General features: G+C 45.2%; 14 non-coding genes across 14 annotated transcripts; 9 read left to right on the top strand and 5 right to left on the bottom strand.

Moving 5' to 3' along the window:
• Positions 1-15,722: 15,722 nt before the first annotated feature.
• trnar-ucu (transfer RNA arginine (anticodon UCU)) lies at positions 15,723-15,814 on the bottom strand. Its single transcript is given in 2 exon segments — positions 15,723-15,758; positions 15,778-15,814. It is a non-coding gene; the product is annotated as a tRNA-Arg (tRNA).
• Positions 15,815-22,460: 6,646 nt separating this feature from the next.
• Positions 22,461-22,542, bottom strand: trnas-uga (transfer RNA serine (anticodon UGA)). Its single transcript has one exon. It is a non-coding gene; the product is annotated as a tRNA-Ser (tRNA).
• Positions 22,543-34,904: 12,362 nt separating this feature from the next.
• On the bottom strand, positions 34,905-34,977 carry trnak-cuu (transfer RNA lysine (anticodon CUU)). Its single transcript has one exon. It is a non-coding gene; the product is annotated as a tRNA-Lys (tRNA).
• Positions 34,978-42,074: 7,097 nt separating this feature from the next.
• On the top strand, positions 42,075-42,156 carry trnal-cag (transfer RNA leucine (anticodon CAG)). Its single transcript has one exon. It is a non-coding gene; the product is annotated as a tRNA-Leu (tRNA).
• A 1,741-nt stretch (positions 42,157-43,897) lies between these two features.
• trnal-cag (transfer RNA leucine (anticodon CAG)) lies at positions 43,898-43,979 on the top strand. Its single transcript has one exon. It is a non-coding gene; the product is annotated as a tRNA-Leu (tRNA).
• A 1,742-nt stretch (positions 43,980-45,721) lies between these two features.
• trnal-cag (transfer RNA leucine (anticodon CAG)) lies at positions 45,722-45,804 on the top strand. Its single transcript has one exon. It is a non-coding gene; the product is annotated as a tRNA-Leu (tRNA).
• Positions 45,805-46,895: 1,091 nt separating this feature from the next.
• trnam-cau (transfer RNA methionine (anticodon CAU)) lies at positions 46,896-46,967 on the top strand. The gene has a single exon. It is a non-coding gene; the product is annotated as a tRNA-Met (tRNA).
• A 3,572-nt stretch (positions 46,968-50,539) lies between these two features.
• Positions 50,540-50,611, top strand: trnam-cau (transfer RNA methionine (anticodon CAU)). The gene has a single exon. It is a non-coding gene; the product is annotated as a tRNA-Met (tRNA).
• A 580-nt stretch (positions 50,612-51,191) lies between these two features.
• trnal-cag (transfer RNA leucine (anticodon CAG)) lies at positions 51,192-51,274 on the top strand. Its single transcript has one exon. It is a non-coding gene; the product is annotated as a tRNA-Leu (tRNA).
• A 1,742-nt stretch (positions 51,275-53,016) lies between these two features.
• trnal-caa (transfer RNA leucine (anticodon CAA)) lies at positions 53,017-53,099 on the top strand. Its single transcript has one exon. It is a non-coding gene; the product is annotated as a tRNA-Leu (tRNA).
• A 38,555-nt stretch (positions 53,100-91,654) lies between these two features.
• On the bottom strand, positions 91,655-91,736 carry trnas-gcu (transfer RNA serine (anticodon GCU)). The gene has a single exon. It is a non-coding gene; the product is annotated as a tRNA-Ser (tRNA).
• A 6,989-nt stretch (positions 91,737-98,725) lies between these two features.
• On the bottom strand, positions 98,726-98,807 carry trnas-uga (transfer RNA serine (anticodon UGA)). Its single transcript has one exon. It is a non-coding gene; the product is annotated as a tRNA-Ser (tRNA).
• A 698-nt stretch (positions 98,808-99,505) lies between these two features.
• On the top strand, positions 99,506-99,578 carry trnak-cuu (transfer RNA lysine (anticodon CUU)). Its single transcript has one exon. It is a non-coding gene; the product is annotated as a tRNA-Lys (tRNA).
• A 20,195-nt stretch (positions 99,579-119,773) lies between these two features.
• Positions 119,774-119,864, top strand: trnap-agg (transfer RNA proline (anticodon AGG)). The gene is given in 2 exon segments: positions 119,774-119,809; positions 119,829-119,864. It is a non-coding gene; the product is annotated as a tRNA-Pro (tRNA).
• The last annotated feature ends 2,032 nt before the right edge of the window (positions 119,865-121,896 follow it).

Raw genomic sequence — 121,896 nt, 5'->3', positions numbered from 1 at the left:
ACACAGCAGAGTGTGCACTTGCAGAGTGTGCACTTACACAGCAGGGATCACAGTAACACAGGAGAGAGCACGGTTACACATCAGAGGGCACAGTTACACAGCAGGGAGCACAGTTACACAGCAGAGAGCACAGTTACACAGCAGAGAGCACAGTTACACAGCAGAGTGTGCAGTTACACATCAGGGTGCACAGTTACACAGCAGAGAATGCAGTTACACATCAGGTAGCTCAATTGCATAGCAGAAAGCACGGTTAAACAGCAAAGACCTCAGTTACACAGCAGAGAGCTCAGTTACACAGCAGAGAGCTCAGTTACACAGCAGAGAGCACAGTTACATAGCAGAGAGCACAGTTACACAGCATAAAGCACAGTTACACAGCAGAGAGCTCAGTTACACAGCAGAGAGCTCTGTTACACTGCATAGAGCACAGTTACACAGCAGAGAGCACAGTTACACAGCAGAGAGCTCAGTTACACAGCAGAAAGCTCAGTTACACAGCAGAAAGCACAGTTACACAGCAGAGAGCTCAGTTACACAGCAGAAAGCACAGTTACACAGCAGAGAGCTCAGTTACACAGCAGAGTGTGCAGTTACACAGCAGAGAGCACAGTTAAACAGCAGAGAGCAGAGTTACACAGCCGGGAGCACTGTTACACATCAGAGTTTGCAGTTACACATCAGAGAGCACGGTTACACAACGGAGAGCACAATTGCACAGCAGGATATATATTTACAAACGGGGCCTATCATTGTAAAACAGAAAACACATTTTACTAAATAGTTAGTTGTTCTATCTCAATATCTTGCTGGTTTGCTCGGCACCTATTCTGTGTGTCATTGTGTGTTTGTCCTGATAGTCTCTTCCTGCTTTTCGGTGTGTCTTTCTCTGTCCTCTGTCTGTTACAGACGTGCTGATGTTCCGTGTTATTGTCCTGCCAGAGTGAGATTCACAACACGTGGGTTCTTGATTGAAGGAAAAAATGGAGGCAGTGAATACTTATCTGGCTGGCACAGAACAGCAATTGTGGACACGGTGGAACAAAAGAGCAGAGTGGCGCAGCGGAAGCGTGCTGGGCCCATAACCCGGAGGTCGATGTATCGGAACCATCCTCTGCTATTTTTATTCTCACTCACACCAAAAGTAAACAAGTCGCTCTTCCTCAGCACATCCGCATTTTCTTTTCAGTAAATTAGTGTTGCTTCCAGTGTGATCCGGAAAATTGTCCCGGGAATGAAGCAGACAGCATTACATCACTGTGAAGTTCAAAGTAACGAAATTGGAAGCTCTTCAATCGACGCTCTCGGCGGGAAACAGAGTCCTGTTGCTGTGGTGCGTGAGTTTTATTGGTGCCAACATCACATCTCCACTGATTGGAATGGGTTATGTTTTATTAACACAGTCATGGCATTTGGTAAAGATAGAACCAGGAGTGTTTCAATGTTTGAAAATCCTTTAACAGCGAGAAGAGGAAAAGTTTATATAATAACTTCCAAGAATATAACTTCAGTGTTGGGACCACAGCTGTTCTCTTTATATATTAACGATCTAGATAACGGGACTGAGGGCATTCTGGCTAAGTTTGCCGATGATACGAAGATAGGTGGAGGGGCAGGTAGTATGGAGGAGGTGGGGAGGCTGCAGAAAGATCTAGACAGTTTAGCAGAGTGGTCCAAGAAATGGCTGATGAAATTCAACGTGGGCAAGTGCGAGGTCTTGCACTTTGGAAAAAAGAATAGAGGCGTGGACTATTTTCTAAACGGTGACAAAATTCATAATTCTGAAGTGCAAAGGGACTTGGGAGTCCTAGTCCAGGATTCTCTAAAGGTAAACTTGCAAGTTGAGTCCGTAATTAAGAAAGCAAATGCAATGTTGTCATTCATCTCAAGAGGCTTGGAATATAAAAACAGGGATGTACTTCTGAAGCTTTATAAAGCATTAGTTAGGCCCCATTTAGAATACTGTGAGCAATATTGGGCCCCACACCTCAGGAAGGACATACTGGCACTGGAGCGGTTCCAGCGGAGATTCACACGGATGATCCCAGGAATGGTAGGCCTAACATACGATGAACGTCTGAGAATCCTGGGATTATATTCATTGGAGTTTAGGAGGTTGAGGGGAGATCTAACAGAAACTTACAAGATATTAAATGGCTTAGATAGGGTGGATGAAGGGAGTTGTTTCCATTAGCAGGGGAGACTAGGACCCGTGGGCACAGCCTTAGAATTAAAGGGAGTCACTATTGAACAGAGATGAGGAGAAATTTCTTCAGCCAGAGAGTGGTGGGTATGTGGAATTCATTGCCACAGAGGGCGGTGGAGGCCGGGATGTTGAGTGTCTTTAAGACAGAAGTTGATAAATTCTTGATTTCTCGAGGAATTAAGGGCTATGGAGGGAGAGCGGGTAAATGGAGTTGAAATCAGCCATGATTGAATGGCGGAGTGGACTCGATGGGCCGAATGGCCTTACTTCCACTCCTATGTCTTATGGTCTTATGGAATATCCCACAGAGGGGCAATAAGGATATTTAACAATATCCAATAATAAACCAGAATAAGAGCGGAGATCCCAGATTCCACTCTCGGACGGATGTGAACAATCCATCCAGACTATTTACTACAAGAGAAGAGGAATTTTACCCGGAGTCCTCCCTCCAGCCTCTTCTTCCAGCTCTGTTTCCTCAGTGTGAAACCCACGAAATCACGCAAACGCTTCCGATCAAACCATTATTGCGATGGCCGGGAATCGAAACCGTGTTAATTGCTTGTTATTCGCTGCCCAGTAGTTCTGCTCTCACCCACAAGCAGTGACATCCATTCAACGTCCACTTTGTCAAGACCATTCAAAATCTGTTGTACTTCAATCTGATCAACTGTCACACTTCACATCTCCACTGGAAACAAGTGCAGTCTGTCTCACCTTTCCTCAATAGCAAATCCGCTCAAAGACCAACAAAGAACAAAGAAAACTACAGCACAGGAAGAGGCCCTTCGGCCCTCCAAGCGTCTGCCGACCATGCTGCCCGACTAAATTAAAATCTTCTACACTTCCTGGGTCCGTATCCCTCGATTCCCATCCTATTCATGTATTTGTCAAGATGCCCCTTAAATATCACTATCGTTCTTGCTTCCACCACCTCCTCCGGTAGCGAGTTCCAGGAACCCACTACCCTTTGTGTTAAAAATTTGCCTCGTACATCTACTCCAAATCTTGCCCCTCGCACCTTAAACCTATGCCCCCTAGTAATTGACCCCTCTACCCTGGGGAAAAGCCTCTGACTATCCACTCTGTCTATGCCCCTCATAGTTTTGTAGACCTCTATCAGGTCGCCCCTCAACATCCGTCGTTCCAGTGAGAACAAACCGAGTTTATTCAAACGCTCCTCATAGCTAATGCCCTCCATAACAGGCAACATCCTGGTAAATCTCTTCTGCACCCTCTCGAAAGCCTCCACATCCTTCTGGTAGTGCGGCGACCAGAATTGAACACGATACGCCAAGTGTGGCCTAACTAAGATTCTACACAGCTGCAACATGACTTGCCAATTCTTGTACTAAATGCCCCGGTCAATGAAGGCAAGCATGCCGTATGCCGTTCTGACTACCTTCTCCACCTGTGTTGCCCCTTTCAGTGACCTCTGGACCTGTAGACATACATCGCTCTGACTTTCAATACTGTATATTCCCTACCTGCATTAGACCTTCCAAAATGCATTACCTCACATTTGTCCGGATTAAACTCCATCTGCCATCTCTCCGCCCAAGTCGGAAAACGGGCTAAATCCTACTGTATCCTCTGACAGACCTCGTCGCTATCTGCAATTCCCCCAACCTTTGTGTCATCTGCAAACTTGCTAATCAGACCAGTTACATTTCCCTCCAAATCATTTATACACACTACAAACAGCAAAGGTCCCAGCACTGATCCCTGCAGAACAACACTAGTCCCAGCCCTCCAATTGGAAAAGCACCCTTCCATTGCTACTCTCTGCCTTCTATGACCTAGCCAGTTCTGTATCCACCTTGCCAGCTCACCCCTGATCCGGTGTGACTTCACCTTTTATACTACTCTACCATAAGGGACCTTGTCAAAGGCCTTACTGAAGTCCATATAGACAACATCCACTGCCCTACCTGCATCAATCATCTTTGTGACCTCTTCGAAAAACTCTATCAAGTTAGTGAGACACAAAACCATGCTGCCTCTCACTAATACGTCCATTTGCTTCCAAATGGGAGTATATCCTGTCTCGAAGGATTCTCTCCACCAATCGAGGAAACCTTCCTGAACCGTTTCCAACGTATTTACATCTTTCCCTAAATAAGGAAACCAAAACTGCACAGAATTAGCGAAATGTGTAGCTCCTGGAATAAAAGGGACAGTAGCAATATGGATATAAATGTGGTTGAATAATCAGAAACAGAATATAATGGTCAATAGAGACTTTTCGGACTGGAAGAAGGTTTGTAGTGTTTCACATGGGTTCCTACTGGAACATTTGCTTTCCCTGATATATAACAATTTGTAGATCATGGTGTACAGGGAACAGTTTCAAATTTGGGGATGGTACAGACTTGGAAATTTTGAAAACTGAGACGCGGACAGTCTAGAACTTCAAACAACAAAAGATGATTTTCAATCTGGAGACGTGTGAGATGATGCATTTCGGTAGGGAAGTATAGAATCACACAATTTACAGTGCAGAAGGTGGCCATTCGGACGATAGCATCTGCACCGGTTTTTCAAAGAGCACCCCCATGAAGCCCACACCTCCACCCTATCCCCACATCCCAGCAACCCCATCTAACCTAAGGGCAATTTAGCATGGCCGATCCACCTAATCTGCACATCTTTGGAGTGTGGGAGGAAACCGGAGCTCCCAGCCGAAACCCACGGAGAACACAAAGCGGGAATCGAACCTGAGACCCGACGCTGTGAAGCCATAGTGCTAACCACTATGCTACCGTGCTGCCCCTCAACTATTTATGGGATGAAGGAGCAGACAGAGCTGGGTGTGTATGTGGATAGATCATTGAAGGTGGACAGGTGGAGAGAGCAGGTAATAAAGCAAATCTTATGCTTATTTACGAGTGGAAAAGAGAACAAGAGCAAGGAGGTTATGCTGAATCTGTACAAGGCACCAGTTAGACATCAGATGGAATATTTTGCACAGCTCTGGGAGCCACAATATTGGAAGGCTGTGGACGTATTGGGCAGCGTGCAGAAGAGGTTTACAGGATTGATTCCATTTAGGAGGCTAGATTGGAGATATTGGGAACGTTCTCCTTGGAGAGGATAAGGCAGAGAGGAGATATGATGGAGATGTTCAAAATCAGGAGGGGGCTAGGCGGAGTAACTGGAGAGAAACAGTTCCCCCGAGTAAAAACAGCAAGAATGAGAGGGCACAGATTTCCGTTGATTTGCAAAGGAAGCAGATGTGATGTTTGAAAAAGAAGCACTTTTGCACAACGAGTGCTTCGGGTCTGGAATGCACTGAGGAGTGAATCTTCTTGCACCATTCTCTATACCGATATTCCTAATCCTCTGTCTGATAATCGATTTAAATCACGACACCAGTTTTGGGCAGGAGTTTGGCACCATGAAAACTTGCGGCTTCAGAAACTCCAAAACAGACGCCAGCTTCATTTGGGGCACTGCTGGCAGATTTTGTCTTTCCAGAACCGGCCGCCCAGCCGTGAAATCAAGTTCATCAGAAGATCTCATTACAGTGTAAGACGGAGGAGCAGAAGTGGCCCATTCGGCCAATCGTGTCTGCTCCACCATTCAAAGAGGTTATGTCTGAACTGATATAATCCCCAAACCCAGTATCCCGCCTTATCCCCATAATCCTTGCTTTCCTTTACTGATTAAAAATCTGTCTCAAGGGCAGCACGGTGGTTCAGTAGTTTATACAGCTGCCTCACGGCACCGAAGGGCCATGTTCGATCCCAGCTCTGGGTCACTATCTGCGTCGAGTTTGCATATTCTCCCTGTGTTTGGGTGCGTTTCGCTCCCACAACCAAAAGATGTGCAGGGTCGGTGGATTGGTTGCAAAATTGCCCCTTAGTTGGAAAAAATGTTTGGGTACTCTAAATTTAAAAAAAATCTGTCTGTGGCAGCCTTCAACAAATTAACTGATCCACTGCTTAACCACTTCCTTACCTTGCAGGTCAGCTGTTCGGGAGAGAGAGAGAGCCCGGACCTTGGAAACAGCGCGGGAGTTTCAAAAAGCGCGGGAGCTGCGAGGCAGAGGGGACAGTTTAAAAGGGCGCGCCGTGGGTGAGGTAAGTACTGATTAACCACTTCCTTACCTTGCAGGTCAGCTGTTCGGGAGAGAGAGGGAGCCGGGACCTTGGAAACAGCGCGGGAGTTTCGAAAAGCGCGGGAGCTGCGAGGCAGAGGGGACAGTTTAAAAGGGCGCGCCGTGGGTGAGGTAAGTACTGCTTAACCACTTCCTTACCTTGCAGGTCAGCTGTTCGGGAGAGAGAGGGAGCCGGGACCTTGGAAACAGCGCGGGAGTTTCAAAAAGCGCGGGAGCTGCGAGGCAGAGGGGACAGTTTAAAAGGGCGCGCCGTGGGTGAGGTAAGTACTGCTTAACCACTTCCTTACCTTGCAGGTCAGCTGTTCGGGAGAGAGAGGGAGCCGGGACCTTGGAAACAGCGCGGGAGTTTCAAAAAGCGCGGGAGCTGCGAGGCAGAGGGGACAGTTTAAAAGGGCGCGCCGTGGGTGAGGTAAGTACTGCTTAACCACTTCCTTACCTTGCAGGTCAGCTGTTCGGGAGAGAGATCAGTTTTGGGAGCAGGCCTATTGGCTGACTGTAAATCAGGAAGGATACAAAGGGTGTGGCTGAAGTGCCTATAGAAACGGAGTGCTGAAGGCAAACAGAGTGTATCTGAGTTTGGGTAAGGCTGAGTTCGGGTAAGAGGGGAGTGACAAAAAAAAAAAAATCAAATTAATTAAGTAAATTAATTAACTAGTTAAGGGAATTTGGTGCTCACCTGAAGGAGGTGCAGAGAAGCAGAGCTGTGAGGGAGTCTCTGGAGCAATTACATCACAGCCAGCAGGTAAGTGATTGGCTTGTAACTGGTAAGTGATTTCTCTCTCTTTGACTTTCTCTTAGCTGTGTAGTGTAGTTGATATTTAACTTCAGGTTTAAGTCATGGCAGGAGAGCTCAGACCCGTGTCATGCTCCTCTTGTGAGATGTGGCAAGTCAGGGACCCTTCTGGTGTCCCTGACTCCTTCATCTGCAAGAAGTGTGTCCAACTGCAGCTCCTGTTTGACCGCTTGACGGCTCTGGAGCTGCGGATGGACTCACTTTGGAGCATCCGCGATGCTGAGGAAGTTGTGGAAAGCACATTCAGTGAGTTGGTCACACCGCAGATTAAAATTACTGAGGCAGATAGGGAATGGGTGACCAACAGACAGAGGGAGAGTAGGAAGGCAGTGCAGGGATGCCCTGCGGTCATCTCCCTCCAAAACAGATTTACCGTTTTGGAAACTGTTGGGGGAGATGGCTCACCAGGGGAAGGTGGCAGCAGCCAGGTTCATGGCACCGTGGCTGGCTCTGCTGCACAGAAGGGTGGGAAAAAGAGTGGCAGAGCTATAGTGATAGAGGATTCAATTGTAAGGGGAATAGGCAGGCGTTTCTGCGGACGCAAATGAGAATCCAGGTTGGTATGTTGCCTCCCTGGTGCAAAGGTCAAGGATGTCTCGGAGCGGCTGCAGGGCATTCTGGAGGGGGAGGGTGAACAGCCAGCTGTCGTGGTGCATATAGGCACCAACGATATAGGTAAAAAACGGGATGAGGTCCTACAAGCTGAATTTAGGGAGTTAGGAGTTAAACTAAAAAGTAGGACCTCAAAGGTAGTAATCTCAGGATTGCTACCAGTGCCACGTGATAGTCAGAGTAGGAATGACAGGATAGCTAGGATGAATACGTGGCTTGAGAGATGGTGCAAGAGGGAGGGTTTCAAATTCCTGGGACATTGGGACCGATTCTGGGGGAGGTGGGACCTGTACAAATCGGACGGTCTGCATCTGGGTGGGACTGGAACCAATGTTCTCGGGGGGGTGTTTGCTAGTGCAGTTGGGGAGGGTTTAAACTAATGTGCCAGGGGGATGGGAACCGATGTAGGAAGTCAGTGGGGACAGAAACAAAAGGCAGGAAGGGAGAGTGTGTAAAGCATGACCAGAGAAAGCAGGGCAGAGAGCAAGGAAGGTCTACATTAAACTGCATTTATTTCAATGCAAGGGGCCTGACGGGCAAAGCGGATGAACTCAGGGCATGGACGGGCACATGGGACTGGGATATTATAGCTATGACTGAAACATGGCTAAGGGAGGGGCAGGACTGGCAGCTCAATGTTCCGGGGTACAGATGCTATAGAAAGGATAGAACAGGAGGTAAGAGAGGAGGGGGAGTGACGTTTTTGATTAGGGAGAACATCACGGCAGTAATTAGAGGGGATATATCCGAGGGTTCGCCCACTGAGTCTATATGGGTGGAACTGAAAAATAAGAAGGGAGAGATCACCTTGGTAGGACTGTACTACAGGCCCCCAAATAGTCAGCGGGAAATTGAGGAGCAAATATGTAAGGAGATTACAGATAGCTGCAAGAATAATTGGGTGGTAGTAGTAGGGGACTTTACCTTTCCCAACATTGACTGGGACAGCCATAGCATTAGGGGCTTGGATGGAGGGAAATTTGTTGAGTGTATTCAGGAGGAATTTCTCATTCAGTATGTGGATGGACCGACTAGAGAGGGGGCAAAACTTGACCTCGTCTTGGGAAATAAGGAAGGGCAAGTGACAGAAGTGCTAGTGAGGGATCACTTTGGGACAAGTGACCATAATTCCATTAGTTTTAAGATAGCTATGGAGAATGATAGGTCTGGCCCAAGAGTTAAAATTCTTAATTGGGGCAAGGCCAATTTTGATGGTATCAGACAGGAACTTGCAGACGTAGATTGGGGGAGACTATTGGCAGACAAAGGGACGGCTGGTAAATGGGAGGCTTTTAAAAATGTGTTAACCAGGGTGCAGGGTAAGCACATTCCCTTTAGAGTGAAGGGCAAGGCTGGTAGAAGTAGGGAACCCTGGATGACTCGAGATATTGAGACTCTGGTCAAAAAGAAGAAGGAGGCATATGACGTACATAAGCAACTGGGATCAAGTAGATCCCTTGAAGAGTATAGAGATTGTCGAAATAGAGTTAAGAGGGAAATCAGGAGGGCAAAAAGGGGACATGAAATTGCTTTGGCAAATAATGCAAGGGAGAATCCAAAGAGATTCTACAGATACATAAAGGGGAAAAGAGTAACTCGGGACAGAGTCGGGCCTCTTAAGGATCAACAAGGACATCTATGTGTAGAGCCACAAGAGTTGGGTGAGATCCTGAATGAATATTTCTCATCGGTATTCACGGTAGAGAAAGGCATGGATTTTAGGAAACTAAGGGAAATAAATAGTGATGTCTTGAGATGTGTGCATATTACAGAGGAGGAGGTGCTGGAAGTCTTAAAGCGCATCAAGGTAGATAAATCCCCGGGACCTGATGAAATGTATCCCAGGATGTTGTGGGAGGCTAGGGAGGAAATTGCGGGTCCCCTAACCGAGATATTTGAATCATCGGCAGCCACAGGTGAGGTGCCTGAAGATTGGAGAGTGGCGAATGTTGTGCCCTTGTTTAAGAAGGGCAGCAGGGAAAAGCCTGGGAACTACAGACCGGTGAGCCTAACATCTGTAGTAGGTAAGTTGCTAGAAGGTATTCTGAGAGACAGGATCTACAAGCATTTAGAGAGGCAAGGACTGATTCGGGGCAGTCAGCATGGCTTTAAGCGTGGAAAATCATGTCTCACAAATTTGATTGAGTTTTTTGAGGGGGTGACCAAGAAGGTAGATGAGGGCAGTGCAGTAGACGTTGTCTACATGGACTTTAGCAAAGCCTTTGACAAGGTACCGCATGGTAGGTTGTTGCAGAAGGTTAAAGCTCACGGGATCCAGGGTGAGGTTGCCAATTGGATTCAAAATTGGCTGGACGACAGAAGGCAGAGGGTGGTTGTAGAGGGTTGTTTTTCAAACTGGAGGCCTGTGACCAGTGGTGTGCCTCAGGGATCGGTGCTGGGTCCACTGTTATTTGTGATTTATATTAATGATTTGGATGAGAATTTAGGAGGCATGGTTAGTAAGTTTGCAGATGACACCAAGATTGGTGGCACAGTGGATAGTGAAGAAGGTTATCTAGGATTACAACGGGATCTTGATCAATTAGGCCAGTGGGCCGACGAATGGCAAATGGAGTTTAATTTAGATAAATGTGAGGTGATGCATTTTGGCAGATCGAATCAGGCCAGGACCTACTCAGTTAATGGTATGGCGTTGGGGAGAGTTATAGAACAAAGAGATCTAGGAGTACAGGTTCATAGCTCCTTGAAGGTGGAGTCGCAGGTGGACAGGGTGGTGAAGAAGGCATTCGGCATGCTTGGTTTCATTGGTCAGAACATTGAATATAGGAGTTGGGACGTCTTGTTGAAGTTGTACAAGACATTGGTACGGCCACACTTCGAATACTGTGTGCAGTTCTGGTCACCCTATTATAGAAAGGATATTATTAAACTAGAAAGAGTGCAGAAAAGATTTACTAGGATGTTGCCGGGACTTGATGGTTTGAGTTATAAGGAGAGGCTGGATAGACTGGGACTTTTTTCCCTGGAGCGTAGGAGGCTTAGGGGTGATCTTATAGAGGTCTATAAAATAATGAGGGGCATAGATAAGGTAGATAGTCAACATCTTTTCCCAAAGGTAGGGGAGTCTAAAACTAGAGGGCATAGGTTTAAGGTGAGAGGGGAGAGATTCAGAAGGGCCCAGAGGGGCAATTTCTTCACTCAGAGGGTAGTGAGTGTCTGGAATGGGCTGCCAGAGGTAGTAGTAGAAGCGGGTACAATTGTGTCTTTCAAAAAGCATTTAGATAGTTACATGGGTAAGATGGGTATAGAGGGTTATGGGCCAAGTGCGGGCAACTGGGACTAGCTTAATGGTAAAAACTGGGCGGCATGGACTGGTTGGGCCGAAGGGCCTGTTTCCATGCTGTAAACGTCTATGATTCTATGGTTCACCCTCTACAGCCATATTCGGTTCATACAAACATTTCTACAGATGCTCTATACTCCTAGAGAAGAAACTACTCCTCATTTCTGGTTGAAATGGGCGGCCAGTTACTCTGAGATTATTCCTTCTGGTCCTAGACCCTCCCACATGGTGAACCAGCTTCTCAGCATTTATCCTGTCAAGACCCTCCCCCCCCCGGGTGGATATAGAGGGATGTGGGCTAAATGCGGGCAAGTGGGACTAGCTTCGTGATAGAAACTGGGCGGCATGGTCAAGCTGGGCCGAAGGGCCAGTGTGCATGCTGAAACATCTATGGCTGTAACCATCTTCCTGAGGACATTAGAATTCCCTCCACAGCATTGTATTGAACCGATTGATACATAATATTTTATTCAATTCTTTATCCAAATCAATCAGATATTGTAGATTCATTCGGGGGTAAACGAAAGACTAAGATGAGAGAGGAGGGAAAACTGGATTGTCAGCACAAGTTCCACCGGATTTCTGTATAAAACGACCGCGGAAGGACTCGAACCTGCAATCGTCTGATATCATCAATAGATGATAGTATGTTTCTGGAACATACCTCTTCATTCACCTGAGGAAGGAGCAGCGCTCCGAAAGCTAGTGACATCGAAACAAACCTGTTCGACTTTAACCTGGTGTTGTAAGACTTCTTACTGTGCTCACCCCAGTCCAACGCCGGCATCTCCACATCATCAATAGAACCATCGAAGTCAGACGCCTTATCCATTAGGCCACGCGGCCACCGGCTGTAACATCTGAGCTGATGTTTAGCCCACGTGAAAAAATACTGCGATTATTTGTGTTTCATTTCTGTTTTTTGATGATCCGCTCTTTCCCAGATCCCAGAAAATACAAGGGAAAGCTCCAGCTGCCGGACATGGTCATTTTCAAAGTGGAAAAGCCCTTCACCCTGTGAGCTGTGAAGATTCATGGAGGCTCGGGGACTCTCAGGTCGGCCAGGGGTCTTTATCCGGCTCCATTCACAGGAAAAGTGACTTCAGTTTCCGGAATGACATCCACTCTCTCTGAAACCCCCAAACGGAAATTCAGACTCACCGTGAAGGTGAAGACTGCGGACTGCGGTTCCCGCTCCTGCTGTTTAATACAGATCACTATAACTGTGTACAGTGAGCAGAAAGAAATTGCTGTTGTTTGTCAACATTTCTTACTGAACTCACTGTCATTCTGCTTCAACAGGACGACTTTGAATCTCCTGATATTTGAGAAATTTGCTCAAGCGGGTAAATATGAAATATATTACCTGCATCGTGCTTTTGAATGGAGTCATTTCGAGAACATTCCCACACAGAGAGAAATTCCTGCAACCGGCTGCAGAAAAATTCCGTGCGCCTGATGTGATTTCAACGCAACCTTCTGACCTGGAGTCAGGCGCGCTGCCGTTGCGCCGCAAGCGCAAATGAACTCAGAGATTATTTTTATTTATTTACACTTTGACTGTGTTCTGTACATCAGCAACTGTGCGAAACAAACTCAAGGAAGTTAGATTGAGGGTTATTAAAGGGCCCTGAAGTAAAGCAGCTGTACCACGTGGTTAAGGTGATGCACAATAATCCATTGTGCTCTGTACACGTGGCTTCAAATCCCATCCTGGTCTGTAACGTGTCTGTTGTGTCTCTGTTTGGTCCACTTGATGAGGGTGAAGTGAAAAAGCTGCGGCTTTTAGCTGTTGTTTGACGGCTTGTGGGTGAATAGTGGAACACTGTCCATATTGAAACAATATTAAAAATGATGAGAAAGTTACTTATTTCACTCCACTCCCTAATTGCGCCTACATTCTGAGTTAGAAACTGTTTCTCTTTCTCGGTTTGAAACTCACGAAGTCGCGCAAAACCTCGCTTCCAAATTATTACTGCAATGGCCGGGAATCGAGCGCGGGTCAACTGCTTGGAAGGCAGCTATGCTCACCACTATACCACCATCGCTCACTGACGAAATCTCTGCGGAGCTTATTTCCCTCCAATTTAAAATGCTCCTGAATGAATGTATCCGTGTCGCACTGCTACCGTTCAGCCACCAGATGGCACGAGTCCACCATAAATGTATTCCTCCAATTTAATTCTGATGTTCTGTGTGTCATCACATAGGACACTTACTCTGGCCTGAGACCTTACCTTGTCCTTGTGTCCGGACGCTGCCGCTTTCACCATGTTTAAGTTATCACATAGCCCCTCCAGTGCAAGAGGAGGCTCATCGAGTCGGCTTCGCCCAATCCCCACTTCACCGGTCGATCACATCAGTGTGTCAGCGTGGCCGGAAGAGAAAATGCTGGAAAATCTCAGTAGGTCCGGCAGCATCTGTGGGGAGAGAAAAGACCTAACCTTTCGAGTCCAATGTCCCTTTGTCAAAGCCGAGTCATTGGTCTCGAAACGTTAACTCATTTCTCTCCCTACAGATGCTGCTCGACTTGCTGACATTTTCCAGCACTTTCTCTTTCGTTTCAGATTCCAGCATCCGCAGGAATTTGCTGTTACCCATGTTTTTCCCAGTGTGGCCGAGTGTTCAGGTCGCAGACTTTTCTGAAGGCGTGTGTTCGAATCCCACCCCTAATATTGACTTTTCCTCCGTGAGGCTCCATCCAAACCCGCGGGACCTCTCACCTGGAAACACAAGGGGAGCAGATACAGAGAAACAGCGACCACCTGCAAGTTCCACTCCGAGACACATACCATCCTGGGAAATATATCACCCTTTCTGTGGCTGGCTCACAATCCCGGAACTCCCTCCCTAACAGCACTGTGTGTGTACATACACCACATGGACTTGCAGTGGCTCAAGATTCACGTCACCGCCAAATTCTTAAGGGTAATTAATTTTGGACAATAAATGTTGACGGATTCAGCGACACCCACATGCCGTCAAATAACTTTTAAAATATTTTGGAAACCGAGTCCCCTGAACTCAGCTCAGAATGTTCACAAATCACAAAGCAAATTACTTCAAATGTTGATCATCATAAATAATAAACACAGGAAATGCTGGAAACGCTCAGAAATGAAACATCATCTGTGGGGAGAAAACTGGAAGCAGCGTTCCAGCTCTGTGATTGGATCATTTCCTTCTCTCTCAATGTGAAATCCTGGACTCAGCTGATAAACAGCAAGATGCCAATCACCAGTCATCAGTATCAGAAACAATGAACCTTTAGGATAGCGAGGCCGAGCGGTCTGAGGAGATGGGTTTAGGTTTCAGTCTCTTCGAGGATGCGGGTGGAAATCCAACCGCTGCCAACATTTGTAGGAAAAGCGGCTAAGGTGGGAAATGGAAATAAAAGTGAACGATGTTGCAAAACTCTTGCTCTTATCCCAAAAGATCTTTCCGTTACTGACATTGTTGTGTCCTGTGTAAGTCGAGCTGAACTGATTTGGTGCCGCTTGTTCTCACCTTGCAGCCCGTCAGTCTCCGTATTCCAGGGACCATTTATGACATCATCAAAAACACCCTCCCCTGCTCTCCCCATTCACCAGACTGAAGGGACAATCCCCTCCGCGACCGCTGCTCCACCGCCAATATCCGCTCACTTTCTATCTGCACCTTTCTTTGCAAGTGCAGGAGATGCAACTCCTGCCTTTTTACCTCCTGCCTCCTCATTATCCAAGGGCCCAAAACACTCATCCCAAGTGAACCAGTGAGACACTTGTGCTTTTCAGTTTAAGCTCCTGTATTTGCTGCCACAATTTGGTCTCATCGACTTCAACAGGTCAAATAACAGTCTGTGACCGCTTTGAGAAATCTCTGTCAATCCACAATCCTGACTCTGAGTTTCCTGCCACTTGTCATTTCAATTCTCCACCTGCCCACTCTCACCTTTCTGTCCTTGGTCATCCGTGTTCCAATATAGATTAACGGAAACTCGAGTAAAACCACCTCAACATTTAAGTAGCCTCCCACAGAATTCCGTCCTCAACATCGAGCTCAGTAATTTTAGATTATAAAATCTCTCTCCATTTTGTTTGGAGTGTGTCTTGCCCGTCCGTTTGTTTGTCTTTTGCTTCTAATTGCATTCATTCATTTTGCACTTGGACGGCGGAGAGACAGCTGGAGATTTTTCTAGAATGAATTGTAGAGCTCAAGGCTCAGACAGCTGAAGACGCGGCCACCATTGATGGAACAATGAAAAGTGCAAATGAGCAAGAGGACAAGGAAAAAGAAAGGTCTGGGAATGGAATCGAAACTCCAGTCTGGTAAGTGAGAAATCTCCCCCTGAACCTGTCTGAAGGAACATGCAGTCTGACAGAGCCTGTGATAATCCTCCACTGTCTGATCTAAAGCTGCAACATGAGCTGTTCATTACAGCTGAGATAAACGTGTTGGTGTGAGCATTCAGTGGTGTCGATTCACATCATCCTTGTTTGGAGCTGCCTGTGAGGAACAAACTGCCCGCGGGTATATTTGTCTGAGGAGGGAACAGACTGACTCTGGTCAGCAGCTTACAAATATTTTGTGCTCAGATGGGAAAGCGGAGAGTGACTGGAGTCACTTTTCAGAAGGAAGTTCGGGACGGCAGTTACACTTATCTCGGAACATTGATAAACCTGTTACTGATTTCTTCAAACCGAAAATCCGACTCTGATGGGATTCGAACCCACAACCTTTGAATGTCTCATCACGTCAGCGACTAGAAGTCCAACGCGCTATCCGTTGCGCCACAGAGCCACACCTGCAGCGCTTTCCCATCCCCATATGAGGATTTCTGTAGTTGTCCAACAGGCATTTCAAAAGTTCAGTAATTCGCACAGTGACGACATTTCAAAAGTACTTCATTGCCTGGAAATGTTTTGGGCCGCCCTATGGTTGTAAAAAAGCGCGACAGAAATTCTACTAAAACTCCGGAAGGACACAGCCAGGTTGGTGCAATGGGAGGACATGTAGCAGACAAGGAATGAAGTGATTTATTTTTGTAGGAAGAACAGAAGAGAACAATATAAAATAAAGTGTCTATTTACAAGAAAGAGTGCAGGAACAGCGGGGCATGTGTACAAATCATTGAAGCTGACAGGGCAGGCTGTAAGAGTCGTTTATAAATCAAACAGTGTCATGACTTTATTAATAGCGGCACAGAGTACAAGATGACAGAGGGGTCATCTCTCCCTTTTCAGCTCCTGACTGCAGAGGCTTTTCTTGTGAAACCGTTTGTTGGAAAACCTCTTTCCCTGGAGGGAGGCGGGAGTTTGGAACTCGCTGCCTGAAAGGCTGGTGGAGCAGAGACCCTCATAATATCTAAGAAGTGTTTAGATGGGCAATTGCGATCCCAGGGTACACGAGGCGATGTTCCAAGTGCTGGGGAATGGGATGAGAATGGTTCGGTGGTTGTTATTGACCGGCACAGATGCGATGGGCTGAAGGGCCATTTCTCTGCTGTCTGATTCGATGACTTTATGAATGAAATGCAACATGTGTTTGCAGCTGTCTGTGTTTATATCCTGTTGTATTCACAGGAACAAACAAACTGGGCTGGTCGTTGAGCACCTCGAGACTGTTCTGCCCTACATTTAGATTGAGTAAGGGCTCCGTGTATTTTAACTCCAGCTCCCTGACAGGATTTCAGAAACCCTCCACAAACGGCAGTCCTATTGATTAATAAAGGTCCCAGAGATGGATAATCAGTGAAAATCACAGCCAGAGAGACCTGCAATAACCCTCAGTGCAGGAAAGGCAACTCATTGTCCTTTGGGCCAACAGGAAAATACTGCGGATGCTGCAAATCTGGAACAAAGACAGAAAATGCTGCAAATATTCAGCTGATCCGGCAGCTTCTGTGGACGGTGGAATAGGTCGTTCCATTGAAAGGTCAGGATCTGAAATGTTAACTATTTCTCTTGTCAGTGATACCACGGAACCGTAAAATATTTCAAGCATTCCGGTTTGTTCAGCTAAACATCCTCACACTCTGTAGCTTAGATCAATCCCAGCAGAGTGTCACTGCGTTTGACCTGATCTGTGTGATTGAACACTTCCTCCATAAAGTCACAGGGTCATAGATGTTTACAGCATGGAAACAGGTCCTTCGGCCCAGCTTGTCCATGGTGCCCAGTTTCTATCACCATGTTAGTCCCACTTGCCCATATTTGATCCATGTCCCTCTATATCCACCCTGCCCAGGTAAATATCTCATTGTATTTTACAGGAAAACATTGTACCGATTCTACACTGCCTCTGGCAGCCCATTTCGGATGCTCACCACCATCCGCGTGAAAGCAAATCCTCTCTGGTCTCTTTGGCACCTCTCCCCTCTCACCTTAAACCTATGCCCTTTAGGCTCCTCTACCTTTGGGAAAATATGTTGACTATCTGCCTGATCTATGCTCCTCATTGTTTTATAGACCTCTATCAGTTCACCTCGAAGCCTCCGACGCTCCAGGGGAAAAATCCAAGCCTGTCCAGTCTCTCCTTATAACCCAGGGGACCAAGTCCTGGTAGCATCCTCGTAACTCTCTTCGGGACTCTTTCCAGTTTACCAATATACTTCCCATAATAGGGTGACTAGAACTGAACATAGTATTTCGTGTGTGCTCTTACCAATGTATTGTACAGCGTCAATATTCAATATCCTGACCAATAAAACCGAGCCTGCTGAATGGCTTCTTCACCACCCTGTCCACCTGCGACTTTACCTACAAGGCGCTCCGAACTTGTACCCCTAGATCTCGTTGTTCTGTAATTCTCCACAAAGAATACAACAGTGCAAAATCTGTCTTTCTTCCAGAATTGCAGGTTTAAATTGTCCTTCACTTTCCAGTGGATAATTTACAGACATTTTAACACAAGGACTGAATTCAGTCCAATGGTAAATGCTTTCGACTAGAAATCAGCTGGATTTTTCCCTTTGACTTCAGTCCTGCTCCCAGAGAATCTGTTCAGTAGTTAAAATAATGTTTTCTTTTGAATCCTTTATTTCCACCGAATGTTGACGCTGAAATTCCTCACAGTTCTCTCCATTGTTATCTACTCTGAAGGTATTGACTGCACCGTCTATTTGAGACATGCTCACAGGGCTATGATAGAGGCTTTCTTTCAGGTTTTAGGCCTCTTTTGGTCATTAAACAAAAACCGGATATCTGCAGAGGAACTCGGAATACCAAACCTCTCTTCCCAGGATGAACTTAGTCAGGGGACAAAATGTTGTTTGAATACAGAATAATAGGTTTGAGGATTTGGGGTGAGATTCCTGGAGTTTTGGGAAGAGAGCGATGTTGTGGAGCAATGTGATAATAGCAGGATACGAGTTTGGGATATTACCCAGTCTGTGTGGGGGGCTGGGGGAAGGAAATTGTCTTGCCTGCCCACTCAAGCTGAATGTTGGGGTTGAGGTGGTGATCAGATTCCGTACGGAGGGTGAAATCCTTTCACTGAATTTCACGTTTACAGCTCAGGTCCTCGAGGAATCGCTGCTGTATTCCCAGGAGGTGGTGGTCTCATTCTTTAAGCAAAAAACTTCAATCCAGGACCGGTTTGTCAATAAGAACACGCTGGAGGATTGGGATGTTAGAAACTGTTCAGCATTGATTCACTTTATTCATTGTTGTGTCCTGGAATAAACAAGTGGATTGTAGCTGTCCATTAAAAAATCAAATAGAATTCGGAAGTTTCTGGCCAGTAACTTCACAATGTCCACTATTACATCACTCAGCATCCTCAGCTGCATCACATCTCGTCCACATGACATGTGAACATTACCTACAGCCAGTCGTTCTCGTTCCTCTTTGACATAAGTTTGAGACAAAAGAAAACATTTACGAATGGTCGATGAGGACAGTGAGCACTTTTATTGAAGGGAGTTTAAAGAAACCTTTGTGATAAAGAAGTAGGATTAGGGAAATGAAAGTAACAATATGTGGAATGAAGGCACGGGTTGTTCCTGGACTGACTGCAGAATTTGCTGATTATTTATTCAATAGAGATTTCAGGCCAATTGTATTTGATGTCATTAAGGAGATTAACATTGAAGGAAGCATGTCGTTGTCTATAATGTGTCAAATGTTGTCAAAATTGCTTTGATAGATGGGATTCAAAGAATTGGAGTCATATGGCATTCCTGTGGATTGTTAGATCCTTGCGAGGGTTCAAACAAATCCTTTGGAAAACCGCCAAGACCGAGGAGATTGTGCAGTGGAGATTGACTGGAGTGGTATCAGTGGTGAAGAGTGTGCTTCCGGAAGATGTATTTCCAATATTGCAAACCAGGCTGCACATTCAGAACCTTCTTACCAACTTCTCATCGATGAAAAGGATGCACTGGTGAAAATCTTCCATGAATCCTTAAATTCTGGAAAATCGCAGCGTGTTTACTTCAGACAGGCATCACAATGAGCGCAGGCTTGGAGTGCCGGAGAGCCTGTCCCTGTGCTGTACTGTTCTTTATGGAAAACTGCCAACATAACACCCTTATTCGAAAAGGGAGGGAGACAGAAACAGATAACTAAATGCTAGTTAGCATAATATCTGTCATGTGGAAACTGTTAGAGTACATTATTTTTGCAGAATAAAGGGATTAAGGGTTATGGTGTTCGGGCCGGAAAGTGGAGCTGAGTCCACAAAAGATCAGCCATGATCTCATTGAATGGTGGAGCAGGCTCGAGGGGCCAGATGGCCTACTCCTGCTCCTAGTTCTTATGTTCTTATTATAAAGGATATAATAGCAGAACATTTAGCAATATATAACATAATGAAACAGATTCAGCATGGCTTCAAGAAGGGCACATCATGCATGACAATCTTTTCGAATTATTTGAAGTGGTAATGATCAGGATAAATAAAGGGGAATCCTGCCTCCAGCTGCCTCCCTACCTCCAGTTCCCTCCATCTGTTCCTCTCACAATATCCCCCATTGTGTCACTCACCTCCTTTCCCCCCCTCTCACCCTTCCTCGCTTTTCCTATCCGCCCTCTATCTCTAATCTATTTCCCTTTCTCTGGGATCTGCCTTGTCTCCAGGATCCCACTGACCCAGGGTTCGGGGACTCTCAGGCCGGCCAGGGCTCTTTAACCGGCTCCATTCACAGGAAAAGTGACTTCAGTTTGCACAATACCATCCGCTCTCTCTGAAACCCCCAAACTGAAATTCAGACTCACCGGGAAGGTGAAGACTGCGAGGGCAGCGCGGTGGTACAGTGGTTAGCACTACTGCCTCGCGGCGACGAGGTCCCAGATTCGATCCCAGCTCTGGGTCACTGTCCGTGAGGAGTTTGCACATTCTCCCGTGTTTGCGTGGGTTCCGTCCCCAGAATCCAAAGATGTGCAAACCAGGTGGATTGGCCACGCTAAATTGCCACTTAATTGGGAAAAATGATTTGGTTACTCTAAATTCTTTTAAAAGAAGGGGAAGACTGCGGGTCCCGCTCCTGCTGTTTAATACAGATCACTATAACTGGGCACAGTGAGCAGAAAGAAATTCATGTTGTTTGCGTGCATTTCACTCCAATTTAAAACGCCCCACAATGAAAGTGTCCGTGTCACACGGCTCCCGTTCAGTCAGGAGATGGCACCAGTCCGCAATAAATTTATTTATGCAATTTATTTCTGATGTTCTGTGTGTCATTACATAGGACTCTTACTCTGATCTGAGACCTTACCTTGTCCTTGTGTCCTGGTGCTGCTCTTTTCATCCTGTTTCAGTAATAACTATTTACTGGTATTAATTATGTAACTTACTTAGTGATTTATTTATTCAGCCACTAGGAGTGTTTTAAGCTCATTCTGTATACGGAACTTTGCGTGGCTCGTATTCTGGCCCGTTTAACCCACCTATTTACTCTTGTTTCAGACTGAGAACTTAGTTATTAATGTTGAAGATTGTTGTTTATTTAAACCATGTTTCCACGCAAAACAAATTGATGCTGGTTATTAGATAAGAAACCCATGGGTGATGAGAACAGTTGGTGAATTTTATATGAGGAGTGTCCCCTCCTTTTCCGTCCTGACCTGCGATATTTAATTAAATAATTCACCACTGTGATGGCCAGGAACTGAAGCTGGGTCAAATGCTGGGACAGTCTCCACTATACCACCACCTGTCCCCGGGTAATGTCACCCCCTCGGTATTTACAGAACGAATACACAAACAATGAAGCGGGGGAATGTTTGAAATCAGAGATTGGATATTCTTGTAACCAATAGGGCTGTAATGGGAATCTTTCATTTTCCGATAGATCGGGATGAGCTGGGTCGCTCAGTCAGAAATCAGATATCTGGGGATTTAAATGTGATTACTACAATGATAATATTTAACCATGTTAATGTTATTTTGCTCCAATTGAAACGTGTCACGAATACATCGTTACCTTGTTGCACAACTTGCTTTCAGCCAGGAGATGGCAGCAGTGCGCAATAGTTTGGGTCTCCTGATTGTGTCCACAGATCCCGATAGGAATGGAGCTGCTGCTTCCCGGGAGCTGCCAAGCAAGAGGCACAGATATTGACCAACTGCACCCGCTCCAAATAGATTCCCCTAATTACTGAACAAAACAAAAACAAGCAGAAATCATATTTTCAGAAACTATGACAGTGTCTCTGAAAACAACACACCAACACCTCTGAAAGAATCGATTTGCTGTAACTAATTCAAGATGAACCGTTTCAATGTCAGCCGTAATTCCTTACCAGTTCTCAGACAGGCAGCTTCACTTTTCAAGGTCCGGCTCAATAAAATCAATCACAGGCCCATGATCTGCTTTCCTCCTGTTCTCAGACACATCCACTTTGTACAAGGGCGCACTAACTGGTTTTCAGAGTAAGAGTCAGACTGCAGTCACCTCATTCTCTCTCGATCCCTTTATCCCAGAACCACCTCACAACCAGGAATGGAACTTCTCACAGAGCCAAGAATGGAATAGTTTGTCGATTCTTCCACTGATTCAGGACCGTCCATCACCAGGACGTATTCGTCCAAAAGAGTTGGGATGAGATGGGGCTGAGTTTCACTGTGTATCCAATCAGTCCCCGGAGAAGCACAAAAACAGTGAGTGAGGGAGAGAGAAAGAAACAAAGAAACAGATAGAGAGATAAAATATGTTCCATTTCTACCACGATCTTTTTTCCCAGAAATACATTCACCTGAATGAAACCGAACCACGTTTCCATTCGCTGCCGTTGCTGCTTCTCCTTCCAAACGTTGCAGGAAACGTTATTCTTTATTGATTGTTGTTTTGAGTGCGAGATTCTTTATATTTCGTTCAGTTTCCCAAAAAATGTTAAATATCTGACTAAACTCGATATAGGTTCAAACCGTTCATTTACAAACATTCCGATTTATTCCCGACTCAACGGCTGGCGCGGGGAATTCAACAAACATCTCGAATCACAGTCGCTGCGAGCAGAGCTCGAACCTGCGCGGGGAAACCCCAATAGATTTCAATCCCAACGCCTTAACCACTCGGCCATCGCAGCTGGGTCCAGTGAGTCATTCATTAATAATTTGGTCGATGGAATACATTCTAAAACCAGCCTGGAATCACTCCAGGAAGTTGTTGTATTCAAACGATCAACGGGGCCCCGTGGTTTACGTGAGGAGGGGTTGAATCTTCGTGGAAAATGGCCATTGGATTTGGAGAGAAGCCTTGAGAGAATCGAAAACCTCAGCTCCCTAAACGCACAATTCCACTGATTGGAAATCTATTAGAAATTCAAATGGAACAGGACCACACTTTCCATTCTGGAAGAAATTTTAAATTATGAAATCTAGAAATTACAGCACAGAAGGAGACCTGTGCAGGCCGAATGGTCACATGATGACCTGATGACGCATCTAACATGATCACGTGTCGGGATTCCGGCAGTTCCCCGGATCGCGGTCAGAGCACAAGCCAGGAGGACCTGCTCAATTATTAAATCAGTTATTTTTTATTACAACTCCTTGGTCGCCAGTCATTGAGAGAGCAGCATTTCTACATGGTGTCAGGAGTGGGCAGTATGGCAGAAGGACACCACCGCATCAACCTCCTTGTATCATAGAATCGTAGAATATCCAGCTCAGAAGTAGGCCATTCGGCCCAACCAGTCAGCACTGACACTCCGAATGAGCACCGCAGCAACTCTCTTCCAGAAGAGGTTTAAGAGATAGTGCAGCACCAGCCCGGCTAGCTCAGTCGGTGGAGCATGGGATCCTTAATCCTAGGGTCGTGGGCGCTTCCATGAAAATATTGACGCTGAATGAATTGTATTCATAACAGGAACACAAGGTTATGTCGCTGGACTGGGAATCCAGAGGCCTGAACTCACCTTTCGTGACAACATTTAATAACTCTGGAAATTAAATTTCGTCTCAGTAATGGCCGAGAAAGGTTCTGCTTCAGACGGATCATATTTCCACAACTGGGAACACATTTACACAACAGGTAATGATTTGTCACAACCACAGTGAAGATCTGTCACCGGCAGTCACGGTTCCACGACAGAGAGAACAGTTACACAGCAGGGAGCTCAGTTACACAGCAGAGAGCTCAGTTACACAGCAGAGAGCACAGTTACACAGCAGAGAGCACAGTTACACAGCAGAGAGTACGGTTACACAGCAGGGAGCACGGTTAAACAGCAGAGACCTCAGTTACACAGCAGAGAGATCTGTTACACAGCAGAGCGCAGAGTTACACAGCAGACTGCACGGTTACACAGCAGAGAGCACAGTGCACAGCAGAGAGCACAGTTATACAGCAGGGAGCACAGTTACACAGCAGAGAGCACAGTTACACAGCAGCCAGCACGGTTACACAGCAGAGAGCACAGTTACACAGCAGAGAGCACAGTTACACAGCAGAGAGCACAGTTACACAGCAGAGAGCACAGTTACACAGCAGAAAGCTCAGTTACACAACAGAGAGCACAGTTACACAGCAGAGAGCACAGTTACACAGCAGAGAGCTCCGTTACACAGCAGAGTGTGCAGTTACATAGCAGAGAGCAAGGTTACACAACAGAGAGCACATTTACACAGCAGCCAGCACGGTTACACAGCAGAGAGCCCAGTTACACAGCAGAGAGCACAGTTACACAGCAGAGATCAAGGTTACACAGCAGAGAGCACATTTACACAGCAGAGAGCACAGTTACACAGCAGAGAGCACAGTTACACAGCAGAGAGCACAGTTACACAGCAGTGAGCACAATTACACAGCAGAGAGCTCAGTTACACAGAAGAGAGCAAGGTTACACAGCAGAGAGCACAGTTACACAGCAGCGAGCACGGTTACACAGCAGAGAGCACAGTTACACAGCAGAGCGCTCAGTTACTCAGCAGAGAGCACGGTTACAATGCAGAGAGCTCAGTTACACAGCAGAGAGCTCAGTTACACAGCAGAGAGCCCGGTTACACAGCAGAGAGCACAGTTACAAAGCAGAGAGCACGGTTACACAGCAGAGAGCACGGTTCCACAGCAGAGAGCAAGGTTACACAGCAGAGATCTCAGTTACACAGCAGCGAGCACGGTTACACAGCAGAGAGCTCAGTTACACAGCAGAGAGCTCAGTTACACAGCAGAGAGCACAGTTACACAGCAGCGAGCACGTTTACACAGCAGAGAGCTCAGTTACACAGCAGAGAGCTCAGTTACACCGCAGAGAGCACGGTTACAAAGCAGAGAGCTCAGTTACACAGCAGAGTGCTCAGTTACTCAGCAGAGAGCACGGTTACAAAGCAGAGAGCTCAGTTACACAGCTGAGAGCTCAGTTACACAGCAGAGAGCTCAGTTACACAGCAGAGAGCCCGGTTACACAGCAGAGAGCACAGTTACAAAGCAGAGAGCACGGTTACACAGCAGAGAGCACGGTTCCACAGCAGAGAGCAAGGTTACACAGCAGAGAGCACAGTTACACAGCAGCGAGCACGGTTACAAAGCAGACAGCTCAGTTACACAGCAGAGAGCTCAGTTACACAGCAGAGAGCTCAGTTACACAGCAGAGAGCTCAGTTACACAGCAGAGAGCACTGTTACACAGCAGAGAGCTCAGTTACACAGCAGAGAGCACAGTTACACAGAAGAGAGGTCAGTTATATAGGAGAGAGCACGGTTACACAGCAGAGAGCACAGTTACGCAGCAGAGAGCAAGGTTACACAGCAGAGAGCTCAGTTACACAGCAGAGAGCCCAGTTACACATCAGAGAGCACAGTTACAAAGCAGAGAGCACAGTAACAGCAGAGAGGACAGTTACACAGCAGAGAGCACGGTTACACAGCAGCGAGCACGGTTACACAGCAGAGAGCCCGGTTACACAGCCGAGAGCACAGTTACAAAGCAGAGAGCATGGTTGCACAGCAGAGAGCTCAGTTACATAGCAGAGAGCTCAGTTACACAACAGCGAGCACGTTTACACAGCAGATAGCTCAGTTACACAGCAGAGAGCTTAGTTACACAGCAGCAGGCAGAGTTACGCAGCAGAGAGCACAGTTACACAGCAGAGAGCACAGTTACACAGCAGAGAGCACAGTTGCACAGCAGGGAGCTCAGTTACATAGCAGAGAGCTCAGTTACACAGCGGAGAGCTCAGTTACACAGCAGCAGGCACAGTTACGCAGCAGAGAGCACCGTTACAAAGCAGAGAGCACGGTTAAACGGTAGAGAGCACAGTTATACAGCAGGGAGCTCAGTTACACAGCAGAGAGCTCAGTTACACAGCGGAGAGCTCAGTTACACAGCAGCAGGCACAGTTACACAGCAGTGAGCACAGTTACAAAGCAGAGAGCACGGTTGCACAGCAGAGAGCTCAGTTACATAGCAGAGAGCTCAGTTACACAACAGCGAGCACGGTTATACAGCAGATAGCTTAGTTACATAACAGAGAGCACAGTTACACAGCAGAGAGCTTAGTTACACAGCAGCAGGCAGAGTTACGCAGCAGAGAGCACAGTTACACAGCAGAGAGCACAGTTACACAGCAGAGAGCACAGTTACACAGCAGGGAGCTCAGTTACAAACCAGAGAGCTCAGTTACACAGCGGAGAGCTCAGTTACACAGCAGCAGGCACAGTTACGCAGCAGAGAGCACAGTTACAAAGCAGAGAGCACGTTTACACAGCAAAGAGCACAGTTACACAGCAGGGAGCTCAGTTACATATCAGAGAGCTCAGTTACACAGCGGAGAGCTCAGGTACACAGCAGCAGGCACAGTTACACAGCAGTGAGCACAGTTACACAGCAGAGAGCACGGTTACACAGCATAGAGCACAGTTACACAGCAGAGAGAACAGTTACACAGCAGGATATACATTTACAAGCAGGGCGTCTCTGTGTGCAGCAGAAAACACATTTTCCTAAATCACCTTTTTCTCCATCTCGGCACCTTTTCTGTGTCATTGTGTGTGTGGCCTGATAGTCTCTTCCTGCTTTTCTGTGTGTCTTTCTCTGTCTGTCACAGCCGTGCTGATGTTACGCATTAATCTCACTTTTCCCAAACAGTAATTGTGATTGATAGATACAGAAAGATTTCCACAGTGACATTCAGTACCAATGTTTGATAGAAACTGAATCCCGCCCTCACATACAGTACCAGATATTGACTCATAATGAAGGAATCCTGCTCTCACAAACTGTTCCAGAGACTGAGGTGCAGAGTGTTCCCCCCACTCGCGAACACTACCTGTGATTTACAGATACAGAACAAATCTCAGTCAGGTGAGTAGCAGAGTTTGATGGGTACGACACGTGTTCCACACTCACCTTCTCTGCGCCAGATAATCAGATGCAGTCGACACGCGGTGTCTGTGTTGGTTTAACAAAAGTTTTACACAAGACCCGGTCCACATTTACACAATATCAGGGTATAAGACGTTGGAGCAGAAGTAGGCCATTCAGCCCATCGAATATGCTCCGTATTTCAATGAGATCATGCTTGACCTGATATATGACGTGTTATGACCTCATACGGTGGCACGTTGTCACAGTGGCGACCTCACAGCGCCCGCGATCCGGTTCAATTCCAGCCTTTGATCACTGACTGTGTGGAGTTTGCACTTTCTCTCCGTGTCTGTGTGGGTTTCCTCCGGGTGCTGCGATTTCCTCGCACAGTCCAAATGTGTGCGGGGTAGGTGGAGTGTCCATGCTAAATTGCCCCTTAGTCTTCAGAAAGGTGGGTAGTGTTACAGGGATGTGATGGGGACACAGGGGCTCTTTCAGAATATCGTTGCAGAGTCGATTGGCAGAATGGCCTCCTTTTACATTTTAATGATTTCATGATAATCCTCATGTCCACTTTCCCGACTTTTTCTCTCTACATTTCATGATGAATCTTTAAAACCAACATTCCAACCAAGCCTCAGGTAGCAGTAACTCCTCAATTGTCGTTAATTTCCCGGCTGTCAATCATTTGGCCAATCTGAGGGAAGTCACATCCTGGAAATGTCATACATTGATCCAGTCCTAAAGTAAATTAAGTCCCTGATCACCATAGGCCCTTTGAGGGTAAGATCTGACTGGTGGTGGTTTAACCTGAGGATCACCATACCTCAGGCGAGGAGCAATAATAATAATAATAATCGCTTTTTGTCACAAGTCGGCTTCAATGAATTAATGTGAAAAGCCCGACTCGCCACATTCCGGCGCCTGTCCCGGGAGGCTGGAACGGGAATTGTGAGAAGGCGGGGTTTTCATGATTCAGTTCTATTATAGCCGTGTGATCTGAAACTAATTCGTCTGGTTTTCTCTCTGTTAATCTTGTCTCACAGTGAGGCAAACCTCACTGATTGGATAGACGAGTGATCGTTCTTCAGTCTTGTCATGAACGGACCCGCTGAATATGGAGGGAAATCCTGTGTGGCAGGATTTACCTCCAACTCAATCTTTCAGTTTGTGGATGATACCACTGTGGTAAGTCGTATCGCAAACAATGACGAATCAGACACAGAAGGTAGATAAATCACATGGTTTCATAGTGTACTGTTATGTGACTTTACCTTCAAGACATGGACATTTAAGCAATGTACATTGAAGAAAACAGTGATGTCAGAGAGTGGTTGGAGCTGGGCTTTAGGTCAGCCATTTTGTAGGTTTTTAGTTTCAGTTTAAAAGCAGCTTGTGTGTGTCTGTGTGTTTCCAGAGAGCTGCAAGTTTGAAAAGAGCTTGGGAGCGTCTGTGTTTGCAGGGATCTGGGCCTCTGACATAAAGGACGATCTCTGGATTATTTGGGAGATTTAAATTCATAATTGGAAAGCCTTTAGCCTGATGTGATTCTGTTTAAAGGTGTTAAGTCGCTTGGAAGTTTGAAGGCACATTTTAAGGAATTATTTACCATTGCAATATTTTCTGAGTGATCTTTGAAGTAAGGGGTGTTAAGAGATCCAATGTTTATTTAAGATGTTAAGTTGAGTTCATGGGATAAACAGTTTTTTGTGTTTAAAAACCCACGTGTCCATAATTGTAATCCCACACCTAGGGAAAAAGCCATGTGCTAAGATGCTAAGAAAAGCAACAAATCCATTGAAGGGAGAGATTGGTTGAACTTCATAATACATCTTGGTGTTCTGAAAACGCCTCGCCCATAACAATTGGGGGCTCATCCGGGATAAAAGTCTATCTATTGGATTGGCTTTTGTGAACTTAAAGACAGTGAAGAATTGTTGCTTTTCCGCTGTGGTATTTTAGTTTAAGTGGGGAGAGTGTTGTGAACCATGGCTCTTTCAGAGGCCCAGAAGTTTTTGGATGTGGAGAATGTCACACGTACTACTTTACGGACAGGAACGAAAAACAGACTGTTAGATTTGGCAAGAACATTGCAGTTAACATTACCTGACAAAATGCGAAAAGATGAGGTAGTTATGACGGTGGTTAAGCATTTAAAGTTGCCTGAGATAGAGTTTGACTCATTGGAAATGGCAAAAATTCAGTTGCTAATGAAACAAATGGAACATGAGAACGAATTAAAGCGGCTTGAATACGAGAGTGAGAGAGAGGAAAAAGGAAGAGAAAGAGAGTGAAAGGAAAAAGAAAGGGAGCGAGAAGAAAGAAGAAAAGCAAGAATAGCCCTAGCAGAACAAAAAGAAAAGGAAAGGGAAATACAGATCAGGGAAAAAGATAAAGATAGGGAGTTTGAACTTCAGAAAATGGCCATGAAACTTGACAATCTGTAAAAATTGGCAGATGTGAAGGGAAACGTACAGTTGGATGATAGCGACGAGGATAGTGAGAAAGAGCGTCATAGTCGAAGGCTTGGTGGGAATCTATTTAAATATGTCCAAGCATTGCCAAGCGTTGACGAGAAGGAAGTGGGAGCCTTTTTCATTCCATTTGCGAAGGTTGCGAAACAAATGAAATGGCCACAGGACATGTGGGTGTTACTGATTCAAACAAAGCTGGTAGGTAGAGCGAGTGAAGTGTTTACATCACTCCCGGAGGAGGTATCTGGAACGTATGAGGAGATGAAGAAACCCATCTTGAGTGCATATGAGCTAGTGCCGGAAGCTTCCAGACAAATGTCTAGAAATTTAAGGACAGAATTTGGTCAAACATACATGGAGTTTGAAAGGCTGAAACAGAGTAATTTTGATAGGTGTATAAGGGCTTTGAAAATAGATCAAACGTATGAAGCTCTCAGAGAAATAATACGTTTGAAGGAGTTTAAAAATTCAATTCCTGATGTAGTGAGAACTCATGTGGAAGAACAGGGGGTTAAAACTGCGAGATTAGCAGCGGAAACGGCAGATGATTATGAATTTGTTCATAAATCAAAGATTGGTTTCCGACATCAGTTTCAGCCGGTGAGGGATAGAAACTGGGGACATGAGAAATACTCAAGTGGTAAAGGTAAAGGTGATCTGATGGCAGACACTAAAGAGAGAGTACCTCAGATTAAAAAAGACATCCAGGAAGTTGGAAAAGAACTGAAAAGTTTCAAATGTTTTCACTGTGATAAACTAGGCCATGTAAAGTCACAGTGTTGATGGTTGAAGAAAAGCACTGAGAAGGTTGATGTGGTAAAACAGGATAAGACGGTGGGGTTTGTTAGAGTGGTAAAGGAAAGCCCAAGGGAAGTGAAGGAGGTGCAAACAATTGTACAGCCTGTTAAGGAAGTAATTGTTAAGAAGGTGCCAGATGTATTTAAAGAATTTAGTTGTCTGGGTAAAGTTTACTCCTGTGTATCAGGAGGAGCAGGTAAATAAGTCACAATTTTAAGAGATACAGTAGCTAGTCAATCTTTAATTGTAAGAGATGAGGAATTATGTAGTTTGGGAAGAATGTTGCCAGAAAAGGTGGTGATATGTGGAATTCAGTGTGAGAGGAGTAGCGTTCCATTATATAAGGTAAGGTTGGAAAGTCCAATGAAGGGAAGTGCTAGTCGGAGTAATAGATAAACTATCTTGTCCAGGAATACAGTTTATCTTGGGTAATGTATAGCTGCATCGCAGATGGGAGTGATGCCTACCGTGGTTGATAAACCAGTGGAAAATCAGACAACTGAAGTGTTGAAGGACGAAGATCCTGGGATTTTTCCGGATTGTGTAGTAACAAGGTCGCAAAGTCACAGGCTAAGACAAGATGAGAAATCAAAGAGTGAAGATGAAGTTGAAGTGCAATTATCCGAAACGATTTTTGATCAGATGGTTGAAAAAGAACAAGAACAGGTGGAGGATGAGGCGGATATTTTTAGTTCAGGAAAATTGGCGGAGTTACAACGGAAAGATGTAGAAATGAAACGGATATATCAGAAAGCATAAACGGAAGAGGAATCTGAGAGTATACCAGAGTGTTATTCCCGTAAAAATGATGTCCTAATGAGAAAATGGAGACGTGTACATATGCAGGCGGAAGAAAAGTGGGCAGAAGTTCATCAAGTAGTATTGCCGGTAGGGTATACAAAAGAGGTGTTGCGAGTTGCACATGAGGTACCAGTGGGAGGTCATTTGGGAAAAGGGAAAACTCAAGCTAAAATCCAGGAACATTTTTATTGGCCTGGACTACATAAAGATGTAGTTAAATTTTGTCAATCATGTCGCACATGTCAAGTGATATGGAAAACTCTAGCAGTGATGTAACCAGCGCCCTTAATACCCATTCCAGCATTTGCTACAGGAATAGTGCCAGAGGACTGGAGGACAGCAAATGTGGTCCCTTTGTTCAAAAAGGGGAGCAGAGACAACCCCGGCAACTATAGACCGGTGAGCCTCACGTCTGTAGTGGGTAAAGTCTTGGAGGGGATTATAAGAGACAAGATTTATAATCATCTAGATAGGAATAATATGATCAGGGATAGTCAGCATGGCTTTGTGAAGGGTAGGTCATGCCTCACAAACCTTATTGAGTTCTTTGAGAAGGTGACTGAACAGGTAGACGAGGGTAGAGCAGTTGATGTTGGTGTATATGGATTTCAGCAAAGCGTTTGATAAGGTTCCCCACGGTAGGCTATTGCAGAAAATACGGAGGCTGGGGATTGAGGGTGATTTAGAGATGTGGATCAGAAATTGGCTAGCTGAAAGAAGACAGAGGGTGGTGGTTGATGGGAAATGTTCAGAATGGAGTTCAGTTACAAGTGGAGTACCACAAGGATCTGTTCTTGGGCCGTTGCTGTTTGTCATTTTTATCAATGACCTAGAGGAAGGCGCAGAAGGGTGGGTGAGTAAATTTGCAGACGATACTAAAGTCGGTGGTGTTGTCGATAGTGTGGAAGGATGTAGCAGGTTACAGAGGGATATAGATAAGCTGCAGAGCTGGGCTGAAAGGTGGCAAATGGAGTTTAATGTAGAGAAGTGTGAGGTGATTCACTTTGGCAGGAATAACAGGAATGCGGAATATTTGGCTAATGGTAAAGTTCTTGAAAGTGTGGATGAGCAGAGGGATCTAGGTGTCCATGTACATAGATCCCTGAAAGTTGCCACCCAGGTTGATAGGGTTGTGAAGAAGGCCTATGGAGTGTTGGCCTTTATTGGTAGAGGGATTGAGTTCCGGAGTCGGGAGGTCATGTTGCAGCTGTACAGAACTCTGGTTCGGCCGCATTTGGAGTATTGCGTACAGTTCTGGTCATCGCATTATAGGAAGGACGTGGAGGCTTTGGAGCGGGCGCAGAGGAGATTTACCAGGATGTTGCCTGGTATGGAGGGAAAATATTATGAGGAAAGGCTGATGGACTTGATGTTGTTTTCGTTGGAGAGAAGAGGAGACTTAATAGAGGCATACAAAATGATCAGGGGGTTAGATAGGGTGGACAGTGAGAGCCTTCTCCCGCGGATGGAAATGGCTTGCACGAGGGGACATAGCTTTAAACTGAGGGGTAATAGATATCGGACAGAGTTCAGAGGTAGGTTCTTTACGCAAAGAGTAGTGAGGCCGTGGAATGCCCTACCTGCAACAGTAGTGAATTCGCCAACATTGAGGGCATTTAAATGTTTATTGAATAAACATATGGATGATAATGGCATAGTGTAGGTTAGATGGCTTTCGTTTCGGTGCAACATCGTGGGCCGAAGGGCCTGTACCGTTCTATGTTCTATGTTCTAACTCGATGCAATCCGGCCTCACAACTTGGACTGGATTGTCACATCGGTGATTGCAGAAACTTTGGAAAAATGAGTCCCACTGGGAGAAAGCAGGATGGAAAATCGACAATGATGGGTTTCGAACCCACGCATGCAGAGCACAATGGATTAGCAGACCGTCCCCTAAACCACTCGGCCACCTCACCCCGAAAGCGCATTGATCAAATCAAAGGCTTATCAGGTACAAATAACCATTGTATTCAGCCAGCTGCGCGGATTCAAAAGCGTGCGTCTGCTTTTACTTGAGGAGAAATTCAGAATCCCACACCATGATCAAACGACCTTTAAATACCCTGTCCGTTTCTTCACGTGTTCTGCACTGATATATTCGCTGCAATAACTTCCCGGGAGATCAAACCTCCTCCCGATTTCAGTCAGTGACACCATCCGGGCTCGCCCGGATTTTTGAACCCGGGACATCTGGCATTTTATCGCAGCTGAGAATCAATGTCAATGTCAGGAGTGGGATTGAACCCTGGTCTCCAGACGAGACTGACACCTGATGTATCCAAACGGTTCGGAGATGTTTGGGCCGTGTTGGGGTGATCTTTCCGTGCGTCGGTGCAGACTGGATGGGCTGAATGGTCTACTTCTGCACTGGAGGCATTCTATGATTACTTAACCAGGGTGCAAACGGCAGCATCAGGCCACAAGGAATAGGTAAGGTCTCAGGCCAGAGCAAGAGTCCTATGTAATGACACACAGAACATCAGAAATAAATACATTTATTGTGGACTGGTGCCATCTCCTGGCTGACAGGGAGCAGTGCGACACGGACACTTTCTTTCAGGAGCATTTCAAATTGGAGTGAAATAACATAAACATAGTAAGACATCGTTTACGAAACAATTTATCAAACTAATGCAAAGCATCAAAAGGACTCAACCTTCGGCGGTATGTGATGGGGGGATACTGGTGAGCATCGCTGCCTTCCAAGCAGTTGATCCGGGTGCGATTCCCGGCCATCGCAATAATAATTTGATCGGAGGCGTTTGCGTGATTTCGTGTGTTTCGAGCTGAGGAAGAGAGCTGGAGAAAATGAGGTAGCTGGAGGCAGGAATCTTCGCTTGTTCTAAATAGTCTGGTTGGATTGTTCACGTCCGTCCGAGTGGCGAAAGTGTGATCTCGGTTTCTATAGTAGTTTATTATTGGATATTGTTATATATGCTTATTGCCCCTCTGTGGGGTATTCCTGGAAGTTATTATATAAACTTTTCCCCTTCTCGCTGTTAAAGGATTTGAAAACACTAAAAAAACTCCCGGTTTGATCTTTACCAAATGACATGACTGTGTTAATAAAACATAACTCATTCCAGTCAGTGGAGATGTGATATTGGCACCAATAATACTCACACACCACAGCAGATGTTGTCTGTTTTCCTCAGAGAGAGTCAATTGAAGAGCTTCCCTATTTTGTTACTTTGAGCTTCACAGTGATGTAATGCTGTCTGCTTCATTCCTGGGGAAAATGTCCCGTTCACACTGGATGCAACACTTTGATACTAATCTACTGAAAATAAAAGGCGGATGTGCCGCAGGGTGATAGAGTCATGTTTAATTTTGGGGTGACTGAGAATATAAATAGCAGAGGATGGTTTCGATCCATCGACCTCTGGGTTATGGGCCCAACACGCTGCGCTGCGCCACTCTGCTTTTTAGACCCACTGTGTTCACAATTGCTGTTCTGCGGCAGCCACATAACTATTTTACTCTTAAACGAGAACCACGTGTTGTGAAGCTCACCTTGGCTGGACAATAACACGGAACATCAGCACGGCTGTAACAGACAGAGAAAGACACACAGTAAAGCAGGAAGAGACTATCAGGACACACACACAATGACACACAGAAAAGGTGCCGAGCAAACCAGCAAGGTACTGAAATGGAAAAACTGGTTATTTAGGAAAAAGGGATTTTCTGTTCCACAAAGATAGGCAATTAAATGTTTTGCCTGCTGTGTAACTGTGCTCTCTGCTGTCTGCTGTGTAACTGAGCTCTCTGCTGTGTAACTGTTCTCTCTCTTGGAACCGTGACTGTGCCGGTGACAGATCTTCACTGTGATTGTGTCAGATCATTCCCTGTTGTGTAAATGTGTTCCCAGTTGTGGAAATATGATCCGTCTGAAGCAGAACCTTTCTGCGCCATTACTGAGACGAAATTTCAATTCCAGATTAAGTAAATCTTGTCACGAAAGATCAGTTCAGGCCTCTGGAGTCCCAGTTCAGGAACATATCCTTGTGTTCCTGTTATCAAATCAGTCCGATCAGCTCAACACTCTCAGATTACAATATGGAAGCGCCCAACGTGGGTCTGGAACCCACGACCCTGGGATTAAGAGTCCCATGCTCCACCGACTGAACTAGCCGGGCTGATGTCCAAATTACCATTAAACCTCTTCCTGAGGAGATTAGAATTTGCTAAGCAACGAACTTTGTGTCAAACCGTTTGCTAAAAATCGATTAATTCTTCAGTCACAGTCGTTGGGAGCATGGCTCGAACCTACTGGGGAAAGTCCAACACCTTAACCACTCGATCATCGCAGCTGTGTTCAATAGGTCATTCATTAAACATTATAAAACATACAAAACATTATAAAACCGGCCTGGAATCACTCCAGGAAGTTCTTGCATTCCTGCGATGAATGGTGCCCCGGTGTTTATGTGAGGAGCGGTTGAATCTACCTTAAAATGACCATTGGATTTGGAGAGAAGCCTTGAGAGACTCGAAAATCCCAGCTCCCGAAACGCACAATTTCACGAATTCAATTGTTTGCGTAAGAAAAACAGTTGCATTGGAAATATCCTCGAAGTTCATTTTTGCTTTACATGGAACAGCACAGAACTTCCCAGTCTAGATCCAAATTAAAGCATGAGTGGGATGCAGGATTGGAGGGTCATGCAGAGTCGATGGGCCGAATGGCCTCCTTCTGCATTGTACTGGTTTCTAGGGAAACAGAGAGAATCACAGTATTTATTCACATGCGATAAACATCAGCCCGTATGTCCCATGCGGTGGTCGCGTGCCTTAATGGCTAAGGCATCTGATTTCTGTGAACCTAATGAAGCTATCAGAAGATTGGAGGCTCGAGTCCCACCGCGATCGTTTGATATAGAAATCCGGTGGAACTTGCTGTCAGCCGAGTTTTCCTTCCTCCGTTCAAAGTTTCACCTTTCCAGCCAAACGTTGCAGGGCTCTTTTTGGAATATAATTTTTTGGAACATTGTTCATTCAATTCGCTTTCATCTTAGTATTTTATTTATCCCCTAATGAATCTGTTTGACTTGGATAAAATATAGAATAAAATATTATGTATCAATCGGTTCAATACAATTCTGTGGAGGAAATTCTAATATCATCAGGAAGACAGACAGAGTCAAAGAGTATTGGATGTTGGCAGCATGGAAACAGCCCTTCGTCCCAGCTTGTCAATGCCGCCCAGTTTCTATCACTAAGCTAGTCCCACTTGCCCGCATTTGGCCCATATCCATCTACACCCACCCTGCCCATGTAACTGTCTAACTGATTTTTAAAAGACAAAATGATAACTGCCTCTGCCCCTGTCTCTGGCAGCCCGTTCCAGATGCTCCTCATTACCTTATTTATGCTCTTCATTATTTCATAGACCTCTATGACATCACCCATAAGCCTCCTACGCTCCAGGAAAAAAAAGTCCCAGCCTATCCAGCCTCTACTTTTCACTCACACCATCAAGTCCTGGGAGCATCCTTGTAAATCACTTCAGCACCCTTTCTAGTTCAACAATATTCTTCCGGAAATAGGGTGACCAGAATTGAACACAGTATTTCCCTTGTGGTCTTACCAGCATGTATTGTACAACTTGAACAAGACATCACAACTCTTGTATTCAATATTTTGACCTTAAAACCTAGCATGCTGAATGCCTTCTTCCCCACCCTTTCCACTTGCGACACCACCTTCAAGGATGTGTGAACCTGTTCTCCTCGATCTGTTGGTTCTGTATTTCTCCCCAACTCCCTACTAGTAACTGAGTAGGTCAATCACTGATTTGACCTACCAAAATGCATCACCTCACATTTATCCAAATTAAACTCCATCTGCCATTCATCGGCCCACTGGCCCAAGATGTTTAATAATGAGCCGAATCAACTGTTGTTCAGAGGGATGAAAGATTATGTCACTGGATTGGGAATCCAGAGGCCTGATCTAATCTTTGGGACAGGGAATAATTCCTAGCATTCAAAATCACTGATTTAATAGCTTTTCAGGGGGGTTGACAGGGGGGATGCTGAGAGTTTGATTCTCCATGTGGGAGAGTCTGGGACCTGAGGGATTAATCTCAGGGGAAGGGACCGCCCAGTTAAGCCAGAAATGATGAGTAATTTCTTCTCTAAGGAGATAGTGTATCTGTGGAAATATCGTTTCTAAGCGAATACGATTGTCGAGGATGGGTCAGTTAATATGTTCAAGATTTAATCAGTAAAGAAAACAAGGATTATGGGGATGTGGCGGGAAAGTGGGTTTGAGGATTATATCAGATCAGTCATAATCTCTTTGAATGGTGGAGCAGACACGATTGGCCGAATGGCATACTTCTGCTCCTCCGTCTTACAGTGTAATGAGGTCATCTGATGAAGTTGATTTCACGGCTGGGCGGCCGGTTCTGGAAAGACAAAATCTGCCAGCAGTGCCCCAGATGAAGCTGGCGTCTGTTTTGGAGTTTCTGAAGCCGCAAGTTTTCATGGTGCCAACTCCTGCCCAAAGCTGGTGTCGTGATTTAAATCGATTATCAGACAGAGGATTCGGAATATCGGTATAGAGATTGGTGCAAGAAGATTCACTCCTCAGGCCTGTTGAACTCCGAATCTAAACTCCATCCTAGTTCCTGAGACACTGAATGAATCATCAGGTCACCCTCAATAAGTGGCCCAACGCGGAGACGCAGGAAATGGATCATCGACGAGAATGGATTCAGACCCGCAGATGGAAAGCACAATGGATTAGCAGCGCATCGCCATCACCCCTCGGCCAACTCGCCATATGACCTGACTTCACCAAACCACCTCATGGATATTTAATGTGCACAATAACTAACGGAAGAAGGTCGTCTGTGTGCATTGGTCCAGATGTGCAGCCAGATGTGAAGTGTTGGGAATGTTGTTTCTGTCAGCAAATTACATTTCCATCATATCAGCTGAAGGATTGTTCTGAATGGACTGATGGGAAACACTTCAACACCATGTTTCACATGTTTCTACACATTGTAAATAAAACACCGCGGAAAGACTGAAAGATACAAACATTTGATCGCATCATGATGAAGATCAGTCAGACGCCTTAAACATCCCGTCAATGTCGGAGTTCTGACGATTCTAATTTGTTATCCAGAGAATCCCTGCAGGACATTCGGCCTCTTGAGTCTGCACCGAACTTCCGAAAGATACCGGAGGCACCCGGAGGAAACCTACGCAGACACTGCACAGACAGCTCCCTGGAGCTGTGAAACAACTGTGATAGCCACTGTGCTACCGTGCTGCCTACAGTGTGAGTAGGTTTCGAATCTGTGCGGAGGAACCCCATTTGACTGCAAGTACCAAGCCACAGCCACTCCGCTAACTGAACTACGTTTAACAAGACATTCATTGACAATTTATGCGATATAAACCCAACCTGGAATCACTCCAGGAAGTTATTGCTTTCATGCGATGACGGGTCTCCCAGTCTGTCTGTGAGAAGGGATAGAATATCCGTGGAAAAAGACCATTGGATTTGGAGTCTGTCATAATATCCACTCATGTATATAATGAGATGCAGACAGTCAGTGATGGACACACAGGATGACCAGTAAGCACAACACAGTGCAGCCAATCACCAAACAGGACACTACCACTATAAAGCCAGAGGGCACTAGGTTTCCCGCTCTCTCTGGACCCAGCCACTGAGACAGTCAGAGTCCACGAGCTAGCAAGTGCAAACACCATGCGGTAGCTAGTAAGTCGGATCAGGCTACTACAAGGTCTCCAGTCAGTTCAGTATAGTGTCGACCCACAGCTGAATATGTGTATCAGTTCTATCGTTGAATAATACAGTGTTGGCTTTTCTCCAGTGTTCGACGTCTGTTTTTAGCTTCCCTGCATCGAGTGCAGTCCACATTGAGCCTACCTGCCTAACACATCATGGTACCAGAGTGATACTGATCTTGACGGACCTATCTCGAGTGAATCAGCATTGACCAGGAAGCAGCCATCCGGTGAAATGGAAAACACCAGCCTCCTCCGCAGCTCCGCATCTCCGGCAACCTTGGCGCCAATTGGAAAATCTTCAAGCAAAAGTTCCTCCTGCAGATCGAGGCCTCTGACCTCGAAGCAGCATCGGATGCCAGGAAGATCACATTATTTCTCTCCACCGTGGGGGACCACGCCATCCACATCTACAACTCCCTTACATTCGCTGCCGGCGAAGACAAAACAAAATTGAAACAGTCCTGCTGATGTTTGACAGCCACTGCGACACTGAGGTGAATGAGAGCTTTGAATGGTACTTTTTCCATTAGAGGCTTCAGGGTAAGAATGAAACTTTTCAGTCCTGCGTGACCCATCTCCGCATCCTAGCGCAGTCATGTAACTATGACTCGACGGCAGATTCCATGATCCGGGATCAGATCGTTTTCGGTGTCCACTCCGACTCCCTTCGGCAGCAGCTCCTGAAAGTCAAACAGTTGACCCTCTCAGTTGCTATCGAGACATGCGTTATCCATGAGCATGCTAAGAATCGTTACTCCCACATCAGGGCGGCAGAAACTGCAAAACTGGCCTCCCATGAGGTGGAACGGGTGCAGGCCATTGTTCAAATGCACGACCTGAGCATCGAGGAGAGTGGTCGCTTTGTGCGCTTTCCCCGGGTCCCTGCGCATGTGCGCCATGACCGAGTGGACGACGAGGCCGAAAACATGACTGCACAGGTGCGTACGTCGACCGATCGCACTGCGCATGCACGATGGCGCACGAAATGCCCTGCCGTCGGCGTCATGACATCTCCGAATTGTGGCTCCACCCACTTAAAGCGGAAATGTCCGGCAAAAGGACGCCGGTGTCTACAGTGTGGCAAGCTTGGCCACTATGCAGCCCTTTGCAGATCTGCTCCACCGCTCAGCAGCCAGCGATCCCAGCTGCGGCGCAGAAGTGTCCGCTCAATACAACAAGGCATGCCAGATTCCGATCCCGACAGCCCAACAGACCCTGATGCTGAGTGCGTTAGGTCCCCATACCGGGTGGGCATCATAACTACACATGCGCTGCCTTCCACCACAACGAGAAACGCCTCTCGATCCTCAGTGTGGATTGACGAGTGGTGTGCTGTCCACACAATTAATGAAATGAAAACGAAATGAAATGAAATGAGACAAGGCTTGCATCCGATTCAAACTTCACACCGGCGCATCAGCGAACCTCATCTCAAAATCCAGCCTCGACACCATGCGCGCCAGACCAAGCATTCTTCCACCGGCCTGCCAGTTCCTTGACTACAATGGCAATGCCTTAGCTGCCAGTGGTGCCTGTCAACTAGGGGTATCCAACAAGGCGACACGGCAACACTGTGGTTTGAAATCGTCGGGCCTGATAGAGCGTCCCTGCTCGGTGCTCGAGCTCCTGAACCTGGTTCAGCGAGTCCACGCCACGTCATCATCACCGGCGACGGCCTCGCCAGCAAGTTCCAAGCCTATTTATATTCTCACTCACACCAAACGGAAGCAAGTCGCTATTTGTCAGCAGCACACCTGCCTTCTTCTTTATAACAGGAAGATCCAATACCTCCTTTTCAATGGAAAAGCGTTGGTCTCAGGACATGAGATTCCAGCTTAAATATGCACAGCAAGACCCCACCGGCAGAAGCCCAGTTCATGACTCGATAATCTGCTTCAGTGACTCTGGTTGAGGAATTAATAGTGATCCCAAGAGAAGGGTAAAATTCGTCTTCTCTTGTAAATAGTCTGGCAGGTTGGATTGTTCACATCCCTCCAAGAGGGGCAGTTGGGAACTCGGTTTCTATTGTGATTCATTGCTCGATAAAGCTTTATTTCCCTATTGGCCCCCTGTGAGTTATTACTGGATATCGTTCTATATCTATATTGCCCCTCTGTGGGGTACTACTGGATAACGTTTCCTGTGCAGCTTTAACTAAGGGTCAACTGGACTCGAAACCTTAGCTCATTTCTCTCACTCCAGATGCTGTCAGATCTGTTGAGACTTTAAAGCATTTTCTCTGTGATTCCCTCTGTGTGAGCTTTACAATGTTGTAATGTGTCATGCTGTCTCTTTCATTCTTGGGACTAATGTCGATATGAGACTGCAAGAAATTTTCTGATAGGTATTTGCTGCAAAGCAAACAGGAACGTGTGTTATGTTTACTTTTGGCGTGAGGGAGAATGTAAATAGCAGAGAATACCCTCGATTCCTCGATCTCGGTCTAATGGCCCAGCACTTCCGCTGCGCACTCTCCTCCTTAAACCAGGAGCTACAACATTACTGCCCTGCGGTAACCACACAATTATTCACTTCCTCATTTTTTTCTTTCAACAAGAACAGACGTTTGAGCACACTGATTCTGGTCAGCACAGTTCAGATAATTTACTTTCGTGCGGAATGGTTGTTCTGTGGAAGGTGATGTGATTTCTTCTGTGACGTTGTTCTGATGGGAAAGTGGGGAGTGACTGGAATCACCTTTATAAAATGAAGTTCGGGGCAGCAGATTCATCTCTCTGGGAACATTGATCACGCTGTTACAGACTTCCTCAAACTTTGCCTCAAGTCCGACCACAAAAAAAAAAGAGCACCGCGCAGAGTGGCGCAGCGGGAGCGTGCTGGGCCCATAACCCAGAGGTCGATGGATCGAAACCATCCTCTGCTATTCGTGCTCTCAATCACACCAAACGGAAAAAAGTTGCTATTTGTCAGCAGCACATCTGCCTTTGTCTTTATTGGTACCAAAGTTTTGCTTTCAGTCTTATCCACTCTTTGACACCTGTTCTTCAGCGAGCCACAGTACAGTCGAGGTGATTAAGTTGACTTCTCCCAGAACACTCTTCTGCCGCCTCTACTGGATGAACGTTCACCTGATTGGACACTAGAGGGGTTCTTCGGCTACTTGTCTGTGAGGGCAGCACCGGAAGCAGCTGTGGAGAGAGATTGCAGTCGCCAGAAAGCAACTCTCCAATGAGATACTTCACGCCCTCAGATCTTAGAGTTTCAAAACCTTCGTCTGAGGAACAGGTAGAGCGGTATATCGGACCTTGCTGATTAGAGGAAACTGATCAATGCAGCAATGAGAAGCTCCTTAACCACCAGCGGTTTGGACAAGGATGGCACTCAGATACAGGACTCTGGCTGGGGTTCAAAAGTAGGGAAAGCATGTCTTGTTTGAAATGTAATAAAGATGAAGACAGACTTTAAGTCGATTTGTGCACGGATCTTAGTTTTTGCGTCAACGCATCAGGATGGCCGAGCGGTCTAAGGCGCTGCGTTCAGGTCGCAGTGTCTTCTGGAGAATGGGTTCGAATCCCACTCCTGATATTGTCTTTTACTCCACGAGGTTAGATTTCTCCAGCAAGATTTTCAACCTCAGGAAGATCCAATACCTCCCTTTCAATGGAAAAGCGTTGGTCTCAGTACACGAGATTCCCGCTTAAATACGCACAGCAAGACCCCACCGTCAAAAGCCCAGCTCATGACTCGACAATCTGCTTCGGTGAGTCTGGTTGAGGAATTCATATTGATCCCAAGAGAAGGGTAAAATTCGTCTTCTCTTGTAAATAGTCTGGCAGGTTGGATTGTTCACATCCGTCCAAGAGGGGAAGTTGGGGACTCGGTTTCTATTGTGATTCATTGCTCGATAAAGCTTTATTTCCTTATTGGCCCCCTGTGAGTTATTACTGGATACCGTTATATATCTATATTGCCCCTCTGTGGGGTACGACTGGATAACGTTTCCCGAGCAGCTTTGACTAAGGGTCACCTGGACACGAAACGTCAGCTCATTTCTCTCCCTCCAGATGCTGTCAGATCTGCTGAGACTTTAAAGCATTTTCTCTGTGATTCCCTCTGTGTGAGCTTTACAATGTTGTAATGTGTCATGCTGTCTCTTTCATTCTTGGGACTAATGTCGATATGAGACTGCAAGAAATTTTCTGATAGGTATTTGCTGCAAAGCAAACAGGAACGTGTGTTATGTTTACTTTTGGCTTGAGGGAGAATGTAAATAGCAGAGAATACCCTCGATTCCTCGATCTCGGTCTAATGGCCCAGCACTTCCGCTGCGCACTCGCCTCCTTAAACCAGGAGCTACAACATTACTGCCCTGCGGTAACCACACAATTATTCACTTCCTCATTTTTTTCTTTCAACAAGAACAGACGTTTGAGCACACTGATTCTGGTCAGCACAGTTCAGATAATTTACTTTCGTGCGGAATGGTTGTTCTATGGAAGGTGATGTGATTTCTTCTGTGACGTTGTTCTGATGGGAAAGTGGGGAGTGACTGGAATCACCTTTATAAAATGAAGTTCGGGGCAGCAGATTCATCTCTCTGGGAACATTGATCACGCTGTTACAGACTTCCTCAAACTTTGCCTCAAGTCCGACCACAAAAAAAAAAGAGCACCGCGCAGAGTGGCGCAGCGGGAGCGTGCTGGGCCCATAACCCAGAGGTCGATGGATCGAAACCATCCTCTGCTATTCGTGCTCTCAATCACACCAAACGGAAAAAAGTTGCTATTTGTCAGCAGCACATCTGCCTTTGTCTTTATTGGTACCAAAGTTTTGCTTTCAGTCTTATCCACTCTTTGACACCTGTTCTTCAGCGAGCCACAGTACAGTCGAGGTGATTAAGTTGACTTCTCCCAGAACACTCTTCTGCCGCCTCTACTGGATGAACGTTCACCTGATTGGACACTGGAGGGGTTCTTCGGCTACTTGTCTGTGAGGGCAGCACCGGAAGCAGCTGTGGAGAGAGATTGCAGTCGCCAGAAAGCAACTCTCCAATGAGATACTTCACGCCCTCAGATCTTAGAGTTTCAAAACCTTCGTCTGAGGAACAGGTAGAGCGGTATATCGGACCTTGCTGATTAGAGGAAACTGATCAATGCAGCAATGAGAAGCTCCTTAACCACCAGCGGTTTGGACAAGGATGGCACTCAGATACAGGACTCTGGCTGGGGTTCAAAAGTAGGGAAAGCATGTCTTGTTTGAAATGTAATAAAGATGAAGACAGACTTTAAGTCGATTTGTGCACGGATCTTAGTTTTTGCGTCAACGTATCAGGATGGCCGAGCGGTCTAAGGCGCTGCGTTCAGGTCGCAGTGTCTTCTGGAGAATGGGTTCGAATCCCACTCCTGATATTGTCTTTTACTCCACGAGGTTAGATTTCTCCAGCAAGATTTTCAACCTCAGGAAGATCCAATACCTCCCTTTCAATGGAAAAGCGTTGGTCTCAGTACACGAGATTCCCGCTTAAATACGCACAGCAAGACCCCACCGTCAAAAGCCCAGCTCATGACTCGACAATCTGCTTCGGTGAGTCTGGTTGAGGAATTCATATTGATCCCAAGAGAAGGGTAAAATTCGTCTTCTCTTGTAAATAGTCTGGCAGGTTGGATTGTTCACATCCGTCCAAGAGGGGAAGTTGGGGACTCGGTTTCTATTGTGATTCATTGCTCGATAAAGCTTTATTTCCTTATTGGCCCCCTGTGAGTTATTACTGGATACCGTTATATATCTATATTGCCCCTCTGTGGGGTACGACTGGATAACGTTTCCCGAGCAGCTTTGACTAAGGGTCACCTGGACACGAAACGTCAGCTCATTTCTCTCCCTCCAGATGCTGTCAGATCTGCTGAGACTTTAAAGCATTTTCTCTGTGGTTCCCTATGTGTGAGCTTTACAATGTTGTACTGTGTCATGCTGTCTCTTTCATTCTTGGGACTAATGTCGGGATGAGACTGCAAGAAAGTTTCTGATAGCTATTTTCTGCAAAGCAAACAGGAACGCGTGTTATGTTTACTTTTGTTGTGAGGGAGAATGCAAATAGCAGAGAATACCCTCGATTCCTCGACCTCGGGCTAAGAGCCCTGCACGCTTCCGCTGCGTACTCTGCTCCTTAAACCAGGAGCTACAACATTACTGCCCTGCGGTAACCACACATTTATTCACTTCCTCATTTTTTTCTTTCAACAAGAACAGACGTTTGAGCACACTGATACTGGTCAGCACAGTTCAGATAATTGACTTTCGTGCGGAATGGTTGTTCTGTGGAAGGTGATGTGATTTCTTCTGTGACGTTGTTCTGATGGGAAAGTGGGGAGTGACTGGAATCACCTTTATAAAATGAAGTTCGGGGCAGCAGTTTCATCTATCTGGGAACATTGATCACGCTGTTACAGACTTCCTCAAACTTTGCCTCAAGTCCGAACACAAAATAAAAGAGCACCGAGCACAGTGGCGCAGCGGAAGCGTGCTGGGCCCATAACCCAGAGGTCGATGGATTGAAACCATCCTCTGCTATTCGTACTCTCAATCACACCAAACGGAAACAAGTTGCTATTTGTCAGCAGCACATCTGCCTTTTTCTTTATTGGTACCAAAGTTTTGCTTTCAGTCTTATCCACTCTTTGACACCTGTTCTTCAGCTAGCCACAGTACAGTCGAGGTGACTAAGTTGACTTCTCCCAGAACACTCTTCTGCCGCCTCTACTGGATGAACGTTTACCTGATTGGACAGTGGAGGGGTTCTTCGGCTACTTGTCTGTGAGAGCAGCACCGGAAGCAGCTGTGGAGAGAGATTGCAGTCGCCAGAATGCAACTCTCCAATTAGATACTTCACGCCCTCAGATCTTAGACTTTCAAAACCTTCGTCTGAGGAACAGATAGAGCGGTATATCGGACCTTGCTGATTAGAGGAAACTGATCAATGCAGCAATGAGAAGCTCCTTAACCACCAGCGGTTTGGACAAGGATGGCACTCAGATACAGGACTCTGGCTGGGGTTCAAAAGTAGGGAAAGCATGTCTTGTTTGAAATGTAATAAAGATGAAGACAGACTTTAAGTCGATTTGTGCACGGATCTTAGTTTTTGCGTTAACGCATCAGGATGGCCGAGCGGTCTAAGGCGCTGCGTTCAGGTCGCAGTCTCTTCTGGAGGCGTGGGTTCGAATCCCACTCCTGATATTGCCTTTTACTCCACGAGGTTAAATTTCTCCAGCACGATTTTCAACCTCAGGAAGATCTAATACCTCCCTTTCAATGGAAAAGCGTTGGTCTCAGTACATGAGATTCCCGCTTAAATACGCACAGCAAGACCTCACCGGCAAAAGTCCAGCTCATGACTCGACAATCTGCTTCGGTGAGTCTGGTTGAGGAATTCATATTGATCCCAAGAGAAGGGTAAAATTCGTCTTCTCTTGTAAATAGTCTGGCAGGTTGGATTGTTCACATCCGTCCAAGAGGGGAAGTTGGGGACTCGGTTTCTATTGTGATTCATTGCTCGATAAAGCTTTATTTCCTTATTGGCCCCCTGTGAGTTATTACTGGATACCGTTATATATCTATATTGCCCCTCTGTGGGGTACGACTTGATAACGTTTCCCGAGCAGCTTTGACTAAGGGTCACCTGGACACGAAACGTCAGCTCATTTCTCTCCCTCCAGATGCTGTCAGATCTGCTGAGACTTTAAAGCATTTTCTCTGTGGTTCCCTATGTGTGAGCTTTACAATGTTGTACTGTTTCATGCTGTCTCTTTCATTCTTGGGACTAATGTCGGGATGAGACTGCAAGAAAGTTTCTGATAGCTATTTTCTGCAAAGCAAACAGGAACGCGTGTTATGTTTACTTTTGTTGTGAGGGAGAATGCAAATAGCAGAGAATACCCTCGATTCCTCGACCAAGGGCTAATAGCCCTGCACGCTTCCGCTGCGCACTCTGCTCCTTAAACCAGGAGCTACAACATTACTGCCCTGCGGTAACCACACAATTATTCACTTCCTCATTTTTTTCTTTCAACAAGAACAGACGTTTGAGCACACTGATACTGGTCAGCACAGTTCAGATAATTAACTTTCGTGCGGAATGGTTGTTCTGTGGAAGGTGATGTGATTTCTTCTGTGACGTTGTTCTGATGGGAAAGTGGGGAGTGACTGGAATCACCTTTATAAAATGAAGTTCGGGGCAGCAGTTTCATCTCTCTGGGAACATTGATCACGCTGTTACAGACTTCCTCAAACTTTGCCTCAAGTCCGACCACAAAAAAAAAAGAGCACCGAGCAGAGTGGCGCAGCGGCAGCGTGCTGGGCCCATAACCCAGAGGTCGATGGATCGAAACCATCCTCTGCTATTCGTACTCTCAATCACACCAAACGGAAAAAAGTTGCTATTTGTCAGCAGCACATCTGCCTTTGTCTTTATTGGTACCAAAGTTTTGCTTTCAGTCTTATCCACTCTTTGACACCTGTTCTTCAGCGAGCCACAGTACAGTCGAGGTGATTAAGTTGACTTCTCCCAGAACACTCTTCTGCCGCCTCTACTGGATGAACGTTCACCTGATTGGACACTGGAGGGGTTCTTCGGCTCCTTGTCTGTGAGGGCAGCACCGGAAGCAGCTGTGGAGAGAGATTGCAGTCGCCAGAAAGCAACTCTCCAATGAGATACTTCACGCCCTCAGATCTTAGAGTTTCAAAACCTTCGTCTGAGGAACAGGTAGAGCGGTATATCGGACCTTGCTGATTAGAGGAAACTGATCAATGCAGCAATGAGAAGCTCCTTAACCACCAGCGGTTTGGACAAGGATGGCACTCAGATACAGGACTCTGGCTGGGGTTCAAAAGTAGGGAAAGCATGTCTTGTTTGAAATGTAATAAAGATGAAGACAGACTTTAAGTCGATTTGTGCACGGATCTTAGTTTTTGCGTCAACGCATCAGGATGGCCGAGCGGTCTAAGGCTCAGGTCGCAGTGTCTTCTGGAGGCGTGGGTTCGAATCCCACTCCTGATATTGTCTTTTACTCCGCGAGGTTAGATTTCTCCAGCAAGATTTTCAACCTCAGGAAGATCCAATACCTCCCTTTCAATGGAAAAGCGTTGGTCTCAGTACACGAGATTCCCGCTTAAATACGCACAGCAAGACCCCACCGTCAAAAGCCCAGCTCATGACTCGACAATCTGCTTCGGTGAGTCTGGTTGAGGAATTCATATTGATCCCAAGAGAATGGTAAAATTCGTCTTCTCTTGTAAATAGTCTGGCAGGTTGGATTGTTCACATCCGTCCAAGAGGGGAAGTTGGGGACTCGGTTTCTATTGTGATTCATTGCTCGATAAAGCTTTATTTCCTTATTGGCCCCCTGTGAGTTATTACTGGATACCGTTATATATCTATATTGCCCCTCTGTGGGGTACGACTGGATAACGTTTCCCGAGCAGCTTTGACTAACGGTCACCTGGACACGAAACGTCAGCTCATTTCTCTCCCTCCACATGCTGTCAGATCTGCTGAGACTTTAAAGCATTTTCTCTGTGGTTCCCTATGTGTGAGCTTTACAATGTTGTACTGTGTCATGCTGTCTCTTTCATTCTTGGGACTAATATCGGGATGAGACTGCAAGAAAGTTTCTGATAGCTATTTTCTGCAAAGCAAACAGGAACGCGTGTTATGTTTACTTTTGTTGTGAGGGAGAATGCAAATAGCAGAGAATACCCTCGATTCCTCGACCTCGGGCTAAGAGCCCTGCACGCTTCCGCTGCGTACTCTTCTCCTTAAACCAGGAGCTACAACATTACTGCCCTGCGGTAACCACACAATTATTCACTTCCTCATTTTTTTCTTTCAACAAGAACAGACGTTTGAGCACACTGATACTGGTCAGCACAGTTCAGATAATTGACTTTCGTGCGGAATGGTTGTTCTGTGGAAGGTGATGTGATTTCTTCTGTGACGTTGTTCTGATGGGAAAGTGGGGAGTGACTGGAATCACCTTTATAAAATGAAGTTCGGGGCAGCAGTTCCATCTATCTGGGAACATTGATCACGCTGTTACAGACTTCCTCTAACTTTGCCTCAAGTCCGACCACAAAATAAAAGAGCACCGAGCAGAGTGGCGCAGCGGAAGCGTGCTGGGCCCATAACCCAGAGGTCGATGGATTGAAACCATCCTCTGCTATTCGTACTCTCAATCACACCAAAAGGAAACAAGTTGCTATTTGTCAGCAGCACATCTGCCTTTTTCTTTATTGGTACCAAAGTTTTGCTTTCAGTCTTATCCACTCTTTGACACCTGTTCTTCAGCTAGCCACAGTACAGTCGAGGTGACTAAGTTGACTTCTCCCAGAACACTCTTCTGCCGCCTCTACTGGATGAACTTTTACCTGATTGGACAGTGGAGGGGTTCTTCGGCTACTAGTCTGTGAGAGCAGCACCGGAAGCAGCTGTGGAGAGAGATTGCAGTCGCCAGAATGCAACTCTCCAATTAGATACTTCACGCCCTCAGATCTTAGGCTTTCAAAACCTTCGTCTGAGGAACAGATAGAGCGGTATATCGGACCTTGCTGATTAGAGGAAACTGATCAATGCAGCAATGAGAAGCTCCTTAACCACCAGCGGTTTGGACAAGGATGGCACTCAGATACAGGACTCTGGCTGGGGTTCAAAAGTAGGGAAAGCATGTCTTGTTTGAAATGTAATAAAGATGAAGACAGACTTTAAGTCGATTTGTGCACGGATCTTAGTTTTTGCGTTAACGCATCAGGATGGCCGAGCGTCTAAGGCGCTGCGTTCAGGTCGTAGTCTCTTCTGGAGGCGTGGGTTCGAATCCCACTCCTGATATTGCCTTTTACTCCACGAGGTTAAATTTCTCCAGCACGATTTTCAACCTCAGGAAGATCTAATACCTCCCTTTCAATGGAATCGCGTTGGTCTCAGTACATGAGATTCCCGCTTAAATACGCACAGCAAGACCTCACCGGCAAAAGCCCAGCTCATGACTCGACAATCTGCTTCGGTGAGTCTGGTTGAGGAATTCATATTGATCCCAAGAGAAGGGTAAAATTCGTCTTCTCTTGTAAATAGTCTGGCAGGTTGGATTGTTCACATCCGTCCAAGAGGGGAAGTTGGGGACTCGGTTTCTATTGTGATTCATTGCTCGATAAAGCTTTATTTCCTTATTGGCCCCCTGTGAGTTATTACTGGATACCGTTATATATCTATATTGCCCCTCTGTGGGGTACGACTGGATAACGTTTCCCGAGCAGCTTTGACTAAGGGTCACCTGGACACGAAACGTCAGCTCATTTCTCTCCCTCCAGATGCTGTCAGATCTGCTGAGACTTTAAAGCATTTTCTCTGTGGTTCCCTATGTGTGAGCTTTACAATGTTGTAATGTGTCATGCTGTCTCTTTCATTCTTGGGACTAATGTCGGGATGAGACTGCAAGAAAGTTTCTGATAGCTATTTTCTGCAAAGCAAACAGGAACGCGTGTTATGTTTACTTTTGTTGTGAGGGAGAATGCAAATAGCAGAGAATACCCTCGATTCCTCAACCAAGGGCTAATAGCCCTGCACGCTTCCGCTGCGCACTCTGCTCCTTAAACCAGGAGCTACAACATTACTGCCCTGCGGTAACCACACAATTATTCACTTCCTCATTTTTTTCTTTCAACAAGAACAGACGTTTGAGCACACTGATACTGGTCAGCACAGTTCAGATAATTAACTTTCGTGCGGAATGGTTGTTCTGTGGAAGGTGATGTGATTTCTTCTGTGACGTTGTTCTGATGGGAAAGTGGGGAGTGGCTGGAATCACCTTTATAAAATGAAGTTCGGGGCAGCAGTTTCATCTCTCTGGGAACATTGATCACGCTGTTACAGACTTCCTCAAACTTTGCCTCAAGTCCGACCACAAAAAACAAAAGAGCCCCGAGCAGAGTGGCGCAGCGGGAGCGTGCTGGGCCCATAACCCAGAGGTCGATGGATCGAAACCATCCTCTGCTATTCGTACTCTCAATCACACCAAACGGAAAAAAGTTGCTATTTGTCAGCAGCACATCTGCTTTTTTCTTCATTGGTACCAAAGTTTTGCTTTCAGTCTTATCCACTCTTTGACACCTGTTCTTCAGCTAGCCACAGTACAGTCGAGGTGATTAAGTTGACTTCTCCCAGAACACTCTTCTGCCGCCTCAACTGGATGAACGTTCACCTGATTGGACACTGGAGGGGTTCTTCGGCTACATGTCTGTGAGAGCAGCACCGGAAGCAGCTGTGGAGAGAGATTGCAGACGCCAGAATGCAACTCTCCAATTAGATACTTCACGCCCTCAGATCTTAGACTTTCAAAACCTTCGTCTGAGGAACAGGTAGAGCGGTATATCGGACCTTGCTGATTAGAGGAAACTGATCAATGCAGCAATGAGAAGCTCCTTAACCACCAGCGGTTTGGACAAGGATGGCACTCAGATACAGGACTCTGGCTGGGGTTCAAAAGTAGGGAAAGCATGTCTTGTTTGAAATGTAATAAAGATGAAGAAAGACTTTAAGTCGATTTGTGCACGGATCTTAGTTTTTGCGTCAACGCATCAGGATGGCCGAGCAGTCTAAGGCGCTGCGTTCAGGTCGCAGTCTCTTCTGGAGGCGTGGGTTCGAATCCCACTCCTGGTGTTGTCTTTTACTCCACGAGGTTAGATTTCTCCAGCAAGATTTTCAACCTCAGGAAGATCCAATACCTCCCTTTCAATGGAAAAGCGTTGGTCTCAGTTCATGAGATTCCCGCTTAAATACGCACAGCAAGACCCCACCGGCAAAAGCCCAGCTCATGACTCGACAATCTGCTTCGGTGAGTCTGGTTGAGGAATTCATATTGATCCCAAGAGAAGGGTAAAATTCGTCTTCTCTTGTAAATAGTCTGGCAGGTTGGATTGTTCACATCCGTCCAAGAGGGGAAGTTGGGGACTCGGCTTCTATTGTGATTCATTGCTCGATAAAGCTTTATTTCCTTATTGGCCCCCTGTGAGTTATTACTGGATATCGTTATATATCTATATTGCCCCTCTGTGGGGTACGACTGGATAACGTTTCCCGTGCAGCTTTGACTAAGGGTCACCTGTACTCGAAACCTTAGCTCATTTCTCTCCCTCCAGATGCTGTCAGATCTGTTGAGACTTTAAAGCATTTTCTCTGTGATTCCCTATGTGTGAGCTTTACAATGTTGTAATGTGTCATGCTGTCTCTTTCATTCTTGGGACTAATGCCGGGATGAGACTGCAAGAAAGTTTCTGATAGCTATTTGCTGCAAAGAAAACAGGAACGTGTGTTATGTTTACTTTTGTTGTGAGGGAGAATGCAAATAGCAGAGAATACCCTCGATTCCTCGACCTCGGGCTAAGAGCCCTGCACGCTTCCGCTGCGTACTCTGCTCCTTAAACCAGGAGCTACAACATTACTGCCCTGCGGTAACCACACAATTATTCACTTCCTCATTTTTTTCTTTCAACAAGAACAGACGTTTGAGCACACTGATACTGGTCAGCACAGTTCAGATAATTGACTTTCGTGCGGAATGGTTGTTCTGTGGAAGGTGATGTGATTTCTTCTGTGACGTTGTTCTGATGGGAAAGTGGGGAGTGACTGGAATCACCTTTATAAAATGAAGTTCGGGGCAGCAGTTTCATCTCTCTGGGAACATTGATCACGCTGTTACAGACTTCCTCAAACTTTGCCTCAAATCCGACCACAAAAAAAAAGAGCACCGAGCAGAGTGGCGCAGCGGAAGCGTGCTGGGCACATAACCCAGAGGTCGATGGATTGAAACCATCCTCTGCTATTCGTACTCTCAATCACACCAAACGGAAACAAGTTGCTATTTGTCAGCAGCACATCTGCCTTTTTCTTTATTGGTACCAAAGTTTTGCTTTCAGTCTTATCCACTCTTTGACACCTGTTCTTCAGCTAGCCACAGTACAGTCGAGGTGACTAAGTTGACTTCTCCCAGAACACTCTTCTGCCGCCTCTACTAGATGAACGTTTACCTGATTGGACAGTGGAGGTGTTCTTCGGCTACTTGTCTGTGAGAGCAGCACCGGAAGCAGCTGTGGAGAGAGATTGCAGTCGCCAGAATGCAACTCTCCAATTAGATACTTCACGCCCTCAGATCTTAGACTTTCAAAACCTTCGTCTGAGGAACAGATAGAGCGGTATATCGGACCTTGCTGATTAGAGGAAACTGATCAATGCAGCAATGAGAAGCTCCTTAACCACCAGCGGTTTGGACAAGGATGGCACTCAGATACAGGACTCTGGCTGGGGTTCAAAAGTAGGGAAAGCATGTCTTGTTTGAAATGTAATAAAGATGAAGACAGACTTTAAGTCGATTTGTGCACGGATCTTAGTTTTTGCGTCAACGCATCAGGATGGCCGAGCGGTCTAAGGCGCTGCGTTCAAGTCGCAGTCTCTTCTGGAGGCGTGGGTTCGAATCCCCCTCGTGATACTGCCTTTTACTCCACGAGGTTAAATTTCTCCAGCACGATTTTCAACCTCAGGAAGATCTAATACCTCCCTTTCAATGGAAAAGCGTTGGTCTCAGTACATGAGATTCCCGCTTAAATACGCACAGCAAGACCTCACCGGCAAAAGCCCAGCTCAAGACTCGACAATCTGCTTCGGTGAGTCTGGTTGAGGAATTCATATTGATCCCAAGAGAAGGGTAAAATTCGTCTTCTCTTGTAAATAGTCTGGCAGGTTGGATTGTTCACATCCGTCCAAGAGGGGAAGTTGGGGACTCGGTTTCTATTGTCATTCATTGCTCGATAAAGCTTTATTTCCTTTTTGGCCCCCTGTGAGTTATTACTGGATACCGTTATATATCTATATTGCCCCTCTGTGGGGTACGATTGGATAACGTTTCCCGAGCAGCTTTGACTAAGGGTCACCTGGACACGAAACGTCAGCTCATTTCTCTCCCTCCAGATGCTGTCAGATCTGCTGAGACTTTAAAGCATTTTCTCTGTGGTTCCCTATGTGTGAGCTTTACAATGTTGTAATGTGTCATGCTGTCTCTTTCATTCTTGGGACTAATGCCGGGATGAGACTGCAAGAAAGTTTCTGATAGCTATTTTCTGCAAAGCAAACAGGAACGTGTGTTATGTTTACTTTTGGTGTGAGGGAGAATGTAAATAGCAGAGAATACCCTCGATTCCTCGACCTCGGGCTAATGCCCCAGCACGCTTCCGCTGCGCACTCTGCTCCTTAAACCAGGAGCTACAACATTACTGCCCTGCAGTAACCACACAACTATTCACTTCGTTATTTTTTTCTTTCAACAAGAACACACGTTTGAGCTCACTGATTCTGGTTAGCATAGTTCAGATACTTTACTTTCGTGAGGAATGGTTGTTCTGTGAAGGTGATGTGATTTCTTCTGTGACGTTGTTCTGATGGGAAAGTGTGGAGTGACTGGAATCATCTTCATAGAATGAAGTTCGGGGCGGTAGATTCGCCTCTCTGGGAATATTGATCACACTGTTAGAGATTTCTTCAAACTTTGCCTCAATACCGACCACGGAAAGAATGAGCCACGATCCGCGCAGCATAGCGGGAGTGTTCTGTGCCCATAACCCAGAGGTCGATGGATCGAAACCATTCTCTGCTATTCGTATTCTCACTCACAGCAAACGGAAACAAGTTGCTGTTTGTCAGCAGCACATCGGCCTTTTTCTTTATTCGTATCAAAGTTTTGCTTTCAGTCTGATCCGCTCTTTCACACCTGGTCTTCAGCTAACCACAGTACAGTCGAGGTGACTAAGTTGATTTCTCCCAGAACACTCTTCTGCCGCCTCGACTGGATGAACGTTCACCTGATTGGACACTGAAGGGGTTCTTCGGCTACTTGTCTGTGAAAGCAGCACCGGAAGCAGCTGTGGAGACATCTTGCAGTTGCCAGAATGCAACTCTCCAATTGGATTCTTCACGTCCTCAGATCTTAGACTTTCAATGCCTTCGACTGAGGAACAGGTAGAGCGGATATCGGACCTTGTTGATTAGAGCAAACTGAACAATGCAGCAATGAGAAGCTCCTTAACCATCAGCGGTTTGGACAAGAATGGCACTCAGATACAGGACACTGGCTGTGGTTCAAAAGTAGGGAAAGCATATCTTGGTTGAAATGAAATAAAGATGAAGACAGACTTTAAGTCGATTTGTGCACGGATCTTAGCTTCGGTTTCAACGCATCAGGGTACCCGAGCGGTCTCTTCTGGAGGCGTGGGTTCGATTCCCACTCCTGATATTGCCTTTTACTCCACGAGGTTAAATTTCTCCAGCAAGATTTTCAACCTCAGGAATGTCCAATACCTCCCTTTCAATGGAAAAGCGTTGGTCTCAGGACATGAGATTCCAGCTTAAATATGCACAGCAAGACCCCACCGGCAGAAGCCCAGTTCATGACTCGATAATCTGCTTCAGTGACTCTGGTTGAGGAATTAATATTGATCGCAAGAGAAGGGTAAAATTCGTCTTCTCTTGTAAATAGTCTGGCAGGTTGGATTGTTCACATCCGTCCAAGAGGGGAAGTTGGGGACTCGGTTTCTATTGTGATTCATTGCTCGATAAAGCTTTATTTCCTTATTGGCCCCCTGTGAGTTATTACTGGATATCGTTATATATCTATATTGCCCCTCTGTGGGGTACTGCTGGATAACGTTTCCCGAGCAGCTTTGACTAAGGGTCACCTGGACTCTAAACGTTAGCTCATTTCTCTCCCTCCAGATGCTGTCAGATCTGCTGAGACTTTAAAGCATTTTCTCTGTGGTTCCCTATGTGTGAGCTTTACAATGTTGTAATGTGTCATGCTGTCTCTTTCATTCTTGGGACTAATGTCGGGATGAGACTGCAAGAAAGTTTCTGATAGCTATTTTCTGCAAAGCAAATAGGAACGTGTGTTTTGTTAACTTTTGGTGGGAGGGAGAATGTTAAAAGCAGAGAATATCCTCGACCTCGGGCTAATGGCCCAGCACGCTTCCGCTGCGGCACTCTGCTCCTTAAACCAGGAGCTACAACATTACTGCCCTGCGGTAGCCACACAACTATTCACTTCCTCATTTTTTTCTTTCAACAAGAACACACGTTTGAGCACACTGATTCTGGTCAGCATAGTTCAGATACTTTACTTTCGTGCTGAATGGTTGTTCTGTGATGGTGATGTGATTTCTTCTGGGACGTTGTTCTGATGGGAAAGTGGGGAGTGACTGGAATCACCTTCATAAACTGAAGTTCGGGGCGGCAGTTTCGCCTCTCTGGGGACATTGATCACGTTATTACAGATTTCCTCAAACGTTGCCTCAAGTCCGACCACGAAAATTATTTGCTATGAGCCGAATGGCACCGCGGGAGTGTGCTGGGCTCAAAACCCTGATGTCGTTGGATCGAAACCATCCTTTGCTATTCGTATTCTCACTCACACCAAACGGAAAAAGATGCTACTTGTCAGCAGCACAGATGCCAATTTTTTTATTAGTATCAAAGTTTTGCTTTCAGTCTGATCCGCTCTTTGACACCTGTTCTTCAGCTAACCACAGTACAGTCGAGGTGTCCAAGTTGACCTCTCCCAGCACACTCTTCTGCCGCCTCTACTGGATTAACGTTCACCTGATTGGGCACTGGAGGGATTCTTCGGCTAATTGTCTGTGAAAGCAGAACCGGAAGAAGCTGTGGAGAGAATTGCAGTCGCCAGAGCGCAACTCTCCAATTAGATACTTCATTCGCTAAGATCTTAGACTTTCAACACCTTCGTGTGAGGAACAGGTAGAGCGGGAATTCGGGCCTTGTTGATGACAGCAAACTGATCAATACAGCAATGGGAAGCTCCTTAAACTTCCAGCGGTTTGGACAAGGATGGCACTCAGACACAGGACTCTGGCAGGTGTTCAAAAGTAGGAAAAGCACATCTTGTTTGAAATGAAATAACGATGAAGATAGACTTAAAGTCGATTTGTGCACGGATCTTCGCTTCGAAGACAACGCATTAGGATGGCCGAGCGGTCTGCGTTGAGGTCGCAGTCTCTGCTGGAGGCGTGGGTTTGAATCCCATTCCTGATATTGACTTTTCCTCCACGAGGTTAAATTTCCCCCGCAATATTTCAACCTCAGGAAGATCCAATCCCTCCCATTCAATGGAAAAGTGTTGGTCTCAGGACATGCGATTCCTGCTTAAATACACTCAGCAATACCCTCCAGGCAGAAGCCCATGTAACGACTCGATAATCTGCTTAATGACTCTGGTTGAGGAATTCAAATGGATCACAGGACTCCGGCTAAAATTAATCTTCTTTTGTTGTACATCGGTCTGGCTGGTTGGGTTGTTCACATCCGTCCGAGACGGGAAGTTGGGAACACGGTATCTATTGTGATTTATTTCTAGTTAATGCTTTATTAACGTTTTGCCCCCCTGTGAGGTATTACTGGATATCGTTATATCTCTATATTGCCCCTCTGTGTGGTACTACTGGATGACGTTTGCAGTCCAGCTTTGACAAAGGTTCTCCTGGACTCGAAACATTAGCTCTTTTCTCCCCCTACAGATGCTGGGAGACTTGCTGAGATTTTAAAGCATTTTCTCTGTGGTTCCCTATTTGTGACATTTACAATGTTGTAATTTGTCATGCTGTCTCCTTCATTCCTGGGACTAATGTCGGGATGAGACTACAATAGAGATTCTGACTACAATAGAAATTTGCTGCAAAGCAAACAGGATCGTGCGTTATGTTTACTTTTGGCGTGAGGAAGAATGTATATTTTGCTTTCGTGCTGCATGGTTGTTCTGTGAAGGTGATGTGATTTCTTCTGTGACGTTGTTCTGATGGGAAAGTGGGGAGTGACTGGCATCACTTTTACAGAAAGAAGTTCGGGGCGGAAGTTTCACCTCCCTGGGAACGTTGATCAAGCTGTTACCGAATACTTCAAACTTTGCCTTATGTCCGACCGCGAATAGCTCAACCACGAGCGGACTGGCGCAGCGGGAGCGTGGTGGGCCCATAGCCCAGCAGTCGCTGGAACAAAACCATCGTCTGCTATTTGTATTCTCACTCACACCAAAAGCAAACAAGGCGCTATCTCCCAGCAGCACATCTGCCTTTTTCTTTATTAGTATCAACATTTTCCTTTCAGTATGATCTGCTCCTTGACACCTGTTCTTCAGCTACCCACAGTATAGTCGAGTTGACTAAGTTGACTTCTCCCAGAACTCCCTTCTGCCGCCTCTACTGGATGAACTTTCACCTGTTTGGACACTGGAGGGGTTCTTCGGCTGTGAAAGCAGCACCGGAAGCAGCTGTGGAGAGAGATTCCAGTCGCCAGGATGCATCTCTCCAATTGGATACTTCACGTCGCTCAGATCTTCGTCTCTCAATACCTTCGTGTGAGGAACAGGTTATAATGAAAAAATATATCATTTGAACCATGAATGTGAACCTGGAAAAGACTGAGATTTGAAATGAAATGGAAAGGTCCCACAAAGGGGTAACAGCCGCAGGTTGTTTAAAATACAGATAGCTTCGCAGGCGTTAAAGAAAACAGATATGGACAAATCAACCTGGTTTTAAAGTTAAAAAGACATTCAATCAATTTAAAATCTTAAGTTATATAAACGGGAACAGTATTTCACACTTCCTGAGAAGTGCATTATTTTACTGAACAATTAAAAAAGGAACAACCAGGATCTTAGATTTAAATTGGGGGAGAAGGTTAAGCGGGAAACCTTGCTGACGCCACTTAAATATGAGACAACTGCTTTCCAGCTAAGAAACACATGAGGTGGTACGTTTCTACCATAATTTCACATTTTTGACGTTAAAAATCTTTTAGCAAATAATCAGGTCATAGTGTATAGGTCCAAGCCAGATAAGGTTAGAAATATAGGGGGCGACCTGCCGTTGACACCAGCTGACCAGTAGAAGTGCAGAGGCGAACTGCTTCGTTGAACACGAGTTCATATTTAGTATTGAGACTGAGAAAACACATCAGTAAAGACAGATATCAGAAAAGTTGCTGGCGAAGCAACAAATACATGTATTACCTGCCAAACAAAAGTATTACATGTCAAGCAGAATAAGCTAGTTCAACGACAGGGAGATTGCATTAGCTACAGTCAGCAAGCAACAGCTACATTTCAATAAATGCCATGTAGAAACTAAGGCTGCGCAAAGGGCTATATAATACCTAATAATTCAGCAGCCAGCTCTCATAGCTGCCCTCGGTCATGGGTAGGACTGAACACGGAAGCCGAGCAGAACAGCGAATCCATCAGGAAAAAACCAAACGTTACAGGAGAAAATTGTCAAGGCAGACTTGAAGGTCTAACAACTGACCAGGAAGATGCAAAGAAAATATCTTATTACTTTTCTGTAAAAACAGTGATTACATCTTTTAATTTGAAATTAAAACGAACTTAAATTGATAACCTGAAAGAGTGTTTTTCGAAAGTTTACTTCACTCTACTTAGAAAAGCCGGACCCGTGAGTGAAGCACCTGAGTGGAAAGTAAACAGAATCTTCTCTGAAGACATGGGTTATGCCGTGGGATAACATGAAACACTGGTTTGACCCGAATAGCGCCCACCTAAGTCTGCATAGGAGTCAGGGAGTGAGAATCCCTGTTCATCATTGAGAATATCTTGACCCTTTTCTGGTACAGGGGGAATTCTAAGAATAGTGGTGAGGTTTTAACTTCATGTCGCGCAACGTGGAGGGCTAGAATGTTAGAAGTTTCTGGGTAAAGCGAGGCTAGAATATTAGAAGTTTCTAACCTACACAGGGAATGGAATATTAGACGATTCTAGTTCCCAAATAATTGTTAGAATATTAGAAGTTTCTAGTATATGTGTGAGGCGAACTTTACCTGCCGAGTTTAATGCGGAAAGTCATGTGTGATTGACTTTTGGAAGGATATTCTGTGGATCGGGGGGACCTAAAACTTAGTTGGGTGCGAGCGTCAGAAGACTAGAAGATACTGACCCTGAGTAAAAGTCTGCAAGACATCTTAGTAAAGGTACTGGGATTCTTGCATCCATTACTGGTAGAAGGAGGACAAAAATAAATCTTCCTTGGAGTCAAGCAGATTATGAGGGAAAGCCTAGAGAAATAGGGACGCCGAGAAAACTTTAGAAACCAAGATCAATCGACCTTTAACTAAAACAAGAAGACAGTGCCTCAGTACCCCTGGATAGGTCCCAGATAGGGTGCATATCCTGAATGTCGGAGTGCACCTGAAAGGGACAACCAGGAACAGAAATTTAGAATCCAGAAAATGGCAATTAGGGTAATCCTCTTGCTCTGAAACACGGTCAAGAGATGTGAAGCAATGGGGCGAGCGTACGGGGCGAGAGTGGAAGAGATTAAAAGAGGCAAAAAAAACTCCTTGATAAGGGAGGCTTATCAGAACGGAGGGGTCTCATTTTTGTTAGAGTGCCTAAAACCCGATGGAATAGACATCCAAGGTCTCGGTGGATAAATGAGTGTGTGTGTGTTTAATAAGGATTTGTGAATTTCCCTTTGGTGTTTCAAGTTTTTAAAATGTTGTATTTTGCAAAACCGAGTTTCACATCAATTAGAAGTTATAAACGGCAGGTAGAAATGTGACCAATATTATGAGGTAGTAAATCAGTATGTTCAGAACTAAATTGGTCACAGCATAAACACAAAAAGAGGTTTTACTCAGTCAGAGCTCTGTGCAGGAAAGTACTTTGAAACTAACCCGTTGAAATTGACACGGCACAGCTCCAGCAGGTTCCTCGTGCCCGAAGACTCAAAAGATAGTCAGGAGCAGGAAAAATGATGTTTAGAATGTTAAATACATGGTAGAAGGAGCTTTAGGGAATAAAGATATTAGACCAGAAGTTAGATTAGGAGAATTACTTTCAGTATCAGGAAATGAGAATCTGATGGCAGGGAAATATTCAATAAAATTCCATGCAGGAAAAATTAGGATATTAAATACCAATCGATAGCACAGAGGCAGTTTGGGTGAAGCTACCAACTAAAACTAGGTAAAAGGTAAAGAAAAGATCGTTCAGAATTTGGGTGAACATATAGTTGAATTAGAGAAGCATGGCGTCTGGAGCAAAAAGAATTATATCAGAAATGAAACATCTGACCCAGCTAAATAATAACCAAGGGATTATGATAATCCATAGGCAACCTTTCGGCAGCAAAGAAGAAACGTAATCAGCAAGGATTGTATATGGGATGGTATGAAAGTGACAAAATGTCATTACTGCAGAGAAAACCTAGCTAACGATGATGTAATTCTGAAATGATGTGCAGGATTGTGGAGAAGTGACAAACTTATTATCCCAATTAGTGAGGGAGTATATAGTTTAAAAGATGTTGGGATGACCCGGGGACATAAAATTAGCCTAACAGTGTTCAGAGACTGTATCACCGCAATGGTGCCGTGCCAGAGGGTAGACCATACCCCCAAACCGGTTGGACAAGGAGAAAAGGAATGTTGTACGAAATTAATGATTGACCCGGGATATGGATTTGGAAAAAATATGAACCAAAACTTTCCCGATACAGGGAAGGGGTTTCTGTGGATAAATTGAAACCCCCAGACAATGGACAGGCTTTAGAGGAAAGGAATGTTTAGTTATGAGTGTCAGTGAATTACTGCACTCACTAGTATTATGTGATGAAGTAGAGTGGGATGACAGTGAATTAAAACCTGTTAGCAGCATTGATAGGACAGATGATGAAGATAAAATGTCATGTTCAGAACTTACCTTTCATAAAAATCCTGTCATAATCAGAAATAAAGAAATTGGAGTTAAGTCAGTAGCAATATCCGAAATGTATCAGGGTAAGTTTCAACCAGATTGGACCACTGAGCGAGCAAAAGAGGAGGAGTTTGAGATTCTTCGAATCTCACTCAGGGGTGCAATGATAGAAGGAGAAGGCTTAACCGGCCTTAATTGTATGATGTACATAATTGAGCAAAAACCAAGCCACCAAAAAACCCAAAAAGAAACAAAAAGGACATCCGGAGGTCCTGGAGAGGGCACTTCTGGAGTATCCAAACAAGAATAGAACATACAAATGAACAAATAGGGCCCTCTCCAACCTTGGCCTGTTCGTTTGATTTTTCAGATAGATAGAATGATACAGACACATTTGTTTGGAAGGAGAAAAAGGACTACAATCAAGAGGGATACAAGGATCGGGTTTAAAGAAGGAATGGAAGAAGCTAGGACTAGGAGTAAGCTAGATTGGTTAAAATGGGGGGCAACAATGTTAATGGGGATTGCCGTGATTAGTTTCGGAATATTAGTATTCTAATTGCATTAGGGGAATCAGGTGAAGTAATGGGATATGGAAAAATAGATACCAGCTTCAGTCAGATAAAACACATAATAAAAATAAGAATAAGCAAATGTTTAAATATAACGGAAGAAATCATTGATTTCCAAATCATCCAGGAGATAGGCTCAACAGCAGTCTGTTAGAATCAAGCAACAGTGTCAGTAACAACATATTCAGTAGAATGTTGGGAGCACTTGCAAGCAGCCTGGAATACGTACTAAAATTATCAGATCGGTTAAAGATTTTTAGACAGTATTCGGGGAAAACTAATGATACTAACTGGGACCCCGAGAAAGGGCAAGTTAAGATAAGAAATGCGTTGCAAAACAAAACCACAAGTAGGAGTAATTTGGGAAACGATTTGATAGACGTGGGCTTAAAAATTAAAGAAACATTTAAAACAGCAATTAAAATTATAGCAAGTCCATTTAAATGGTTTTGGACTACGTTAACCTTGGTTCAAAACAATTGGTACTTGTTTGTATCAATTGCGGGAGGGGTAATTGCCGCCGCATTGCTGTGGAAATTGGGAAATTTTAAATTATGTCAAAACCTATGTTGCAAATGTTGAAATAAAATTGCTCAACGGAAAGAGAGAAAAATGATATAATTGGTTACATATTTGAGGACCGTAACTGACAAAGCCAGGAAGAAATCTTTTCGAGTTGGGAATAAACCGAAGTATCAAATGATTACTGAGCAGTGAAACCTTCGGTCACACTTCTCTGACTGGACATGTGGCCTGGACACCAGCTGATGGATGATCTGAGTTCTCCACGGGACGTGTACTACATGATGGATTTTTTAAGGGTCGCGACAGACAGCAGCGACTGACGAGGAACCCCCACAGTTTACGAGACAATAGTATTAAGACATTTTTGTTTGTTTGAGCTTGATGTTGCAGTGCGAAATTTACAACCAATGTTTTAAACGAAGTTTCCTTGAGGCATTATGATAATTATTTTTTTTAAAATGTCGTGCATCTTATTAAGAATTGTTATGTATGTATGAAAAAGAATTTGACATGGCTTGAGATAACAGATGCCAACTGACAAGGAACAAATGCAGGACTTTGGTAGTTGATTTTAGTTAGAGGGAGCCTTACAGCACTAAACTACAATGGGCGGCAGATAGCTGGGCAATAGAACAATTGGAACTAGGATAGCATTGGATGCTGTCAAAAGCATGAATTATTCTAAAGAACAAGTGACATCTACAGATACAATTGACATGCTTAGAACTAAACGCAACAGCACAGAATCTGACAGAGTTAATTAGAACTTGAGACAGGAGCACAACTTGTCATACAATAGCGAAAACCAGCAGGGAATCTCAGTCTGTCTGATGATGACGGAGCTAAAGCTGCTCAACAGTTTGAACAAATTTAGTTTACTCAACATCCACAAAGGGTGTGAGTTTTCTGTAAAATGGGACTGTTTTAATACAAAGGGGTTAAACAAGGGTTCACTTAAAGTGTAGTAAGGGTAATCTCGTGGGTAATTTACCAAAGTACCAGCACATATCATATCACGGGGAATATTGATGTTGTTAATACCATGTGTGATTTATATACTCTCATTATTGGGCACAAGTTCTGGCTTAAAAATCACTCTGTTAAGACCAGGAAACGATGTGTTGATATTAAATTTTGTCTTACAGATTGTGATTGCTAAAAAATATGTGAAGATGTAACACACAAACTGTTTGTGTGATTAGTTGCATAGCAAAGTGTTAAGATAAGGCTTACTTTTGTAACTTTGTACTTGACAACAGGGAGGAATAATGTTTATATGGAAGACGATATAGTGATGATTCGATGTGAAGAAAGTGGGCTCAATTGAGTTGGACCCCCACCAGTTCGATGTATTAAATGTATTGCTCCTTGCAATAGAAATAGGGTTGTCAACCATTTTTGGTTGGTTATGTGGCGACTGTTATAAGGGCAAATATACGCGTCATGTGTTTCAAGAGATGATAACGGAGGAAAGGGATCTTGAAGAGACATGGCAGTCAGTTACAATAGCATCTATATCAAATGGTTCCGGACGTACTTGGTTCAGGGACATTTTAGTTACCCATGAGAGAAAATCAGGGTTGGAAGTGGGGTCAAAGACACCTTTTAAATTGATGATGCACGGGAGTAAGTGGTTAATACATGATAAAGTCGTTTACGATACCAATGAGGAACATAAGGCAATTTGGATGCAACAGGAATGGGACACTCGACTGCCAGTGACAGGTAAACAAACTTTTTGGTTACTGATGTATTGAGTGGCTTACTGATCCTAAGGGACACGAGGCAGCTTGTACGGTGCTGCTATCCCAAGGAGATAAAATGCTTTGGAGATAGTGGAACACACGAAAAATAGCTATTGGGTTACCTTTATGAACAGCTGCCACTATAGTCCACGGTGATTATAATTAAACAATGACCTGTCTGTCACCTGTGGTATAAGCGATGGATAAAATCACACGATGGGGTTGGGACACGATTTGAAAACAGGAAAATTGAATATTGAAAGCACAGATATGGGATACGATGGTATAAAATGAGTAGGGGGATAAGAATTAAAAGAATGGGGCCATGTTTCAAATGCCAAGAGGGGGTGTAATGCAAAAGTTGAACAATATGTCATTTGAACCATGAAAGTAAGCCTGGAAAAGCCTGAGATTTCAAAAGAAAGCGAAAGGTCCCACAAAGGGTTAACAGCCGCAGCTTGTTTGAAATACAGATAGCTTCACAGGCATTAAAGAACAGAGCTAGAGCCAACTCATCCTGTTTTTCAAGTTAAAAAGACATTCAATCAATTTAAATGTTTAAGTTATATAAAAGGGAACAGTACTTCACACGTCTTTAGAAGTGCATTATTTTATAGAACAATTCAAAAAGGAACAGCCAGGATCTTCGGTTTAAATTGAGGGATAAAGGTTAGGCGTGAAACCCTGCTGACGCCAGTTAAATATGAGACAACTGCTTTCCAGCAAAACACATGAGGTGGCACGTTTATAACATAATTTACACATTTTTGACGTTAAAAACCTTTTAGAAAGTAATCAGCTCATAGGGTATAGGTCCAAGACAGATAAGGTTAGAATTACAGAGGGCTTCGACACCAGCTGAACCGTAAAAGTGCAGAGGCGAACTGCTTCGTTGAACACGAGATCATATCCAGTATTGACACTGAGAAAAACATCACTAGAGGCAGATATCAGAAAAATTGCTGACCAAGCAACAAATAAATTTATTAGCTGCCAAACAAATGTATTACCTGTCAAGCAAAATAAGACTGGGAGCTTACATTAGCTACAGTCGGCAAGCAGCAGTTACATTTCAATAAAGGTCATGTAGAAAGTTAGGCTGCGCAAAGGGCTCTATGAATGGTAATAATTCAGCATCCAGTGAGTCAGCTCTCATAGCTGCCCTCGGTCATGGAAAGGACTGAACACGGAAACCGAGCAGAACAGCGACTCCATCAGGAGAAAACCAAATGTTAAAGAAGAAAGATTGTCAAGGCAGTCCTGAAGGCCTAACAACTGACCAGGACGGTCCAAAGAAAAGGTCTTATTACTTTTCTGTAAAACAGTGATTTTATCTTTTAATTTGAAATTAAAACGAACTTAAATTGAGAACGTGAAAGAGTGGTTATTAGAAAGGTTACTTTACTCCACTTAGAAAAGCCGGACCCGTGAGTGAAGCTACTGAATGGAAAGTAAACAGAATCTTCTATGAAGACATGTGTTATACCGGCGGATGACTTGAAACACTAGTTTGACCCGAATAACACCCAGCTAAGTCTGCACAGGATTCAGAGAGTGAGAATCCCTGTTCACCTGTTAGAATATCTTGACCCTTTTCTGGTATAAGGGGAATTCTAAGAATAGTGATGAGGTTTTCAGATCGCTCAGATCTTAGACTCTCAATATCTTCGTGTGAGGAACAGGTAGATCGGGAATTCGGTCCTCCTTGATTGGAGCAAACGGATAAATGCAGCAACGAGAAGCTCCTTAACCCCCAGAGGCTTGGAGAGGGATAGCACTCAGGTACAGGACTCTGGCTGGGGTTTGAAAATAGACAAAGCACATCTTGTTTGAAATGAAATGACGATCAAGATACAATTTAAGTCGATTTGTGCAGGGAGCTTTTTTTCCACGCCAACGCGTTAGGGTGGCTGAGCGGTCCAAGGTGCTGCGCTAAGCTTTGTAGTCTCCTCTGCAGGCGTGGGTTCGATTCCCACTCCTGATAGTAACTTTTCCTCCACGAGGTTAAATTTCTGCAGCAAGATTTTCAACCGGAGGAAGATCCAATATCTAATATTCAATGTAAAAGCGTTGGGCTCAAGGACAGGTGATTCCTGCTTATAAACGCACAGCAAGTCCCCACAGGCAAAAGCCCAGTTAATGACTCGATAATCTGCTTCAGTGACTCTGGTTGAGGAATTAATATTGATCCCAGGGCTCCGGGGAACATTCGTCTTATCTTGTTGTAAATAGTCTGGCTGGTTGGAAGGTTCACATCCGGCCGAGAGGGGAAGTTGGGAACTCGGTTTCTATTGTGATTCATTGCTCGATAAAGCTTTATTTCCTTATTGGCCCCTGTGAGTTATTATGGATATCGTTATATATCTATATTGCCCCTCTGTGGGGTACTGCTGGATAACGTTTCCAGTCCAGCTTTGAGAAAGGCCTTCTGGACTCGAAACTTTAGCTCTTTTCTCTCCCTACAGATGCTGTCACGCCTGTTGAGATTTTACAGCATTTTCTCTGTGGTTCCCTATGTGTGAGCTGTACAATGTTGTAATGTGTCATGCTGTCTCCTTCAATCCTGGGACAAATGTCGGGATGAGACTGCAAGAAAGATCCTGATAGGTATTTGCTGCAAAAACAGGAAGGTGCGTTATGTTTACTTTTGGTGTGTGGGAGAAAGTAAATAGCAGAGAATACCCTCGATTCCTCGACCTCGGGCTAATGGCCCAGCACGCTTCCGCTGCGGCATTCTGCTCCTTAAACCAGGAGCTACAACATTACTGCCCTGCGGTAGCCAGAAAACTATTCATTTCCTCGTTTTTTCTTTCAACAACAACACACGTTTGAGCACACTGATTCAGGTCAGCGTAGTTCAGATACTTTACTTTCGTGCTGAATGGTTGTTCTGTGAAGGTGATGTGATTTCTTCTGTGACGTTATTCTGATGGAAAAGTGGGGAGTGACTGGAATCACCTTTATAGAAGGAAGTTCGGGGCGGCAGTTTCACCTCTCTGGGGACATTGATCAACCTGTTACTGATTCCTTCAAACTTTGCCTCACATCCGACCCCGGAGGTCACTGAAAGCTTTGTGATGATTCTGATATGCAGACGTTTTAAACGAAACTGTGAAACAACATAATGATTTGATCCACTCAATAACAATAGCTGAGATTGGGGCATTGTATGTGTGTGTCAGTTGTCTGCCAGTGTCCGTTAAAATGTCTGCATGTCAGAATCAACACAAAGCTTTCAGTGGCATTGTGCATTGTCTGTGTGTGGAGGGGAGAGTGCATTTCGGCGTTTGGGTGTAAATAAATCTTTAACTGTCAGTCTCTGGTGTGACATGTGAATATTGGATCAATTCTCTATCTGCAGTCTCTGTTGCTGTGTGTGGCTGTGTTGTATCATTCTGTGAATCTCACCCTGGTGCTCTCTGTGAATTTAAGGTTGCTTTATTTGGTGTACGATAAATTCAGAGACACATGGCACGGTCAAACAATCTTTCAATCTCGTGTTCGTTTCGTTCACCGCAGCGGGAGCGGTGCGCAAGTGATTTCTGGGAGGTAAGTTTATCCTTTAAAAACACTTACCTTCACAGGACCAGGCCAGTCGATTTCAGCGGGAGCGGTGCACAAGTGATTTCTGGGAGGTAAGTTTATCCTTTATAAACACTTACATTCACATGAACAGGCCAGTCGGTTTCAGCGGGAGCGGTGCGCAAGTGATTTCTAGGAGGTAAGTTTATCCTTTAAAAACACTTACCTTCACAGGAGCAGGCCAGTCGTTTCAGCGGGAGCGGTGCGCAAGTGATTTCTGGGAGGTACGTTTATCCTTTAAAAACACTTACCTTCACAGGAACAGACCAGTCGATTTCAGCGGGAGCGGTGCGCAAGTGATTTCTGGGAGGTAGGTTTATCCTTTAAAAACACTTACCTTCACAGGAGCAGGCCAGTCGTTTCAGCGGGAGCGGTGCGCAAGTGATTTCTAGGAGGTAAGTTTATCCTTTAAAAACACTTACCTTCACAGGAGCAGGCCAGTCGATTTCAGCGGGAGCGGTGCGCAAGTGATTTCTGGGAGGTACGTTTATCCTTTAAAAACACTTACCTTCACAGGAACAGACCAGTCGATTTCAGCGGGAGCGGTGCGCAAGTGATTTCTGGGAGGTAGGTTTATCCTTTAAAAACACTTCTTTTCTGTTTTATTTTTTTCGACCCGCGGACATCTGGGAAGCCCCCCTCTACCCTCCCCCCCCCCCCCCCAACCAATAAATTCTGGTGGAGAGGAAACCCGAGTAGTGTCTCCCACCCGCCCTCCTCCTCTAACCTAATAATAAGACCCATTGGTGTGAGGTAAGTGCCATATTATATTATTATTATATTATATTATTAGCATTGTGCAGGTCAAGGTTCGGAGGTGGAGATCAGTCTATGTCAGGGAGAGAACCTGAGAACATCTAAGACACTCAGAAGGTAAGAAGGTAAGTAAGCGATTTTTACTCATTTTTACTTTTATACCTTTTTCAAATTGTGTGTGTCGGGGGGGGGGGGGGGGGACTGAAGTGACATCACAGAAAAGCTGTGGCCTGAGTGGCTGGTTGGGAATCTACAATAAATTTTAAAAAATTAAGCATTGGTAACTAATTAAACATAATTACTTAATTATAATTTAGAGGGGTATCTAAGCCAGAGATCGGAGAGTACTATATTTAGCTTTCGCCTTTCTATTAGAAATCTAGTGCTAGGAAACAGATAGTTAACAGTAACTTAGAAATTAAAAAAATATATATTAAAAAATGTTTTTTTTTAAATTTTTATTTATATTATATGACGCAATGTCAGTTAGAGGGGTGCAGTGCTCTGACTGTGAGATGTGGCAGGTCCGGGAGGCTTCCAGCGTCCCGGATGGCTTCATCTGCAGAAAGTGCACCCAACTGGAGCTCCTCACAGACCGCATGGTTCGGTTGAAGCAGCAATTGGATGCACTTAGGAGCATGCAGGTGGCGGAAAGCGTCATAGATCGCAGTTATGTAAATGTGGTCACACCCAAGGTGCAGGCAGAGAAATGGGTGACCACCAGAAAGGGCAGGCAGTCAGTGCAGGAATCCCTTATGGTTGTCCCCCTCTCGAACAGGTATACCCCTTTGGATACTGTCGGGGGGATAGCCTATCAGCGGAAAACAGCAGCAGCCAGAGCAGTGGCACCACGGCTGGCTCTGATGTTCAGAAGGGAGGGTCAAAGCGCAGAAGAGCAATAGTAATAGGGGACTCTATAGTCAGGGGCACAGATAGGCGCTTCTGTGGACGTGAAAGAGACTCCAGGATGGTATGTTGCCTCCCTGGTGCCAACGTACCAGATGTCTCCCAACGGGGAGAGGGCATCTTGAAGGGGGAGGGCAAACAGGCAGAGGTCGTTGTACATATTGGTACTAACGACATAGGCAGGAAGGGGCATGAGGTCCTGCAGCAGGAGTTCAGGGAGCTAGGCAGAAAGTTAAAAGACAGGACCTCTAGGGTTGTAATCTCGGGATTACATGCCAGTGACTCTAGAAATAGGAAGATAGAGCAGCTAAACACGTGGCTCAACAGCTGGTGTAGGAGGGAGGGTTTCCGTTATCTGGAGCACTGGGAGCTCTTCCGGGGCAGGTGTGACCTATATAAGAAGGACGCGTTGCATCTAAACCGGAGAGGCATAAATATCCTGGCCGCGAGGTTTGCTAGTGTCACACGGGAGGGTTTAAACTAGTATGGCAGGTGGGTGGGCACGGGAGCAATAGGTCAGAAGGTGAGAGCATTGAGGGAGAATTAGGGAATAGGGACAGTGGGGCTCTGAGGCAGAGCAGACAGGGAGAAGTTGCTGAACACGGCGGGTCTGGTGGCCTGAAGTGCATATGTATTAATGCAAGAAGTATTACAGGTAAGGCAGATGAACTTAGAGCTTGGATTAGTACTTGGAACTATGATGTTGTTGCCATTACAGAGACCGGGTTGAGAGAAGGGCAGGATTGACAGCTAAACGTTCCAGGATTTAGATATTTCAGGCGGGATAGAGGGGGGTGTAAAAGGGAAGGCGGAGTTGCGCTACTGGTTCGGGAGAATATCACAGCTGTACTGTGGGAGGACACCTCAGAGGGCAGTGAGGCTATCTGGGTAGAGATCAGGAATAAGAAGGGTGCAGTCACAATGTTGGGGGTTTACTACAGGCCTCCCAACAGCCAGCAGGAGATCGAGGAGCAGATAGGTAGACAGATTTTGGAAAAGAGTAAAAACAACAGCGTTGTGGTGATGGGAGACTTCAACTTCCCCAATATTGACTGGGACACACTTAGTGCCAGGGGCTTAGACGGGGCGATGTTTGTAAGGAGCATCCAGGAAGGCTTCTTAAAACAATATGTAGACAGTCCAACTAGGGAAGGGGCGGTACTGGACCTGGTATTGGGGAATGAGCCCGGCCAGGTGGTAGATGTTTCAGTAGGGGAGCATTTCGGTAACAGTGACCACAATTCAGTAAGTTTTAAAGTACTGGTGGACAAGGATAAGAGTGGTCCTAGGATGAATGTGCTAAATTGGGGGAAGGCTAATTAAAACAATATTAGACGGGAACTGAAGAACATAGGTTGGGGGCGGATGTTTGAGGGCAAATCAACATCTGACATGTGGGAGGCTTTCAAGTGTCAGTTGAAAGGAATTCAGGACCGGCATGTTCCTGTGAGGAAGAAGGATAAATATGGCAATTTTCGGGAACCTTGGATAACGAGAGATATTGTAGGCCTCGTCAAAAAGAAAAAGGAGGCATTTGTCTGGGCTAAAAGGCTGGGAACAGATGAAGCCTGCGTGGAATATAAGGAAAGTAGGAAGGAACTTACGCAAGGAGTCAGGAGGGCTAGAAGGGGTCACGAAAAGTCATTGGCAAATAGGGTTAAGGAAAATCCCAAGGCTTTTTACACGTACATAAAAAGCAAGAGGATAGCCAGGGAAAGGGTTGGCCCACTGAAGGATAGGGAAGGGAATCTATGTGTGGAGCCAGAGGAAATGGGCGAGGTACTAAATGAATACTTTGCATCAGTATTCACCAAAGAGAAGAAATTGGTAGATGTTGAGTCTGGAGAAGGGTGTGTAGATAGCCTGGGTCACATTGAGATCCAAGAAGACGAGGTGTTGGGTGTCTTAAAAAATATTAAGGTAGATAAGTCCCCAGGGCCTGATGGGATCTACCCCAGAATACTGAAGGAGGCTGGAGAGGAAATTGCTGAGGCCTTGACAGAAATCTTTGGATCCTCACTGTCTTCAGGGGATGTCTCGGAGGACTGGAGAATAGCCAATGTTGTTCCTCTGTTTAAGAAGGGTAGCAAGGATAATCCAGGGAACTACAGGCCGGTGAGCCTTACTGCAGTGGTAGGGAAATTACTGGAGAGACTTCTTCGAGACAGGATCTACTCCTATTTGGAAGCAAATGGACGTATTAGTGAGAGGCAGCATGGTTTTGTGAAGGGGAGGTCGTGTCTCACTAACTTGATAGAGTTTTTCGAGGAGGTCACTAAGATGATTGATGCAGATAGGGCAGTGGATGTTGTCTATATGGACTTCAGTAAGGCCTTTTACGAGGTCCCTCATGGTAGACTAGTACAAAAGGTGAAGTCACACGGGATCAGGGGTGAGCTGGCAAGGTGGATACAGAACTGGCTAGGTCATAGCAGGCAGAGAGTAGCAATGGAAGGATGCTTTTCTAATTGGAGGGCTGTGACCAGTGGTGTTCCACAGGGATCAGTGCTGGGACCTTTGCTCTTTGTAGTATATATAAATGATTTGGAGGAAAATGTAACTGGTCTGATTAGTAAGTTTGCAGACGACACAAAGGTTGGTGGAATTGCGGATAGCGATGAGGACTGTCAGAGGATACAGCAGGATTTAGATTGTTTGGAGACTTGGGCGGAGAGATGGCAGGTGAAGTTTAATCCGGACAAATGTGAGGTAATGCATTTTGGAAGGTCTAATGCAGGTAGGGAATATTCAGTGAATGGTAGAACCCTCAAGAGTATTGAAAGTCAAAGAGATCTAGGAGTACAGGCCCACAGGTCATTGAAAGGGGCAACACAGGTGGAGAAGGTAGTCCAGAAGGCATACGGCATGCTTGCCTTCATTGGCCGGGGCATTGAGTATAAGTATTGGCAAGTCATGTTGCAGCTGTATAGAACCTTAGTTAGGCCACACTTGGGGTATAGTGTTCAATTCTGGTCGCCGCACTACCAGAAGGATGTGGAGGCTTCAGAGAGGGTGCAGAAGAGATTTACCAGAATGTTGCCTGGTATGGAGGGCATTAGCTATGAGGAGCGGTTGAATAAACTCGGATCGTTCTCACTGGAACGAAGGAGGTTGAGGGGAGACCTGATAGAGGTCTACAAAATTATGAGGGGCATAGACAGAGTGGATAGTCAGAGGCTTTTCCCCAGGGTAGAGGGGTCAATTACTAAGGGGCATAGGTTTAAGGTGAGAGGAACAAAGTTTAGAGTAGATGTACGAGGCAAGTTTTTTACGCAGAGTGTAGTGGGTGCCTGGAACTCGCTACCGGAGGAGGTGGTGGAAGCAGGGACGATAGTGACATTTAAGTGGCATCTTGACACATACATGAATAGGATGGGAATAGAGGGATACGGACCCAGGAATTGTAGAAGATTGTAGTTTGGTCGGGCAGCATGGTCGGCACGGGCTTGGAGGGCCGAAGGGCCTGTTCCTGTGCTGTACAATTCTTTGTTCTTTGTTCACGTGCGCTGTAGTGAGATAATCTCTGAAAGAATTTCTCTGGAGCTCCAAACGCCTCCCAATTTAAGTCAATGTCTCCATCTCGATCGCACAGATTTGTTAAATGGTGCTTTGCGAAGCTTGCCCGGGATTTGAATCCGGGACATCTCGCTCTTTAGAGAAATGAAATCTTCGACGCGAGAGTCACACCCCGAGACCAACGATCTACTCGGTGGTTGAATTTCACTCCATGCAAATTATCATTGCCTCGCAAAGGCTAACGCCCATATGTTCCCCACACAATTATAAATCAGAAATGTGAATGAACAATGTGACATTTATCTCTTTGTTCTGGAGCTGATCAGAAGCAGTGATGTCAGTTTGCACAACTCGACAAGTCGGCCTGTGGTTGCGCGTCGGCAATATCGTGTTTATGTAATTCTGCCAGTCAGTGGGTTCAGTTGTCATTTTAGGAGAAATTCGAAGTCATCATGGCTTCACCAGTGGCCTCATGGTTAAGGTGTGAGTGATATTAATCATGATGTGATCAAATGAGAGTCTGTTTCAGTCTTTCCGCGGGGAGTTTTCATGCTGAGAAGAAACATGTTGGACATGGTCTGGGAATGTTTCACACCGGTCCATTCCCAACATTCCCTCACCTGATGGGATGGGGTTTTCCTTCCAAACGTTGCGGCTCACCTGATTAATATTGATTAAATATCAGTTATCAATAATTCTTTTAGATGTTTAATTTAGTTTATTTAAAAAATGATAATTCTAATACAGGAGACATTTTTTCTTTCATTCCCCAAACAGCCAAATTTGGTGAAAACTATCAATGAGAGGCAAAAGGAGAACCGTGGTCAGTGGTTTGTTTATGGAACTGAGTTCATATTCTGGAACAGAGCCACTGCGAGGGGGGTTCGAAGCTGCACAGGGAAACCCGGTGCGACCTTGAGTGGAACACCTTACCCACTCGGCCGTCACCGTCTTTGTACCTCCTCCCTTCTCAATATCCAAGGCCCCAAACACTCTTCCCTAGTGAAACAGTAACACACTAGTTCTTTTTCAGTTTAATCCACTGTATTTGCTCCTACATTTTGGTCTCATCTACTTCAGCACACCAAATCGCAGACTGGCTGCCCGCTTGGAGACATCTTAGTTTAGTCCGTTAGCCTGACTCCGAACTTCCTCCCACTTGTCATTTCAAATCTCCATTGCTCCTACTCTGACCTTTCTGTCCTTGATCTGTTACAGTGTTCCAATAGAGATCAACGTAACCTCGAGGAAGGTTACGTCGTCTGTAACTCAGTACGCCAGAGAATTCGGGACACAACATCGAGTTCAATAGTTTATTGAATCATATTGCATTCCTTCCCTTTTCAGTTGGACGGCGGAGAGGTATTTGGAGATGTTTCGAAAATGAATTGAAGATCTATATGCTGAGACAACTTGAATCGTGGCCGCCATTGGCGGAGAAATGAAAGTGTAACTGAGCAAGAGGAGAGGGATGGATTCAGAAAGAGAAAGAGAAATGTCTGGGAATGGAACCGGAACTCCAGTCTGGGAAGTGAGAAATTTCCCCCTGAACTACTTACGTTCACACAGCCGCTCATTCCATGTGTCCAGTCGGAAACCTGTCTGAAGCAACATGCAGTTTAACATAGCGCCTGTGATAAACCTCCACTGTCATGAGCTGTTCATTACAGCTGTGATAAACGTGTTGGTGTTAGCATTGAATGGTGAAGATTCACATCCTTGTTTGCAGCTGTCTATCAGAAACAGTCTGGAAACCTGACTGAACTGATGTGTGTGCCCAGTTTGCAATCTGTCAGGTCAACAGCTTTCAAAGATTTTATTTTGGTCCTGACTCTGCTTGTTCTGTGAAGGTGATGAGTTTTCTTCTGTGACGTCATTCTGATGGGAAAGTGAAAAGTGAATGGCGTCACGGTTGTGGAATGAATTTCCGGCGGCAGTTCCACTTTTCTGCGAACATTGATAAACGTTTTACTAATTGATTCATACTTTACTTAACACCCGACTCTGTCGAGATTCGAACCCACAACCTTCGAATGTCTCATCATGACGAGAAGGACAAAGCGCTCTCCGTTGCGCCACAGAGCCACGCCTGCAGCAAAATCCCCATCCCTATTTGGGAATGTCTGAAGTTGTCCAACAGGCAGTTCAAAAGTTCAGTAATTTGGTCAGTGACTGCACCTGAGGAAGGAGCAGTGCTCAGAAAGCTGGTGATTTGAAACAAACCTATTGGACTTTAACCTGGTGTTGTAAAACTTTTTACTGTGCATTGTAAACGTACTTTATTGTCTGTAAATGTTTGGGCCGTCCTGTGGTGAAAAGAGCGACAGACATTCCAGTCGAACCCCTTCTGTAAATGTGGCTCCAGTCACTTTTCACTATCCCATCAGAATGACGTCACAGAAGAAAACTCATCACCTTCTCGGAACACCCATTCAGGACAAAAATAAAATCTTTGAAAGCTGCTGACCAGAGTCAGGCTGCTCACTCCTAAAGCAGATTGCCAACTGGACATATACATCAGCGGGCAACTGTTCAGTCAACGTTCCAGACTGTTTCTGACAGACAGTTCCCCGCATGGGAATGTCTGAAGTTGTCCAACAGGCAGTTCAAAAGTTCAGTAATTTTGACAGTGATTACATTTTAAAAGTACTTTATTGTCTGTAAAAGTTTGGGCCGTATTGCCGTTGTGCAAAGATCGACAGAAATTCCAGTAGAACTCTGAAAGCACGCAAACAGGTTGGTGCAATGGGAGGACACGTGCATAAGGAGCACATCCGGCCTATCGAGTCTGCACCGGCCCTTGGAAAGAGAACCCCACCAAAGCTAACACCGCCGCTGTATACCCGGAACCCAGCAACCCCACCCAACCTGCAGGTCTTTGCACTGTGGGAGGCAACCCACGCAGACACGAGGAGAATGTGCAGACAATGGCCCAAGCACGGAATCGTACCTGGGACTCTGGACCTGTGACGCGACAGTGCTAACTACCGTGCTATCAATGAGATTGAGTGATCTGATGATAACATCTCAACTCCACTTTGCTGCCTTACCCCCTAACCCTTGATTCCCTTCCTGACGGAGCACTACAGCTCGGCCCTATCCATGCCCTACCCCCAAAGCTCGAACTAATGTTTGGAAAATAAGAGTCAATTAAACATGGCCCATCCACCAAACCTGCAGATAGTTGGACTGTGGGAGGAATGCGGTGCAGTACCGAGGTCCCACTGCCTGATCGCTTCCCATTCTATTCATCCTTCAGCCTCTGATTTGAGCAATAAGGTATTTTACTCATTAATTGTCTGCAGGACACACTCCAGGCACAGCTTTTCTGTGGTCTTCTCACAGACAAGTCCACTCTTCACTTTCTGACTCACATCTTGCTGCAGTTTCTTCAAACCAGCCCCTCCAACTGCCCACCAGAGTCTCAGGTAGTTTAAGTATTTCTCTGAAATTCGCAAGAAGAAGATCACAGTGTCTGTGAGGGCATATAAGGGTTTAATCCACACTCACATACAGACTGATAATGAGGGACTGACACACAAACACACACACGCATCCCGCCACGGCAGATGGTGAAATATGAAATCAATAAAAACATCTGGAATTAAAAGTCTGATGACCATGAACCGTTTGTCCGAAAGCCCAACTGGTTAACTTTAGGCAGAGAAATCTTACCTGGTCTGGCTGTACATGTGCCTCCCGACCCACAGCAATGTGGTTTTCCCTTACCTGTCTCCGGATGACTTACCAAGCCGCTCATTTCACGGCAGTTTGTGATGGGCAGTAATTTCTGGCCAAGCCAGCGGGGCCCACATCGCATGAATGAATTTAAAAGATCGGAAATTCAAAACGAGAGATTGATAAATACAAAATTAATCCCAAACTAATTTACAGTCCGGAATCTGGCAGTCAGAACAAATCGCTTGGACATGCACGGTTTCAACGACACAATTAGCAAGTGATCCAACCTTCACACAGCAGCGGGAAATGCAAAAACAGTCTGAATATTACACAGATATATTGAACCAGAGAATGACTGATACAGAGTGAATCATTTACACTCACACGAAGTATAATCCAGTCGTGCTTTCACTAGAGTTTCACATGGGTGCCACTGCTTCGGCAACAGGTATGTCTTGTCAATGAGAACAGTCTTTGCTGCCTGGCTACCGTATAGCAGTAACGACAATAGTAACTTGCTCCTGAGCAGAAGAGCGCAGCGGAGCGGACTGATCACATGATCCAAAAGTCAATGGATCGTAACTATCTTCTGCTATGCAACAGATCACCTGGATTTTCCTTGTGGTAAATGTTTATTAGTCTGCCCTCAATCGACAAGCAATCTCCAGAGTCGTTTTTATTCGCAAATTGACACGAGCAGTAAGTGCTTCAAAAGCACACCCGCCGAGGATTTCGCCTTGCTCTCAACCCATTTCAGGCCATATTCAGAATTACATGGAACATAGAGTGCCGCAGGAGGCCACTCGGCTGATCGAGTCTGCACCCACCCAATCCCCGGAACCCAATAACCCGTCCTAACCTTTTTGGACACGAAGGGCAATTTATCATGGACAATCTATGATATGCATGTCTTTGGACTGTGGGTGTAAACCGGAGCACCTGGACGAAACCAACGCAGACAGGAGGGGGACGGGGACGTGCAGACTCCGCACAGACAGTGACCCAGCGGGGAATCGAACCTGGGACCCTGGCGCTGTGAAGCCACAGTGCAAGACACTTGTGTTACCGTGCACCCTTTTTTCTCAGCCCATTTCAGGCCATGCTGCGAATTACCTTCCCTTGTTCCCTCATACACCTTGATCATCAGAACAGCAAAGAGAAAAAAATCCAATTACCCTCCATAAAAACAAGACAGAGAAGTGCATACATATTACTACAGTCTGTCTGATCGACAGGACACACTGCAGTAATTCTCCATGCTTATTTGGACAGCAGCGCCCTCCCTTTGTCATGCACTGGAATGCATTGCTTCGGAGTGTGACAGAGGCAGGTTGTAAATGTATCCGGATAAGCACTTGGCACGTCATAACCTTCAAGGCTATTGGCCAAGTGCTGGGAAATTGGATTCGGTCGCCAGGTCACGTGTATTTCATGCGTCGGTGTAGATTCGATGTGCCAAAGAGCCTCTTCTGCATGTATAATTCTGTGATTCAGTGACATAGAGAAGGAGAAGAGGGTCAGCACAGCGGAAACAGCATCACTTTAAATACACAGTTAATAAGTATTTGACAGATCTGATCGTTCCTCTCAATCACTGATTTAAATTTGGAAATAAATCTCCAAGTTCACCATGAGCTGTTCAGGTGAATTTTCGTATCTTGAGGTTTACAGGAGAAACATATTGTATTAAATCATTCTGTGAGTGTTTCTGGTTGATGCACTGATGATGCTCGGAGTTCCCAGCGTTTACTCATTGGTCTTTATAACAGTTAATCCAGTTTTAATTTTGACTTGTTCTCGGGCAGAGGATAGTAACACATGTCAGTGAGCATCCACATTTATGGATGATGCCTCAAAACCCTTCACGGCTCACGGAGTGAAGAATATTATCGACATGGAAAATGACCAAGTTTGGCAGCTGGAGCTCTCCCTTGTATTTTCTGCGATCTGGGTGACAGCTGATCATGAAAACTGAAAAAGCGTTGCAGCCGTTGGCCGCGCGGCAAATATTTTCTTGCTTTATTTCAATTACTTCTGGGGTCCACTTCCTCCGCCTCCATTTGAAAAATAAACCACCCAAACTTCTGGCTGCCATCAGAACCCGCTAAGTTTAGTAATGTGACAACTTGTATCTTTATTGACTTGTCAGAGACACCACAGTAAATACGCCACTCCTGCACGAACTGCACCCAACTATACCCAATGTGGTGGTCAGACACAAGTGAGTCATGTGGGGAAGTCCTTGTGCCGTACATCCCACTCCTGACACCATGTAGATCAGCTAATTTCACAAAGACTGGCGACCAAGGACTTGTAAGAAACAACAATGCGCGGCAGGAGCACAGTGGTTAGCCCTGTTGCTTCACAGCGCCAGGGTCCCGGATTTGATTCGCCGCTGGGTCACTGTCTGTGCGGAGTCTGCACGTTCTCTCCGTGTTTGCGTGGGTTTCCTCCGGGTGCTCAGGTTCCCTCCCACAAGCCCAGAAAGATGTGCTTTTAGGTGAATTGGACATTCAGAATCGTCCTTTAGTGAACCCGAACAGGCGCCGGAGTGTGGCGACTAGTGGTTATTCGCACTAACATTATAACAGTATTCATGTAAGCATGCTTGTGACACTAAAGAAGAGGAAGGAGCCTGAGGAAGGAGCAGCGCTCCGAAAGCTAGTGACATCGAAACAAACCTGTTGGACTTTAACCTGGTGTTGTAAGACTTCGTACTAAAGAAGACGGCAGCCCAGTAGCAGTGGGCTAGCTCTATTGCCTCACGGCGTTTGAGATGCCAGGTTCGGTCCCGGCTCTGGGATCCCGTCTGCGTGGAATTTGCACAGTCTCCCCGTCTTTGCGTGGGTTTAGTCCCCACAACCTAAAGTGCTGCAGGGTAGGTGGATTGGACACGCTGAATTGCCCCTTAATATATATATATTTTTTAATTGGGTACTCTAAATTTAAAAAAAGGAAAAGTGGCTGAAAGCGAGTTGTGCGAAAAGGCAACGATGTATTCATTACCCGTTTGAATTGCAGCGAAAAAACATCAACATAATAATCATCTTTATCAGTGTCGTAATCCCGATTACGTGATGATGCTGTGAAAATCCCCTAGTCGTCACACTCCGGCGCCTGTTCGGGATAACTGAGAGGAATTCAGAATGTCCAATTCGCCTAACAAGTACATCTTTTGGGAGGAAACCGAAGCAGCCAGAGGAACCCCACGCAGACACGGGGAGAACGTGCAGACCCGGCACAGTCAGGGGCCCAAGCCAGGAATCGAGCCCAGGTCCCTGGCACTGTGCAGGGACAATGCAAATCAATGTGGTACAGTGCCGCCCAACATGGCTTTTAGCGGTTAACATTATTGTAAAACACCAATTAGTCACTATTAAAGCCCCAGACATCTGCTTTCTGACTGAGCGAACCTGCTCATCCCGATCTATCGGAAAATGTAAGACTCCCATTCCAGCCATATTGTTGCAAAACAATCTAATCTCTGTTTTAATCCATTATCCTGGTTCATTGCTTGTGTATTCGTTCGATAAATACAGAGGGGGCGGCACGGTAGCACAGTGGTTAGCACAATTGCTTCACAGCTCCAGGGTCCCTGTTTCGATTCTGGCTTGGGTCACTGTCTGTGCGGCGTCTGCACATTCTCCCCGTGGGTGCGTGGGTTTCTCGGAGTGCTCCGGTTTCCTCCCACAGTCCAAAGATGTGCAGGTTAGGTGGATTGACCTTGCTAAATTGCCCTTAGTGTCCAAAATTTCCCATAGTGTTGGGTGGGGTTGCTGGGTTATGGGGATAGGGTGGAGGTGTGGACCTTTTGAAGGTTGCTCTTTCCAAGAGCCGGTGCAGACTCGATGGGCCGAATGGCCTCCTTCTGCTCTGTAAATTCTATGAATCTGTGTGACCGAGCCCGGTAAGAGATGGTCGTAGAGTTACATCTGTCTGAACAATTGACACAGATTCAGCTCCTGGCCATCACAGTGGTGAATTATTTAATTAGATATCGCAGGTCAGGACAGAAAATGAGGGGACAGTCCTCAAATAAAATTCACAAAATATTCTCATCATCTAACTTCATCTCTCCCGTTTCAATTTATTTTCCGTGGAAGGTTTAGGCAACAATAGTAAATAGTAAATAGAAACATTGGTAAAAAGGTGGGTTAATCGGGTCAAAAAAACGACACAATCAAAGTTCAATTTACAAACAGTGTTATGGATACTCCTGGGGCCAGATGAATTAGCAACTAAATTATTTACATAATAAACAATAATAAAAAATATATGATTGGTGGCTCGATGGAGCAAGTGATACAGTGTAGGACTTGTATTTCGTGTTCTGCTGAGACGTTCTGACGTTATTGGTTCGAAATCAGCCAGAGTCGCCTTTTTAAAATAAATTTAGAGTACTCAATTCATTTTTTCCAATTAAGGGGCAAATTAGCGTCGACAATCCACCTAGCTTACACATTTATTTTGGGTTGTGGGGGCGAAACACACGCAGTCACGGGGAGAATGTGCAAACTTCACACGGACAGTCACATAGAGCCACGATCGAACCTGGGACCGCGGCGCATGATACCACAGTGCTAACCACTGCGCCAGCGTGCTGCCCAGTGGAGTCGGCTTTTGGGTGGGACCAAGGCACAGTGGTTAGCACTGCTGCATCACAGAGCCAGGGATCCGGGTTCAATTCCAGCATTGGGTGACTGTGTGCGGAGTTTGCACGTTCTCCCCATGTCTGAACAAAGAACAAAAAACAAAGAAATGTACACCACAGGAACAGGCCCTTCGGCCCTCCAAGCCCGTGCCGACCATGCTGCCCGACTAAACTACAATCTTCTACACTTCCTGGGTTCGTATCCCTCTATTCCCATCCTATTCATGTATTTGTCAAGATGCCCCTTAAATGTCACTATCGTCCCTGCTTCCACCACCTCCTCCGGTAGCGAGTTTCAGGCACCCACTACCCTCTGCGTAAAAAACTTGCCTCGTCCATCTACTCTAAACCTTGCCCCTCTCACCTTAAAACTATGCGCCCTAGTAATTGGCCCCTCTACCCTGGGGAAAAGCCTCTGACTATCCACTCTGTCTGTGCCACTCATAATTTTGTATACCTCTATCAGGTCTCCCCTCAACCTCCTTCGTTCCAGTGAGAACAAACCGAGTTTATTCAACCGCTCCTCGTAGCTAATGCCCTCCATACCAGGCAACATTCTGGTAAATCTCTTCTGCACCCTCTCTAAAGCCTCCACATCCTTCTGGTAGTGTGGCGACCAGAATTGAACACTATACTCCAAGTGTGGCCTAACTAAGGTTCTATACAGCTGCAACATGACTTGCCAATTCTTATACTCAATACCCGGCCAATGAAGGCAAGCATGCCGTATGCCTTCTTGACTACCTTCTCCACCTGTGTTGCCCCTTTCAATGACCTGTGGACCTGTACACCTAGATCTCTTTGACTTTCAATACTCTTGAGGGTTCTACCATTCTCTGTATATTCCCTCCCTGCATTAGACCTTCCAAAATGCATTATCTCACATTTGTCCGGATTAAACTCCACCTGCCATCTCTCCGCCCAAGTCTCCAAACAATCTAAATCCTGCTGTATCCTCTGACAGTCCTCATCGCTATCCGCAATTCCACCAAACTTTGTGTCGTCTGCAAACTTACTAATCAGACCAGTTACATTTTCCTCCAAATCATTTATATATACTACAAGGGCGGCCGACACATAGCGACACCGCGACCTGGAGGCTCTCCTCCAGCCACTCACCATCCTGTATTAGAACTATATCTCTGTTTCTTCACTATAGCTGGATTAATTTTATTTCTCTGATGTAATGTACCTGTCTCTGTGTATATCTCTGTCTGTGTGTACATGCGTGTTTCTATATATATGTGTGTATCTGAGAATATGTGTGAATGTTTATGTGCCTGTGTCTGTATACCTGTTTTTGCGGGTGTGTACAACTCTGTGTACTGTGTGTGTACACGTGTATATACCTGTGTGTGTATGTTTGTGTATCTGTGTAACTCTGTGTATAATGTGTGTGGGCCTGTACACTGTGTGTATACGTGTGATTGTATGTCACTATTGTTTCCTCTCTGAGAGTCTTTTAACCATTTCTAAATCTCTCAGAGGTACAATTGTTGAGTCTGATTGCTTTTTGTGATTGCTATTTATGAATGAGTACAGTGTCTTTCAGCATTTTACTCTGAACAACCGTTTGAGAATAATCCTGAATCTGTCATGCTCCAGGACTCAGTGGCATGATGGATCTTAGTCTGAACATGTGTTTGAGGATTATCCTGTACCTGTCAGGCTCTGTGACTCAGTGCGAAGATGCGGTTCAGGATGTGACCTTTCAATCTCTGGGACAGTTTATAAGTTTGCCTTCATTCCACGTAATTTTCCAGCACAGAAAGAAACCATTGCTGTGGGAGGCTTGAAGCAAACAATGTGTGATAGTTTTGGACCAGCATTTAATATCAGAACACAATTGTGAAAGATAATGTAACCTTCAACCTGATACTGGATTGCTCTGGAAGTTTAACTCAGGTTGTACAGATTGATTTGATCTGTCACACTCAGTCTGATTCTGAGTCAGAATTTTGACATGAATGTAAAATGGACCACAGTCTGGAATTGCTGCAGTATCTTCCATCCGGAACAGAGTGAGTGAGGATTTTGCAATAGTTTGCAAGTTGCAGCTCAGTTCATAGTCAGCGAAATTATATTGCATCTTTTATTTTCATAAATTAGGTGAGTTTTAAACGAGAATCAGTGTTTGTATCTTTGTCGCTTTCAGCATATCTCAATCTGAGAAGGCACCTGATATTTGTGTTTGCTTCTAATGTATTTGTGAGGACGCACTCTGAGGATTAATACAGCCACCCCTGATGTGAGAGATGTGGCTGGTATTTCACTCTATTCTCAGAGTACATTATTACGGTTAATTGTGTAATTCTAAACCGGAATCCATGTGTCAGTTTTCTCTGATATTGATTATTTCACTAAGCTGCTCCATTGTGGAACTGATACAGTGATGATGAGAATGGGTGAGAATTTGCACTGGGATTTATGGGGCCTCCTGTCAGTGGTACTGTGTTAGGGTGACATGGACACAGCGTCTGTCTCTCCTGCTGTTTGATTGATGGGTTGAAAATGTGTCTCTGGAACTGTTTCTGCTGCCTGAGACTGTGGAACTGATGACCTGTCTGTGTCTCTTTGCTCTGTCAGTGACAATGTACGGATTGTGTGTGGGAAAGAGCTGGCGACACTCTTCCCTGTAACTTGTGTGGAGGAAACATCACCCCTGATCCCGTGTGACTTCACCTTTTGTACTAGTCTACCATGAGGGACCTTGTCAAAGGCCTTACTGAAGTCCATATTGACAACATCCACTGCCCTACCTGCATCAATTATCTTAGTGACCTCCTCGAAAAACTCTATCAAGTTAGTGAGACACGACCTCCCCTTCACAAAACCATGCTGCCTCTCACTAATACGTCCATTTGCTTCCAAATGGGAGTCGATCCTGTCTCGAAGAATTCTCTCCAGTAATTTCCCTACCACTGAAGTAAGGCTCACCGGCCTGTAGTTCCCGGGATTATCCTTGATACCATTCTTAAACAGAGGAACAACATTGGCTATTCTCCAGTCCTCCGGGACATCCCCTGAAGACAGTGAGGATCCAAAGATTTCTGTCAAGGCCTCAGCAATTTCCTCTCCAGCCTCCTCCAGTATTCTGGGGTAGATCCCATCAGGCCCTGGGGACTTATCTACCTTAATATTTTTTAAGACACCCAACACCTCGTCTTCTTGGATCTGAATGTGACCCAGGCTATCTACACACCCTTCTGCAGACTCAACATCTACCAATTTCTTCTCTTTGGTGAATACTGATGCAAAGTATTCATTTAGTACCTCGCCCATTTCCTCTGGCTCCACACATAGATTCCCTTGCCTATCCTTCAGTGGGTCAACCCTTTCCCTGGCTACCCTCTTGCTTTTTATGTACGTGTAAAAAGCCTTGGGATTTTCCTTAACCCTATTTGCCAATGACTTTTCGTGACCCCTTCTAGCCCTCCTGACTCCTTGCTTAAGTTCCTTCCTACTTTCCTTATATTCCACGCAGGCTTTGTCTGTTCCCAGCCTTTTAGCCCTGACAAATGCCTCCTTTTTCTTTTGACGAGGCCTACAATATCTCTCGTTATCCAAGGTTCCAGAAAATTGCCGTATTTATCCTTCTGCCTCACAGGAACATGCCGGTCCTGAATTCCTTTCAACTGCCACTTGAAAGCCTCCCACATGTCAGATGTTTATTTGCCCTCAAACATCCGCCCCCAATTTATGTTCTTCAGTTCCCGCCTAATATTGTTATAATTAGCCTTCCCCCAATTTAGCGCATTCATCCTCGGACCATTCTTATCCTTGTCCACCAGTACTTTAAAACTTACTGAATTGTGGGCAGTGTTCCCGAAATGCTCCCCTACTGAAACATCTAGCACCTGGCCGGGCTCATTCCACAATACCAGGTCCAGTACCGCCCCTTCCCTAGTTGGACTGTCTACATATTGTTTTAAGAAGCCCTCCTGGATGTTCCTTACAAACTCCGCCCCGTCTAAGCCCCTGGCACTAAGTGAGTCCCAGTCAACATTGGGGAAGTTGAAGTCTCCCATCACCACACCCTGTTGTTTTTACTCTTTTCCAAAATCTGTCTACCTATCTGCTCCTCTATCTCCCGCTGGCTGTTTGGAGGCCTATACTAAACCCCCAACATTGTGACTGCACCCTTCTTATTCCTGATCTCTACCCATATAGCCTCACTGCCCTCTGAGGTGTCCTCCCGCAGTACAGCTGTGATATTCTCCCGAACCAGCAGCGCAACTCCGCCTCCCCTTTTACATCCCCCTCTATCCCGCCTGAAACATCTAAATCCTGGAACATTTAGCTGCCAATCCTGCCCTTCCCTCAACCAGGTCTCTGTAATGGCAACAGCATCATAGTTCCAAGTACTAATCCAAGCTCTAAGTTCATCTGCCTTACCCGTAATACTTCTTGCACTAAAACATATGCACTTCAGGCCACCAGACCCGCTGTGTTCAGCAAATTCTCCCTGTCTGCTCTGCCTCAGAGCCCCACTGTCCCTATTCCCTAGCTTTTCCTCAATGCTCTCAACATCTGACCTATTGCTCCCGTGCCCACCCCCCTGCCATACTAGTTTAAACCCTCCCGTGTGACACTAGCAAACCTCGCGGCCAGGATATTTATGCCTCTCCAGTTTAGATGTAACGCGTCCTTCTTATATAGGTCACACCTGCCCCGGAAGAGCTCCCAGTGGTCCAGATAACGGAAACCCTCCCTCCTACACCAGCTGTTTAGCCACGTGTTTAGCTGCTCTATCTTCCCATTTCTAGCCTCACTGGCACGAGGCACAGGGAGTAATCCCGAGATTACAACCCTAGAGGTCCTGTCTTTTAACTTTCTGCCTAGCTCCCTGAACTCCTGCTGCAGGACCTCATGCCCCTTCCTGCCTATGTCGTTAGTACCAATATGTACAACGACCTCTGCCTGTTTGCCCTCCCCCTTCAGGATGCCCTCTACCCTTTCGGAGACATCCTGGACCCTGGCACCAGGGAGGCAACATACCATCCTGGAGTCTCTTTCACGTCCACAGAAGCGCCTATCTGTGCCCCTGACTATAGAGTCCCCTATTACTATTACGCTTCTGCGCTTTGACCCTCCCTTCTGAACATCAGAGCCAGCCGTGGTGCCACTGCTCTGGCTGCTGCTGTTTTCCGCTGATAGGCTATCCCCCCGACAGTATCCAAAGGGGTACACCTGTTCGAGAGGGGGACAACCATAAGGGATTCCTGCACTGACTGCCTGCCCTTTCTGGTGGTCACCCATTTCTCTGCCTGCACCTTGGGTGTGACCACATTTACATAACTGCGATCTATGACGCCGAGCTGTTTATGTTTATGTGGAGCTAATGCTTCCTCTTTTGCGGCTTTCTAAAACGTGAGTTCTTAAGCTTAGAGTAAGCGATAGCAAATTTAAAAAACATTTGAGGAAAAACTACTTGTCGCATCGCAGTAATAGTTGTAACGGATGTGTTTGCGCGACATTGTGAGTTTCAAACTGAGGAAGACTGGCCAACAGTTTTTCATTCAGAATTTATGCGCAATTATGTAATTGAGGTGCATAAGATGTACACAGTACTCCAAATGTGGCCTTACCAAAGTTTTGTACAGCTGCATCATCACCTCACGGCTCTTAAATTCAATCCCTTTGCTAATGAACGCTAGCACACCATAGGCATTCTTCACACCTCTATCCACTTGAGTGGCAACTTTCAAAGATGTATGATCGTAGACCCCAAGATCTCTCTGCTCCTCCACATTGCCAAGAACTCTACCGTTAACCCTGTATTCCGCATTCATATTTGGCCTTCCAAAATGGACAACCTCACACTTTTCAGGGTTAAACTCCATCTGCCACTTCTCAGCCCAGCTCTGCATCCTATCTATGTCTCTTTGCAGCCGACAACAGCCCTCCTTACTATCCACAACTCCACCAATCTTCGTATCGACTGCAAATTTACTGACCCACCCTTCAACTCCCTCATCCAAGTCATTAATGAAAATCACAAACAGCAGAGGACCCAGAACTGATCCCTCCGGTACGCCACTGGTAACTCGGATCCAGGCTGATTATTTGCCATCCACCACCACTCTCCGACTTCTATCGGTTAGCCAGTACGTTATACAACTGGCCAAATTTCCCACTATCCCATGCCTCCTTACTTTCTACAGAAGCCTACCATGGGGAACCTTATCAATTCCTTACTAAAATCCATGTACACTACATACACTCTTTACCTTCATCCACATGCTTGGTCACCTCCTCAACGAATTCAATATGACTCGTAAGGCAAGACCTACCCCTCACAAATCCGTGCTGACTATCCGGAATCAAGAAGTGTCTTTCCAGATGCTCAGAAATCCTATCCTTCAGTACCCTTTCCATGACTTTGCCTACCACCGAAGTAAGACTAACTGGCCTGTAATTCCCAGGGTTATCCCTAGTCCCTTTTTTGAACAGGGCACGACATTCGCCACTCTCCAATCCCCTGGTACCACCCCTGTTGACAGTGAGGACGAAAAGATCATTGCCAACGGCTCTGCAATTTCATCTCTTGCTTCCCATAGAATCCTTGGATATATCCCGTCAGGCCCGGGGGACTTGTCTATCCTCAAGTTTTTCAAAATGCCCAACACATCTTCCTTCCTAACAAGTATTTCCTCGAGCTTACCAGTCTGTTTCACACTGTCCTTTCCAACAATATGGCCCCTCTCATTTGTAAATACAGAAGAAAAGTACTCGTTCAAGACCTCTCCTATCTCTTCAGATTCAATACACAATCTCCCGCTACTGTCCTTGATCGGACCTACCCTCGCTCTAGTCATTCTCATATTTCTCACATATGTACAAAAGGCCTTGGGGTTTTCCTTGATCCTACCCGCCAAAGATTGTTCATGCCCTCTCTTTGCTCTCCTAATCCCTTTCTTCAGTTCCCTCCTGGCTACCTTGTATCCCTCCAACGCCCTGTCTCAACCTTGTTTCCTCAGCCTTACATAAGTCTCCTTTTTCCTCTTAACAAGATATTCAACCTCTCTTGTCAACCAGGGTTCCCTCACTCGACCATCTCTTCCCTGCCTGACAGGGACATACATATCAAGGACACGTAGTACCTGTTCCTTGAACAAGTTCCACATTTCACTTGTGTCCTTCCCTGACAGCCTATGTTCCCAACTTATGCACTTGAATTCTTGTCTGACAACATCGTATTGACCCTTCCCCCAATTGTAAAACTTGCCCTGTTGCACGCACCTATCCCTCCCCATTACGAAAGTGAAAGTCACAGAATTGTGGTCACTATCTCCAAAATGCTCCCCCACTAACAAATCTATCACTTGCCCTGGTTCATTACCAAGTACTAAATCCAATATTGCCCCTCCTCTGGTCGGACAATCTACATATTGTGTTAGAAAAGCTTCCTGGACACACTGCACATACACCACCCCATTCAAACTATTTTGATCTAAAGAGTTTCCACATAATGTTTGGGAAGTTGAAGTCACCCATGACTACTACCCTGTGACTTCTGCACCTTTCCAAAATCTGTTTCCCAATCTGTTCCTCCACATCTCTGCTACTATTGGGGGGCCTATAGAAAACTCCTAACAAGGTGACTGCTCCTTTCCTATTTCTGAATTCAACCCATGCTACCTCAGTAGGCTGATACTCCTCGAACTGCCTTTCTGCAGCTGTTATACTATCTCTAATTAACAATGCCACCCCCAACACCACCTCTTTTACAACCCTCCCTAATCTTATTGAAACATCTATAACCAGGGACCTCCAACAACCATTTACGCCCCTCTTCTATCCAAGTTCCCGTTATGGCCACCACATCGTAGTCCCTAGTACCGATCCATGCCATAAGTTCACCCACCTTATTCCTGATGCTTCTTGCGTTGAAGTATACACACTTCAACCCATCTCCGTGCCTTCAAGTACTCTCCTTTGTCAGTGTTCCCTTCCCCACTGCCTCATTACACGCTTTGGCGTCCTGAATATCGGCTACCTTAGTTGCTGGACTACAAATCCGGTTGTCATTACCCTGCTAAATTAGTTTAAACCCTCCCGAAGAGTACTAGAAAATCTCCCTCCCAGGATATTAGTGCCCCTCTGGTTCAGATGCAACCCGTCCTGCTTGTACAGGTCCCACCTTCCCCAGAATGCGCTCCAATTATCCAAATACCTGAAGTCCTCCCTCCTACACCATTCCTGCAGCCACGTGTTCAGCTGCACCCTCTCCCTGTTCCTAGCCTCGCTATCACGTGGCACCGGCAACAAACCAGAGATGACAACTCTGTCTGTCCTGGCTTTTAACTTCCACCCTAACTCCCTAAACTCATTTATTGCCTCCACACCCCTTTTCCTACCGATGTCGTTGGTACCAATGTGCACCACGACTTCTGGCTGCTCCCCCTCCCCCTTAAGGATCCTGAAGACACGATCCGAGACATCCCTGGCCCTGGTACCCGGGAGGCAACATATCTTCTGCGAGTCTCGCTCGCGACCACAGAATCTCCTATCTATTCCCCTAACCATTGAATCTCCTACAACTATTGCTTTTCTATTCTTCCCCCTTCCCTTCTGAGCCCCAGAGCCAGACTCAGTGCCAGAGACCTGGCCGCTAGGGCCTTCCCCCGGTTGGTCATCCCCGCCAACAGCGTCCAAAACGGGATACTTGTTTTGAAGGGGAACGGCCACGAGGAATCCCTGCACTGTCTGCTTTTTTTTTCTTTCCCCTGACTCTAACCCAGCTATTCTTGTCCTGTACATTGGGTGTGGTTACCTCCATGTAACTCTTCTCTATCACCCCCTCTGCCTCTCGGATGATCCGAAGTTCATCCAGCTTCAGCTCCAGTTCCCTCACACGGTCTTTGAGGAGCTGGAGTTGGGTGCACTTCCCGCAGGTATAGTCAGCAGGGACACCGGTGGTATCGCTCACCACCCACATCCTACAGGAGGAGCATGCAACTGGCCTAGCCTCCATCCCCTCTTACCTTACAGAATATAGCTGCCCTGTGGACCAACTGGATCTCCGCCCTCCGACTCCCAGTCAGCTGCACTCTCTGTAAACTCCTGGCTCTCTTCCAACCCTTTGTGGAAATGTAGGAAAGAAAATGAAAGGAGCACCTTACTCCCTCCTCACCTAACTCCCTCAGTCACCAAACTCTCACTCTAGCACTCAAATGCACCAAATTCAGCACTCACTCAGTCACCAAACTCTCACTATAGCACTCAAATGCACCAAATTCAGCACTCAGTGCAAACAAAGTCTGCACTGTAGGGGATCACTTTTATACTGTGAATCTAGCCTCTAAAGGCTTGTGATTCTGTGGAATTCGCTACCCCAGAGTGCGGTGGATGCAGGTACAGTGAATAAATTTAAGGAGGAGGTCGAGAGATTTTTGTTGGTATTGAGTGGAAGTGTTATGGAGAACGGGTGGAGTTGCGGCCAGTATGGGATTAGCCAAGATCTCATGGAAGGTGTTAGGCTCAGGAGGCTAAATTGCCTTCTCCCGCTCCTAGGTGATGTGTTATAGTGAGGACGTATTCTAGTTGAGATCAATCGCCCTCTTCATCTGTAACATTGCAGGTAACAGATGAGGAACACATCATCCGTGATAGAATGGCGGGGCAGACTCGATGGGTCTAATGGCTTAATTCTGCTCCTATATTTTATGAACTTATATTTTGTGCGACTTCGTGAGTTTCAAATTGAGGGGAAGGAACATTTTCCAACTCAGAATCTATGCGCAATTCGGGCAGGGAGTGAAAAGTAACTTTCTCAGCTTTTTATTATTTGGTTTCACCATGGACAGTGTTCGACTGTTCACCGCCTACCAAGCCCTTAAACAAAAGCTAAAACTCACAGCCTTTTTTCTATATCCTCATGAAGTGGACGAAACAGAGATACAACAGACACGTTACAGACAAGAATGGGATTTGATTCCACGTGTGCAGAGTACAATGGATTATTGTGCATCACCTTAACCACGTGGTACAACCCCTTTACTTCATGTAACTTTAATATCTGATCTTGTCACAGACAAGTAGCCGAAGCACCCCACCAATGTACAATCAGGAGGACGTTCATCCACGAGAGGTGGCAGAAGGTAATAATGGGAGAAGTGAATACGGTAACCTCGACTGCACAGTGGGTAGCCGAAGAAGAATTGGTGGCAATGTGGGGTTAAGCCCCAAACACGTCTGCCTCCGTTCGTACCTCCGTTCGTCCCTCCTCTAACCCAACTCGATGCAAGTGGCCTGACAACTTGGAATAGTTTGTCACATCAGTGATTGCAGATCCATCGTGTAAAAATGAATCCCACTTCTGAGAAACAATGGGCGAAAAATCGACGAGGATGGGATTCGAACCGACGTGTGCAGAGCACAATGGATTAGCAGTCCATCGCCTTAACCACTCGGCCACCTCGTCGCACAAATTTTTGCGGCAATACGTCTTAATTCGTTTTGCACCCATGAACTGATGGAAATTATTTGCCTCTTTCTATTCAACCAGGTGTTCAACAGGGGGAATTGCAGTGGTGGTGGTATAGTGGTGAGCATCACTTATTTTGAAACCGTTGACTCCGTTTCGATTCCCGGCCATCGCAGTAGTAGTTGAATCGGATGTTTTTGCGCGACATCCTGAGTTTCAAACTGCGGAAGACTGGTCAACTGTTTCTCATTCAGAATTTATACGGATTATCTAAGTGAGGTGTTTAAGATGCGAAAAGGTGTAGATATTGTAGACGTGGAGTTGATGTTACCTGTTGTGGGTCAGTCTAAAACGAGAGGTCATCATCTTAGAATATGAGGCTGCAAATTTACAAAAGATTTAAAGAAAAACTACTTCTCCCAAAGGGTTTTAATTCTGTGGAATTCACTTCCTCAGAGTGTGGTGGATGCAGGGACAGTGAGAAAGTTAAGGAGGAGTTAGAGAGACTTTTATTGGTAATGAGTTGAAGGGTTCTGGAGAACGGGCAGGACGGTGGTTTTGAGGCCATTATGTTTGATCAGGCAAGATCACATGGAAGGTTTTACGCCCAAGAGGCTAAATTGCACATCCCAGCTCCAATGTTATGTGTTCTCGGGAGGAGGTGTTCTGGCTGATATCTCAATCGATCTCTTGTTCCGTAACATTTCAGGTAGCAGATGATGAACATTTCAGTCATGATCGAATGGCGGGCAGACTCGATGGGTCGAATGGCGTCATACTGCTCATCTATCTGATGAATCTATCGTTTGCGCGGCTTCATGGCTTTCAAACTGAGGGAAAGAAATAGTTTCCTACTCAGAATGTGTGCGCAATTATGGGGGGGGGGGGTGAATTAAGTAACTTTCTCGTCATTTTCTAAAGTGGTTTCAATATGGAAAGTGTTCGATTATTCACAACCCCAAGTCCCAAACACTAAAAATCACAGCATTTTTCCGTCACCCTCATGAAGTGGATCAAACAGAAACACAACAGATACGTTACAGACGAGGATTGGATTCGAACTCAAGTGCGCAGAGCACAAAGGTTTCTTGTGCATCCCCTTAACCACGTGGTACAACTCCTTACTTCATGGAACTTTAATGTCTGACCTTCTCACAGACAAGTGACCGAAGCAACCCTCCAGTGCACAAACAGGAGGATGTTCATCCAGGAGAGGTGGCAGAAGGTAATTATGGGAGAAGTCAACCCGGTATCCTCGACTGTACTGTGGATAGCCGAAGAAGAACTGGTGTCAAATAACGGTTAAGCCCCAAACCCGTCTGCCTTCGTTCCTCCGTCCTCTAACCCAACTCGCTGCAATCTGGCCTGACAACTTGGAATAGATTGTCACATCAGTGATTGCAGATCCATCTAGGAAAAATAAGGCCCACGTCCGAGAAAAGTGGATTTAAAATCAACGAGAATGGAATTCGAACACACGTATGTAGAGTACAATGGATTAGCAGCCCATCGCCTTAACCACTCGGCCACCTCGTCCCACAACTGCACATGTCAACAGGTTTTAATTCGTTTTGCATCCATGAACTGATGGAATGTATCTGCTTCCTTCTATTCACCTGGTGTTCAAAATTGGAAATGCAGCGATGGTGGGAGAGTGGTGAGCAAAGTTTTCTTCCAAGCAGTTGTCCCAGTTCGATTCCTGGTCATCGATCTAATAGTTGAATCGGATGTTATTGTGCGACATCGTGAGTTTTAAACTGAGGAAGACTGGTCCACAGTTTCTCACTCAGAATGTATGCGTAATTATCTAATTGAGATGTTCAAGGTACCAAAAGGTATGTAAAAAGTTGACGTGGGGCTGTTGCTTCCTCTTGTGGGGCATTCTAAAACGAGAGGTCATGCTCTTAGAATAACAGATTGCAATTTTAAAAAAGAATTGAGGAAAAACTACTTATCCCAAAGGGTTTATGATTCCGTGGAATTCGGTACCCCAGATTGCGTTGGATGGAGGGAGAGTGAGTAAGTTTAAGGAGGAGGTAGAGAGATTTTATTGGTAAGGAGTTCAAGGGATACGGAGAACGGGAAGACGGTGGAGTTGAGGCCAGGATGGGATCAGCCAACATCACATGGGAGGTGTTAGGCTCAGGAGGCTAAATTGCCTACTCCCGCTCCGAGGTCATGCGTTCTAGGGAGAAGGTGTTCCTGCTGATAACGCAATCGACCTCTTCATCTGTAACATTGTAGGTCGCAGATGGGGAATATATCAGCCACGATAGAATGGCTGGGCAGACTCGATGGGTCTAATGGCTGAAGTCTGCTTCTTTATTTTATGAACTTACTTTTTGCGCGACTTTGTGAGTTTCAAACTGAGAGGACGGAACTGTTTCTAACTCAGAATTTACACGCAATTAGGTCAGGGAGTGAAATAAGTAGCTTTCTAACCTTTTTATAATGTGGTTTCAACATGGACAGTGTTCGTCGAATTCACCACCCGCCAAGCCCGTGAACCAAAGCAAAAAATCACAGCATTTGTACTTCATGCTCATGAAGTGGACCAAACAGAGACACAACAGACACATTACAGACGAGGATGGGATTTGAATCCACGTGTGCAGAGTACAATGGATTATTGTGCGTCTCCTTAACCACATGATACAACTCATTTACTTCAATGGAATTTTAATATGCGATCTTATTACAGGCAAGTAGCCAAAGAACCCCTCCAGTCTACAAACAGGAGGAAGTTCATTCTGGAGAGGTGGGTGAGGAGAATTATGGGAGACGTCATCCCGGTAACCTCAACTGTACTGTGGGTAGCCGAAGAACTGGTGTCACGGTGCGGTTCCATTGACAACGTATCCAGAGGCACATATAGTGACGAAGACTGACAGGTTCAGAATGTCTCTTACACTCTCACACATTACCCGAGAGTGACAGGAATCCCCCATTTACAAACGGGACCAGAGAAGGGCAGAGAGAATGCACGTCACTCCCACATACAACATGTTGACGGATTCAACACAACCAAAATATAAGAAAAGATCATCACCACATATTATCTTCTTCGAAATCCCGCCGTCCCAACTTTAATATAATAAAAACAATTTTTATCAGTTGTGTCTCACTCTAATCTGTGAACTTCTCTCTACCACAGTGTGTTGACATCTACTGGCCACGACACAGAACCGCAACAGAGCGCGGGAGATTCACATGAACTGTCGGTGATAGAATGTGATCGGGTGGACGGAGAGGTGTTAGGAGTATGTAAAATTTAAACAATCTATATTCATGCATTTCCCAATGGAATTGGTGGAATTTGGAAGTGTTTATCTTGAGGATCAATTGAGCAGAGACTTTAAAGCATTTTATCTGTGGTTCCCTCTGTGTGAGCTATGCAACATTGTACTGTGTCATGCTGTCTCCTTCATTCCTGGGACGAGACTGCAAGAAGGATTCTGAAAGGTATTTGCTGCAAAGCAAACAGGAACGTGCGTGATGTTTACTTTTGCTGTGAGGTAGAATGTAAATAGCAGAGAATAGCCTCGATTCCTCGACCTCGGGCTAATGGCCCAGCACGCTTCCGCTGCGGCACTCTGCTCCTTAAACCAGGAGCTACAACAGTACTGCCTGGCTGTAGCCACACATCTATTCACTTCCACATTTGTTCTTTCAACAAGAACACACGTTTGAGCACACTGATTCTGGTCAGCATAGTTCAGATACTTTACTTTCGTGCTGAACGGTTGTTCTGTGAAGGGGATGTGATTTATTCTGTGACGTTGTTCTGATGAGAAACTGGGGAATGACTGGAATCATCTTCATAGAAGGAAGTTCGGGACGGCAGTTTCACCTCTCTGGGAACATTGATCACGCTCTTACTGATTTCTTCAAGCTTTGCTTCAAGTCCGACTCCAGAGAAGATCAACTACGAGCAAAGTGGCGCAGCGGACGTGTGCTGGACCCCTAACCCAGAGGTCTATGGATCTAAACCATCCTCTGCTATTTATATTCTCACTCACACGAAACGGAAACGAGTTGCTATTTGTCAGCAGCACATCTGCTTTTTTCTTTATTAGTATCAAAGTTTTGCTTTCAGTCTGATCCGCTCTTTGGCACCGGTTCTTCAGCTACCCACAGCACAGTCGAGGAGACTAAGTTGAGTTCTCCCAGAACATTCTTCTGGCTCCTCTAGTGGATGAACGTTCACCTGATTGGACACTGGAGGGGTTCTTCGGCTACTTGTCCGTGAAAGCAGTACCGGAAGCAGCTGTGGAGAGAGATTGCAGTCGCCAGAATGCAACTCTCCATTTGTACACTTCACGTCGCTCAGATCTTAGACTCTCAATAGCTTCGTGTGAGGAAGAGGTAGAGCGGGAATTCGGTTCTTGTTGATTGGAGCAAACTGTTCAATGCAGCAATGAGAAGCTCCTTCACCCCCAGCGGGTTGGATAAGGATGGCACTCAGATAAGGGCTCTGGCTAGGGATTAAAAGTAGGGAAAGCATCTATTGTTTGAAATGAAATGACGATGAAGATAGAATTTATGTCGATTTGCGAGTGGATCTTAGTTTGGACGACAGCCGAGTGGTCTAAGTTGCTGCGTTTAGATCGAAGTCTCTACTTGAGGCGTGGGTTTGACTCCCACAACTGATATTGCCTTTTTTCTCCATGAGGTTAAATTTCTCCAGCAAGATTTTCAACATCAGGAAGATCCAATACCTCCCTTTCAGTGGAAAAGCGTTGGTCTCAGGACATGAGATTCTTGTTTAAATACACACAGCAAGACCACACAGGCAAAAGCGCAGTTAATGCCTCGATAATCTGCTTCAGTGACTCTGGTTGAGGAATTAATATTGAGCACAGGACTCCGGGTAAAATTCGTCTTATCTTCTTGTAAATAGTCTGGCTGGTTGGAGTGATTACATCCGTCTGAGAGGGGAAGTTGGAAACTCGGGTTCTATTGTGATTTACTGCTGGATAAAACTTTATTTCCTTATTGGCCCCCTGTGAGGTATTACTGGATATCGTTATTTCTCTATATTGCCCCTCTGTTGGGTACTATTGGATAACGTTTCCAGTCCAGCTTTGACAAATGGTCACCTGGACTCGAAACGTTTGCTCTTTCCTCTCCCTACAGATGCTGTCAGATCTGCTGAGACTTTAAGGCATTTTCTCTGTGGTTCCCTATGTGTGAGCTTTACAATGTTGTACTGCGTCATGCTGTCTCCTTCATTCTTGGGACTAATGTCGGGATGAGACTGCAAGAATGTTTCTGATAGGTATTTGCTGCAAAGCAAACAGGAACGTGTGTTATGTTTTCTTTTTGTGTCAGGGAGAATGTAAATAGCAGAGAACTACCTCGATTCCTCGACCTCGGGCGCATGGCCCAGCACGCTTCCGCTGCGGCACTCTGCTCCTTAAACCAGGAGCTACGATTTTACTGCCCTGCGGTAGCCACACAGCTATTCACTTCCTCATTTTTTCTTTCAACAAGAACACACGTTTGAGCACACTGATTCTGGTCAGCATAGTTCAGATAATTTACTTTCGTGCTGAATGGTTATTCTGTGAAGGGGATGTGATTTCTTCTGTGACGTTGTTCTGATGGGAAAGTGGGGAGTGACTGGAATCACCTTCATAAAATGAAGTTCGGGGCGGCAGTTTCATCTCTCCGGGAACATTGATTACTCTGTTACTGATTTCTTCAAGCTTTACCTGTATTTATAGAACGAATACACAAACAATGAAGCGGGAGAATGTATTAAATCAGAGATTGGATATTCTTGTAACCAATACGGCTGTAATGGGAATCGTTCATTTTCCGATAAATCGGGATGAACAGATCGCTCAGTCAGAAATCAGATATCTGGGGATTTAAATGTGATTACTACAGTGATAATATTAACAGTGTTAATGTTATTTTGCTCCAATTGAAACGTATCACGAATACCTCGTTAACTTGTTGCACAACTTGCTTTCAGCCAGGAGATGGCAGCAGTGCGCAATAGTTTGGGTCTCCTGATTGTGTCCACAGATCTCGATAGGAATGGAGCTGCTGCTTCCCGGGGAGCTGCCAAGCAAGAGGCACAGATACTGACCAACTGCACCCGCTCCAAATAGATTCCCCAAATTACTGAACAAAACAAAAACAAGCACAAATCATATTTTAAGAAACTATGACAGTGACTCTGAAAACAATACACCATGACCTCTGAAAGAATCGATTTGCTGTAACTAATTAAAGATGAACCGTTTCAATATCAGCCGTAATTCCTTACCAGTTCTCAGACAGGCACCGACTAGTTAGAAGTTTGCTTCACTTTTCAAGGTCTGGCTCAATAAAATCAATCACAGGCCCATGATCTGCTTTCCTCCTGTTCTCAGACACATCCACTTTGTACAAGGGCGCACTAACTGGTTTTCAGAGTAAGAGTCAGACTGCAGTCACTTCGTTCTCTCTCGATCCCTTTATCCCAGAACCACCTCACAACCAGGAATGGAACTTCTCACAGAGCCAAGAATGGAATAGTTTGTCGATTCTTCCACTGATTCAGGACCGCCCATCGCCAGGATGTATTCGTCCAAAAGAGTTGGGATGAAATAGGGCTGAGTTTCACTGTATCCAATCAGTCCCCGGAGAAGCACAAAAACAGTGAGTGAGGGAGAGAGAAAGAAACAAAGAAACAGATAGAGAGATAAAATACGTTCCATTTCTAACACGATCTTTTTACCCAAAAAAACATTCAGCTGAATGAAACCGAACCACGTTTCCATTCGCTGCCGTTGCTGCTTCTCCTTCCAAACGTTGCAGGAAACGTTATTATTTATTGATTGTTGTTTTGAGTGCGAGCTTCTTTATATTTCGTTCAGTTTCCAAAACAAATGCTGAACATCTGACTGACTCAAACCGTTCATTTACAAACATTCCAATTCATTCTCGAGTCAGTGGCTTGCGCGGGGAGTTTAGCAAACACTTCGAAACACAGTCGCTGCGAGCAGAGTTCGAACCAGCGTGGGGCAGCCCCACGGGATTTCAAGTCTAACGCCTTAACCACTCGGCCATCGCAGCTATGTCTAGTGTGCCATTCATTAGTAATTTGGTCGATAGAATACATTCTAAAACCAGCCTGGAATCACTCCAGGAAGTTATTGCATTCAAACGATCAACGGGGCCCCGGTGTTTATGTGAGGAGAGGTTGAATCTTCGTGGAAAATGACCATTGGATTTGGAGAGAGGCCTTGAGAGACTCGAAAACCTCAGCTCCCTAAACGCACAATTCCACCGATTAAATAGATTGTGGAACAACATCAGTTACATTGGGAATATATTAGAAATTCAAATGGAACAGGACCACACTTTACAGTCTGGAAGAAAATTTAAATGATGAAATCTAGAAATTACAGCACAGAAGGAGACCTGTGCAGGCCGAACGGTCACCTGATGACGCAACTAAAATGGTCACGTGTCGGGATTTCGGCAGTTCCCCGGATCGCGGTCAGAGCACAAGCCAGGAGGTGCTGCTCAATTATTAAGTCAGTTATTTTTTATTACATGTCATTGGTCGTCAGTCATTGAGAGACCAGCATTCCTACATGGTATCAGGAGTGGGCAGAACGTCTTCACCGCATCAACATGCTTGTATCACAGAATCGTAGAATATCCAGCTCAGAAGTAGGCCATTCGGCCCAACAAGTCAGCACTGACCTTCCGAATGAGCACCGCAGCAACTCTCTTCAAGAAGAGGTTTAATAGACAGTGCACCAGCAGCCCGGCTAGCTCAGTCGGTAGAGCATGGGACTCTTAATCCCAGGGTCGTGGGTTCGAGCCCCACGTTGGGCGCTTTCTTGTTATTATCTGAAAATATTGATGCTGAATGAACTGTCTTCATAACAGGAACGCAAGGTTATGTCCCTTGACTGGGAATCCAGAGGTCGAAACGAACCTCGTGACAAAATTTAATAAATATGTAATTAAAATTGCTTCTCAGTAACGGCGCAGAAAGGTTCTGCTTCCGACGGATCTTACTTCCACAACTGGGAACACATTACACAACAGATAATGATTTGACACAACTACAGTGAAGATCTGTCACCGGCAGTGTCACGGTTCCATGGCAGAGAGCACGGCTACACAGCAGAGAGCTCAGTTACACAGCAAGATATAATTTTACAAACAGGGTCTCTCTGTGTGCAGCAGAAAACACATTTTCCTAAAAAAACAGTTTCTCCATCTTGGCACCTTTTCTGTGTGTCATTGTATGTGTGTCCTGATAGTCTCTTCGTGGTTTTTTGTGTATCTTTCTCTGTCTGTTACAGCAGTGCTGCTGTTATGTATTAATCTCACTTTTCCCAAACAGTAATTGTGATTGATAGATACAGAAACATTTCCAAACTGACATTCAGTACCAATGTCTGATAGAGACTGAAACCCACCCTCACATACAGTCCCAGATATTGACTCATAATGAAGGAATCCTGCTCTCACAAACTATTGAGACTGAGGTGCAGAGTGTTCCCTCCACTCGCGAATACTACCTGTGATTTACAGAGACAGAACACATCTCAGTCAGGTGAGTAGCAGAGTTTGATGGGTACAATATGTATTCCACAATCACCTTCTCTGCGCCAGATAATCAGATGCAGACGACATGCGGCGTCTGTGTTGGTTTAACAAGGGTTTTACCCAAGAACAGGAACAGATTTACACAATATCAGGGTATAAGACGTAGGAGCAGAAGTAGGCCATTCAGCCCATCGAATATGCTCCGCATTTCAATGAGATCATGCTTGATCTGATATATGACGTGTTATGGCCTTATACGGTGGCATATTATCACAGTGGTTACCTCACAGAGCCAGCGATCCGGGTTAAATTCCAGCTTTTGGTCACTGACTGTGTGGAGTTTGCACTTTCTCTCCGTGTCTGTGTGGGTTCCCTCCGGGTGCTGCGATTTCCTCGCACAGTCCAAATGTGTGCGCGTTAGGTGGACTGTCCATGCTAAATTGCCCCTTAGTGTTCAGAAAGTTGGGTGGTGTTACAGGGATGTGATGGGGACACAGAGGCTCTTTCAGAATATCGTTGCCGAGTCCATTGGAAGAATGGCCTCCTTTTACATTTTAATGATCTCATGATAATACTCATGTCCACTTTCCCGGCATTTTATCTCTAGATTTCACGATGAACCTTTAAAACCAGCAATCCCACCAAGCCTCAGGTAGCGGTAACTCCTCAATGGTCGTTAATTTCCCGGCTGTCAGTCATTTGGCCAGTCTTGAGTGAAGTCACATCCTGGAAATGACATACATTGATCCAGTTCTAAAATAAATTAAGTCGCTCGAGTCCCTGATGACCATAGGCCCTTTGAGTCTAAGATCTGACTGGTGGTGATTTAACCTGAGGATCACCATACTTCAGGCGAGGATCAATAATAATAATACTAATAATCTCTTATTGTCACAAGTAGGCTTCAATCAAGTTACTGTGAAAAGCCCGGAGTCGCCACATTCCGGCGCCGGTTCGGGGAGGCTGGAACGGGAATTGTGAGATGGCGGGGTTTTCATGTTTCAAGTCGAGTATAACCGTGTGATCTCTATCTAATTAATTTGGTTTTGCTTCTGCTAATCTTGTCTCACAGTGAGGCAAACCTCACTGATTTGATAGACGAGTGATCGTTCTTCAGTCTTGTCATTGTCGGACCCACTGAATATGGAGGCATATCCTGTGTGGCAGGATTTAGCTCCAACTCAAGCTATAAGTTTGTGGATGATACCACTGCGGTAGGTCGTATCGCAAACAATGACGAATCAGATGCAGGAGGTAGATAAATCACATGGTTCCATAGTGCACTGTCATGTGAGTGTACATTTAAGACATGTAAGTTTAAGCAATGCACATTTAAGAAAACAGTGATGTCAGAGAGTGGGTGGAGCTGGGCTTTAGGTCAGCCATTTTGCAGATTTTTACTTTCAGTTTAAAAAGCAGTTTGTGTGTGTCTGTGTGTTTCCAGAGAGCTGCAAGTTTGAAAAGAGATTGGGAGTGTCTTCGTTTGCAGGGTGCTGGATCTCTGACATAAAAGACCATCTCTGGATCATTTGGGTGATTTAAACTGATAATTGTAAAGCCTTCAACCTGATGTGATTCTGTTTAAAGGTGTTAAGTCTCTTGGAAGTTTGAAGGAACATTTTAAGGAATTGTTTCTGTTGCGATATTTTCTGAGTTATCTTTGAAGAAAGGGGCGTTAAGAGATCCAATGTTTATTTAAGATGTTAAGTTGAGTTCATGGAATAAACAGTGCTTTGTGTTTAAAAGCCCACGAGTCCATAATTGTATAATAATAATACACCAAGGGAAAAAGCCGTGTGCCAGGAAAAGCAACAAATCCATTAAAGGGAGAGGTTGGTTGAACTCCATGATACATTTTGGGGTTCTGAAAACGCCTCACCCATAGAAATTGGGGGCTCGTCCGGGATAAAAGTCTATCTATTGGATTGGCTTTTGTGAACTTAAAGACAGTGAAGGATTGTTCCTTTTCCGGTGTGGTATTTTAGTTTACGTGGGGAGAGTGTTGTGAACAATGGTTCTTTCAGAGGCTCAGAAGTTTTTGTGGGTGCAGAATGTCACACGAAGTACTTTACGGGCAGAAACGAACAGCAGACTGTTAGATTTGGCAAGAACATTGCAGTTAACCTTACCTGACAAAATGCGAAAAGATGAAGTAATTATGGCAGTGGTAAAGCATTTAAATTTGCATGCGATAGAGTTTGACTCATTGGAAATGGCAAAAATTCAGTTGCAAATTAAACAAATGGAACATGAGAAAGAATGAAAGCGGCTTGAATATGAGAGGGAGAGAGAGGAAAAAGAAAGAGAAAGAGAGAGAGAGAGGAAAAAGAAAAGGAGAGAGCAGAAAGGCGAAAAGAAAGAATAGTCCTAGCAGAACAAAAAGTAAAAGAAATGGAAATACAGAGGAGGGAAAAAGATAAAGAGAGCGAGTTTGAACTTCAGAAAATGGCCATGAAACATGACAATCAGTTAACATTGGCAGACGTAAAGGGAAGCGTACAGCTGGATGATAGTGATGAGGATAGTGTGAAAGCGCGTCACAGTCGAAGGCTTGGTGGGAAACTATTTAAATATGTCCAAGCACTGCCACGGTTTGACGAAAAGGAAGTGGAAGCCTTTTTCATTTCATTTCAGAAGGTAGCTAAACAAATGAAATGGCCACAGGACATGTGGGCGTTACTGATTCAAACAAAGCTGGTAGGTAGAGCTAGTGAAGTGTTTGCATCACGACCGGAGGTGGAATCTGGAACGTATGAGCAGGTGAAGAAACCCATCTTAAGTGCATCTGAGCGAGTGCCTGAAGCTTACAGACTAAGGTTTAGAAATTTAAGGAAAGAATTTGGTCAAACATACATGGAGTTTGAAAGGCTGAAACAGAGTAATTTTGATAGGTGGATAAGGGCTTTGAAAATAGACCAAATGCATTAAGTTCTCAGAAAATTATACTTTTGGAGGAGTTTAAAAATTCAATTCCTGATGCAGTGAGAACTCATGTGGAAGAACAGAAGGTTAGAGCTGCGAAATTAGTATCGGAAATGGCAGATGATTATGAATACGTTCATAAATCAAAGATTGTTTTCCGACATCAGTTTCAGCCGATGAGGGATAGAAACTGGGGACATGAGAAATACTCAAGTGGTAAAGGTAAAGGTGATATGATGGGAGACAATAAAGGGAGTGTACGTCTGATTAAAAAAGAAATCCAGGAGGGTGGAAAAGAAATGAAAAGTTTCAAATGTTTTCACTGTAATAAACTAGGCCATTAAAGTCACAGTGTTGGTGGTTGAAGACAAGCACTGAGAAGGGTGATGTGGTAAAACAGGTTAAGACGGTGGGGTTTGTAAGAGTGGTAAAGGAAATCCCAAGTGACGCGAAGGAGGTGCAAACAATTGTACAGCCTGTTCAAGAAGTAATTGTTAAGAAGGTGCCAGATGTATTTCAAGAATTTACTTGTGTGGGTAGAATTTACTTATGTGTATCAAGAGGAGCAGGTGAAGAAGTCACAATGTTTTGAGATACAGTGGCTAGTCAATCTTTAATGGTAAAAATGAGGAATTATGTAGTTTGGGAAGAATGTTGCCAGAAAAGGTGGTGATATGTGGAATTCAGGGTGAGAGGAGTCGCGTTCCATTGTATAAGGTGAGGTTGGAAAGTCCAGTGAAGAATGGTGAAGAGGTAGTAGGAGTAATAGATAAACTATCTTGTCCAGGAATACAGTTTATCTTGGGTAATGATATACCTGCATCGCAGGTGGGAGTGATGCCTACTGTGGTTGATAAGCCAGTGGAAAATCAGTCAACTGAAGTGTTGAAGGACGAATATCCTGGGATTTTTCCGGTTTGTGTAGGAACAAGGTCGCAAAGTTACAGGTTAAGACAAGAGGAGAAATCAAATAGTAAAGGTGAAGTTGAAGTGCAATTATCAGCAACAATTTTTGATCAGATGGTTGAAAAAGAACAAGTGGAGGATGAGGCGGATATTTTTAGTTCAGGAATATTTGCGGAGTTATAACAGAAAGATGTGGAAATAAAACGGATATATCAGAAAGCATATACGGAAGAGGAATCTGAGAGTATACCAGTGTGTTATTACCGTAAACATGATGGCCTGATGAGAAAATGGAGACCTGTACATATGCAGGCGGATGAAAAGTGGGCAGAAGATCATCAAGTAGAATTGCCGGTAGGGTATAGAAAGGAGGTGTTGCGAGTTGCACATGAGGTACCAGTGGGAGGTCATTTGGGAATAAGGAAAACACAAGCTAAAATCCAGAATTGTTTTACTCGCCTGGACTACATAAAGATGTAGTTAAATTTTATAAATCATGTCGCACATGTCAAGTGATAGGGAAACCTCAAGCAATGATAAAACCAGCGCTGTTAATACCCATTCCAGCATTTAAGGAACCTTTTACAAGGGTCCTAATCGATTGTTTAGGACCGCTTTCTAAAACAAAAAGTGGGAATCAATATCTTTTGACTGTAATGGATGTGTCTACTAGGTTTCCAGAGGCCATTCCAGTACGTAATATTACAGCTAAAAGGATTGTGGAGGAGTTACTTCATTTCTTTACTAGATATGGACGACCACCAGAAATTCAATCCGATCAAGGAACTAATTTTACTTCAAAGTTATTCAAAGAAGTTATGGATAGCTTAGGAATAAAACAATTTAAATCAACTGCGTCCCATCCAGAATCGCAGGGAGCGTCAGAAAGTTTGCATCAGACATTAAAGCCAATGTTGAGGCCGTATTGTCAAGATTAACCAGAGGATTGGGATAAATAAATCCCATTCGTATTGTTTCCAATTAGGGATGCAGCTAATGAGTCTATCAAATTTAGTCCTTTAGTCCGCCTAAATTGATTAAGGAAAAATTGGTAGGTGCGAAATCGGAAATTACACTATTGGATTTCATGCCAAATTTTAGGAAACGATTAAATAGAGCAGGTGAATTGCCTAGACAACATTTGAAAGTTGTACAAAATGGAATGAAATGCGCAGCAGACAAGAAATCCAAAGTTCGTAGTTTTGCCAGTGGGGATAAACTTGTTACCAGTGGCAGGGGAGCCTTTAAAACCTAGGTTTTGTGGACAGTATCAGATTGAAAGGAAATTAAATGAGGTGAATTAAGTGGTAAAAACACCAGATAGAAGGAAGACTCACCGAGTGTGTCATGTGAATATGCTTAAAAGGTACTTTGAAAGGGAAGGAGAGAAAAAGGAGGTTTTAATGATTCTAATTCAAAGTGACGAACCAAATCCAGATGACTGTGAATTTGACATCCTCAAATTAAATTGGATAATGAGGATGTTCTTAAAATTTGGTATGAATTGTTAAGTTACCTTCCAGAGGAAAAACGAACTGACCAGAAAGAGTTATTGAAATCACATGGGCAAGTTTGTAGTGATAAATTGGGTAGTATTAAAATGGCTATACATGATGTAGCTGTAGGAAATGCTGTTCCTATCAAACAACATTCATATAGACTTAATCCTTTAAAATTGGCACAGGTTAACAAAGAGATTGAGAGTATGCTTAAAATGGCATAAATGAAGTGGGTAGCAGCCAATGGAGCTCACCCATAGTGATGGTACCTAAACCAGACGGTACCCAACGGTTGTATGTGGACTATAGAAAGGTGAATGCAGTTACAAGAACTGACTCTTACCCTATCCCACGTTTGAATGATTGCATTGAGAAAGTAGGACAATCTGCTTTTATTTCCAATTTCCAGGTATGGAAAGAACATTTAAAGCATCGTATGGAGTTCTTCGATCGACTTCAGGTGGCGGGGTTGGTAATGAAACGAGCCGAAAGTGAATTTGCAGGAGCCCGAATCACTTTCCTTGAGGAGTTTCTGATACCCTCAAGAGGAAGGGAAATAATGCGATTTCTTCGAATGAGTGGATTTAATCGAACTTTAGTGCAAACGTTTTGTGGCGTGATTACTCCACTGATGGAATTGCTGAAGAAACGTAAAAATATTCAATGGACAGCGTACTTTCAACAGGCATTTGGCTGCCTGAAAGCTGTGATCACCAATGTTCCTGTATTGGAGAATTGCAAGGGACTATGTGGTCAGATTGAACTAAAGTATCTGATTCTAAAGAGAAATGCAGAGTAGTCGAGGAATTGATGGATCATTATCATAGAATTTACAGAGCAGAAGGAGGCCATTCAGCCCATCGAGTCTGCACCGGGGCTTGGAAAGAGCATCCTACCCAAGGTCAACACCGCCACCCTATCCCCATAACCCAGTAACCCCACGGGCAATTTTGGACACTAAGGGCAATTTATCATGGCCAATCCCCCGAACCCGCACATCTTTGGACTTGGGAGGAAACCGGAGCACCCGGAGGAAACCCACGCACACACTGGGAGGATGTGCAGACTCCGCACAGACAGTGACTCAAGCCAGAATCCAACCTGGGACCCTGGAGCTGTGAAGCAATTGTGCTATCCACAAGGCTACCGTGCTGCCCCCGTGCAGAGATCTCGTCCAGAGATTTTGTTCAAAGAGACTGTCAATCGAGAAGGATTTCGGTTGAAGGAAGAAGAACAAAGAAAAAATGGACTATATTATTATACCTGTTTGCATGTGTTGTTTTTTTTTAAGCGAAAGTGTATATTTACTGTGTATATTTCTTAGTGAATGGTGCAAAAGTGAAAAATGAAACCATCTTGAAATTGAAGTTTTTTTTTCTTGGGTGGAGGTGTCATGTAAGAGTACCTTTAAGACATGGATGTTTGAGCAATGTACCTTTAAGAAAACAGTGATGCCAGAGAGTGGGTGGAGCTGGGCTTTAGGTCAGCCATTTTTCAGGTTTTTACTTTAGTAAAAAGCTTCAGTTTAAAAAGCAGCTTGCGTTTGTCTGTGTGTTTCCAGGGAGCTGCAAGTTTGAAAAGAGCTTGGGAGTGTCTGTGTTAGCAGGGAGCTGGATCTCTGACATAAAAGACCATCTTTGGATCATTTGGGTGATTTAAACTGTTGATTGTAAAGCCTTTAACCTGATGTGATTCTGTTTCAAGGTGTTAAGTCTCTTGGAAGTTTGAAGGAACAGTTTAAGGAATTATTTACTGTTGCAATATTTTCTGAGTTATCTTTGAAGTAAGCTGTGGTAAGAGATCCAATGTTTATTTAAGATGTTCAGTTGAGTTCATGGAATAAACAATGTTTTGTGTTTAAAAACCCACGTGTCCATAATTGTAATCCCACACCTAGGGAAAAAGCCGTGTGCTAGGAAAAGCAACAAATCCATTAAAGGGAGAGATCGGTAGAACTCTCTGATACATTTTGGGGTTCGGAAAACGCCTCGCCCATAACAGTACCTAAAACAGCCTGTCTCTAAATATCGGAAAGACCAAGGAACTGATCATCGACGCCATGAAGCGTTGCACAACACACACACCCGTCTGCATCAATGGGTGCGAAGTGGAGATGGTCGATAGCTTTACAACTCTGGGGGTCGCCATCACCAACAGTCTGTCCTGGTCCACTCACGTTGATGCAACAATCTAGAAAGCCCAACATCGTTTCTACCTCCGAAGGAAGGACAAGAAATTCGTCATGTCTGCTTCGACTCTCACAAACTTCTACAGATGCGCCATAGAGAGCATCCTATCTGGCTGCATCACAGCTTGGTATGGCAACTGCCCGGTCCAACTTCGCAAGAAACTGCAATGTGGTGAACTCAGCCCAACCCATCAAACAAGCATGCCACACGCACAGTGATTCTGTCTACAACTCCCGCTGCCGCAGGACAGCAGACAACATTATCAGAAACCCTCCCACCCAGGTTTTGACTTTTTACAGACTATTTCATCAGGTGGAAGGCACTGAAGTCTGAAGACCCGCACATCCAGACATAGGAACAGCTTCTTCCCCACAGCTACTAGACTCCTCAACAACTCTCCCTCGGACTGATCTGTTCCCTGTAAGAACACTATTCAGGACGCCCTATGCTGCTCTTGCTCATGGATTTACTTTGTTTGTCCACTTGTTCCGCACTGTAACCAATCACTGTTTGTCGATGTACCATTTGGCAATGCACTGTGTCGATTATTCTTTTTTTGCCCACTCTGTATGTAATGTGTATGTGCCTTGGTAGCAGAAAAATACTTTTCACTGTACTTCAGTACATGTGACAGTAAGTCAAATCAAAGTGGTTCCTCTCTCCCTCCCCGATCAATTCATCTCAATCAGAACAAGACTGAATTTTGAATTCTCGCTTTTCCAACACAGCTCGATGCAATCCGGCCTCACAACCTGGAATGGATTTGCACGTCAGTGATTGCAGATCCATCATCGAAAAATGAGTCCCACTTCCGAGAAAACAGCGCATGAAAAATCGACTAGGATGGGATTCGAACGCCGTTATAGAGCGCAAAGGACTAGCAGTACATCGCCTTCACCACTCGGCCACCTCAACCAACACGTGCATGCGTCGAAACGTCTTAATTCGTTTTGCATCCATGAACTGATGGAAAATATCCGCCCAGAGTCCAAAGATGTGCAGGTTAGGTGGATTGGCCATGATAAATTGCTCTTAGTGTCCAAAAGTGCCCTTAGTGGTGGGTGGAGTTAGTGGGTTATGGGAATAGGGTGGGGGTGTTGACGTTGGGTAGGATGCTCTTTCCAAGAGCTGGTGCAGACTCGAAGGGCCGAATGGCCTCCTTCTGCACTGTAAATTCTATGATCTTTGACTCCAGCCCCGTGTTCAATGTTGGAAATGCAGTGTTTTTCAATAACATGAATTCCCATCACATTCAGGGACTTTTATGAATGGACTGATGTGAAACACTTCAATATTATTTCCAAGAGGTTTCCACACAGTGTGAAAGGCCCCCGCTGAAAGACTGGAATCAACCAGCATTTGACAGCAAAAACAAACGCTCCCGGCTTCACAGAGGAATCCGTCGATCATCGGAACACACATTTCACGATGGACATTTTCTGATCATTCAGTTACAGGTTTCTACTCCTGCCTGGCTTTATTCCCCAGGAAATAGGGATTATATTCTTTCAGCGAGTCGTGAAAGTATACTTGGAGCAGATTAATGATAAATTATTGTGGTACGATGAGACTATTGCTGGTTGAAAGGTAAACTTTCCAGAAAGTGCCTTCATATTGTGGTTGATCGCAAATCGGCACCACATTTAAAAAAAACACAGCTTAACTCGTAAACTTAAATTAAACTAATTAATTAATTAGTGATGGCTGGTCAGGTGATGTGCTTGAGCTGCTTGATGTGGGAGCTGGCAGATCGCATTGCGAGCTGCAGCGACCACATCTGCAGTAAGTGTTGGCTGCTCGAAGAGCTCCGGCTCAGAGTTGATGAGCTGGAGTCTGAGCTTCAAACAATGAAGCACATCCGGGAGGGGGAGACTTACCTGGACACTGTGTTTCAGGAGGCAGTCACACCTGTCAGAGTAACTAGTTTAAATCCTGCCAGTGGCCAGGGACAGCAGGGTGTGACTGCAGGTCAGGCAGTTAAAGGGAACCAGCAGTCAGGAACTCAGGAGCCTCAGCCCTTGACCCTGTCCAACAGGTATGAGGCACTTTCTCCCTGTGTGGATGGCGAACAGGGCTGGAGGAAGGATGAGTCAGCTGACCAAGGCACCATGGTTCAGCAGGCCATTCAAGGGGAGGGAGTAAATAGGCAAGTTGTAGTTGTAGGGGATTATATTATCAGGGGGATAGATAGTATCCTTTGTGAGGAGGATAAAGAGTCCCGCATGGTACGTTGCCTGGTATATCTGACCGGCTTGAAAGGATACTGAGAGGGAGGGGGAGGATCCAGTTTTTGTGGCCGATGTCGGTACCAACAACATAGGCACGTCTAGGAAAGAGGACCTGTTTCGAGATTATAAAGAGCTAGGATTCAAATTAAAAAACAGGTCCTCAAGGGTCATAATCTCCGGATTACTGCCCGAGCCACGTGCAAATTGGCATAGGGAGGCAAGAATAAGGGAAGTTAACGCGTGGCTGAAAGAGTGGTGTGGGAAAGAGGGGTTCCTTTTCATGGGACACTGGCATCAGCTTTGGGACAGGGGGGACCTATACCGTTGGGATGGTCTCCACCTGAACCGAGCTGGGACCAGTGTTCTGGCGAAAAGAGTAAATAGGGTGGCCAATAGGACTTTAAACTAAAGATTGGGGGGGAAGGGAAAGTCAGGGAACCAAGAGGTGAAGTAATCAGTGGGAAGCATAGCTGCTTAGGAATACAAAAAAGCACGAAAAGACAAAACTCAGGAGAGGTTACGATAGTCCCCATCCCACAAAATATGACACAGTGTATGGAAAGGCTCAGTAAACCAAGGTACACCACACTCAGAAAACAAAAAGGGACGGTCAATAGAGAATTAAAGGTGCTATATTTAAATGCGCGCAGTGTACGGAACAAGGTAGATGAGCTTGTGGCCCAGATTATGACTGGCAGGTGTGACGTGGTAGGCATCACAGAGACATGGTTGCAGGGGGTTCAGGACTGGCATTTAAACATCCAGGGATTCACAACCTATCGAAAAGACAGAGAGGTGGGCAGAGGGGGCGGGGTTGCCTTGTTAATTAGGAATGAAATTAAATCAATAGCACTAAACGACATAGGGTCAGATGATGTGGAGTCTCTGTGGGTAGAGTTGAGGAACCACAAAGGCATAAAAAACATAATGGGAGTTACGTACAGGCCTCCAAACAGAGGTCAGGACCGGGGGCACAAAATGCACCACGAAATAGAAAGTGCATGTCAGAAAGGCAAGGTCACAGTGATCATGGGGGACTTCAATATGCAGGTGGACTGGATAAATAATGCTGTCAGTGGACCCAAGGAAAGGGAATTAATTGAATGTTTACAGGAGGGCTTTTTGGAACAGCTTGTGATGGAGCCCACGAGGGAACAGGCCATACTGGACTTAGTGTTATGTAATGAGCCAGACTTGATTAAAGATCTTAAAGTAAGGGAGCACTTAGGAGTTAGGATTAGTGATCATAATATGGTAGAATTCAATCTCCAATTTGAAAGAAAGAAGGTAGAATCAGATGTAAAGGTGTTACAGTTAAATAAAGGTAACTACAGGGGCATGAGGGAGGAACTGGGTGAGAGAGAGAGGGGTGAGAGAGAGAGGGGGGGTGAGAGAGGGGGTGGGTGAGAGAGAGAGGGGGTGGGTGACGAAAATCGACTTGGAGCAGAGCCTAGTGGGAATGACAGTAGAACAGCAATTGCAGGAGTTTCTGGGTGTAATTGAGGACACAGTACAGAGGTTCATCCCAAAGAAAAGAAAGATTATCAGAGGGGGGATTCGGCAGCCATGACTGACAAAGGAAGTTAGGGAATGCATCAAAGCAAAAGAGAAAGCCTATAAATGTGGCAAAGAGTAGTGGGAAGTCAGAAGATTGGGAAGGCTACAAAAACAAACAGAGGATAACAAAGAGAGAAATAAGGAAAGAGAGGATCAAATATGAAGGTAGGCTAGCCAGTAACATTAGGACTGATAGTAAAAGTTTCTTTAAATACATTAAAAACAAACGGGAGGCAAAAGTTGACATTGGGCCGCTCCAAAATGACACTGGTAATCTAGTGATGGGAGACAAGGAAATAGCTGAGGAACTAAATAAGTACTTTGCGTCAGTCTTCACTGTAGAAGACATGAGTAAAAGCCCAACAATTCCGGAGAGTCAGGGGGCAGAGTTGAATATGGTAGCCATCACAAAGGAGAAAATGCTAGAGAAATTAAGAGGTCTAAAAATTGATAAATCTCCGGGCCCAGATGGGCTACATCCCGGAGTTCGAAAGGAGATTGCTGAAGAAATAGTGGAGGCGTTAGTTATGATCTTTCAAAAGTAACTGGAGTCAGGGAAAGTCCCAGAGGATTGGAAAATCGCTGTTGTAACCCCCTGTTCAAGAAGGGAACAAGGATAAAGAGGGAGAACTATAGGCCAATTAGCCTAACCTCGGTTGTTGGCAAGATTCTAGAATCCATTGTTAAGGATGAGATTTCTAAATTCTTGGAAGTGCAGCGTCGGATTAGGACAAGTCAGCATGGATTTAGTAAGTGGAGGTCGTGCCTGACAAACCTGTTAGAGTTCTTTGAAGAGATAATAAATAGGTTAGACCAAGGAGAGCCAATGGATTTTATCTATCTTGACTTCCAAAAGGCCTTTGATAAGGTGCCTCACGGGAGACTGCTGAGTAAAATAAGGGCCCATGGTATTCGAGGCAAGGTACTAACATGGATTGACGATTGGCTGTCAGGCAGAAGGCAGAGAGTTGGGATTAAAGGTTCTTTTTCGGAATTGCAACCGGTGACGAGTGGTCTCCCGCAGGGTTCAGTGTTGGGGCCACAGCTGTTCTCTTTATATATTAACGATCTAGATGACGAGACTGGGGGCATTCTGGCTAAGTTTGCCGGTGATACAAAGATAGGTGGAGGGACAGGTAGTATGGAGGAGGTGGGGAGGCTCCAGAAAAATTTAGACAGTTTAGGAGAGTGGTCCAAGAAATGGCTGATGAAATTCAACATGGGCAAGCGCGAGGTCTTGAACTTTGGAAAAAAGAATAGAGGCATGGACTATATTCTAAACGGTGACAAAATTCATAATGCTGAAGTGCAAAGGGACTTGTGGGTCCTAGTCCAGGATTCTCTAAAGGTAAACTTGCAGGTTGAGTCCATAATTAAGAAAGCAAATGCAATGTTGTCATTCATCTCAAGAGGCTTGGAATATAAAAGCAGGGATGTACTTCCGAAGCTTTATAAAGCATTAGTTAGGCCCCATTTAGAATACTGTGAGCAATTTTGGGCACCACGCCTCAGGAAGGACATACTGGCACTCGAGCGGGTCCAGCGGAGATTCACACGGATGATCCCAGGAATGGTAGGCCTAACATACGATGAATGTCTGAGGATCCTGGGATTATATTCATTGGAGCTTAGGAGGTTGAGGGGAGATCTAATAGAAACTTACAAGATAATGAATGGCTTAGATAGGGTGGATGTAGGGAAGTTGTTTCCATTAGCAGGGGAGACTAGGAGAGGGGGGCACAGCCGTAGAATAAAAGGGAGTCACGTTAGAACAGAGATGAGGAGAAATTTCTTCTGCCAGAGAGTGGTGGGTCTGTGGAATTCATTGCCACAGAGGGCGGTGGAGGCCGGGACGTTGAGTGTCTTTAAGACAGAAGTTGATAAATTCTTGATTTCTCGAGGAATTAAGGGCTGTGGAGAGAGAGCGGGTAAATGGAGTTGAAATCAGCCATGATTGAATGGCGGAGTGGACTCGATGGGCCGAATGGCCTTACTTCCGCTCCTATTTCTTATGGTCTTATGGTCTTATATTTAGCGGATTCGTCCATGACAAGACTGAAGAACGATCACTCGTCTATCCAATCGGTGAGGTCTGCCTCAGCGTGAGACAATATTAACAGAGTGAGAACCAGGTTAATTAGATTCAGATCACACGGTTACAATAGAACTGAATCAGGAAAACCCCGCCTTCACAGCCTTGCCATTCGCCTGAGGTATCGTGATCCTCAGGTTAAATCACCATCAGTCAGATCTCACCGTCAACGGGGAAAGCAGCCTATGGTTATCAGGGACTGAAGCGACTTAATTTACTTTGGAACTGGATCAATTTATGATGTTTCCAGGATGCGACTTCCCTCAGACTGATCAAATGATTGGTAGCCGGAAAATTAGCGCCCATTGAGGAGTTACTGGTACCTGAGGCTTAGTTGGAGTATTGGTTTTAAAGGTTAATCATGAAATCTAGAGATGAAAAGCCGGGAAAGTGGGCATGAGGATCATCATGAAATCATTAAAATGTAAAAGGTGGCCATTCGGCCCATCGACTCTGCACCGACCCTCTGCAAGTGTCCCTATGCCCCAACCACATCCCTGTAACGCACTACCCAACTTTATAAACACAAAGGGGCAATTTAGCATGGGCATTCCACCTAACCCACACACATTTGGACGTGCGACGAAATCGCAGCACCCGGAGGAAACCCATAGACAAAGAAAAAAAGTGCAAACTCCATTCAGTCAGTGACCAAAGGCTGGAATTGAACCCGGATCGCGGGCGCTGTGAGGTAGCCACTGTGACAGCGTGCCACCGTATGAGGTCATAACACGTCATATATCAGATCAAGCATTATCTCATTGAAATACAGAGCACATTCGATAGGCTGAATGGTCTACTTCTGCTCCTCCGTCTTATACCCTGATATTGTGTAAATGTGTTCCGGTTCTTGTGTAAAACTCTTGTTAAAACAACACAGACACCGTATGTCGACTGCGTCTAATTATCTGGCGCAGAGAAGGCGATTGTGGAATACATGTCGTACCCATCAAACTCTGCTACTCACCTGACTGAGATTTGTTCTGTATCTGTAAATCACAGGTAGTGTTCGCGAGTGGAGGGAACAGTCTGCACCTCAGTCTCTGGAACAGGTTGTGAGAGCAGGATGCCTTTATTATGAGTCAATGTCTGGTACTTTTTGTGAGAGTGGAATGCAGTCTCTATCAGACATTGGTACTGAATGTCAGTGTGGAAATATTTCTGTATCTGTCAATCACAATTACTGTTTGGGAAAAGTGAGAAGAATCCGTAACATCATCACGGCTGTGACAGACAGAGAAAGACACAGAGAAATGCAGGAAGAGACTATCAGGACACACACACAATGACACACAGAAAAGGTGCCGATATGAAGAGACTGTTTTTTTCGGAAAATGTGTTTTCTGCTGTGTCACTGTGCTCTCTGCTGTGTCACTGTGCTCTCTCTGTCGGAACCGTCACTCTGCTGGTGACAGATCTTCACTGTGGTTGTGTCAAATCGTTCCCTGTTGTGTAAATGTGTTCCCAGTTGTGGAAATTGATCCGCCTGAAGCAGAACCTTTCTCTGCCATGACTGAGACGAAATTTCAATTCCAGATTTGTTAAATCTTGTCACAAAGGGTTAGTTCAGACCTCTGGATTCTCAGTCCAGCGACATAACCTTGCCTTCTTGATTGATTCAGCATCAATCTTTACCGATAATAGTAAGGAAGCGCCCAACATGGGGCTCGAACCCACGACTCTGGGATTATAGAGTTCCATGCTTTACCGACTGAGCTAGCCGAGCTGCTGCGTTGCCCAGTAAACCTCTTCTTGTGGAGAGTGGCTGCGGTGCTCATTCGGAGGGTAAGTAATGACTTGTTGGGCCGAATGGCTTTCTGCGCTGGAGAATCTACGATTCTATGAAGCAAGGAGGTTGATGCGTTCAAATGCTTCTGCTATAATGTCCACTCCTGACACCATGTAGAAATGGTCGTCTTTGAATGACTGGAAACCAAGGAGTTGTAATAAAAAAATAATTGATTTAATAATTGAGCTGCTCCTCCTGGCTTGTGCTCTGACCGCGATCCGGGGAGAATTGCAGGAATCCAGACACGTGATCATTTTAGTTGCGTCATCACGTGACCATTCGGTCTCCACTGGTCTCCCTCTGTGCTCTATTTTCTAGATTCATCATTTTAATTTTCATCCAGACTGGGAAGTTTAGTACTGCTGCATTTGAAAAGGAACATGCATTTCTAATATTTTTCCAATGTAACTGATGTTGTTACACAAACTATTTAATCAGTGGAATTGTGCGTTTAGGGAACTCAGATTTTCGAATATCTGAAGGCTTCTCTCCAAATCGAATGGTTATTTTCCACAAGATTCAACTCCTCCTCACATAAACCCCGGGGCCGCTTTGATCGCTTGAATGCAATGACTTCCTGGGGTGATTCCAGGCCGGCTTTAGAATGTATTCTATCGACCAAATTACTGTTGATTGATGCAGCTGTGATGGCCGAGTGGTCAAGTCGTTGGACCTCAAATCCAATAGCGTTTCCCCCCCCCCCCCCCCCCCCCGCAGATTCGAGTGTGATTCGAAATGTTTGTTCAACTCCCCGGAAAAGCTGCCGGCTCGACAATGAATCGGAATTTCGGTTGGTTGTCTGTTAACTGTATTAACATTTATCGAATTCAGTTTTTTAGAAAAACGTTCTTTTTGGAAACTAAACGAAACATAAAGATAAATAAGGAGTTCACACTCAAAGCAACAATCAATAAATAATAAAGTTTCCTGCAACGTTCGGAAGGAGAAGCAGCAACGGCAGCGAATGGAAACGTGGTTCGGTTTCATTCAAGTGAATGTATTTCTGTGAAAAAAGATCGTGGCAGAAATGGAACATTTTAAAAAAATATTTTCTTGTTCTCTTTCTGTTGTCTCTGTTTCTTTCTCTTTCCCTCACTCACTGTTTTTGTGCTTCTCCGGGGACTGATTGGATACACAGTGAAACTCAGCCCCATCTCATCCCAACTCTTTTGGACGAATACGTCCTGGTGATGGACGGTCGTGAATCAGTAGAAGAATCGACAAACTATTCCATTCTTGCTCTGTAAGAAGTTCCATTCCTGGTTGTGAGGTGGCTCTGGGATAAAGGGATCGAGAGCTAACGAGTCTGACTCTTACTCTTCAAATCATTTCGTGCGCACTTGTAGAAAGTGGATGTGTCTGAGAACAGGAGAAAAGCAGATCATGGGTGTGTGATTGATTTTACTGAACCGGACCTAGAAAAGTGACGGAAACTTCGAAACAGTCAGCTTCTGACTGAGAGCTGGTCAGGAATTACGGCTGACATTGAGGCAGTTCATAGTGAATTCTTACAGCAAATCGAATCTTGAAGCGGTGTTGGCATATTGTTTTCGAAGAGACTGACATAGTTTCTGAAAAGATCAGTTGTGCTTGTTTTTGCTTTGTCCAGTAGTTTGGGGAATCTATTTGGAGCGGGTGCAGTTGGTCAATATCTGTGTCTCTTGCTTGCCCAGCTCGCCGGGCAGCAGCAGCTCCATTCCTCGCCAAATGTGTGGACACAAACGGCAAACCCACATTATTGTATCCCCGTGGAAGTTCGAACCCCGCTCGCAGCGGCTCTGCTCTGGAATATTTACTCAGCTCCATAAACAAACCACTGACCACACAAATGATCGGGGCTCCCTTTGCATCTCATTGATGGTTTTCACCCAATTTGGCTATTTCGGGAATGAAAGTAAAAATTTATCGCGTCTGGTAATTAGTATTTTTAAATAAACTGCACTAAACGTATGAAACAATACTTAATAAATGATAATTAACGAATATTAATCAATATTTAAAAAGTGTTCTGCAACGATTGTAAGGAAAAGCCCATCCCATCAGGGCAGAATATGTTGGGAATGGACCGGAGTGAAACATTCCCAGACCATGTCCAACATGTTTCTCCTCAGTATGAAAACTCCCTGCGGAAAGACTGAAACAGACACACATTTGATCACATCATGATTAACATCACTCACACCTTAACCATGAGGCCACTGATGAAGTCATGATGACTTCGAATTTCTCCTAAAATGCCAACTGAACCCACTGACTGGCAGAAATACATTACCGACGTGATTGGCGAGGCGCATCCACAGACCGACTTGGCGAGTGGTGCAAACTGACATCACTGCTTCTGATCAGCGCCAGAACAGAGAGATAAATGTCACATTGTCCATTCATATTTCTGATTTATAATTGTGTGGGGAAACTGATGGGCTTTGGACGCAATTAAAAGTTGCTTCAAGTGAGATCAAATCAGCGGCTGGCTCGTTGGTCTGGGGAGACCTGTGCCACACAAAGCAACAGAGTCTGCAGATAGAGAATGAATCGAATATTTTCATGTCACACCAGAGAACACGTAGGAGAACACTTCAGCAGTCAAGGGCATTGAGCCTCTGATCTCCGGGTAAGCGTTCTGCAAGGCGTCCTTCAGGACACGCGACAATGAAAATCGCCGAACAGAAACTTCTAGCCAAGTTCCGCATTCATGTGTACGGCCTCAACCGGGACCTTGGATTCATGTCGCATTTCATTTATCCCCCACCATCTGGCCTGGGCTTGCGAAATCCTACGAACTGTCCTGGTGTGAGCCAATTCACACCCCTTTAACGGGGGGGGGTTACTCCTATCTGGTTTAGCACAGGGCTAAATCGCTGGCTTTAAAAGCCGACCAAGTCAGATCAGAAGCACGGTTCAATTCTCGTACCAGCCTCCCCTAACAGGCGACGGAATGTGGCTTTTCACGGTAACTTAATTTGAAACCTACTTGTGACAATAAGCGATTTTCATTTCATCTCTGGACTGTAAAGACTTAATTACCTGCAAATGCTGGCATTCAAAGCATTGTCTTGCATTTTTGACTTTGCCTATATATATATGTTTCCGGAACATACCTCTTCATTCACCTGAGGAACGAGCAGTGCTCCGAAAGCTAGCGTTTGAAACACACCTGTTGGACTTTAACCTGGTGTTGTAAGACTTGTTACTGGGCACAGCAGGGACTGACAGATAAAGATTCATTCACCACCCAAATGTCTTTCTGCACCTCCACCAACACACGCGCATGCCCACTGCCACTGAAAGTTTTGTCATGATTCTGATATGCAGACGTTTTTACGGAAACTAGCAAACAACATAATGATTTTGTCCACTCAATAACAATATCAGAGATTGATCATTACAGATTTAGTTCAACCTTCACAGAGATTTTCAGAGTATGAAAGATATTGAATGAATGACAGACTCTCATACAGTCCCAGAGACTCTCGCAAAGCGATTTAACTGAATCCCAAAGACAGATTGTTGCAGAAGATATGTAACAAGCCGAAGAATGATTAGTATATTACAAATATGGAATGAATCTGACTCTGCCCTATAGTGTCAGAGACTGAAAGATGCAGCAATTGTATTTCAAAATTGATCGCACTTAGCAGGGTGGTAGTGTCAAATAACCGGATGGTGCGAATCCTCAATGTGCAAATGGGACCTTGTCGCCACAATGACTGTGTAATGGTCACTCTGAACGTCAAGACTATGGGAGACAGAGCTCCACAGACTGACTCCTACTTTCCACAGACCACCACTGACTGAATCATGGTGAATACCAAGAGCTGAATTATGTTGTCAACACTCACATTGAAATGGCACACAGAATAAAATGGCGGGATCGTGGAAAATGTGGACCGTTTTCCATGACCGGAAGCCACCACTGGAAAAAGGCAGATCCATCAGATAGGATTCGCCCTCACCTCCAATGTGTCAGCTCAGCCTTCAGCAGATTGAGAAAGAGAATACTTGAAGAGCAGCTTCATGACAGAATCGTTCGGAGTGACCATTGCACAGTGCTTACTCAGCAACGGCAAAGACTGGTCCCGTATGTGTTTTATTCTGTTTTCAGTGGAGGCCAACAAACCAAAAACACTCCAATTTACTCAATGATCCCAGTATGAAAAGCAAGGGACAAAAAATGTTTCTTTTGATTTTATTTCAACAACGAAACCAAATTGAAAAGGAATTAAAAAGCGCATTGAGCTGATACAATAGGCTTCGAGAAGCAATGGTTTGAGTGATGGCTGCTTGTCGGTTGGCTCGTTGGTCTAGGGGTATGATTCTCGCTTAGGGACTTCCGTTAACAGTAAAATGCGAGAGGTCCCGGGTTCAAATCCCGGATGAGCCCTGTTTATGTTTAATCAGTACGATCCATGTGGTGTCATTGACTGAATTCGGGAGCAGGTTTGAGCTCCAGAGAATGTGTCAGTGCAGAACAAGTGAAGAAACGAACGCGACATTTCAAGACCGTTTCACCATGGTGTAGGACTCTGAATTTTTCCTCAGATATCAAGTAAAACAAACGAACGCTTGTGCATCCAGGCAGTTGGCTGAATGCAATGTTTGTATGTAACCCCGATAAACCTTCGATTTATTTGCTGAATCTCCGCCTTTAAAATAATCAATGTCCCGCTTCCGCCGCCTTCTGAGGCAGAGTTCCAAAGTCGCACAACTCTCTGGGAGTGAGAAATTTCCACATCTCCATCCGAAAAGGACGACATCCTTGTTTTTAACTGCCCAGTAGTTGTGGTCTCACCCACAAGCAGCGACATCCTTTCCACGTCCACCTTGCCAAGACCATTCAAAATCTGATGTACTTCAATCAAATCAACTGTCGCTCTTCACATCTCCATTGGAAACAAGTGCAGTCTGTCTAAACTTTCCTCATTAGAAAACCCGCTCATCCCTGGACCAATCGAGGAAACGTCCTCTGAACCGTATTTACCGAAATAAGGAAAACAAAACTGCACAGAATTAGCGAAATGTGTAGCTCCTGGAATAAAAGGGACAGTAGCAATATGGATATAAATGTGGTTGAATAATCAGAAACAGAATATAATGGCCAGTAGAGAATTTTCGGACTGGAAGAAGGTTTGTAGTGTTCGACATGGGTTCCTACTGGAATATTTGCTTTCCCTGGTATATAACAATGTGCTAGAACATGGTGTAGAGGGAACAGTTTCAAAGTTTGATGGTGGTACAAACTTGGACATTTTCTGAACTGATACGTGGACAGTCTAGAACTTCAAACGACGAAAGATGATTTTCAGTCTGGAGACGTGTGAGATGAATGGTTTAGACTAAAAACCAGACAGGGGCTGGTTTAGCACCCCGGGGTAAATCGCTGGCTTTTAAAGCAGACAAGCAGCACGGTTCAATTCCCGTACCAGCCTCCACGAACAGGCGCCGGAATGTGGCGACTATGGGCTTTTCACAGTAACTTCATTTGAAGCCTGCTTGTGACAATAAGCGATTTTCATTCATTATTCATTTTTTCAGGGAATATAGAATCATAGAATTTACAGTGCAGAGGTGGCCATTCGTACCATGGAATCTGCATCGGCTCTTCAAATAGCACCCCACTGAAGCCCACGCGTCCACCCTTTCCCCGTATCCCAGCAACCCCATCTAACCTAAGGGTAATTTAGCATGACCAATCCACCTATACTGCACATCATTGGAGTGTGGTAGGAAGCCGGAGACCCGGAGGAAACCCACGCAGACACAGGGAGAACACAGGCAGTGATCCAAGTGGGAATCGAACCTGAGACCCGGCGCTGTGAAGCCATAGTGCTAACCACTATTCTACCGTGCTGTCCCTGAATCATGCTGAATACCAAGAGCTGAATTATGTTGTCAACACTCACATAGAAATGGCACACAGAATAAAATGGCGAGGTCGTGGAAAATGTGGACCGTTTTCCATGACCGGAAGCCACCACTGGAAAAAGGCAGATCCATCAGATAGGATTCGCCCTCTCCTCCAACGTGTCAGCTCAGCCTGCGGCAGATTGAGAAAGAGAATACTTGAAAAGCAGCTTCATGACTGAATCGTTCGGAGTGACCATTGCACAGTGCTTACTCAGCACTCAGCAACGGCAAAGACTGGTCCCGTATGTGTTTTATTCTGTTCGCAGTGGAGGCCAACAAACCAAAAATAATCCAATTTACCCATGATCCCAGTACGAAAAGCAAGGGACAAAAATTGTTTATTTCGATTTCATTTCAACAACGAAACTGCGAGGGCAGCATGGCAGCACAGTGGTCAGCACGACTGCCTCACGGCGCCGAGGTCCCAGATTCGATCCCGGCTCTGGGTCACTGTCCGTGTGAAGTTTGCACATTCTCCCGTGTTTGCGTGGGTTTCGCCCCCAGAATCC

Source organism: Scyliorhinus torazame, chromosome 24 (assembly GCF_047496885.1).
Source record: "Scyliorhinus torazame isolate Kashiwa2021f chromosome 24, sScyTor2.1, whole genome shotgun sequence".
NCBI classification, from domain to species: domain Eukaryota; kingdom Metazoa; phylum Chordata; class Chondrichthyes; order Carcharhiniformes; family Scyliorhinidae; genus Scyliorhinus; species Scyliorhinus torazame.
The sequence above is the reverse complement of the archived record's forward strand: the minus strand, read 5'-3'. Positions and strand labels throughout refer to the sequence as shown.